The sequence below is a fragment of the Notamacropus eugenii genome, chromosome 5 (assembly GCF_028372415.1).
Source record: "Notamacropus eugenii isolate mMacEug1 chromosome 5, mMacEug1.pri_v2, whole genome shotgun sequence".
NCBI classification, from domain to species: Eukaryota; Metazoa; Chordata; class Mammalia; order Diprotodontia; family Macropodidae; genus Notamacropus; species Notamacropus eugenii.
In genome coordinates, this window is record NC_092876.1 from 130,629,369 (window position 1) to 130,773,547 (window position 144,179).

At 40.0% G+C, this 144,179-nt stretch overlaps 2 protein-coding genes and 1 pseudogene across 10 annotated transcripts; 2 read left to right on the forward strand and 1 right to left on the reverse strand.

Annotated features, from left to right (window-relative positions):
* Window positions 1-5,843: 5,843 nt before the first annotated feature.
* On the reverse strand, window positions 5,844-72,855 carry POLD3 (DNA polymerase delta 3, accessory subunit). 6 transcript variants are annotated; one of them, XM_072610852.1, is made up of 14 exons: window positions 72,490-72,682; window positions 69,658-69,713; window positions 69,260-69,374; window positions 59,312-59,414; window positions 43,706-43,745; window positions 41,687-41,819; window positions 34,334-34,601; window positions 32,650-32,722; window positions 28,524-28,689; window positions 25,452-25,558; window positions 18,386-18,498; window positions 14,906-14,984; window positions 7,058-7,223; window positions 5,844-6,170 (listed from the first exon to the last, which is right to left on the reverse strand). In XM_072610852.1, the coding sequence occupies exons 2-14, from the start codon at window positions 69,674-69,676 to the stop codon at window positions 6,116-6,118; spliced, it is 1,437 nt and encodes a 478-aa protein (XP_072466953.1). In that variant the 5' UTR covers window positions 69,677-69,713; window positions 72,490-72,682; the 3' UTR covers window positions 5,844-6,115. The 6 variants fall into 6 exon arrangements, with proteins under 6 accessions (XP_072466953.1, XP_072466954.1, XP_072466955.1 ...); XM_072610853.1 differs by lacking the exon at window positions 72,490-72,682 and adding an exon at window positions 72,192-72,261; XM_072610854.1 differs by lacking the exon at window positions 69,260-69,374 and having other exon boundaries at window positions 72,490-72,855.
* LOC140503185 (ADP-ribosylation factor-like protein 3) lies at window positions 64,126-65,270 on the forward strand (annotated as a pseudogene).
* A 54,052-nt stretch (window positions 72,856-126,907) lies between the features above and the next one.
* Window positions 126,908-130,634, forward strand: LIPT2 (lipoyl(octanoyl) transferase 2). 4 transcript variants are annotated; one of them, XR_011967399.1, is made up of 4 exons: window positions 126,908-127,452; window positions 127,540-127,627; window positions 129,073-129,237; window positions 129,914-130,010. XR_011967399.1 is itself a non-coding variant. In XM_072610858.1 (4 exons), the coding sequence occupies exons 1-4, from the start codon at window positions 127,002-127,004 to the stop codon at window positions 129,956-129,958; spliced, it is 690 nt and encodes a 229-aa protein (XP_072466959.1). In that variant the 5' UTR covers window positions 126,908-127,001; the 3' UTR covers window positions 129,959-130,634. The 4 variants fall into 4 exon arrangements, 2 of the variants coding, with proteins under 2 accessions (XP_072466959.1, XP_072466960.1); XR_011967400.1 differs by lacking the exon at window positions 129,914-130,010 and adding an exon at window positions 129,535-129,641; XM_072610858.1 differs by lacking the exon at window positions 129,073-129,237 and adding an exon at window positions 129,535-129,640 and having other exon boundaries at window positions 129,914-130,634.
* Window positions 130,635-144,179: the final 13,545 nt, after the last annotated feature.

Here is a 144,179-nt window from a genome sequence, read left to right on the forward strand (position 1 = left end):
TTCTGCACTGGATTGTGAGATTTTTACGTCCTAGTACCTGATCAATTTTTGTACATGTGCCATGTACCTCTGAGAAAAAGATATATTCCTTTCTATCCCCATTCAGTTTTCTCCAGATACCTATCATATTTACCTTATCCAGAGTTTTATTCACCTCCTTATTTCTTATTTTGAGGTTAGATTTACCAAGTTTAGAGAGGGGGAGGCTGACGTTCCCCACTCATATAGTTTTGCTGTCTATTTCTTCTTGTAACTCCCTCAACTTCTCCTCTAAGAATACAGATGCTATACCACTTGGAGCATATATGTTTACTAATGAAATTGCTTCATTGTCTATGGTGCCTTTTAGCAGGATAGTTTCCTTCCTTATTTTTTTTATTAGATCTATTTTTGCTTTTGCTTTGTCTGCAATTAGGATTGCTACCCCTGCTTTTCTTACATCGGCTGAAGCACAATATATTCTGCTCCAACCTTTTACCTTTACCCTGTGCAGGTTTCCCCTCCATTTCAAATGTGTTTTTTGTAAACAACATATTGTTGGATTATGGTTTTTAATCTATTCTGCTATCCATCTCCATTTTATGGGAGAGTTCATTCCATTCACATTCACAGTTATGATTACTGTGTCTTTCCCTCCATGCTCTTTCTTTCATTTGTGCTTTTAGTTCTCCCCTGTCTCCCTCTCCACAATAGTTTTAATTTTTGACCACCGCCTCCCTCAGTCTTCTCTCCCTTGTTTCAGCCCCACTCCCTTTTACTCCCCCTTTCCTTTACTACTTCTGGACAAATCATTTTCCTCCATGGGCCTCAGTTTACTTCATCTGTAAAAGGAAGGGTTTGAACAAGATGGCTCTTGAGATCCCACTATCATTTATCTGTTTACTGAATATCTTTACATAGAGGTTCTATACACATCTCAAACTCGACGTGTCCAAAACTGAATTTATCATCTTTTCCCACCCCTCATTTTGACATTCTAATTTCTCTTGAGGGTGCCACTTTCCTTCCAGTCACCCAGATCTGCAACTTCACAGTCACCTTCATATCTTCCCTCTCTCTCCATCATTTGCCAATCCTTGCAGTTCTACTACTGCAACATCTCTCACATTTGTCCCTTTCTCTACACTAACATGGATGCTTCCTGGTTCAGGCTTTCATCAGCTCCTGCCTTAAAGACTGCAAAGGCTCCTACCTAGACTGCTAGCTTTCAGATTCTCCTTATCGTACACAATTGCCAAAATAACCTTCCCAGTACATACCTGTCTGCATCACTCTCCTACCCAGAAATCTTTAGCAGTTCCCTATAGCCTCTAGGACAAACTATAAAACTCTCCTGCTTTTCTAGGTTTATGGCATTCTATGTTCTGGTCCATGTGGTCAACTTGCTGCTCCCCAAACTCATTGTACTAGCTCCTGCTACCTACGTGCTTCTCATATGTCCCTCATGCCTGGAATCTACTCTATCACCTCCTCCTAAAATGCCTAGCTTCCTTCAAAGTTCAACTCTGGTACCACTGCCTAGACTAGAGGAAGCCTTTCTGTATCTCCTTAGTTGTTAACATCTCCTCCCTCTTCATGCCATCATGTAGACACACCATGTCTCATCCACTCAGTAGAATACAAGGGCAGAGACTGATTTATAGTGATATTCCATCTCACAACCTAGCACAGTGTGTTACAAGCAGTATGTGCTTCATGAAAATGGGAAGGCTGGATTGGATTGCTCTCCCTAACATTATCTATACTTCCTCCAAAGTACCCTACCCTAACCCTGAGTACATAAACTCTCTATCCTCCCTGACTTTGCCCACACCAATTCCAAAGTCTATAATGTTCCAATGAACACAGAAAAGGGCAGAAAATTTAGAGGGGGACTTTCCATAGAGCTCTTGGGATAAAAGAGTAATATTTCAAGAAATGAGGAAACAAGCAGGAGAATGTGGGGGGAAAAATAAGAAGTCTGACAGCATTTGGGACTTGAAATGAAAGAGAAATTGTAGGGTCAAGGTGGGATTACCAGATGAAAAAAGTAAGAGGTCGGAAGCCTTACCAAGTTTCTCTGGCTAAGGACCATGGCAGGCAGTCTGTGGGTGGCCTACATAGAACATTAGAAACTGGACACAGATACGAAAGAAAGGCAGCGTCATTTAGCAGAGAGCAACAAGATCCAACCCTAAATACAGACAGTTTGGGTACAATGTGCCCTTCAGAAAGGGTATGGTGACAGCCCTAACTAATTTATAGGGCCTCCAGGGTACAGTTAGGGCAGTAACTCAGAAAGCAATACTACCTCTCACAACACAACGAGGCAGCCTCACTCTGTTCCATGGTGGTAAAAACTGTATTACAGCATCCTCAGATCCCGTAACCAATGAAAGAAGACAAGTTTACCCAAACGAGTCCTGACAGAGTACATTTCTGGCAAACACAATACTATGCACTCATTCTGCCCATGTCCCGAAGAAACTATTTAGCTTCCTTATATGGCCCTTCTGTTCAGCACTGTCCTGTACCATAACGAATGCCCCTGCTGCAGAAACGAAGATCCTGGGGAAGAACACAATTCTTTGTGCCTCGTGCTCAGGAATACAAGCAAGAGAGTGGAAAGGGAATGGGAACAGAGATGTGGGTGTGAACTCTGATTCTGACACTGGTTGCGAGACCTTGGACTGACTGAACACCTCTATGACCCCTGTTATTCCTTATTTGTGAATGGGGGGGGGGGGAGGAATATTTGCACTCCTTACCTTACAAGGTCATTTCAAGAAAGACACTATATGTAAGTGAGTGGTTTCCAGGTCTCTTTTTAAGGTGGTGTGGTATAATGGCATGAAGAGTCAATCTGAAATCAAAAGATCTGGACCCAGTCACTACTCCATCAATGTTTGCTTAGCTAAGGGACTTCAGGCAAGAATTTCATTTTTCTGGGCTTCATTTTCCTCATCCACAAAATGGAGCCCATAATACTTTTACTACCTCTACTTCACTGGGTTGTTCTGAAGAAAGCAGTTTATAAGCAGGCAAGCACTGTTGAAATATGAGCTGTGGTTAATGTTAGTATGATTTATTTCACTAGAAAAATTGGCCATGTTAATGGAAAAGTCAACAAAAACACTACAATCTTCTGGGCTGATTTGCTGGGATAAAAATGAAAGTAGATAAGTTGTAAAACTTTTATTTAACCTCATTAAAACTTACTGTTTCTTTTTCCCTACGTATGATATACTTTTTAATTTATTAAATATGCATTGTATAGACAATAGCCTTTCTAGAATGTTATTCATCAATATTTGGGTGTATTCAGGACATAAATAATCTCCAGAGGAGAGGGCCATGTGGGAGGGATGACAGAAGCCATCAACAGATTAAAATGTACAACATACACTTGGTCCAATATAGATCAATGATTCAAATAGCCACCAAGAAAAACACTCCATTACATTTTATCAATGAGTAATATGCCTATGAATTTTTTTTCCCTTTCTTGAAATGAGAAAAACTCTCAAATGTACGCTGGACATCTCTGGCACTTGGATGCCCTTCAGTCCCTCAAACTGTGTCACTAAAACTAGGATTACCTTTCCTCTTAAACCAAAGATTTTAAGTTTTTTATGTATGACTGGCCCCTCTGGCACTCTGGCAAAATTTATGGACTGCTCATCTCAGAATAAAATACAAACCATTACAAAGGAAATCAGTAATAGTGCTGAAGCTTCTTTCCATCTCCATTCCAGTTCCTCCAATCTGAAATCAGTATATTCCTTTATAGGATTAGAAAATAACCTTTATAGGATTATTGATCAGAAAACTAAAAGGGACCTTTATCCAGTCTAGCCCTTGAACTTTATACATGAGCAGACTGAAACCCATAGACAGGCGAATTATTTGCTCAAGGTCACAGAGCAAGTCAGTAGCATAACCAGGACAAACTCATGTTTCTGATTCCAAATCTAATATTCTTTCAATTAAGTCACAGCTTTCCATGGGTGCCAGGTTAATCTTCCCAATGATTGGTTCATTCCGCAATGTTTCTTCAAAGAAGGTCTACAACCAACCCTGTTTTGCTTCACTTTTAGGGTCCTCCACCATCCAGCACAGTTCTATTGGTTCAGTTAACAACTAGCATGGAACCTTGAACACAAAAGGCCCATAATAAGTGTTTTGAATCAAATACTAATTCTCCACTTCCAGATGGTCTTTCCTCCTGCCAACCCCCCCTCGTATTTTGCTGCCTTTCTGCCTTTACTCATGATGATCACTAAGCTTGAAATGCATTCCCTTTACCTGTTAAATTTTTCTGATCCTTTAAAAACCCTAACTCAAATCACCTCTTTCAGGAAGACTTCCATGATTCCCTGTAGATAAGAATGACCTTCCTCTCTGATCATAACACTGTTTGTGTACTTCTCAATGACACTTTTGTATTCAACATTTGTGTGATGCAAATGAGTTCTATCCTTTATAAGATCCATGATAGCAGGGTCCAAGTCTTTTCTACACTTGCTGTATTCCCTAATACCAAACACAGTACTCTAGAAAGTATAAGTGCTCAATAAATACTTGTTGTGACTAAACAATAAGGCCAAAAATTTTTTCCCTATTTAACCAATCTTTAGATTTCTAGACGAACAGCCAGCATAATGCTTTAAAACAATGCAGCAACCAGTCAGTGACCCTGGACACACTCCAGGCAGGGCTCACACAATGTCTGAGGACATGACTGCAAAGAGAATGTCGTCCTAAATGAACTAAAAATGATGCTAGCTGGAACGAAGAGGCATCCAGCAGAGCCACAAAGAATGACGGAGGCGGCAAATAGCTTGTCTCTCAGACCGCAGGGTGTACAGTTTTAACCTTTATAAACTGAAAACAAGTCTGCCTCCTGTTAAGAGTTTAAATAACTGCACACATTGCTGCTGACCTGTCAAATTAAAGAGCACATTAGACAACTCAGTTTAAATCATCTTTTAAAAACAACCTCTCAAATTTATCAAACTTGTATGAATAACATGGCACAGTATTACCTTAAAAAAAACCCAACACACTAAGATTACTTGCTAAACTGTTTTTACAAGGGGAAGCTTTGCAGACAGCTCAATATTTAGGGAGCTCACTGAGCACATAACAGAGATCACAGGAACTGTGTTATCCTGGCAAGACCGAGCCCCTAACAGAGCACAGTTTCTCTAATTCAGGGATCAGCTTTTTCAATGATCCCAGTACAATGTTCAAATGACTTAGATTGCTGTTGGTAGTTTTTCATTCAATGTTACTGTTTAGAACAAACTTTCAGCACTAATAATAAAAATAAACATCTCAACTGGCTTCTCTCTTCAGGGATAGGGTCTCTGTAAAGGCTTACAAGAGTCCAGGTTTCCCATACTTTCTGAACAAAGGCCCCATTCCCATTAAGATATAGTTATGGGATAAGCCAACCTTTACTCAGCTTGCCACACAGTCCTCAATATACTAATGTCTTTATACATAATGCCAAAATTCACCCTGAAAATCTCTGGTCTTAATAGTGCCCCTAGGGGCTACTTTGGCTGAAAAGCCCTGGGTGATGGTTATTAATGAAGCTCATTATGAAGCCTGGGGTCAGTTATAACCCTAACCTTAAATAGCAGACAGCTGATTACATCGCCTACTACTTCAGCCACCGTAAGCGGCAAGTCAGACGTCTCGAGTCCTTCGTCTGTTACTCAAGATGGGGAAGACTGCCCTGGCAGCACCATGTACATGTCTCACTAAAGCTTATTGTTAGCAATTGCCATGCTTGGGTGAATCCATTCAGATTACTCCATTAGCCTTAAGAGAAATCACATTAAAAAAAAAAACCACTATTACAATAAATGATTTATTGATTGTTTTAAGGGATTTTCCCCTCAAAAGAAAAAGTTTAAAATGTTCCCTTGCTTTTTTGCCCCTTGTCTGTACTCTTCTCCTTTTAGCTGCCTCCATGTGCACCTTGTATTCCTGGGCAAATACACAGGGGTGCCAAACGAAGGGCCAGAGGGCCAATATGTGTGTGTCTGTGCTTAGAACCTTCCCAGCTTGGGAGAGCTCCCCAGACAGTAGTACTGAGGTTGCATTTCCTTCAGAAGAACAAAGTTTTTCATCCACAATGCCTCTTGTTCACAGGAGCCTCCTCCTTAGATGGGCTGCACTTTCTAGGTGCAAAAAGAGGAGGAGGAAAAGAAAAAATGAAAACCATCAAACACAATATGAAGTACTTGCTGTGTCAAGACCATGACTATTTCAATGTTCATATCAACTGCCTTCTTGCAGAGTCAACTACAACCATAAAATGTCTTTGAGCTCTGTCTGGGGCCCTTCCCAAACCACAGGCAATGGGCAGAGGTCTAGAGGGCTTTTATGAAGAGGACCCAGCACAACGCGGCTGCCGCCTGGTCTGGAGCCAGGTGCCAGGATACTTTATAATGGAGGAAAAGAGGATGACAGGGAGACTTTTGTTATGAGGCTTAGTTAGTCCAATCAGGATTTAAAGGCAGAAAGAAAATTGCTTGTTTCTTTTTCTTCCGGGGGGAGGAGGGGAGGAAGGGTGACAAGGCGGAGGAGAATAGAAGAGGAAAGAGGCCTAGGAAGGAGAGAGAATTCATCCAGTAAAGTTCAAGGGGATGGCCCAAACAAGTAGGGAGAACACAAAGGCAGATATTAATATGAACACAAATGGGGCAGGAGGGTAGGGGGAGGTGGGCCAGGATACATGAGCCATTAAAGGACTTCTCCAAGAAGTCTGTCACCTGTCTCTACTGATGGAGAGTAGATCCCCCTCCGACAGTACAAAGACTGCGCTTTAAACAGAATAAGAATGTCACCAGGGGTGAGTAGCTTTTGAAAAGTTCACTCATCCTTCGCATCCAGGAGATGCCCTTGCAGTCTGCATCATGAAGTGTACAGTGTACTGTGTGTACTTGCTCACAGAGCAAGCAGGCAAGAGTGGATGCCCTTGGGAACACGTGGGATGGAAGGGTCTGCTCCTCCACAGGAAGAGGCTCCTTATTTCTTCTGCAGGAAGCCTGTGATGGACACCTGCCTGTTGGCTTTGCCAGCAGCGGCTGTCCCCTTTTTGAGGCCCTTGCGCTCCTCCCTAGGCTCCTTCTTCACAGCCATTGTGGGTGGTCTCTGTAAGGACGATGTCTTCACCTTAAAGTCTTCTTCACTGTCTGTGCAGGATTCACTTTCATAAGTCTTTTCTGTCACTGTTGTTGGAAAAATAATAAAAAAAAATCACAACTGGGCAGAGCAACTGGGGTGGACTAAATCATCTCGACACTCCCTCTACCAGGTCCAAATCTTGTCAGTCAGTGGTCAGTCAATAAGCATTGATCAAATGCCTACTATGTTCCAGGCCCTAGACCAGCACTGGGGATATAGTGAAAAGCAAAAGGCAGTCCCCATTCTCAAGGAGCTCACAGTCTAATGGGTTAGAAAACATGCAGACAACAACAAACAAACAAATTACATACAGGATCAGAGGGAAGCCCTAGTATCAGGGTAGTCTTTCCATAGAAGGTGAGGTTTTAGCTGAGACTTGAAGGAAACCAGGGAAATCAGGAGGTAGACATAGGCAGAGAGAGAATTGTAGGAAAGGTAAAGCTGCCAGTGTTGCTGGATCACAGAGTATATGTATATGTGTGGAGGGGTGAATATTAAGATGGAATAAAGCAGGAGGTGGAAGAAGTTATAAAGAACTTTAAAATCTAAATGGCAGATTTTATCATTGACTTTAAAAGTGATAGGGGGTTACTGGTGTTGGCTGAGTAGGGAGATTGACATGGTCAGACCTGCACTTTAGGAAGATGGTGAAGGATTAGGCTGGAGAGGGGAGAGACTGGTGGCAGGCAGACCAGGCGTGAGGTAATGAGGGGGTGCACTAGAGAGGGGGGCAGTGTGAGAGGAAAAAAGGGGATACATGAACTGACAATGCTTAACAACAGATTGGATATACAGGGTGAGAAGAAGTGAGGAGCTAAGGATGACATCTAGGTTGTGACCCTGGGTGACTGGAAAGAGGGTGGTACCCATGACAGTAATAGGGAACTAAGGAAGAGGGGAGGGTTTTGAGGATTTAGACATGTTGAGTTCAAGATGCCCAACAGGCAAGTGGAGATGTGAGAGAGGAAGCCAGCAGAAAGGCAGGGCAGGAGAGGCAGATGTGAGAATCACCTGCATAGAGACAATAACTGGATCCATGGGAGCTGATGAGTGTATCAAGTGAAGAGATACAGGAAGAAAAGAAGAGGGTCCAGGATAGAGCCCTAGGGGATACCCACCTTTAGTGGGCATGGCCTGAATGGTCCAGCAAAGGAGATCAAGAAAAAACAGTCAGAAGGGAGAACCAGGAGAAAGAAGTGTCACAAAAATCTGGAAAGAAAAGGATACCAAGGAAAAGAGGATGGTAAGACAATGTCAGAGGCTGAAGAGAAATCAAGAAGGGTGAAGACTGAGAAAAGGCCATTACATCTGGCAATTAAGAGACTGTTAGTAATTTTGGAGGGATTGGCTGGATGATGAGGTTGGAAGCCAAACTGTAAAAAGTTAAGAAAGTAAGAGGAAAAAAGGGGTGGCATCCATTGTAGACATAGATGGCCTTCTCAAGTTTAGCCACAAAAAGGAGGTGAGATATGGGGTAATAAACAGCTAGAGAGGATGGGAGGATCAAGGAAGGGTTTGTTAACCATGGGAGATCTTCAAGGTGGCCTATTTCTACTTTTAGGCAACTCCCACCACAAAGAGACTTTCCCTTTCACTAGGCCTAAATCTGCTTATCAGCATTTTCCACTCACTACTTCAAGTTCCTCCCCATGGAACTAAACAGAATGAACCTATTGCTTCTTCTATATGGCAGCCCTTCAAAGACCTGAAGATGGTTATCACATTCCCCTTAAGTTTTCTCTTCTTTTTCTTCTTCAAATTAAACAGTATTAGTCCTTTTAAATCAGTCCTTATGTCTCTCACCAGCCTGTTCACCTTCCTTGGGACCCACTTCAAGTTGTCAATGTCCTTAAAATGCCATGCTCAGAAATAAATACAATCTTTTTACAGATAAGTTTAAAGTAGGGAATAGAAAGTCTATCAACTCCTCTGATCTGGGCAGCATGCCTATATCAATCCATCCTAGGATCAAAATAGCTTTATTTAGTTACTATGTCACACTCTTGATATGGAGATTACAAAGTCCACTAAAATCCCCAGATATTCTTAATTTGTCCCAAGAAAGCATAATGTTAGGCAAAATAAGATGGTAATCACCAGTTATACAAGGATACAGCACTAGGTGCAGGACAGCTGAAGCAACACAGGTGAAAAGCCAAGAATGAATGATAGGTGCAATAAGGCTACTTAGACTAAGGCGAAATAAGCATGGGGACTTGGGAAGCGGCTGTGACTATCAGAGCCAGCTAGGATGGGGAGTCCGTTTGCCTATGCTGTTCTATTTATCACCAAGAGGAGCAGCACTGAATTCTGAGTCAGAGCACTTGGGTTTGCATCCCATGTCTGCTACCACTGCATGTCACTTAACCTCTCTGGGCAATAAAGAGATGGACTAGACAGCTTCTTAAATCCCTTCCAGACCTAAACCTCTGCTCCTATGATAAGTCTACAACCAGTTCTGCTACCTGTGTGATACTGAAGAAGTCATCAACTCTCTCAAGTGTTTAGTTTCTTCTTCTGTAGAATAAGGAGTCCAGAGCAGATGATCTTGAAGGTTCCCCTGATGCTAAGTTCTATGATTTAATAGCTTTTTCTTTCAGGATCCTTTACCTAGGTCTGTGACTCATCGCCTTTTAGTTTCTAAATGTCTTCCACCTAATGAGAATTCAACCTACCATCCAGCCTAGGGGCACAGTATCTGCCTGCTTGTCCTTGCTTAGGCTAAATACTATGGACTTGATCTCTATCCTGTCTAATAAGCCTAATGTCTGGACTACTGGACACCCAGGTCATTAGACAACCTAAGTGACAGAGACAACACGATATTCTAAGTAAAATATTAGATGAAGAGTCAGGAAACCTAGATTGTGATCCTGAATCTGTGTGACCTTGGGTAAGTAACTTCCCTCTCTCTGGCCTCCATTTCTTTATCTGTAAAATGTGGGAATTAGAGCAGATGATCTCCAAAGTCCGTTCTAGCTCTAATGTTCTAAGAGTTTCTCTTCTGAAATCAAGAGATAATTCAGCAAACTAACTGTTTAGTTTCTGGCTCAAATCAAGCCCAAGAGCACAAAAATAGGAAGGGCACAGGTGGGATAGAGCCTACATCTCCTGACACCTACTTCACTCTACTATCCCATGCTCCCTCATTCCATGAGACTCCCTTTGGGGAAGATCATTTCAGCATGCCCTGCCCTTGGCCCAATACTCCTCTTACAATCGAGCTGATGTGCTCCTCAGCATCATCCTAGAGAATGGATTGTGACTGCCTGAAGATTATTTGTTTCCAGAGAACCCGTTTGCTCTCAAAAGTCTGAGCTTGCATCATGACTCCTGCCAAATAAGAGCCCAGTGACAAGTCAATTTATTTTCAGGGAATTTCCATAAGGAAGACTGCCTATGTACTTAATAATTCTGATCCCCTCACATCTCTCACTACCTCACTTGGAGAAGCAATATAATCATCAACTCCTGGAATCTGACAAGGAACTGTTTCTGTTAACTCAACACCTCATATTAGGAAGCCTCTAAGCACATTACCAGGGGAGAGGGAGAAAATACGCTTATTAGTAGCAATCTCTAAGGTATAGTATAGAGCTTTACTCCTCTCTGAGTACATAGGATTCTATAATCAAATAAGACAGCTGACAAAAATTAATTATGCTCTCTAGTCAATTAGCTCATTAATATACGGAATGAAAGAGTTTATATGTGTTTCTGGCTGACTCATTAGCCAGTCTGACTACAGTGCAGTGCCTGGGGCAGTTACAAACCAGTCAGAACAACGTCATTTTATCAGGCTTCTATTTAACCAGAGTAAGCAACTCCTCCCTTCTCTAAACTCATAGGGGATTTGATACAGTATGCCTAGCAGTGCAGTCATCTGTCTTTGTGTCTTCTGTACCAGACAGGGAGTGTCAAGACAATGGAGGTGGCCGTCCATTTTTGTCCCTCTTTGTAAAGCACAGAATTTCCAAACTGAAGAGGACCTCAAAGACCCTGAGCTGTCGTAGGAGGCATCATGAGACAGTTCTAGACTTGAATCAGGAGAAAATTTACCTCCTCTGAACCTCAACTCCCTCATCTGTAAAATAGGCAAAATGACTATCAAACTCACTAAACTGTTGCATGGGAAGTGCTTTGTAAATCTTCAAGCACTATATAAATGGGAACCACTATCAATATATGCAGTCTAACTTTTATTTGACATATGAATCTCTTCTACAAAATCCCTGAAGGTGGTCAGTGTCCAACAACAGAGCTAGCATAGAGTAATAGGTTTTCTGTCACGGAAAATTCTCTGCAGAGGCTGAAGATTTTATTCTTCACATGAGAGTCTGCAAGGTAACCTCTCAACTCTAAGTTACTATGACTGGGATCAGTTATATCACTTCTGCATGAATAATTAGACCACAATCAGTCACTAGAACCTATACATCTCCTTAGAATGAGAGGGAACTTATTAGCTTAATCTACTTGTTAGGAAGTTCTTAGGAGGCACTGGAATCTGCTTCCCTTTTGCCCCCACCCAAACATTCTTCCTTATGGGGTCAAGCAGAACAGCCCAATACTTCCTCCCATGCAACTGCATACACTAGTACACAGTGCTTTCCTAAAAGATGAAATGGCAGCTCTGAATCCAGGGCACACCTTCTAAATTATCTACTTCCAACACTAAGGAAAGCAAAAATCCAAAACTCTAATAAAAGCTTGGACTTTACAGATTCATAGGCTTTAGAGTTGGAAGAAACAGATCATCAAGTCCAAATGAGGTTCAAAGAGGCCCAGATAATTTGTCTGGGTCCAAGGTCACAGAAGTAGTAACTGGCAAAGCCAGGATTTGAGCCCAGGGTCCTCAGGATCCAAATCCTGTGGTCTTTCCACTATACCCTAAAGGTGAGTCAACAGCTTCTCTGAAGCTGTTGTGCCCTCCTGTAGCTAGTAATACATATTGCATGTACTGCTTTTCTGAGCTGCCGTAACAGGCACCATTTGTGTGGATAACATCTGATTTCTTCTTCATTGACAGGTCTGCAGTTAGAAATCCACACATCTGGCCCTCCCATTCACCCTAGGGGAGGGGAACTTTCCAAATACATCTCAGGGGGCTAACTTCCTGCCTCTGCTATTAAATGAATTAAAAAGGAAAGGCTGACCATTTAAAACCACCAGGACAAATTTTGATCAGAGACAGGAAAGGACAAGTGTCCTTGTGCTGGTACGTTTGGAACAGGCTAAGCAGAGGGAGAAAAGCAAAACTCCTTTGTTGGTAACAGGAGCCAAGATGCATTAGGTTAAACTCTGGAATCAAACATCTCAGGGGGAAAAAAAATCTCTTTTGGAGAAGCACAGTTTTCATTGTTGCATCCAAGGCTCTTAACAATCCTGTCTGGACTGAGGAGTGCAAAAAGGCCCACAGTGTGCACCTGGCCAAAACTGAAGAGTTAGGTTTTGAACAAAGCCACAAGCAATTAGCTACCACCCCCCCAGTGAACTTATCTCCCTCACATGGCCATGTTTTATTTTGCTTCTCTTTTTGGTGTTAGAAAAGAGAAGAAGGTCTAGCCAAAGTATGTGTCCCACCTCTATCCTCCTCCTTTTTTGTAAAGGGGGGCGGAGACCAGAAAGTTTAAAAGCACATGCACAAACACACACACACACACACACACACACACACACACACACACACACACACATTCTCTCTCTCTCTCTCTCTCTCTCTCTCTCCCTCCCCCTCATTAATGATGAAACCATAGTGCTTAAAATGGCAAAGTCAACAGAGGACAACTTTGGATAATTAACAAATACTACTTTCTAACAGTATACATAGCAATTAAGACTTAAAGAGTACTTTTCCAGGGAACAAACAATGCAGCAGGAGATGGATGTTGGTGAAAGACTTAGGATCACAGGATTTAGGACTGGAAAAGACAATAAGTCATCTAGTCCAATCTCTTCATTGTACAGAGGAAAAACACTGAGGCCCAGAAAAAGTTAAATAACTTGGTCAAGGTAATGAGAATCTTAGCTAACAGCTGCCTTCCTAGAAAAAAGCCCTCTGTCCTATGGCAGGGCTCCACAGAAATTTGAATTTTAAAATGAAAACTAGAAGGCAGAAAGGAATTTCTCTGGTAGAGTCAAGCTGAATTAAGTGGTAAGGGTACTAATAATGTTAATAAATTAGCTCGTGTTTACATAGCACCTTAGAGTTTATAAACCACTTTTCTCACAATAACATTTGCACTACTACTCTGCTAACAGAATTATGATTTCCATTTGACAGAAGAAACTAGAGCCCTTGGAAGTTAAGTGACTTGTCTCAGGTCAGTGAGCTGGCTGAAGGCAGAGTCAAGCACCAAGACCCCAGTCCCCTGATGTGACATGTGTCTCTGTGCCTACACCACACTGACTATACACACAGTCTCTATTAGAACCAGAAAACCTGGGTTACTTGGACCAAGATGAATGGAAAAGATATGGACAAATCCTATAACTCTCCATATGTAGAAATGCTGGAATACAGGAAACTTCACTGGAAATCAAGTCATACAGCTAACAAGGGCATACAAGAAAAAACTCCTATTTGAGTCCAGTACCTTTTGAATAATTGGTGCTTAATAACCTCTCTGCTGAACAGAATTGTGGGAAGTGTACTTGTGACAAAGTAAAACCCAGCTAGAGAATAACGGGCAAACAACTTACAGACAGACTCAGTTGAAACTTGAGTTTAAGAATTAAACAGTTGTAGAACCATGAACAAGCCATTCAAGAAAGACTGAGACTCTGAAAGGTTTTATGTAAAATTCATGCAATCAAAATTAAGTGTCACTTGTGTAAGGGTCTTATTTATTCAGACTCATGAGTGAAGACAGCTCCTGAAGACTGCTCACAGAAGGCAGAGGACTAGCAAGTCTTCCAATAAATGACGAAGGATTCTTCCAGCAGAGGCCAGGGATGGGGGTGGGGTGGTGGTTGCCTGTCACCCAAGGACCAATCTAGTGAGGTCAGAGAGGCTCATTCATCATGGAAAGGCTGATCACCAGTGGAGCTTTTGCATCCACTAAGTCTTCATCCACACTGAAAGAATCATAGCTCTTTCCAAGTACCTGAAGGGCCTACAGAACACCATTCTAGGCAGCAAGCAATACTTAACATCCTCACAGGATGTTATGAAGAAAGCAACCTAGAAATATGAGCTACTATCTTATTATTTTTGCTATTTTGTTTCATGAACTCTCAAAATAAGAATAAAAAAATCAAAGGAAAACTGGATGATGCAACAGAAGGAATGTTGGATTGGGAGTTGAAACTAAAACTGGAATTCTGACACTTATGACTTCTGTGACCATGATCAAGTCATCAACTCTCTAGGCTTAAGTTCCCTTGCCTATCAAGTGAGAGGGGAGGACTAGCTGACCTCTAAGGTGCTAATCTGAGATTCAATTTGGCCCGCCTGCATTAGTGATACAAATGTTCAGATTCCTTAAGAGTCTGGCCAACATGGCAGATCTTTAATAAGGTGCTAAGATCCTGGGATGAAAAAATTTCCTCCTTGAAAGAACAACTGAAGGGAGAAGCAGGAGGAGGCCCCTGGCCATACAATTTCCTATTAACTCTTCTCAATTCACTGATAACTCAGCTAATCTCAACAATACATTTAAAAACACACTCTATCCCATTTCAGTACTAGTCCTCCTTCCAATATTTGGGGACCTCAGCCTCTTACCAATGCAGCCTTCCTCATCCTCAAAGGTTCGGGATTTCAATACTCTCTTTCGTTTTCTTTTCTTTTCTCCACTTGTGGCCTGAAGGAGCAAAAGTGATAAAGTGAACACAACTGACTAAGAAATGAACAATTTCAAGACAGTGACAAAATTTTACAAACTAAGCCACTGAATACTTTTGAGCTGGAAAGAGAAAAAAGAATTCTAAGATTCTACAGAAGGCAGGATGGCATGTATTCCAGGCACTCTCTGAGAAAAGTGAGGCACTGAGAACAACAAGGTACAGAACCAGCAGGAAATGGTAGGTCAGATGTGAGGAATAGGCCACAGAATGTACAAAGAGAATAAGGTTTCAAAAGGTTGGAGAAGCAAGGTGGAGCCAGGTTGTAAAGGGCTTTAAAATCTAGAGAAGCTACTGTTTTGATCCTGGAAGAAATAAGATGACCCTAGAGTTTGCTAATAGAAAGTGGAAGGGTCAGACATTAACTGTAGGAACAAAATCATTTTAGTATAGGGATTCTTAACGTGGATAGAATCTATTGACAGATTCTGAGGACCGGGAGTGAGGGGTGAGGATGGGGACTATGAGTATGGATGGTCCAAAAATACATCTTTACTTTCAGTGACTTCTAACTGAAAATTAGCATTTCTTTTTTTTTAAAAAAACTATTAATTCTGAGGAGTCCGTAGGCTTCACCAGACTGCCAAAAGAGGCCTGGCCATAAAAAAGGTTCATAATGCCTGCTTTAGTACCTGGGTGAAGAATGAATGGGAGGGGGCAGGTGGTCTTGTCTCACCACTGTTGACCACCTGCTCTCTCCAATTTTCTCTTCTCTGAGGTTTTACGGCACTCCTCTCTCTTGCTTCTCCTCCCTTTCTAATGCTTCCTTCTCCACCTTCTCTGAGACTCCTTATTTCTATCACAGCTCCTAATTGTGGGTGTTCACCAAGGACTTATCCTAAGCCCTTCACAACTCAAACCCTCAGATCTACTGCCACAGGATTAGCTGTCATCTCTATGCAGATAATTTACAGATTTAGAGATCCAGCCTCAGTCTCTGCCCTCAGGTCAGGCCCATGGCACTAACTGCCTATCAGGCATTCCAAATGGATGTCCTTGAGACCGCTCAAACTTCACATGTCCAACACTAAACTCATTATATTTTCCTCAAAACCAAAGTTTTACAAACTTTCTTAGTTCTATGGTGAAGGTGCCCTCACCTTTCCAGTCTCCTAGGTTTGTAATGGAAGACCCTTGCTCTTTTAGGCTAAGGCCTTTTCAGGTTCTCATTTAGAGTGAGGTAATGCCCATTCAGTAAATAGGCCTCTTTAAGAAGTAAGTCAAGGGATGGCCCCTTCAATTAGAAAAAAAAAAAATCAAGTTGGAAGTGGAAGACCCTCAGGGCTGCTATTCCAAAGAGAAACAGTTACCATAGACATTCACTCTAAGCCAGGAGGGCCCAAAATACAGCCATTAAGGACCCAGATGGCTCTGGAGGAAAAAGTGAAGCTGTGACCTTGCACAGGCCTCCCTCACTCAAAGCAAAGCCAACTGCAAGTCATCATGTCATCATCCCCCTGATGTCATGGCACACTTCAAAAATGAAGGACAAACACAACAACAAGGCTTGTAACTTGTCGTTATTCTTCTCTTCCTGCAGTCCTTTCATAGCACATATCTAATTAAGGGCCACACCTTACCATTTCTCCCTCTACAACATCTCTCTCCCCACCCTTTCATTTTACTAGCACAGGTACCACCTTAGTCGAGGTCCTCAGCTCCTCTTGTAATACCTTCATAACAGGTCTTCTGGCCTCAATCCTCTCCCAACTGTACTCTATGCTACGCACTGCTGCCCAAGTGATTCTCCTCAAGCACAAATATAACCAAGTGACTCCCCTACTCAATCAACTCCAAAGGCTCCCTAATGCCTCAAGGATAAAATATAACTCCTCTTTCAACTTCTAAAATCCTTCTTAACCTAGCCCTAACCTTTTCAGGTTCACTGGTTATTACTTCCCCATCCCCTCAGTCCAACAGGCTTTCTCTCTGTTCTCCCATGCTACTTTGGCCCATTTCTGGGTCTCTACACTGGTCATACCTAGTCCTGGAAAGGAATCCCTCATCACCTCCACCTCTAATTGCTCTGAACTTTAAGATGCAGCTCAAGCACCACTTTCTACATTAAAGTCCTTCTTAAGGCCGAATGTGTGGCCATCTCTCCTAGATTACTTTGTATTTATTCCATGTGTCCCTGTCATCTTCCCCATTAGAACCTCAACTGCCTAAGGGCACAGTACCTGGCACGTAGCCAGGCACTGAACAAAAAATGCTTGTTGAATGACTAAGGTAGGAAGGGCTCAACAGTCCCATTCGAAAGGTTACGAGGGCCTGAATTAGAGGGGTCCAGGGAACAAAGAGGACAAATGCAAGAGACATCGTAAAGGGAGACACAAGATGGGAAATCTGTTAGAAATGAGGGATGCAAGAGAGGGAGGAGGTGAGGATAACACACAAATCTGAGTGAATGGAGGTATCCTCCATAGAAACAGGGAAGAGGGGGAAGTGTGGGAGGGGCAGAGATGATGAGCTCTGTTTTGGACATATTGAGCTGGAAGAGGTATCTGGTTCAAATGAGCAGTAGGTGGTTCCAGATGTTAAGACTGAAGCTCAGGAGAGAGACTAAGCCTGAACATGTAGGTTTGCGAATTATCTGCAGGAAGAGGTTAATTAAACCCATGGGAGCTATGGGGAGGAAGCCTGGGAGACTACCCAGAATGAGCAGTTGCAGATAATACTGCAAGACTACAAACCTGAATATACGAATGTCTAAACATCATAGACTAGGTAATCAAGAAGACAAGTTCAAATCTTGACTCTGACACTTGTGACTATAATAAATCAGTATCAGCTATTTATTCTCTTCTTATTTGCTAAACTATTGAACTTCTCAACCTTCTTATGAGAAAGCTGTAAGAATGCAGTAAAAATGAGTCAACTGAATTAATCCCCACTATTCTGTCTGTTGGTCAAGTGGCTGACCACACACAGCTGAATGGCTACCAGGACTCATGTCCAGAACATCTCATGCTCCCTTGCCAAAAACTCCAATCTGAGAGAAGGGAACAGTTGTAGCACAACTCTGGAAACAGTGACAGACAGCAAGCCTACAACTATTTAAGGGTATATGGGTAAATAATAAAAAAGTCCTTCTTCAATTGAAGAATAATTCATGACAATAATAAGAGAACAGCAACAACTACTTATATTGTGTTTAAATGTTCACAAATCACTCTCCTCACAACGCTATGGAAACAGTAGTGAAACTATCATTCCCATTTTACAGATGAGATTAAGTGTTGACTTGTCTACAATTATCCAAATAGTATGTACAGTATGGCAGACACAGGACTACGGAATCTTTAGAACCTCAGAGAAGTAAGGCAGATTGAAAGGTAACAGCAAATTCCGGACATTTTACCTTGATGGAAGGAGGCTCTGGCTCAGTCTTTGGGGCTGGCTCAGGAAGGGGAGATTGAGGAGGACTTGAAGGTGGTGACTCAGCTTCATAAGCCCCTGGAGAATCTGGCACAACTGCAAGGAAAACCAAATAGACATATGAGAACTGGATGCACTCTCCAGTAAATGGTCTTTTGCTTATATTTGACTTTATCAAGTCCAATAATGGGATTTCTGGTCATTTTCTCTTAAAAATTACATGTGTTGGAAATTACAAGCTGGTTGATTTTTGGAAAAACATGGAAAAACTTGCATGAAATAATGAAAAGTGAAATGAGCAGAACCTAGAAAAAGTCGTATACAGTAACAGCAATCTTGCTCTAAGAACAACTTTGAACAATTAAGTCATTCTGAGTATTATAAATACTCAAATCAACTACAGATGACCCATGAAGAAAGACGCTATCCACACCCATAGAAAGAACTGGTGAACAGAAGTATGCACAGTATGATTTTACATATATAAACATTATTTGTGTCTAATAATAATTTTATCTCTAGAGCAGGGTGGGGAGAGAAAAAAAGTGCACAGCAGAGAATAAAACTTTTTTGGGGGGGTATGTGTGTGTGTCCATCCTTTGTTGCCAAAGAAGACCACGCCATCAGAGAAATAATGACATGACTTGCACTTGACTTTGTTTGGAGTGAGGGAGGGCTGTGCAGGTCAGCAGCCCCACTTCTCCTCCTGAGCCATCTGAATCCAGTGACCAGATATTCATCAGGATGACTGGAGATGACCCAGGATGAGGCAGTTGGGGTTAAGTGACTTGCCTAAGGTCACACAGCTAGTGAGTGTCAAGTGTCTGAGGTGAGATTTGAACTCAGATCCTCCTGACTCCTGCACTGGTGCTCTATCCACTGAGGAAGCACAGAAAAGCAGGGTAGCTGTGAAAATGATTTTTGTAGTTTTTATTAGTTTTTCCAAAAAGTAAACAGTGTGAAATGGAAATTTATGGTTTTATACTGAATCCTCTTTTTGTGTTGTGCTGTGTACATGGAAATGTTCTTTTTTTATTTAGGTTCAAAATTAATGAAAACTGTAAAAAAAAAAAATTACATGCTGGTATCATACAAATAAAAATCAAAGTACACAAATCTTTTTTCCTACCAGTAAGAAAGCAAGCAAGGTTTACATTTAAGAGGACCTTTGCAAGAAGGGAACGTATAAACAAGAGAATGCACTGAATGGATGCATGCCACTGGCAAGTATAATATGCTGCAAACAAGGCCTGCTTGGGGTCTTTCCCCAGCTGGGACATCATCATATAGCCATGTTTGGAACCTGTGGTTTTTGAGTATTTTCCCAGTCAAGACTCAAATTTATAGAATGTCAGAGTTAAATTATAAGCATATATACATTAGAACATATTACCATGAGGGAAAGAACTAGAAAGGATCTTACTATGTAATATATGCAAAGCACTTTGTAAGAATGTGTTATATGTCACCAATTATTATTGTTGTGGTAGTAGGGAAGAGATCATCTAGTCCAAATTCTCCTTTTACAGAGGAGACAACTAAATCCTAGAGAAGGGCTGTGACATGGTCAAGGCCACACTACTAGGAAGCAGCAGAACACAGTCTTGAACTCAGCTCTCCAAACTCCAGACACTCTCTTCCCTTCATGCTGATTTTGCTGTGTGAGGAAGCTTCTCATGGCCCCTCTGTTCTTCACCTGGGAAGAATGTTCTACACTGAGATTAGCAAGGGAGATTGTTAGGGGAAGACTTGATTGATCAGCCAGTCAATAAACATCTACTTAGAGTAGAGCTAAAGCACAGGGGACATCAAGAAAGGTTTCCTGCTCTTAAGGAGTTCACATTTCAATGGAGAAAACAGTATGTAAATAATTGTGTGCATATAAGACTTCTACAGAGTAAAATGAAGGTAATCTCAGAGGGAAAGCATTAGCCTTTCTACAAAAATGAAAGAAGGCATACTGAGGAGATCCCATCTGTTAGCAAATGTGCAAAGACCACGTGTGGAGAAGTTGAAAATCCTCAACTGACCTTATTGCCCAATCAGCATAATGAAATTTTTGGACAGAGGACTGAGTAGCTGTTTTGCCTCACCTGCTCCCTGAATCTCATGCCTGGATTCAAACTTAACACAAAATCTGGATCTACTATTCTCCCCACTGATTAGGTCAGTTAGTATTAAAAATTATGACCATACAGGGCACTAGGCCAAAGGACCTGCAGAGGTGAAGAAGATTGAGCAGCAGCCAACACGAAATCATAAATTATCTACTGCAAGTATGAACGGAGGCAGTAAACTTTGAAATAAAAGATAAAGAACCACAATGGGATGGATGCTGCTCAGAAGGATATCAGACTTTAAATAGCTCCAAAAGAATAAAGAGTTCAAGTAGGAGAAAAAGAAAGTAGAGAATCAAACAACTTATTTCACTGAAGGTAAAGGTGCTAAAACAGATGTTTTTGTTTTATTTTCTTCCCTCAAGAAGGGAAAAAAACGTGTTACATGACTCTTAACCATAACCATTCCCCTTTCTCAGAACTTAGATCACACTTTAGTTTTTGTTTTTTTAATGTGTCACTTGTTAATGTATATTAGTAGTCTTCCCTGGTCCCTAGGACAGTGGTCACTCAATGTTTGCTGAGATGGCTTCTGGCCAAGATGGCTGCCTAACAGGAAGGCAGACTCCCTAGTTCCCACATACCTCTCCAGTCAAACCCTTAAGCTCCCACCAGACTGAATAAGGGTCAGGAAATGCGATGAGAAATTACAGTGACTTCTTGCACTCCCTCAAATGCCCAAGAAGTCAGCGAGAAGATAAAGGGCAATAGGAAAGGGGGCGGCTGTCTAGGGTAATCTATCAGAGCAAAGCATGGCCAGACACAGGCCAGGGACACTGGGGGCCAGCAAAGCTCCGTGTGTATGGAGGCAGAAGTGCTCAGAAAGCCCTGGGGTGAAGGCTTTGGTAGCCCAAAGAGAGAGGGAACAAATGGGGAACAACCCTGTGGGACAGCACTGAAAAGGAGCTGCCTGGACACTAGAATAAACAACAATGGCTCTATGAGACAGCAAGAAATGATAGAAAAGAATAAAAAAATCTTTCTGAAATAGAAAAAAATATATTAAAAAACTGCCCTGGAAAATAGCTGAAGGAGAGGTTGTTTTAAAATCACTGGACTACGTGAAAGCCATGACTAAAATAACCTGAACAATATCAATATATTTCAAGAAACTTAAATGAAAAGTGCTGATCCATTAGAACCAGAGGACAAAGTGTAGGTAAGAAGGATTCATCCATCACCTCGTGGAAGGAACTCCAGAAGGAGAAGTTCTAAGAATGTTATCTCCAAAAAGGACCCACTTCAAAGAAAAGATACTACCATCTTCCAGAAAGAAGCAGCTCAAGTACTAGAGAACTATAGCTAGTAGCAAACAAAACCTGGCCACTTCCAGTAAAAACCAGATCCTGACAGTAAAATATTTCAAAAGGTAAAAGAGATCTAGGATGACAACCAAGAATAATTTAGTCTGCAAAGCTACAGGAGAGAAATGAGCCTTTACTGGAAAAGAGGATTTTAAGTATTCTGATGAAATGTCCACAGCTGAGCAGGCACTTTGGAGAAATAAATAAATAAGTGAATGAATAAATGAATTAATAACAAAAAGAATGCTTTACATAGCCCTTTAAGGTTTGTGAAGTTTTTTTTTAAGTTATCTCACATGGTCCTCAAAGCAACTGTGAGATTGGTACTATTATTATTCCCATTTTATAAATGAGGAAATTGAGATCGGAATATTAAGTGACTTTCCTTCAGTCACATGGCTATTAAATGATCGGTCACATGTGAACTCAGGTCTGTCTGACAGCACATCTTGCACTTAGAAACACAGGAGTCCAGAGAAACCTAAAATGGTAAATTTATTTAAGCAAATGCAAAGAGCTGTAAGAAACTAGAGAACTAACATTCCTAACAGGAGAACAAAGGAAGTGTCCTTCAAAACCTTAATATCTTCAAAGGATATTAAGGCCACAAACTTAAAAAAAAAGAAGTCTTAGGGATGATCAGTTCTGTTCTGAGGGTTTTAAGTGGGCAAAGGAAACTGGATGGGAAGAGGACAAGGATAAACATGTATGCTGTTTACTACGTGCCAGTCACTGTTTATAAATGTTATCTCATTTGAACAACTCTGTAAGGTAGGTGCTGTTATTGTCCTCATTGGACAGTGGAAGAAAATGAGACATACAGGGTTAAATGACCAGGAAGTGTCTGAAGCCACATGTGAACTCAGGACTTCCAGACCCCAGGCCCCGCGTTCTGTGCCTGGTCCAATCCACGCCAAATCAAGGTGCAGCAAGCTGAACCGGTGACCACCTCACCTCTTCCTGAAGCCATCCAAGGAGGGGAACTGATTACATCCCAAGGAAGAAAATGCTGCTTTGGGACAGCTTTAATTGGCAGGAAGCTCTTTTCCTGACATCAAGATGACATGAACCTCTTTGAAGCTGCCACCCACTGGTCCTAGTTTTGTCCTCTTGAGTCAAGCGGAATGAGTCTATTCGTTCTTCCACATGTGAAAAGTTAGGATTTTTATAAAACTGGTAAATCTACCCAAGGATTATCTGGAGGAATTCTTTCAGAAGATAGCTCTCTGGCCACATTCAGAGCACTGGTATCAATTTCCCATCATTGGGATTTAAAACCCTGAATGAGTTGGCATAAAAATTCAAAAACCTCCCAGAAATACCTATTCCAAGAACATCAATGGAAAATAAAGCTCAATGATAAAATTTTTAAAATAGTATTTGTTGAACTGAATTAGTCAAAGAAAAGCTACTTAACAGCTCAAGACACTTAACCAATCATTTTTCAAGTTAAAAAAATATCCTTATCAAGAGTACAATTCATTCTACTAACTTTTCAGTGCTAAAAAACTAACAATGTCCACTGCTGGGATTTTCAGTTATTTGTATACAGTTTTTTAGCTCTGAGAATCATAATAGCAATGACAAAATCATTAGAAGGGACCAGGAAGCTCTTCCAGTAAAATTCCAGTATAAAGAATAAATTACTCTAGATAATCTATAACAAACTATCATCCAGCCTCTACCTGAATCATTCTGGTGTTGAGGAAATCACAGAACAGAAAAGCCCCTGCAGAATATCAAGTGCCTCAGAGATCATCTGGTTCAATACATTCTTGAAAAGGAATCATTTTGCAATATCCCTAATAAATGGCCACCCAACTTCTATCTGAAGCCCTCTTTCTCAAGCCCTACCTCTCAAGCTCACCCATTTTATTTCTGGAGAGCGCTGTTAGGAAGTTTTGTTTTGTTTTTAAATCCCATCAAGTCAAAATCTACATCTCTGCAATTTTCCTCCACTGTTCCTACTCTACCCTTGCCTGCCCCCCAGGGCCAGGAAGAACCAATCTAATGCCTCTTCCCCTTGTTTGCTCTACAAATATTTAAAGATAACTATAATGTCATTGAAGTTTTCTTTTTTCCAGGCTTAATATTATAAATGTTATAGAAATGTAATCCACTCTGATGTCTAGAGAAGATGGAACGAGAACTTCTTGAGTTCATCCATAGCTCTACAGAGTCCTACTAGTATGCTCTGACCCTCATTTACCTACTGGCAAATGTGTGACCTCCTTCACAGGCAGGCTTTAAGGACTAACCGGTCAATGTGACAGATTCTAAGTTCATCAGCTGAATAAGTTTTCCACTAAGATACTCCTTTGATGCATTATTGCTACAGGAATCTATTCTTGCATCTCAACAAGGTTCCAGTTAAGCACAGTCCTCTGTCACGCTGAAAAGCCTTCATATATGGGCCCAGCAATGGATAAAGTATGACCTAGCCTAGTTACATTTAGACAAGCTCATCATCAAAAGATTATCCAAGACAACAAGTTTGGAAGAATGAATTTCTGCCCCCCAGGAAATTAAGAGCATCGCTATCTGTATTTAGGCTTCTGTTTGCTGAACTGTGTGTGACTGTAGTGTGTCTTTCTTTTAATTTAGCAGGACTGAGGAAAATTTTCAGAAGGGGTTATTTATTTAATTTATAGTTTAAAAAGTTCTGTGAGAATAAAAACCCATTTCTGCATTTTAGAAGTTTATATACATTTTTCAAAGCTATGCAAATCTATTACAATAATAATTAACTGTCAAATAATATTTATTATTTATTAACTAATTAATATTTATTAATTATTAGGTGCTACAATGGCCTGGAGTCAGAAAGACTCATCTTTGTGAGTTCAAATATGGCCTCAAATACTTACTAGCTGTGTGACTCTGGGCAAGTTACTTAACCCCGTCTGCCTCAGTTTTCTCACCTATAAAATGAGCCGGAGAAGGAAATCGCAAACCACTCCAGCATCTTTGCCAAGAAAACCACACATAGGATCACAGAGTCAGAAAAGAATGAACAAAAAAGAGTTCGTATCTTTGCTGTTTGTTCATCAATTTAAAGGAAAAAGGGATTTTTGTTGCTTCTCTGGGTCAGGAAAGGTGAAAGGTACAAGTCTACCAAGAAAGAAGGAATCTCTCAGAAAGAGTACTCTAACATGACTAATGTGAAAATGTGTTTAATAGGAATGTAAATGTAGAGCTCATATCAGATTGCATGCCATCTTGAGGAGGAAGGGGGAGAAAATTTAAAACTTATGGAAGTGAATGTTGAAAACTAAAAATAAATAAATTAATAATTTTTTTTTAAAAGAAGGGGTAGTCTAGGATTCAATTACATGTGCTATCTCACCATCCAGATGGGAGAATTTTGTTTGCTTCTTTTTTTTTTTCTTAACCAAGAGTCCAAAAGAATTTCTAACTATTTAAATCTGAACAAGAATGGGGTATGTTTTCCAAGGAAGGAATTCTACAGAAAGTCACAATTGTGAGCCTCTAACTAGGACAACCTTCCTTATTATACCTAAAATAAAGCTGCTTTTAGAGCCTAGATATAACCATATAGTAAGTGAGCAAAAGATGAATGACCATAGCCATTATTCAATCCTACAGGCCAAAGATGAATAACTCTCACCTTCATCTTCACTGCTGTCTGATTCAGGAAGTTTAATTCTTCTCCTCTTTTTCTTCAGGTTTTCAGTTTCTTTTGCTTCATCATCTGAGAGTTCTGCCTGCTTTCCCCTGTTGCCATCCAAGAATAAAAATGAGCATGTTTCTTCTCACGATCTCCCTTGAACTCCTTCTCCTTGGCCCACCACAACCATGGTATCTTTCAGAAAAACAGCCAGCCCAGTGACTGGGACTGAGCTGCAGAGAGAAGGTAAGGAAACCACCTACCACCTTGCAGGTGCAGTGTGCAAGAGCTGCAGTAGGAGGACCCCAGAGCAGCCTACCGTGCCAAGCAGTAAGTGGCCTTGGTGATCTGTTCTCCCTACATGCGTGCCTAAGGCAATCTGTGAGCATGCTGGCCGTGTATATTTGTGAGATAGTGTATCCCAGGTTTACAGGAGAATATTTTGCTTGCTTATTTGCATTTCAGTAAACAGAAAATGTTGCACATAGCAAAAATCCATTGGCTCAAATGTTCATACTGAAATGGTCCCTCAGTCTTGCTTGATAAAGCCCATAAAATGAACACCAGCAAAGGAAAAATGGGTGCAAGTTAACAAGCGGAAGACTGAAAGAAGACTAGACAGTTATTTAAGTACAACTGAAACTGAATTGCACTGCCACTGCCATTCTACACCCAGAAGAGGCACTTTCCTTCTCACTATCCTTTCTTTCTAGTCCTCTCTGGGGCTACTTCTCCTGCGCATTCTATCAGATCCTCTCATCCATTCAATAAATATTTCAGCAGTCACAGGCATTGTAAGGGACAAAAACCATGTACAAGATATGGATCCTGCAGCTTTAAAACCTTCACAGTCTTTTATATTAATGTGAATAACAAATTTTCTTAGAACGTTGTTAGGAGATTTATCTGGTTAGGTGCAACTGTGCTGAAGACAAGTCGTTGGCTGAAATGATCTCTTGACTGAAGTCCCCTCAAAGCATAATTCTCAAGGGTCCCTTCTCCCAGGAAGCCTATTCTGAATCACCTTAAGAATTTCATGAGAAAATTTCATGAGGACTAGAATAGAATCATCACATACTTATTCCTCTTTCTTTTCCATTGCTTTTCCCAATATCACTCATTATAACCCTGTTTGTGTCAAAACAGCCAACTATGAGTTCACAAGTCTGTTAAAAAGTAGACCCTTTTCGAATATTCTGGATGAAGTGACACACTAATATCAAGGAAAGAACACTGGATTTGGAGTTAGGAGACATAAATTCAAATTCTGGCCTTGCCACTTACTACCCCCATGTCCATAACCACTTCTTCTGTGCCTCAGTTTCCTCATCTATAAAATGGGATGTTCTCTGACCTCACATTGTTTTGAGGAAAATACTAACCACACACACACACACACGTGTGTGTATACATATGTTTGCATATATGTGTATATATACATGTGGCTATTTTCATAAATACTACAATATACAAGTCCATTATGCTATGTGCATAATTAGTACCTTAAGGAGGAGCATGTATAACGGCATACAACCCACTTATGAGGAATAGACAGACTTCTGTTATTATGGTATAGATATGGCTGTTGGCTCATTAATTCAGCATACACAAGGGCTTCTAGAGAGAAGGGACAAGGATAAGGTTTAGATCTAGAAGGGACCTTAGAGATGATCTAATTATCTAATCCTCTTATTTTATAGTTGAGAGAAATAAGTCCCAAAGAAGTTAAATAATTCCTGTAGGATCTCATGGAATTAAAGCCTAAGGAAGGCTAAAGTTAATATGCCATTATCTGAGCTCCTAGGAGCAAGATGAAAACATATGTGATGTCAAGGCTTAGTGGTGCTTAACTCTTTAAGCTAAACTTAACAGACATGGGCCAAAAGGGAAAGGAGCTTCAAGTAAGATCCCTGGGATTCTATATTCAATGATTTCTGAAGTACTCTAAAGTATATTTCTACCCTTTTCCTAAAAGAGAGTAAAGTATTGCTAGCTCAATGGCTAGCTTGGGTCGATGGAGGGAAGGAGGAAAAGATGTGATTAAATATATTCTAGTGGCATTGGGAATGAGTTTACAAAAGGCTGCCAAACCCTAAAAGCCTTTAAAGGTTGCTGAAAGTATCCCTGAGAACATAAAAGATGGAATGGGTTGAGTCAAAGAAGTTCAATTTGGGATGAGACTTAAATGTCCAATCTCCCACTCCCTAACTGGGAGGCAGCGTCCTGTACTTTCACAGAGCCCAATGACCAAGGACTATAAACACCACAAGTTCTATACACTATACTTTGTAAATGAGGTATTCCACTCATATACCATAGCTCTTGTCCCCCACCTCCCACCCCTGGAAACTCTGCCAGCCCCACTTACAGAACCAACAACAGCCATCACAGTTGGGAACATTTTAATCCATCCATATCACCTGTTCATGGCAAGGTGAAGCCCCTTGGATAGTGCTCCAGCTCAGCCTGAAACCTCAGGAGAACTGGCTGACATCCGCCTGGCAAAGAAACAGCCCCAACCTCCACACAAAAGTCAGGTCTTTCTAGGTCCTATCGGTCCTGACAAGAGTCGCTCAGAGGTTCTTTCAACAGACTTACTGCTACCAACTATGAGGTAGTGTCTCAAACTCCTGGATCCATTTTTAATAGCTTACGTGCTTTTTAGTTTCTCTTCTAATTACCTTTTACCACTTGAAAAATAAACTCATTGATAGAAAAAGTAAACACAGAAAGTCTTCTCTTAAACTTGACTGGAAACAGTATCCCTAAGTAAACCCTCAAATGGCAATTTGAAGTTAAAAAAGAAAAGAAAAAAACAGGTATTCTTAGGCTATGTCTACAAGACTAAAACAAAGGTGGGAAGACAATGATCCAGACCTGAAAGGGTTGGCTTCACAAGATACAGTGGTACTTGCTGGCTTTTTACTTCATTCTGACCATATAGAGCTATTCCATGGTACCAGGAAGGCCTTACCACTCAGCTAAAAACCATGGATGTCAACAAGCTCAAGCTCAGACCTCCCGGCCCCCAGCAGAGATGCTTTTCCTCCAAGCTCCACAAAACTTTCCTACCTTTTTTTCTCCTTTTGCTGTATTTTAACAGGCTCTACTTTCTTGTAGGGTTTCTTCAGGCTTCCAGTGCATGCCAGCTTTGGTTCAGTGACAGAAACTGGAGGTTGTTCCAATGTTTTTTCTTCCTTTACTGCTTGTTCTGTGTCCAAATTGACTTTAAGTTTATCTGTGAACACAGCAGGGCAAGTTATATATATATAATTGAAGGGCAATATTATTCTGTCAGGCAATACTAAATTACCTTATCATCACTTCTTGAATCAAATATACCAGTAAATACTTTCACCTCATAAATTATCAGTATTATTAAGCATATATTTGATTTTTAGCTCTTTTAGAGTAGAAATCTAATCACTATCTTTTAGAATTTTGTTATGTATACATGTGAACTACATCCTCACTTTTTTCCTTCATTTTCCCCAGAGACCATCTGGTACAATTCATAACCAAAGCTCTACAATATCCCTAACAAGGGGTCATCCATCCCATTTGAATTGTTCCAGTAATGGGGAGCTCATGACCTAAGAAGGTAGGCTATTCCATTTCTGCAAAGTTCTAAAACAAGCCTAAACCCACTTCCTTTATCTTCTAGCCAATGGAATTAGTTTTCCCCTCTGAAGCCACATAGTTAAGACTATGATAGTCTTAAAATTTTTAAAAACAGTAACCATGTCTTCATGTCTTTGTCATGTCTTCTTTCTCTGGCCTAAGCTCCCCAGTTCTCTCCATCTTACCTTCTATGAAATGTTTTCAAGTCCCCTCACCATCTTGGTCGTCCTCTGCTCTGTGGTAATAGCTGATTTTGTTACTATCCCTTCCAAAATGTGGCAGTGGGAAAATGAACAAAATGTCCCCAAAACGATACGACCAAGGCAAAGGCTACAAGACTTTATTGGACTTTATATTTCCATTAGTGAAGTCTAAGATCATATTAGCTCTTTGGGCAATCACATCACTCAACTAAGTCATACCAAGCTTACAGTAATTAAAATGCCTAAGATTTTTTTTATGCTATCTCCCTCATCCTATACTTACATAACTGATTTCTTTTAAACTAAACAAAGGACTGTATGTTTATCCAGATTAAATCTTATCTCACTAAACATCTGGAGTACGTGGCACTGGTCTCTACTTCTAACATTGTCACTCTCAACTTCTGTTAAGAGTTTTCCTCATAGTAGGTACTCAATAAAATGTCATATGACTATAACTGACAAGAGAATAAGATAACAACTAAAAAAAATCAAATCACAAAGTCTTTTGTGAATCTAAAAGATGGATTGTGGCACTGGTCCAGCATCACACTCCAGATCAAATTAAAATGTCTCTTTATGGCTGAGACCTGACACTCGATCTCTTTAAGGAATCTCATGAGTGTCACCAATGAACTGCAATTAACATTAAAGGGCAAAGCAAGATCATCAACACACAGATCCTAGAACAGAGTCCAAATGCCAGCCCTGAAGCACAGCCACATTACAATATAATTCCACAGGCTAAAAGATAAAAGAATACCCAAATAGCCATTGTATGATGCACCAAACTAGGGCAAATGCAAATTAAGATGGACAAGGGGGAAAAGCCCTCAGGGACGCATCAAAGCACAAATTCAAACAATGGGGCCTAGCTGTGGGAAACCAATGCAGCATACAGACCAGACTGGCACGCTACAGAGACAGATAGCTTGGTCTAGGTTAAAAAAAAAAACAAAACCTAACTACCCTGAATATAGTATAAAATTGGTCTCAACAAATTTGCTTTGGACCTAAGAGCTGGGCCAAAAGAGGAGACATATTTTTCAAAATGTATGTTTCAGTGACAGGGACACTTTCCTGGATGACTAACTTCTATGCCTTCTTCACCTAAATCCTCCACAGGAGGTCACCCAAAATCCTGAAGACATTCTAATGATTTACTCAGAGACAACAAGGTAGCACTCAGGCTGTCCATCTTTTATCTTTCTCTCTAGCTCCACAAATGAACCACCCATTTTTCAGTCACGTTGTCCTCAAGGATCATTTTTTTATCATTTTTCATGGGAAGTCATAGACATGATGAAGTCTATTTCTTTCTGTCTTCTACAGATCTTTCCACTGCCCTGTACCTGGCAAGTTTGAGTTTCTGTGGGTGTAGACTTTTTGTAATCCACAGATCTCATTAGGGGAATACTAGTGTTAAAGAACAGTGAACAGCTAGGGAATCAATGAAAGTGTTATGTGGTTTTCTAAATACAGGGTTTCCGGATCTCTGCCTCTTGCTCAATTCTTGGCTTGGATCACTGACTATCTACATCAACTGTCTAAGACATACCTACTGACGGACAATTAGATGGGCTGCCTGTCTAACTACATGGCAGTCACATTTCAACAAAGATACAAAAAATATATTAGATTTTACACATAAGTCGAGAATCTAATATTTTAGCTTCTACATAAGTAGGACATTTTCTGTCTCAGGTGGCTGAAGTCTCCTCTGCCTATTGAGACTGACAACTCTCTTTACCTTCAAGAGAAAAAATGGTGAGAGACTAGGGAAACAGATTACAGAGCAACAAAATGAACACCTTCCTACAATTAACCTTCCAAAAGCAGAATGAACTATGTTGGGGGTTGCCCAGCACCAGCAACGTGCAAGCAGAAATGAGAGTACCATTTGGGGGGAATGTTGTAGAGGTGATACAAGCACTTAAAAAAAAATTATACTAGATGACTCAGAGGATCCTTCTAACTTTGAACTTCTATCATAGCTATATTAACAAATAAAAAAAAATCAATTTCCACAGCACAAAATTATTTTCTCCACAACTACCCTAGAAAGTAGGTAGTACTATTATCCATTTTATGGCTGAGAAAACCAAGGCTCAAAGAGGATATGGGGCATTCCTAAAATCCTATGACTGATCCTTAAATCTAGATCTCAACTCCAGTTGAAGTCCTCTTTCCAATCCTCACTCTGATCAAAACTTCTGACTTCTCTAAAGATGAGATACAGAAGATGGAATTACTGATCTCTAAAACATTCCACAACCCCTCCCACTTTAAGGTCTTCTTCAAATAGGAAGAGTGCCAATCTAACATAGCCAGGCCACTCCCTTGGATAAACAACCCATTTGACCTTTCCAAAAGTTCATTCTGAATACCAGGCACCATAATAAAAACTCTGGTGCTATGGTGGCCCTGGGTTTACTCTGCCCTGGCTTAAGACAAAGTGGAAATTCGAAAAGCAGCCCTAGATTTTGCAAATGGTAGTTTTAGCTATGAACTAAAGAAGTTATACAAATGCAAGTGTTGGGGGGAAAACTGCTGATTGCATACCTGTCTTTCCTGCTGCACACAGAGATTAGTATAAAAGGTCATGCAGAAAAGAATGGTAGATTTGCCACCTACACACGACCTCACTCACAGCATAGTATGAAACAAAGTGCACTCCATCTGGAGTCAGGAAATGTAGGTTCAAGTTCCACATCTGACACTCTAACCATGAGACACTAGGCAAATGATTTCCTCTCACTGAGCCTCAGTTTCCTCATTTATCAAATGGAATACCTCACTTACAATAATTGTCTTGCTGGGTTACTGTAAGCAAAGTGCTTTGGAAATTATAAAGGACTAAAAGATGCAGAAGAGAAATATCATTTTCTTTAAGATAAAGAGGCTTAACTAGATCAGGGGTTCTTCATCTGGGAGCCCTGCATGGGGGTTTGTGGATAGATTTCAGGGGTGGGGAGTCTGTACTTGGATGGGGAAAAAAAATTACAACTTTATTTTTACTAACCTCTAACTAAAATTTAGGCTTCTCTTCAATTAAAAATATTCTGAGAAAAGGTCCATAGAATTCACCTGACTCCCAAAAAGGAGCCATGATCCCAAAAAGGTAAAGAGTCACTATCTAGATGCAACCTGGTATAGCAGATAGAGGAGCCTGGGATCCGCCACTAGCTGCACGATCCCACTCAGATCACATCACTGCTCCACGCTACAAGCAACTCTCTAACTTCAAGAGAAGTTGCTGGTCTGCATGGCCGAGGGAGTCTGCATAACAGGGAGCTCACACGCTAATGAAATCATAGGTCAAAACAAAAATTTTTTATTAGCAGAAGCATCTAGGAAGACAAAGACATGCTTACTCATAGCAGCTTTCCCAAAAAAATTGCTCATCACATTCCCTTTCCCTGGTGGTTTGCTGCTTGCTGAAGATGTCTGAAAGCACAGAAAAGAAAACAATTTGTTCCATGATTCTGGTGTCAAATTCATCCTACCTACACAGAAGCAGTCTTCACCGTCAGCTCCAAGATGGAAGAGTTCATAAATTAGATTGGTTATTTGTGGTTCAGACAAAAGCACAAATGCAGTGGAGCCAAGTGTCCATCTAACTCAATACTTGTCTGACAGTAACATCATGGTATGGGAGAGAGCATAAGTGATCTGTATCTCTAACAACCACCAAAAGTTTGAGATAAACTATGGCCCAGTTCCTCTTAGTAATCCACTATAGATATATACTAGCAAATGTATTTTAGGTGCTCTGAAACCCAGATTTAGAGTCAGAAGACCTGGGTTCAAGTTTCTACCATTTACTAATGATGAGTTATTTAATCTAGTCTTTTAACTTTCCGATTATACTAAGAGGGGCTCATGTTTTTATAATATGTTACAAAATACTTCCCTTTATAAAAATTCCATGAGGAAAGTGGTACAAAATTTATCAACCCTATTTTATAGATGAGAAAACTGAGCCCTACTCCATAAGACTACTGTGAAGACCAAGTAAAATAATAAATTGAAGAGCCTTTCTGGGTGTCTCTCTCATGGAACAAGCACTATAATTGTCATATCTTTCTGTGATGCTAACTGTGGGGGGACTTTGAATAGAACACAGTGGGACACAGGCTGTATGCCTAGTCCCACTGTGCCACAAAAGCTCCGAACAGAGGCCTAACAGAGGACCTGACATCTCCTGGGTGAGGAGCAGCCCACATGACAAAGAATTATTACTGAGCAGGCCACTCTTAAAATTGTTTTTTAAGTCCCTGCAATACAGGAAGACAATTAGTAAGGTATAAAGGGACTATGGTCCACACTACTGGAGACAATACCTACAACATGGAAACCCCAGACCCTTACAAATTAAATTCAGCTTTTTATTTTACACAACCAAATTTCTCTCCAATGATGTTTAAAACATCCGAGCCAAATATTATCTAGTAGATGTGTACAAAGCAGAGAGGTGAGGCAATGGGGACAAACATCTAGGCAGGCACCCAAGTGAATTATGAACCTTATCACTCTATTAATGAAGTCAATGCATTTAAACAAACTAAGATGGAGAGAGAACAAAGGAGAAACCAAGATTTAAAAGTGAAGAACATTTATAGGGCAAATCCATGAGAATTCTAACCTGACAGAAAGAGAAACAAAGCAGGATTAGACATTGGAACAGGTTCTAAAAAGGAACCAAAACTAGCTGGCAAGAGGATCATAGATAAAGGGCAGAAAGACCATCCAGTCCAAACTCCTCCCATTTTATAGAAGAAACAGGTCAAGGGGTCAAGGGACTTGCCACAGCTGGCAAGGGGCAGATCTAGAATTCCAAATCAGGTTTCCCATCTGCAAACTCAGGGCTTCTTCTTCCATATCATGCCCTTTCTCTCATTATGAAATAAAAACTACAAGCATTATTGGATTCAAGCTGAAGTTGATGTCAAATTATCATTAAATATTAAAATATTAATTAAAATAGTTTAAGTAGCAGGATGTTAAAAGGCAACCTACATCACACAGGAAAGATGTAAGATCCAACGACTAACTTACATTTGTTGCCTCTTTTGACTCTGTTTTATTAATCTCCTTGTTAGTATCTTGGGGTTTAGAAGCCATTTTGGAGGCAAACATTCCCATAATTCCTTTGGGATGCTGGGAGGTCTGTTTGGTAACAGGAGGACCATGGCCATTGGTAGTAGGCCCACCATTGGGTAGGGCCTCATTTGATGTCTCAGCATCAGCCTGTCCAAATATCTCTGAAGGAGAAATTTCATCAGAGGCTCTGGGGACAGCAGCTGCACACCGAATGGCACTAAACCTGTGACAAGAAAGAATGCCATTAATCTCATTTCATAACAACAGGAAGCCAACCTGGGCCTTCCTTTCCATCTTACCCTTCCCCCAAAAGAATATTCTCTCAATTAACTCCACTTATTTATTCCAGTTTCTGGAAAAGAACCAACCCCATCTAGAATGGAATATGAACAAGTAAATAACAACAACAACCCTTAGCAAAGCCACTATTAATGTGATACTGAATGTCTAAATCTATCAGTCAGGTTAGAATTCTCATGGATTTGCCCTATATAATGTTATATAAGTAACAATTATCTTGTAGGTATTTAATAATTGATAAGTATGAATAATATGAACAAATATGAAGCTAAGGGGCTTAAACTTAAACAAGATTACTGACAAATTTCTTTGCTGGTACTACTCATGTTTCAGTACAAGGAAGTAGATGGGATCTGAGTCCTGGAGCTCCAATGACCTATGGTTACACATCTGTTTGTTACACATACTTCTCTTTAATATCAATTAATATCCTCAGGATACTCAGGACAAGTAGAAGAATATGTTGGAATATTTTGCACAGATAATCAAGAAACAATCTCTTTCTTCGTATGTTTCTTTTTCATGGAACTCAAAATGTAAAAATATTCAGTTCAATACTGTTGAACTGAACTAAATTTAGCATCTTATTTTACATATAGATAGATATAGATATGCACATATCTATCTATATGAAGACAGATATGTACATATATGTATACATTGATGTGTATATACATGTGTATATATGTATAAATATGCATCTGTGTAAACCAAAAGTGGGATGTGTCAAATAATTTAAGTTGAGGTTTACACAAAACTAAATTGGTATTACAGCAGATGCTGACTATTTTGAATACGGTGTTATAAAACAGTTTTGTTATATTCAAAAATTCAATTTGACAAACCTGAAATGCCTACTATTTGCAAAGCATTATAGTAGGAACTATGTATACAAAGGCAAAAAAGAAACAGTCCCTGTTCTCAAGGAGCTTATGTTCAAATAGGGCAACAATGGAATGAATGGAGAAGGAGCATATTAAAGAGAAATTAAAAAATCTTATGGAAAATGGAATCAGCAGGCTGTTAGTAGAAGAGTGATTACATCTGTTCTGCTTGGTCTCCACTGGCTGAAATAAGAGCAACAGGTTAACAGTTAAAGGCAGATTTTAGCTCAGTGTAAAAGAACACTTTCTAATGATAAGAACTGCCCAAAAGTAACCTGAGCTGCTTAAGTAGTAAGTTCCCCATGGACAGAAGTTTTCCAGGTGGTGGGTGGATTAACACTGGTCAGAGACACCACCAAGGAGACACATGCTTCTGGAGAGGGAGAGATGACTGGAGACAGTCAAGAGGGTAGAGGTAAAAGCTGAATTTGGAATTATGAAGACTCAAATTTAAATTCTGCCTCAGACACTTATCTGTGTGACCCTGAGCAATCATTTAATCTCTTTATACCTCAATTCCTTCATCTGTAAAAATGGAAAAACAATAGCACCTAACTCAGAGTTGTGAGGATCAAGTGAGAGATCACACACAAAGCTCTGAAAACCATAAAGGGCTATATGGAGGCTAGCTAATACTGTTGCTGATGTTATCATTATTCCAATTCTTAAGATTCTAGGAGTTTAAAATCTCATGGAAGTTACAAGGAGGCAGGTTTCAGGTCAAAAGGAGGACTAACTTTCTAACACATTTCTACCTCCCCCCTTTCCTTCCCACCCTGCCACAACTGCTAGTCCTTTCCCTCTACAATCATCATTTTCCTTTTCCATTGTATCTGTCCTGTACAAGATGGTTATTTGCACACTGTCTTCCTGATTAACATGTAAGCTCCTTGAGAGCAGAAACCAATGCTACTGACTTTCTTTGTACCCCCAGCAGTTAGCACAGCTCTTGGCACATAGTAAATGCTTAAGACTTATTGACTGACTAATGACTACAAAAACAACCCAAAGAAATGGCGGTTTCACTTTCATTCATTACACCTTGCAGGTGCCTGCAGAGGGTTTCTTACCTCTGAAGCGAGATACACTACAACAGAGGTTTCAAAACTCAAATGAAACAGGGGCCACTAAACCATATGTAAGAATCCCTGAAGATCAAACACTGACTCAGAAAATAACATTAATATAACTTAGAATCACACTTTACACCATGTTCTATTGTTGTTAAATTTATTTTCTGAAACATTTTCCAGTTCTACTTTAACCTAGTTCTGCACCAGGGAAGTGCAGGGGACCACCATGTTTGACACTTCTGATGTCCTTCCAACTCTGTATCACAGAATTTCAGAGTTCAAAGGAATCCAATGGCCAACACATGTACTGGTGGCCATCCAACTTTTTGCTTGAAGCCTTCCAGTGAGAGAGAACCCAGTACACTTCCTAAGGAAGCCCAGTCCACTTTTGGAGAGCTCTAATTGTTAGGAATTTTTTCCCTGCCACCAAGTCAAAAGGAGTCTCTGAAAGTTTCTATCCATTGCTCTTAGTTCCACCCTTTGTGGCCAAAAAGAACAAGTCTAATCCTTCTTCTGCAAGTCAGTCTATCACAAAGTAGATGTCCACTGACTGGGGATGGCTAAATAAGTTGTGGTACATGACTGCAATGGAATATTACTGTGTCACAAGAAACAACAATGATGACCAATACAGAGAAAACTGGAAAGACTCACATAAACTGATGCAGAGTGAATGAAGCAAGCAGAGTCAACAAAACACTATACAACAGAAACAGAACCACTACAAAACAATCAAAAGTGAGTGATGAAAAATTACAAAAGAATAAGCATTACCCTAAAAAAAAAATACGAGAAGACATTGCCTTCCACTCCTGTGAAGACATAGGAGGTCCATGGGTATGGAACTGCATATATTTTGAGACTATTTCAATGTAATGATGATCAGTTTTGCTGATTCCCCCCCCTTTTCCTTTCCTTTTTTTTTTTTTTTTAACTCTTTGTTATATAGGTTGGCTCTCTGGTAGCTAGGAAGTAGAAGGATAATAAGAGAAATTTAGACAATGTAAAAACAAAAGATATCAATAAAAATTAACCAAAAGAAGCAAAAAAAAAAGATAGCTTCTCAAGTGCTTTCATATCCTGCTTGAGTTCTCTTTTTGGAGGTGGCTGGTGATGGGGTGTACCTGACTGGTCTCAGACACTAGCTGGGTGACCCCTAAGGCATCACTTAACTGATGCCTACTTCAGTTCCCCATCTATATAATGGGGATAATAATAGTACCTATCTCCCATGGTTATTGTGAGGATCAAATGAGATTAATACAGCACTTAGTACAGGGCCTATACACAGCAGGTGCTATATAAATGTTGTTTCCCTCCATCTCTAACCTCTTTTTAGGCTGGCTATCCCCAGTTCCTTCAAATGATCCTCACACAATATGGACTTCAGGTACTTCACCATTCTAGCTGCTATCTTCTGGTTACACTCCAGTTTACTACGACCCTTCCCAAAACATGAGGTCCAAAACTAAAACTGACAGTCTAAATGTGGTCTGATGAGGGTAGAAAACAGTGGAAGGACCAACTTCTTAGTCCTGGAAGTTTTGCCTCTCTTAATCCAAGATCACAAGAACTTTTTGGATATAACATCATGCTGCTACTACTTCCTAATGAATTTGCAGTTCACTAAAACTCCCAGACCTCTTTCAAACTGCTATATAACCTTACCCCCCACCATGTTGTGAATATGAAATCAAATTTCAAGTACAAGACTTTACATTTACTTCTAACAAATTCTATCTTTTTAGATTCAGTCCAATGTTCTAATGTTTTTGGATCCTGTGGTATAGTGTATTTGCTACTCCTCCTAGCCAGACCTTCTCCAAATTAGATAAAGATGCCTCTATTTCTCTGCCTGAGACGTTAAGCAGCACAGCTCCCTGGGGGACCCTCCACCAGAGACATCCTTCCAAGCTGACATCCAGCCATTACCAACTTCTCTTGAGATCTGGCCAATTTACTTTCTCACAGCTGTGAATACAGCCACTTGATTCCACTGGAAGATCATGCTGCCCAGAGCTTTCCACCTTTCCATAAGAGTAACTAGCATGATACAAACCCTTTGCTGAAATAAATAAATAAATCAATCTAGATAAACTCGGTCTACAGCAATACCCTGATCTACCAGTTCAGTAGCCCTCTTTAAAAAGGAAGTAAGAAAGAACTTCATCTCTCGGATGATTTATGAGGTCAGCACCAGAAAAGGAGTAACTTTAGTGAACTTAACCCTAGCACAGAGAACAAAAATAGAACAAAGAAATTAGAGGTTAAGCTTTTCTCCTAATATTTAGAACAAAGACCCAAGTTCATGAGAACTGAACTCAGATTTGTCATTGCCACTAACTATTCCAGGATCATGACTGCTGAGGATTAAAGAAAATGGAGTCTCTAGGAGGCACATTGTTCAGACCTACTCCAAGGTAGAGAACCCAAGCTAGAGTCACCAAGTGTTTCTGCATGAGAGAGTACATTTTATTTCTTCCTCCCTAACTTTCCCCAAGGTTGTGAGTCTGTGCCATTTACTATGTGACTCTGGGTAAGTCAATCAAGCTCTACAAGTCTCAGTTTCCTCATTTGTAAAAGATTTTCCTCACAAAAAAGTTTAATAACACTTGCACTACTTCCATTCAAAGGTGGTTATGAAGAAAGTACTTTACAAATCTTACAGCACTATGGAGGTATTAGTTATTAGTGTGGTAAAGAGTACAAATGACTTCAGGCCCTCAGCTAGGAATCACTCAAAAGTCATGGAGAAGAGTATGTGGTGGTGGCCACTGTTCTGGATATCAAGAAGATCTGGCTTCAAGATTTACTGATGGATTATAATCTACTTATCATTCACTAAGTTTCAAAAACCACCTCAAGCTACAGGGCAGCTAGGTGGTACAGAGAAGAGAATACTGGGCCTGGAATCAGGAAGACTTGAGTTCAAATTCATCCTGAAGACATTAGCTGGATGACTCTGGGTAAATCGCTTAACCTCAGTTTGCCTCAGTTTCCTCATCTATACAATGGGGATAACAGTAGCACCAACCTTTTCAGAGTGGCTGTGAGTATCAAATAAGAGCTGTTATTATAGCTATCATCATTATTATTATTATTGGAGCTCCAAAAGCAAGAGGGAGCACCTGTGACTTCAGTCTCAAGGCCACAGGTGCCCCACCCCTGTAAAAGTCTTGTAAAGACAATATAAACATAAGGTTCCCACTTGGAGATCATCTCTTAAGAACCTATACTTACAAAATAATTTTGTCCACTTAAAAGTTAGGAGCAGAATATCAGCAATGCTATTAATCATTCATCCTCCCTGGCTACTCTGCTCCCTTAAGTAAGGAAAAATGGAAAAATGTCTACTTCTCAATCCAGGGGGCTATGTTTTACAGATCTGTCTACATCTACTGTTGGGTCAGTGACAACCTGTTCCCTTCTTAGTTTATACTTCTCAGCCTAAGGATTGGGCTAGAAACGGCAACAGGGCAAAGAGCAAATCAGGTTGTAAATCAGAGCCAGGATACAAAGGCCGTTTGCTCAGTTCTAAAGTTTCAGGTCTTGATTCCATAGCACTTCTTCAAACACATGAACAATCCTAGAAATGAGTCAGTTCCCTAGTGACCCACAATTCTCAGAGCTAAATACAAACTTCTTTATTGAAGATAAATTTTTCATATTTCTACTGGGAATAGCTTAAGTGAAATTTCATTAGAATGCTTCCTGTTACCAAGTTTTCCACTTGCCTTGTTTATTTTAGGGGGCCCTGAGCAAACTGCATTTTCAAATTACTTGAGTTCCTTTTCTTCTTGCTTACTGACATGCTATTTGCAATATGGTGACTGGTTTTTGGAACCTAACATATCATTCCAAATTATAATACGGAAGGCTTTTCAAAAACCAATAATCACTCAACTTGATTGACACTACCAGACTTTTAATAATTTTCTAAAAATTCTCACAAGACAAATCATACAAATTTTTTATTTTATCTTTTCAGAACTTACTTCCTGGCTAGGCTGACTGACAAGATATCCCTGCTAGACTGTGAACCAAATGAGGCCAGTGAACATGTTTTATAGAAACTATAGATCCTCCCCAGTGCCTAGCACAACACGTATTCTATGCACAGTAGATATCTAATCAAGGTTTGCTGATTAAATTAATGAAGAAATTGCCTTGTTATTGAGTTCCCTAGCATTAGGGATGTTCAAAGAGAGGCTAAAAGACCACTTATCAGGAAAACAACTAGAACTTCTTGAAGGAACTACAGATATGTAGCCTGAACTCAGATTATATGATGATTTACAAAGTCAGCATCAGGAAAGAAATAAGATTTCATGAACTTTACCCTGCATGGAGAAATGCAAAAGGAACAAGGGAGACAACACTGTCTCCAAATATCTAGAGGGTCATCCCATGAAAGAGAGAACAGATGTACTACTTGGCTCCTGTGGGACAGAACTTGGGGGGGAAGAGTTATCATTCTACAGAGATAGATTTCAATTCAACATGAGTAGAGCAGGCTGCCTCACTCAGGATAGTTTCCCTATCACCCCTTGAAGCAAAAGTTGGATTGCCACCCATCAGGAATGCTATAAAGAAATTCCTGCGTCTGGGAGGGACTAAATCTGAGACCTCCCAGAACCATTCCAACACTGAGATTAGAGAATCTGATGTCTGTCCTAGAGGGGATTCCTGCTTCAAGGGAAGGATTAGACTACATCATTTTGCTAAGATGCATGAGATTCTGAGATTCTATAATTTTATTAAATAATCATTTTGTGGTATATTGCAGTAAACACTGTAGTTTTTCCTGAGAGGTATACAGTAATGAAATTGGGATTTCAGTATGGGGGTCCTGGGGAAATTCAGCCTTCCTTTACACAGAGCTTTTGGTTCTTTTTAGGTCACAATGCACTAGCAAACCAGGCACTGGCAATCCTGTAAGGCAATTGGGGTTTAACCATAGCTCACATTTTACTCTAAGAGGGAGCCACTATACAAACAATTTACAAGACCAATTAACCAAGAAGCCCGCAGAGAAGGTTTAAAGCACTCACTTGCTGCAGCTCTGCAGGTTGGTTTTGAGGATGTCATAGTCAGTGTTGAACAGAGGCCCACTGTCCTTGAGCATTGCTTTCTGGACACTGTACACATGGATGCTGGCAGTCACAGCAAGCCTGGACTTCACTGCTACAAGTCAACAGGAAGAGCATGCTGTTAATACATAGTCTTCATGGCATGAAGAGGAATATAACAAGAAACCCTTCTGCATTAAACCATTCGCAGTCTGTGGTAGTCCAACAGCTTTAAAAGGCTAACAAGCCACCCTACAATAACATCAACTCATCTGTCTGCAAATAGGGACATTTTGACAAGGTAGGTGGTAGTGAGTCAGGCAGTATAGAACCCACTATCATCTCCCATATCCAGTGGGCCCTCAATAAATAGTAACTGATGAGTGATGATGACAACCAGGGCTTCTCTTTCCCTCAGTCACTAGAGGATTTGTAGTCTAGCATACTGCTGGGGGGAAACAAGGTTGCTAAAGGTCATTTCTGCCTGAACCAATATATGTTAATATTTATTAATCTTTGCACAAAGATATAATTCTCTTAGGAAGACACTTAGCATGGTATAGTGGGAAAAGTAACAGAACAGGAGACAGAAGACTGGGTTGGAGGGTCAGTTTTGCAACCTGGGTAAACTTCACCCAGGTTTCTTCATCAGTAAAGCAGAGCAATAATCCCTCTCTGACTACTCCTCAGGGTTACTTCTAGGAATACAGAAAGATGGGAATAAAAAGAAGGGCTGGGATTGGATTGGACTGAAAGATATGGCAGGCTTTGCCATCTTGGGCAAAGCACCTCTGCAGTTGTTTTGCTCTATAAAAACACAGGGTTTAGATTAGATGATTTCAAAGGTCCCTGCTAGGTGTAAATCATAAAAGCACAATCCTTTGGAAACAAAGAGCTTTTAAAGTCTCAGAATTTTTTTAATTTAAATTTCATTTTTATTATAAATTTAACTATGATCAATAGGCACATTAGTAGAATTATAAGAGCCCAGCATCAACGAAAGACGAAATAAGTCTTCTCATAAAGTCTTTCCTGAGGAGATGGTATGATGCACAGTCAAGAAAGTCTGATTTCAAATCCAACTCTTTTACCTATTACTTTATAATCTTGAGCAAGTCACAATCATCTGCAAAAAAGGGGATTGGGCTTAGTGATCTCTAAGGTCTCTTCCAGTTCTAAATTTATGATCCTAATACACTCATATAAATGAAAGGAATTATTGTAGGGTAGATACAACAGTACCTGCCTATCACATAAAGAAAAAACGGGGGGAACATATCTAGGTTATAGCAAATGCCCAGACCCCTATTTGCTACCTTGCTTTTGCTACCAGAAGAATGTCACTGTAAGCAAAGAAATGGGGAAAAAAAGTAACTAACACCATTAATACATCAAATTTAATTTTGGCTAACAATACAAAGTTTGGTATGGAAATGATTCTTTACATAAAAGATAACAGCTAATACTTTGGCGGGAAACAGAGGTCTACAGCCATAACATCTCATTGTTAAATATAGATTCCTGGTTGTTGGGGGTTTTTTGCTTAAAAACAAAACAAAACAGAAGAGTCTTGTTAGAATACTCAAACATTTAATTTGGAAGTGACACAAAGTCCTTGGGACTTCCAGAGAAGTTCTATTTCATTTTCTTTCCAAACAACTGTCAAAGTGCACCGTGCACTGATGAAAGGCTACTGTCTCTCCATGATTGGTAAGAAAATCCATCGAGCTTTCAGTAGTTTGGAATGTCCATCAGAAGTTTTGAGGTCTTCTGATGAAAAGTGCTATATAAATGTCAGTTGTTATTAAGTTATAAGAGTGTGAGGTTAGGCAGATGGAGTATCATATTTTAAAAGGTTTGAGAAACTGGTAATAAAAGGAATACAGAACTCTTCAGTTAAAAAGCTGAAAGTATTATGTGCAGATGTTAAAGTAGCTTTTTATGATACCTACATTTTGGTACCTTAAGAGGAAAAACTTGCTTAACAACTCAAACACTTACCCTCCAGTTTATCTTCTCTCACTACTGCAACCTTGTGGCACTGCAAGAAATAACAGTTTATCTTCATTAGAATGTCCTTCCAAGAGTTTCAGAGCACTTGGAAGGAGCATTAGGGCAGCAATGGATACCTCAAAAATATGTGATTATCTCTATTCTCAGCACTGAGAACACAAAGAGAAATATGGTAAATTCTAATTGGCAAATGGATGGGAGGTAGAGAGGAAAGACAGAGAGAGACAGAGAGAGGGAAAGATGAAAAAAAACATACCCATAACCATGGAGACACAGATAACTTTGGCTGAAGAAAGGGAAGGGTACATTAGGTCCTGCTGCATGGAGGAGGTCCCTGAAATGGGACCTTGAAAAAAGGGAGGAATTTCAACAAACAGAGGTCCTAGGGTAAGGGTGGAAGGCAGGGAAAAGGGGTCCATTCCAATAACAAGGTATACAAAGACACCGAGATTGGGGAGAAGGAAGGTTAACAGGTAACAAAGAATAGTCCAGTTTGGCTAGAAACACGAAGTACACTACAGGGACTAGCATAAGTTTAAAAAGCTTGGATCCAGACTATAAACAGCATCGAATGCCACAATAAAGTTTAAAAAATCCTTTTAAGTCTTTCCTACTATGAATCTTCTAAATCAAGATTAAGGAAAGTTACAAGGCTTATTTCAATATTGCAAACAGTTTAAAAACCATAAATAAATAATTCTGAATTGCACTCTGAACCTAACAAATGAGAATTTTCTTACATATGTAATATATACGTGTGTAGACAGATATCAGAACCGAAAAAAGATTGCAAATTTCTATAATGTATGACTTGTTTTTCTTTTAAAGTATTCAATAAATACAGATAACTTTCAAATCCATCCTGCATAATGGTGATTCTTTCTGGCTTTCTATTCTCTTCTGCCCTTTTGACCCTCTTTTCTTTTTCTTGGGAGGGAGATCCTCTTCCACACAACTCCAGTGGGAAAAAGAAAAATAAAAACATTGCCCTTGTAATAAAAACGGATGTCCAAGAAAAGCAAATTCTCGAATTGGCTAAGTCTGCAAATGTAGAATTGATTCTGCACTCTGAGGCCATCACTTCTCTGTCAGGAGGTAGATGCTACACATCATCATAACAGAATTGAGATTGGTCTTTAAGTCTTTACAAGTTATCATTCTTTACAACGTGGCTGTTATTGTTTAAATTGGGTTAGTTCCATTCACTTCACCCAGCATCAGTTTATGTAAGTCTTTCCAGGTTTCTTTGAAATCATCCCTTCCGTAACTTCTTACAAAATAATAGTCCAATTACATGCATATACCATACATACACACACACATACACACACACACACACACGCCCATTCTCCAATCTATGCATACCTTTCTTTGTTTCTAGTTCTTTGCGTTTGCAGAAAGAGCCACTAAAAGAATTTTAATAAATAAATAATAAATAAATTTTAATAAACTTCTCTTTCTTTGATCTCTTTGTACTAGTAATGGTATCACTGTGTCAAAGTCTAGTGACGTAGTTTAAGAGATTTTACGACATAGTTCCAAATTGCTTTCCAACTCACAATTCTACCAACAGTACATTACTGTACCTGTTTTCCCACAACCCCTCCAACATTTTCATTTTTCTTTCTTGTTATCTTTGCTGTAGATATGAGATGGAACCTCAGTGTTACAAATTTTTTTTTAACTTTTAGTGATTTGGAGCATTTTTTCATACTGTTCTTGATACTTGAATTTCTTCCTTTGACAACTGTTGGTTTATATCCTTTAACTATTTATCTATTATGGTATAGTTGTCATTATTATATAATTTTATCAGTTCCTCACTGATATCAAGATACTTACTGGATATCAAGGTAACAAAATCCAAAATCCATTTCTGTCAAAAACACTAAATAAGTAAAGGCCTCATTTCTAAAACACAGAGACCTGAGTCGAATTTACAAGAATACAAGTCATTCCCCAATTGATAAATGGTCAAAGGGTATGAACAGGCAGTTTTCAGAGGAAGAAATTTTTTTTTTCTTCCATGGTTTCTTTTTTTTTTTTATTTTTTATTTTTTAATGTTTAACAATCACTGCCATACAATTGAGATTTTATCCCCGCCCCACTTACCCCCCACTACCCCCCTCCCTCCCCACGACTGCATACAATTCTGTATAGATTCTACATATGAGAGGAAGAAATTAAAGCTATCTATAGTCATATGAAAAAAATGCTCTAAATCACTACTGATTTGAGAAACGCAAATCAAAACATCTGTGAGGTACCACATCACACCTATCAGGTTGGCTAACATGACAAAACAAAAAGGTGATAAATGCTGGAGAAGATGTGGGAGAGGTTGGAAGACTAATTCATTGTTGGTGAAGCTGTGAGTTGATCCAGCCATTCTGAAGAGCAATTTGGAACTTATGCCCAAAGGACTACAAAAATATGCATACCTTTTGACCCAGCAATATCACTTCTAGGACTGCATCCCAAAGAGATCATAAAAATGGGAAAGGGTCCCACATGTACAAAAATATTTATAGCAGCTCTCTTTGTGGTGGCCAAAAACTGGAAATCGAGGGGATGCCCATCAATTGGGGAATAGCTAAACAAGTTGTGAATATGAATGCAATGGAGTACTATTGTGCTATAAGAAATGATGAACAGAAAGACTTCAGAGAAGCCTGAAAGGATTTATATGAACTGATGCTGAGTGAAAGGAGCAAAACCAGGAGAACATTGTGCACAGTAACAACCACAGCATGCAAGAAATTTTTCTGCTAGACTTAGCCCTTCACAGCAATGCAAGGATCAAAAATATTCCCAAAGAAATCTTGAGGCAAAATGCCATCCACATCCAGAGAAAGAACTATGGAACTGGAACACTGGATGAAGCAGAATATTTTCTCTTATGTTTTGGTTTGGTTTTTCTCATGGTTTCTCCAATTTGTTTTAACTCTTCTATGCAACATGACTAATGTGAAAAAGTGGTTAATAAGAATGTATGTGTAGAACCCATATAAGATTGCATGCTATCTCAGGGAGGGAGGGGAGAGAGAAGCGAAGAAAATCTAAGACTTATGGAAGTGATTGTAGAAAAATAAAAACAAATTTTTTTTTAAAAAGTAGGAGTAAAAAAATAAGACTAAGAAAAAAATACCAAATAAATACAGGAAAATTCCTGAGAAATCAGGTATAAAAATTTCCCCCAGTTTACCCATTTTCCCTCTAGCTTTAAAAGCACTAAGTGAACTTATGCACAATCTTTTTAATTTTAGGCAATCAAAATTGCTTATTTTATTGTCTATGATCCTCTCTACTCCACAGTTGATCAAAAACTCTTCCCATCCATAGCAGTGAAATGTGTATTCTTCTTTGATCATCTAATTTGCTTATGATGTAATCTTTCATAACTAAGATACATATACGTATACACTTGGAGGTTATTGATCTGTCCTTAATGTCTGCCAGACTGCATCACATATTTCCCCAGAAATTTTTGTTGAATAGTGTGGGTTTTTATCTTATTTCCCAGTTGCATGTAAAAACCATTTTTAACACTCATCTTTAAAACTTTGAGTTCTAACTTTTCTCTCTTCCTCACTCCCCACCCATCCCCACTGAGAAGGCAAGCAATTCAATATATGCTATGCATGTGTAGCTATGCAAAAGTCTTCCATAAGAGTTATGTCGCAGAAGACTAACTATATTTCCCTCCATCCTACCCTGCCTCTCATTTATTCTACTCTCTTTTGATCCTATCCCTTCTCAAAAGTATTTACTTCTAATTATGTCCTCCTCCCATTAGCCCTCCCTTCTATCATCACCCACCCCCCACTTATCCCCTTCTCCCCTACTTTCCTGTAATGTAAGTTAGTTTCATAGCAAATTGAGTATGCATGTTATTCCCTCATTAAGCCAAATGTGATGAGAGTAAAGTTCACTTTTTCCTTCTCACTTCTCCTCTCTTCCCTTCCACTGAAAAAGCTTTTTCTTGCCTCTTCTCTGTGAGAGATAATTTGCCCCTCCCAATACATTCCTCTCTTACCCCTTAATTTTATTTTTTTAGATATCATCCTTTCCTAGTCAACTCCTCTATATACATATATGTGTGTGTGTATATATGTGTGTATGTGTGTGTGTGTGTGTGTGTGTGTGTGTATATATATACATACATATATGTATATATATACACACACAAAATCCCCTCAAAATATTCTTGTATTTGAAAATCAAATTTTCTATTCAGCTCTGGTCTTTTCATCAAGAATGCTTGAAAATCCTCTATTTCACTGAACGACCATTTTTTCTCCTGAAGTATTATATTCAGTTTTGCTGAGCAGGTGATTCTTGGTTTTAATCCTGTTCTTTGACTTCTGGATATCATATTCCAAGTCCTATGATTTCTTAATGTAGAAGCTGCTAGATTTTGTGTTATCCTGGTTATATTTCCACAATACTCGAATTGTTTCCTTCTGGCTGCTTGCAATATTTTCTCCTTGACCTGGGAGCTCTGGAATTTGGCTACAGTATTCCTAGGAGTTTTCCTTTGGGGATCTCTTTCAGGAGGCGATCAGTAGATTCTTTCAATATTTATTTTATCCTTTGGTTCTAGAATATCAGGGCAGTTTTCTTTGATAATTTCTTGAAAGATGATGTCTAGAGGGCAGAGCCAAGATGACAGAGTGAGAGCAATTACTTACCTAAGCGCTTAGATAAACTCCTTCAGATACCTCTAAAAAGAGAATCTGACCAAATTGTGGAAGTGCAGAGTCCAATAGGAGACAGACTGTGGCACATTCACTGACCAGGACAGACTGGAAGGTCTACAGGAAGGATCTGTTCCACGGGGGTGAGTCCACACCATATAGCGCAGTGCATCCTGGTGCAGCACGGCTAAGCAGGAAACCCCCAGGGTGGCTTGAGGGAGTGACAGAACAGCAGAGTGTCAGCCCAGGGTGGGAGACCAGCAGGAGCCAAGTAAGTGACAGCCGCTGAGCCCCAGGTATTAGCCACAGCCACTCCTGAGACTTTCAGCTCACAGATTAAACATCTGTAAGTCATCTACTTGAACTCCCAGGAGCCAAAATGGCAGAGTGATCAGTAAATGCTCTCTGTCTCTCTCTCCCCATGCTGACCTCGAAAGAACCATAACATATTTCCCCAGAAAAATCCTGGAGCAGTGGGATCAGCAGAAGAGGCAAACAGTCTTATAGCACCTGAGGCTAGGAAAATCACTAAAGAATACTCTTCTTACTGTGGCTGAGGTGAACAGAAAGGAGAGGAGCCCCAGGGGGGTTGAAACTTGCACTAGGACCCAGGTGTGCCTAAGCGCTCCAAGGGAAACAGGAAGACAACAGGGCAGCTGGGATCACCAACCCCTGAGCTTGCCTTTGCTCCAGCTCAGCTGAGGAGATCTCCCAGAACCAGACAACCCCTCCCCCACACTTAACAAGCTAGCCCCAGGGCTGATCCAGGGAAACACTAAACAAAAACAAAAACAAAAAAAGGTACCTGCCCTTTGCTTTTTAGCTCTACACCAGGTTCTCCAGCTTCCAGCTGAAAGAACCAGAGGCCACAATACACAAAGCATCATTATCATGAGTAAGAAGAAGCAAAGCAAGAATGAAAAGACCATAAAATCTTTCTAGGGGAACAAAGACCAAAACACGAATACCAAAGAGGTCAGTATTAAGACTGTACTCCCATCTGAAACTTCAGAAGAGACTATGAACTTCTCGCAGGCACAAAGAGCTCTCCAGGAACAGCTGAAGAAGAGAAATAGAAGAGAAACTGTCCAATGATTTTGAAAGTACGAAAAAAGAATTCTATGAAGAGAACAGCTCTTTAAAAAGCAAAATTGAACAAATGGAAAAGGAAGCACAAAACCTAACTGAGAAAATTGGTCAACTGGAAAAGGAAGTACAAAAACTAACTGGAGAAAATAATTCCTTAAAGGGAATAATTGGATAGATGGAAAAGGAGATTCAAAAGTTAACTGAAGAAAACAATTTGATGAAAATTAGAATTGGGCAAGTAGAAACTAATGACTCTATAAGACATCAAGAATCACACAAAATTTAAAGAATGAAAAGATAGAAGAAAATGTAAAATATCTAATTGGAAAAAGAAGTGATCTGGAAAATATATCCAGGAGAGAAAATTTAAGAATTATTGGCCTACTAGAAAATCACAATGAAAAAAAGAGTCTGGACAATATCTTCCAAGAAATCATCAAGGAAAACTGCCCAGAAGTGCTAGATCCAGAGGGCAAAATAGTCATTGAAAGAATCCACAGTTCACCTCCCGAAAGGGATCCCAAACTAAAAACACCAAGAAATACTGTTGCCAAATTCCAGAACTATCAAGTGAAGGAGAAAATACTACAGGCAATCAGAAAGAAACCATTCAAATATCAAGAAGCTACAGTCAGGATCTCACAGGACCTTGCAGATTCTACATTAAAAGATCGAAGGAATTGGAATATGATATTCCATAAGGCAAAGGAGCTGGGACTACAACCAAGGATCAATTACCCAGCAAAGTTCAGCATAACATTTCAGGCAAGGAGATGGACATTCAACAAAATAAGGTATTTCCAGACCTTCCTGACAAAAAGACCAGAACTCAACAAAAAATTTGATCTTCAAATGCTGGTCTTAAGAGAGACATAAAAAGGCAAACATGGGAAAAGAAAAACTTGTTACCCAATTTGGGCATACTGTTTACTGCCCTATAAGGGAAGATGATACTTGTTAATCTTCAGAACTGTACACTTATTATGAAATATAAACAGGATATACACAGATAGAGGGAACGGGTATAAAGTAAATGATGTGATGATAAAAATGTGATTTAAGCATGTGAAAGGACTGAAACAGGAGATGTGAAAAGGAGGAAGCAGAAAATGGTAAATTACATCACAGGAAGAAGTACAAAATTATATTATAGTAGAGGGAAAGAGGGGAGGGCAATGAGCATTGTTTGAGAGGTACTCCCATCTGATTTGGTTCCAAAAGGGAACAATAAACTTAATTAAGTATATAAATCCAATTAGATATATAGGCAGTAGGAGGGGAAGGGGGAAGCAGGGGTAGGAGAAGCTACAAGTGAGGGAAGAAGTAGTAAAAGGGGAGTAAAAGGGAGGGGGACAAAAAAAAGGAAGGGAAGACTGCAGGAGGTGATGGTCAAAAGTGAAAATTCTATTGAGGAGGGGAAGGAATATGGGAGAACATAAAGCACAAACGGTAGGAAAGAGGATGGAGGGAAAGACACAGATTGTAATCATAACTGTGAATGTGAATGGAATGAACTTTCCATAAAATGGAGACGGATAGCAGAATGGATTAAAAGCCATAATCCAACAATATGTTGTTTACAAGAAACCCATTTGAAATGGAGGGGATACACATAGGGTAAAGATAAAAGATTAGAGCAGAAAATATGGTGCTTCAGCTGATGTAACAAAAGCAGGGGTAGCAATCCTAATCGCAGACAAAGCAAAAGCAAAAAAAGATCTAATAAAAAGAGATAAGGAAGGAAACTATATTCTGCTAAAAGGCATCATAGACAATGAAGCAATATCATTACTAAACATATATACTCCAAGTGGTATAGCATCCACATTCTTAGAGGAGATATTGGGAGAGTTGCAGGAAGAAATAGACAGCAAAACTATACTAGGTGGGGACCTCAACTTCCCCCCTCTCTGAACTTGATAAATCTAACCTCAAAATAAACAAGAAAGAAGTTAAGGAGGTGAATAAAACTCTGGATAAGGTAGATGTGATAGCTCTCTGGAGAAAACTGAATGGGGATAGAAAGGAATATACCTTTTTCTCAGAGGTACATGGCACATACACAAAAACTGACTATGTTCTAGGGCACAAAAACCTCACAATTCAGTACAGAAAGACAGAGATAGTCAATGCATCCTTCTCAGATCATAATGCAATAAAAATAATATGTAATAAAAGGCCATGGAAAGATAGACCAAAAATTAATTGAAAGCTAAATAATCTAATCCTAAAGAAGGAGTGGATTAAACAATAAATCACAGAAACAATCAACTTCATTTAAGAGAATGACAATAATGAGACAAACTACCAAATCTTATCGGATACTGCAAAAGCATTTCTTAGTGGAAGTTTTATATTTTTGAATGCCTACATGAATAAAAAGAGAAAGAGGAGATCAATGACTTGGGCATGCAGCTGAAAAAGAACAAATTGAAAATCCCCAATACCAAATTAGAAATACTAAAAACTAAAGGAAAGATTAATAAAATTGAAATCAAGAAAACTATTGAACTAATAAATAAAACTAATAGTAAGTTTCATGAAAAAACTAATAAAATTGATAAACCTTTGGTCAATTTGATTTAAAAAAAGAAAGAAGAAAACCAAATTACCAATATCAAAAATGAAAGGGGTGAACTCACCTCCAATGAGGAGGAAATTAAAAGAATAATTAATAATAATAATTAATAATAATATTAATATAATAGTATAATATAATATAATCGATAAATATTAATAATATTAGTAAAAATAATGATTAAAATAATAAATAAATAATAAATAGAAATTAATTAATAAATAATAAAAGAATAATTAAAAGAAACTACTTTACCCAACTTAATGCCCATAAATTTGACAATCTAAATGAGATGGATGAGTATTTTAAAAAATATATATCACCTAGATTAACAGAAGAGGAAGTTGAATACCTAAACAACCCCATCTCAGAAAAAGAAATTGAACAAGCCATCAATGAACTCCCTAGGAAAAAATCTCCAGGGCTGAATGGATTTACAAGTGAATTCTATCAAACATTTAAAGAACAGTTAATTCCAAAACTATATAGACTATTTGGGAAAATTGGGGAAGGAGTCCTCCCAAATTCTTTTTATGGTACAAATATGGTTTTGATACCTAAACCAGGAAGAGACAAAACAGAGAAAGAAAATTACAGACCAATTTCTCTAATGAATATAGATGCAAAAATTTTAAATAAGATTTCAGCAAAAAGAATACAGCAACTTATCACGAGAATAATACATTATGATCAAGTATGATTCATACCAGGAATGCAGGGCTGGTTCAATATTAGGAAAACTATTAGCATTACCGATCATATCAACAACAAAACTAACAAAACCACAAGATTATCTCAATAGATGCAGAAAAAGCTTTTGTCAAAACACAACACCCATTCCTATTAAAAACACTGGAGAGCACAGAAATAAAGGGAACTTTCCATAAAATAATAAGCAGTATCTACCTAAAACCTTCAGCAAGAATTATATGCAATGGAGATAAGCTAGATGCATTTCCAATAAGATCAGGGGTGAAACAAGGATGTTCATTATCACCACTACTATTCAATATGGTACTAGAAATGTTAGCTGTAGCAATTAGACAAAGAAATTGAAGGAATTAGAATAGGCAAAGAGGAAACTAAGTTATCACTCTTGGCAGATGATATGATGATATACTTAAAGAATCCCAGAGATTCAAGTAAAAACCTATGTGAAATAATAAACAACTTTGGCAAAGTTGCATGTAACAAAATAAACCCACACAAATCTTCTGCATTTCTATGCTATTAGTAACAAAGCCCAACAGCAAGAGATAGAAAGAGAAATCCCATTTAAAGCTAGGATAGACATTACAAAATATTTGGGAGTTTACCTGCCAAAAACAAACCCAGGGACTATATGAACACAATTACAAGACACTTTTCGCACAAATAAAGTCAGATCTAAGTAAGTGGAAAAACATCAGTTGCTCGTAGGTAGGCTCTTTTTTTGATCATGGCTTTCAGGTAGTCCCATAATTTTTAAATTGTCTCTTCTGGATCTATTTTCCAGGTTAGTTTTTTTTCAATGAGATATTTCACAGTCTCTATTTTTTCATTCTTTTGATTTTGTTTTATAATTTCTTGATTTTTCATAAAGTCATTAGCTTCCATCTGCCCCATTCTAATCTTTAAGGAATTCTTTTCTTCAGTGAACTTTTCGATCTCCTTTTCCACCCGGCTGATTCTGCTTTTTAGGGCATTCTTCTCTTCAGTGGCTTTTTGGATCTCTGTTATCATTTGGGTTACTCTATTTTTTAACAACGTTATTTTCTTCAGCATTTTTTGGGGTCTCTTAGCAAACAGTTGACTCATTTTTCATAATTTTCTTGCATCACTTTCATTTCTCTTCCCAATTTCTGCTCTACTTCTCTTACTTGATTTTCAAAATCCTTCTTTTTCAGCTCTTCCATGGTCTGAAACCAATTGATATTTTTCTTGGAGGTTTTGGAAGGAGGAGCTTTGACTTTGTTGTCTTCTATTTGCATGTTTTAGATCTTCCTTGTCACCAAAGTAAGATTCTATAATCTAATTCTTTTTTAGGTTTTTGCTCATTTCCTCAGCCATTTACTTGACTCGAGCTTTGTCAAGGTAGATCTTGAGGCAGGTAGGAGGGTGTACTGTCAGCCGCTTGATTCCCCCACCATCTATGGGCCAAGAGCTCCAGAAACTGTCACTGTCTCCACCCCTACTGTTGGTGTGGCTGCTGTGGGTTCCTCCACTCCCTTCCCCCTCTGCCACCTTGGGACTGGGGCCAGACCACTCCACTCTCATCCACACTGGTCCCACAGGCCTTTTCCACTGACCTTCCAATTTGTACTCAGAGTTTTGGGCTTCTGAATTCTAGAAATTGCTACAGGTGCAAGATATTCAGTCTTGCCAAGGCCTGCTTAGGTTCTGTCTGTGCCAGTGCGGCCCATGCTAGACTGTGCCCTGCCCCCTGAGTGGCTCAATAGATACTTCTTGGTGACCTTCCAGGCTGTCTTGGGCTGGAGATTTGCTTCACTCTGTCATTCTGTGGGTTCTGCAGCTCCAGAATTTTAGAGCCATTTTTTACAGGTATTTGAATGGGCTTGGGGGGCAGCACTCTAGAAAGTGGGTGCTGTTATTCCTCCATCTTGGCTCCGCTTCTGATTATCTCATATCTACTTTTTTAAAAGAAGAATATGAATGAGGAGTTTGCTTATCACTAGTAATCCAAAACGAAAGAGATTTAGTCCCTCTTTTTGTCCCTCTTCTATTCACCTTACTGTCTCTTTCTTTCCTCTTTCTTTTAATCTATTCTTAAGCCTCTAGCCTCCAATGCTGGAGTATGACTATTCCCTATCCCAGGATAACTTCTCTCTCTTAAACTTCTCTCTCTTCTCTCCTTGCCCTAACATATTTCTTTATAGAGTCCAAGATATTTCTGCACAAAACTCTTCTGTGTGTGTGTGTGTGTGTGTGTGTGTGTGTGTGTGTGAATGTGTTTAACTTTCCTTATCTACTTCAGATAAAAGTGAGATTCATGGGATGCACATTCTCCCTACACCTTCTTCAATGTTTATATATTCTTCTAATCCACTCCTCTTAGTGCAATAATTGATGAAATATTAACTAACTAAAAACTAAGGTTAAGTGTTCTCCCATTTTCCTCCTAAGAGTAGTAGAACAAAATTACCCCGGGACTTTCTATCTTATTTAACTCCTTCCATGACTCTTGAAGACATTAGAGGTCTTCTGTGTCTTCTCCCTCATTAAAATATAAGTAATTCACTGTTACTAAATGATGAAATATATTTATTTTTTGTACTTCTCTTGCTTCATACATTTGCCTTTCCAAGTTCCTATGCCCTTCTGGCCTTTTCAGGAGGAATGTTTTCAAGTCATCTATTTCATTAAAGGTCAATTTCTTTCCCTTGCAGGACTATACTCAATTTTGTCAGATTATGTTATTCTTTATTGGAAGCTTTTATCTGCCTCCTGTAATTCTGTATTTCCAGCTCTCTCCTTGGAATGGCAGCTGACAAATCTTGAGTGATACTGACTATGGCTTCGTGGTAACTGAATTCTTTTTGGCTGTTTGTAATATTTCTTCTTTGACCTGGAAGCTTGGATTTGGGGCCATGATCTTCCTAGAAATTTTCATTTGGGGGTTAATTTCAGAGGATGAACAATAGTTTCTTTTTCTTTTTAGTTTGTCCTCTGGTTCTAATAAATCTGGGAAGATTTTTAAAAATAATTTCTTGAAATATGGTAACCAAGCTTTTTTAAGTAATCCAAACACTCCTGGATGAATCTCCCCTTGACTTGTTTTCCAGGTCAGTTGCTTATGACATTTTCTTCTGTTTTCTCCATCTTTTGATTCTGCTTTGGTTTCCTCTTGTCTACTGGAGTTGCTACTCTCTGTTTGGCTTATTCTTGTTTTCAGAGTTCAATTCCTGGATAAGGTTTATCACCTTCCATCCTAAACTACTGATTTTTCTTGCCATTTTCCCTCTCTATCAGCCATTTCATTTAACATCACATTTTGTGTCTCATCCTGTTGTATGTTTTTTAGGTCCTCTTCAACACTGTGGCTAGGCTATCTTTTCTCAGAGGTACCTGTTGCAGGGTTAATCTCCTCTTCTATTCACCTCTTGGGCATCTCTAAATCTACTGTATCTCTTCATTGTGTGCGGCATTTTCTTCTTTCTACTCATAAATTCAGCCTAAGCCTCTGATTTAGGGCCTTGTACTCGAGTCACTCTGTTCCTCTCACATTCTGCGATGGCCTGGGCACATGACCTAGTTGGTCCCGGATGGGGTGGCTCAAACTAGACTGTCTTTGCAGAAATTCCTGGATTTTGGCTCAGTCTTCTGGTGGCTCAACTTGGGTTTTGGTGTTGGTCCTTTCTGTGTCCCTGTACAGTCTTAAACCTGGAATTATCTCTATCCCTTACCATAACTCTGTTAGACTCCAACCAGATGCTGTTGACTGCACTGGTTTCAGGCCTCCTACAAGATTTCAGGTGCTTTTCTTCCCAGGTGCTACCCTGGCCCTTCTCCTGTTGTTGCTTGGGTTAATCGAGTCTGGTCTCCCACTATGCCTTAGGCAGGCCTACTAGATGCTGCATCACAAGGGACTCTCCTGCCTTGGTCAAGGTTGCCTGGGTGCTGATCCAGCCTTATTTCCTACTCTGAGTCTGTGTTGCTTGCAATCTTTGCATCCATCTGCCTACACTGGCTGATAGCCACTCAAGAGCTTTCACAGAATTCTGGCAGTATTTTTGTGCAACCCTGAACTGAATAAAAGAAATTACAGCTATTTTTCTTTGGCTTTCTGGTGAGACTTTTTAGAGCTTTACTAGGGTATCTATAAAGGGATCTCAGGTCCTCTAGATCCTAACACACCATCTTCCCACAATTCTTCCTAATTAATTTTACTACTGTTAAGTAAGTATGTTTGGACTTTGTCTTGGTGCCTGTATTTCAAAAGAAATCTATTAAAACCATTTTATGTTTACAAAAAAAAATTTCACAGGGTTTTTTAAGGTAGGGGAGAGGAGTGTCTGATGAGGGGAATGTGATAAGGTGACACATTTACAGACCACTTATGTCTCACCATGAAAATTTCTAGGGCAATAATGAAGACTTCTATACAACAAATCACAAAGATATCAATAACTTGCCCAACGACGTGAGGCAGAGATGTAATGGTGTAGATTGTAGTCTTATCTCTGTCAGCTCTGTCATGACACTGAACTAGGTCCAAGGATTCTAGTACTAGCTCTGCCATTAACCTCATCTGTAGGCTTCAGTACGTGGTTTAACTTCTAGGGGCCTCAGTGACCTTCCCTTTAATACCACCAGTCCTACCTACTTCATAGGGTTACCGTAATAACTAAATGGGCTTATAGATTTGGAAGAACATTGTAACCTATAAAGACTGTACAAATGCATAACTAATCATCTTCCTTGAGGATGTCATCTCTCTAGAGGGAAGCATGAACCTATCTCATGGTTCCTAAGGTAAAGACCATGCCATAAACAATGAATGATTATAAAAGTCTTAAAAAGAATAAGAAATTTAATTCTAAATGAAACTCTTTTATTTTTATGAGAATGACCTAACTCTTCCATTTTTAAGGAAAAAGAAGTCCACAGAACAAAGCTGAGTTGCCTGTTTTGGAGGATAAGGATTGGATCAGCGATTTCACAGATACATAGAACTGCCTGATAAGGAAACACTCTCACCCAATGCAGGTTAGCCCTTTCTTTGCAAATGACAGTCTTAGAGAACTGTCTAGAGCATAGAAAAGTTAAGGGACTTGCCCATTCACACAGTCAGTCAGTATGTGTCAGAGATGAGACTTGAACTCAAGTGTTCCTGGCTCTGACAACAGCTCTCTCTCCACTACAACATATTCCTTTCTTCTCCATTTCAGAAAGCAACAGCAGCAAATTGTGAAACAAGTTGCCAAAGATTTCAGCTTTAGAACGGTCACTATATCAGGTCGTTATGGTGAGATGGCCAATAACAGAAAGAGCACTGGGCTTGGAATTAGGTTGAATCTCTACTAAATGGCAGAGATTAGAGCATAAGACCTGTAGTCAGGAAGTTCTGAATACAGATCTGGTCTCAGGCATGGGACCAGCTGTGGGATCCCAGGCAAGTCACTTCACCTGTCTACCTCACTTTCCTCAACTGTAAAATGGGGACAATAATAGCATCTACCTCCCAGGGGTGACATGAGAACCAAATGAGATAATAATTGTGAAGCCCTGAGCAGTGTCTAGCATTTATTAGGTGCTTAATAAATGTTTTCATTCCCCCTTACCTTGCCATTTACTAACTATGTGAAGACAGGTAAGTAATGTAATTTCTCTGGGCCTCATGATATTATTCACACAACCTACTAATATTGTGCTAAAGGCTCAAATGAGAATATATATGTGAAGCACTTTGCAAATATAAAAAAGCTGCTATTATTAATAACAAATCAAATTTAATCTAAAAACCTAAACCACTCATCATCATGAACTCTGAAGCTTCTGTGCATCAAAAACTGTGTTTAATGTGAAGAGAACCAGTCTCCTACCTCTACTCACAGGAACTGTGCAAACTTGCTAAGTCCCTTCCCCTCTCTTGTTTCTTTACCTATAATCAAACAAAAATTGACTGAGCACCTGCAATGTTCAAAGCCCTGTGCTCAGTGCTGGAGATACATGATGATGAACATTCCTTCTCTCAAGGACTTTATAACCTAATGAAGGGAGAAAGATAGCACATGCACAATTCAGTAGGAAACAAGGCGTAATTTGGTAACATCAAGTAGGGACCTAAGCAAAGTAATAAGGGAAATATGAAAAGCAAGAAATCAAAAACAAGAAGTTGGCTTTGTTGATATTTCAGGTCCCTTCCTGTTCTAGTTCTCAATGGTCCTATAAAAGTGTTAGCCTTTCTCTATGTGCCATTAACTATAGTTCAGGGGCAGCTAGATGATGCAGTGGATAGAGAGTTGAGCCTGGAGTCAGGAAGATTTGAGTTAACATCCAGCCTCAGATACTTACTAGCTGTGTGACCCTGGGCAAGTCACTCCACCTTGTTTGCCTCAGTTTTCCTCATCTGTAAAATGAGCTGGAAAAGGAAATGGCAAACCATTCCAGTATCTTTGCAAAGAAAACCCCAAATGGGTCATAAATAGTTGGACACAATTGAAATGACTAAACAACAACACCTACAGTTCAAGCATATTTCTACTTATTAGAAGATTTTAGGTACTTACAGAGTTTCCATTCTGAACAAAGTTGCCTGACACTAAGTAGGTGACATGTAACTGGGCTCCGGAATTTTCTTTTCTCTTCCTTTCAACATAATCATAGAGCATCCTGATCAAAACAAACAAAAGATGAGAAACAAGTAAATCAGTGACTTGTTTTGCTTGACTGCTTATTTGTTACATGGATTTCAGCTTGGGTTTCGTTTTTATTTGCCCCTCTCCCTGGGGTGTGGGCAAGGTGAGAAGGAAAACAAAAATGCTAATTAGTTGAAAACAAATTTTTTAAACATCAGTGAACCCTTAGAGAATAATTTTCCTGAAACTATTAAGTTCATTCCCTCCAAGGAGCCTCCTTTTTAGAATTAAAGGTGAACTCAAGAGATAATTCCATTAATTGAAGTAATCAAAGAATTCTCTTAATTCGATCACTATCCTAATCCAGGACAGGCACGGAGAAACAGGACATCAATCAAGGGCTTCTGGTTCACTCCAGTTCCTAATTCTATCCTCAAAGAGTATTCCCATAATTTTTAAACCAATTTCCTCAAAGAAAGTGGTTGGGCCTTTGCTAAGAAGGAAAAGGGATGAAGAGCTAGATTACTTTAGCTGATAGTTAAACAAAGACTGATATGAGATTCTAATTCAGGCTAGATCAAGTAGATTTCAGATTAAAATATTATTTTAATATTAGATTTTAATATGCAGCCTAAAAAGGAAGAGAAAGGGGAAAAAGTGTATATGTATGTACATGTGTGTAAGTGTGTGTGTGTGTGTGTGTGTATGCGCATGTGTGTGTAAAGAGAAATCAGGAAGGTTCCAAAACATCTACAAGTAAAACCTAAAAGAAAATACAGAATTCCTGGAAGAAATAAAATAAGAATCATATAAATGACATGAAAGCTTTACAGGCAAACATGGGAAAGGAAATTAAACCAAACCAATACAGTTAAAATTAGAAAGAAAACTGGTAACTAGAGAAAAATCTTCATAGCAATTATACCTGATAAAGGTCTTACATCCAAAATATATAAGGAATTAATTTAAATTTATAAGAACAAGAATAATGCCCCAATAAATAGTCAAAGAATATGAACAGGCAGTTTTCAAAGAAAGAAATCTAAACTATCAAACATGGAAAAAACCCTTCAAATTACTAATTAGAGAAATGCAAATTAAAGCAATTCTGAGGCTGTACCTCACATTCACCAGCTGACAAAAGAAAAGAAATAATTGCTGGAGGGGCTGAAAAAACAGAAATACTAATGTACTAGTGATGGAGCTGGGAATTGGTTGAGCAATTTTAGAAGACAAGTCAGTTTTGGGTGGAGTCAAGATCGCAAACTAAAGGCAGGGACTCCTTTGAGCTCTCCCCAAAACTCCTCTAAATTCTTGTAAAAAATGACTTTAAACCAATTCTAGAACAGCAGAACCTACAAAAAGGTGACACAAATTTCTAGCCCAAGACAACCTAGAAGGTCTACAGGTTGCACCAGGCTGAGAGAGGAGCGCAGTCCAGCCCAGGCCCCACGGCAGCATAAGCTGTGGGGATGGCAGTTGACAGCAGCTGCTTCCAGAGATCTCAGCCCATAGACAGGAAGGGAATTTTGAACAACTGACCAGAAGTAGATTACAGGGGTCTCTTTGCCAGCACTGAGGCAGGATCCTGTTGCTTTGCCTATACTTGGATCTGGGTTGCAGTTCTAGGTGGCATTCTTGGGGCAAGAAGGAGCACTGGCATATCAGGGCTTGTGGTTACACTGGAGAGGGAATCCTCTTCACAGTTCCAGGGCAGAAAAGAGTGTGGTCACTCACAGACCAAAGCATAGGCCAAGAGAGGAATAAACACCTCTATTTAGATCACACCACATTAGAAGAACTAAAAACTTATAGGTCCTAGAAGTATATATGAACATAGTTGCACAAAACCTCTGAAGCTTGGCACAGTATGCCCTCTACACTGAAAGCAGAGCCCTACATTAACAAAGAGTTAAAAAGTCAAGTCATTCCTGGGGAAATGAGCAAACAATGGAAAAAAACTCAACTATAGAAATTTACTTTGGTGACAAGGAAGATCAAAACACAACCAGAAGAAGGAAACACAGTAAAAGCTCCCACATCAAAAGCCTCCAAGAAAAATATGAATTGGACTCAGGCCATGGAAGAGCTCAAAAAGGATTTTGAAAATCAAGTAAGAGAAGGAAAGGAAAAACTGGGAAGAAACATGAGGGAGATGCAAGAAAATCGTGAAAAATCATTATGAAGTATGAATGTAATGGAATATTATTCCACAATGAAAAAGAATCTCAAATCAACCTGGAAAGACTTGTTTAAACTGATATGGAGTGAGGTGAGTAGAAAGAAGAGAACAATGTATACAGAAAAAACATTACAGAGAAAATCTTCTTTGAAAGTCTTGAAGACTGAATGAAGGAATAATGATCCATTTACAGAGCACTTCAAGGTTTGTAAAACACTTTACAAATATTACACCATTTATCTTCACAATAACCCTGAGATGGGAGGTACTATTACTATCCCCATTTTACAGATGGGGAAACTTAGACACAGAGAGGCTAAATGACTTGCCAGGGTCACACAGCCTGTAAGAATGAGGCTGGATTAGAACTCAGGTCATCTAGTCAAAATGACCAGCTCCAATTTAAGAGAAGTGATGATGAAACACATTTCAAGAGGTGATGGTCTCAAGATGAAAAAATACAGTATACAGTTTTTAGACATAGTCAATGCTGGAGTTTGTTATGCTTGATTATGTATATTTCTTATATGGGTTTTTCATTTTGTCCCAACGAAACAGGGAATGGGAGTTCAAGAATGGATAAGAATGAGGTAGCCAAAAAGAAGAAGAAAAGAGGGTCATTAAGGCTTTTTTTTAAATGATGAGAAAGCAATAGAAGAAAGGACAGAAAGAAACACAAAGAAGCATGAGAGCTTTGAAAGGTATTGGTAAAGTTTAATATATACTTAAAAATAAAAATAAGCAATTCCCAATAGAGGTCTGCAATTTCACATGCAATCCTTTTTTTCTTTTCTATTATGTATATGTGTACATTTCATTTTAGTGTTTATTAAGTTCTGAATAAAATTGTTATTTTAAAAAACAAAAGAAATGAGAACTGTACAGGCAAGAATAAGAAAGGCAGTGAGATAGATCTCTAGAGGAAATCAGAATAACTGCTTAGCAAAAGAGGTGCAAAACCTTTGTTGTTCAGTCATTTTTCAGTCATGTCAGACTCTTCATGATGCCATTTAGGGTTTTTTTTGGCAAAGATACTAGAGTGGTTTGCCATTTCCTTCTCCAGCTCATTTTACAGATGAGGAAAAATGAGACAAACAGAATTAAGTGACTTGCCCAAGGTCACCTAGCTCATAAGTGTCTGAGGCCAGATTCAAACTAAGGAAGAGGAGTCTTCCTCACTCCAGGCCCAACACTCTATTCACTGCACCACCTATCTAGCTGTGCAAAACCTTACTGGAATAACAAACTCCTGGAAAAATCAGAAAATTAGAAAACTGAAAATTAATAATAGCTAACAGTAACTAACATTTATATACCTTTAATTATATGCCAGGCACTGTGCTAAGCATTTTGCAATTATTATCTCATTTGGTCCTTGGAGGCACGTGTTTTTATTATTCCCATTTTACAGATGAGGAAACTGAGGCAAACAGAGGTTAAGTGACTTGCCCAGGGTCACCCAAAACTAGTAAGTGTCTGAGGATTTGAACTAAGACCAGCACTTTATGTATTGCACTTCCTAGCTGCCCCTGTACTAAAACTGAAGCAAAAGACTGAAAACATTACAGGGAAGGATGATTTTTTTTTAAAAGGGGCAGAAAGGTAGAGACTTCTGGGAAGATGGTGGAATAGGTCAGAAAACTCTAAGCTCTCAAGATATTACCTAAAAGGGATAAAATAGCCTTAGGATGAACAAGGGGGGAGGGCCAAAAATAAATAATACTAGAGGCACAACAGGGGTCCTCCTGGGACAATCCAAGATCAGAAGAAAAATCCCAGGATGTTAAGAGTAAACACCTCTAGGCTAGGGCCCCCTTAACAACAAGCAGCAAGTCTTGCCTAGGGTTAGCTGGTTTGGGAGGCTTGCTCAGCCCCAGACACTGTAACTTGTACCCCACTCCCCTAACCCAGGGATAGTGAGGGGAAGTGGGTGTCAAAGTCAGGGAAGATTAAGGGAACCTCACCAGAACTAGCTGTGTTGCAGAGAGCAGCGTAGGTGAGAAGGAACCAGCATATACCTGATGAGTACAGGAGCAGTGTGGTAGAATGCCCCTGGCTGTGGGCACTTACAGGAGGCTGGAGGTTTGGTTTTGGTTCCAGGCTCAAGAGGGGAACTGAAGATTTGGGGAAAGAGGCACCATCCTCCACACCCCAGAACTAGAGGTGATTACAAAAATTAAGCTACTACTATAAAAAAATGCCAAGGCAAAGGAGAAAGAATCCAACCATAGAAAGTTATTGTGGGAATAGAGAAGACCGGGGTTCATCTTCAGAGAAGGCTAATGAAGCAAAGAAACCCTCTTCTTCCCCAAACAGAAACATTAAATGGTCACCCGTTCAAAAAGAATTTATAGAAGAACTTAAAAAATCAAATGAGATTAAGGAAAAATTAAAAGAAAAAAATAAGATCATTCCAAGAAAAGAGGAAGATTATATAAAGAAAGTCAACCAATTACAAAAGGAGATCTAGAATCTTAAGGAAGAAAATGACAACCTGAAAATTAGAATTGGAGTTGCACCCTGATAACAAGCGAGGCAAGAGAAAGAGAGAATCAGCAAGAGAATGGATCTACTCTCAACCCTGCACAAACTGAAGAGTGCACCAGACCAGGAGGTGAGAATTCTTCTCCTGAGCTTGGGTAATGTTGGCAAAACTACACTACTGAAGCAGGTTGCATCTGAAAACATCAGTCACTATGACACCTACACAGGGCTTTAATATCGAAAGTGTACAGTCACTGATTAGAGAGATACAAATCAAAATAACTCTGAGGTACCACATCACACCTATCAGACTGACTAACATGACAAAACAGGAGGATGATAAATGCTGGAGAAGATGTGGGAAAGTTGGAACACTAATTCATTGTTGGTGGAGTTGTGAGCTGATCCAATCATTCTGGAAGGCAATTTGGAACTATGCCCAAAGGGCTACAAAAATGTGCGAGCAATTTTTCTGGTAGACTTAGTACTTCATTGCAATGCAAGGACTTAAAAAATTCCCAATGGTCTCTTAAGAGAAAATGCCTTCCACATTAAGAGAAAGAACTATGGAATTCGATCGCAGAATGAAGCAGATCATTTTCTTTTGTATTATGTTTCATTTTGTTTTATGATTTCTCTCATTCATTTTAATTCTTCTATGCAATATGACTAAGGTGAAAATATATTTAAAAGGAATGTATGTGTAGAACCTATACAAAATTGTATGCCATCTCAGGGAGGGAGGGGAAAAAAATCTAAGATGTATAGAAGTGCTTGTAAAACAATGAAAACAAGTATAACAATAATAATAAAAAAGAAAGTGTACAGTCACAAGGTTTTAAACTGAATGTATGGGACACCGGTGGACAGAGGAAAATCAAGCCACATTGGAGGAATTATTTTGAAAATACTGATGTACTTATACACTTTATCAACAATGCAGACAGAAAAACGATTTGAAGAGACAGGTCAGGAACTGAACGAATTACTGGATGAAGAAAAGCTAAGCAGTGTCTCTGCTCATCTTTGCTAACAAGCAAGTTTGCCTCAGAAACTGCAGAAGGACTGAACCTACGTAAAATTCACAATAGGGTCTGGCAGATCCAGTCTTGCTCAGCCCTTACAGTATAAGTACAGGACGGTATGAACTGGGTCGGTAAAGACATCAATGCTAAGAAGAAACGGAACCTAGATGAATGGAAATACAGGAGCCGTGGGAGCTGAGTCGTGTCCTAAAAACACTCATTTGCTGCTTTCTGATCATCTGTGTACAGCTACAGCTGTTTAAACAGCAGAGTCTAAAAAAAATCCCCATTCCAGTAGTAGGTTTAACTGATCTCTGAAGTTCAGTATCATTTTCCAAATAAATTACATTATTTCCTCTGCAAAAAAATAAATGAGAATTGGGCAAGGTGAATAATCAAACAAAATATAAAGAATGAAAAAATAGGGAGAGCAGATCAAGAAAACATAAGAACAACTGGACCACCTGAAAACTATGATCAAAAAACAAAGAATCTTGACACAATAATACAAGAAATAATGTCTTGAAGCATTAGAACAAGGGGGGAAAGTAGAAATAGAAAAAAATCCATCCATTATCATTTGAAAGCGATCCAATGAGGAAATCTCATAGGACAATTATAGTCAAATTCTGAAATCCCCAACTCAAAGATAAAATATTAAGAGCAACAAGAAAAAAATAATTTTTATATGATGGTACCACAATTAGAACTACACAAGACCTGGCAGCAGAGACACTAAAGGACTGTAAATCTTGGAACATTATATACTGAAGAGCAAAAGAACTGGGGTTCTGGCTGAAAATATCATATCCAGAAAAATTAAGCATAATCCTGAATGAAAAAAAAAAAACAATATCTGATCAACTGTCAGATTTTCAGGACTTTGTTTAAAAAAAAAAAACCTGGACTTAGTAGAAGATCTGACATACAAGAGCCAAGAGAAACATATGCCATATATCAAAGAGTGATTAAAAGGGATTCAATAAGGATAGACCATTTACCTCTTACATATGTAAAATGTAAAATGTATGTCTAAGATTGTCTTTAGTAACTGGGTAGTTTGTAAGAAAGACTAGGGTAGACCTGAGTATGATATGACTTTAAAAAGTAAACCTATTTAGGAACAGCTTAAAAGAGTAATTATTTTACACAAATAAGGAGCAAGAAGAAGAACTGACACAGAAGAATTAGATGGGGAAGGATGGCTAGTAATTCTGGTAATCTACAATCCATATATATTTAGAAGAGTATAAAAGCCTTCTAAATTCAGAATAAATAAAACAGTAAGGCGATAGGGAAGGGGGAGAGGACAAAAGAGGGCTCTCTAGAGGGAAGGGTGAAAGAATATATTAAAGGGGGCTATAGAAGGATGTTTAGGTCAATGGGAATGAGAGGATAAGGGAGGAATCCTTGGGAACATAAGGGAGGAATCTCTAGAGGGGAGTGTGAGGTTAAAGTGGGGTATAAAAAGGTGCTTACATTTATGGGAATGGGAGGATGAGGAGGGATACTTGGAGGGGGGTAAGCTAAGTAACAGGAGGGCAAGGTAGCAGGTAGAAGTATAGTAGAGGAGTCAGGAGGGATAGGAAATAAAGATACACACAAACATAAAAACAAAGATAGGAGTAGAATGTTAGGGAAAGTACATGTCTATATATGTACATATGTATGCATATATGTGTATATTTGTATGTATATATCTATATATAAATATATCCGCACTTAATTGTAGCAAGGGAGGGGGAAAAGAATAAAGTAAAAAGCACACAGTAGAAAATAAAAGAAAACTTACAAGGAAGCAAAGAAAAGATAGACAGCTCTTAACACAACATGTAGTATTTATTATACAGGCTTTCTTGAAATGAAAATTTATTGCTACATATTTTGAGTCCTCTCTTATGTTCTGCTATGCATATAATAGGCTTCTTTTCCTTTTGCTACTTTGTATTTAAGTTCCAATATTTAAGTTTTTGCTATCTTTATTTTTATTTTCTCTATTCTGTATTTATGTTCTGATGTCTGAGTCTAAATTTTTTTTTAAAAAGGGGAGGGCTGGAGTGGAAAGGAAAATGACCACAGAGAGCTTGCAGCGAAACCCAAATGAAGTAGATTATCCTAAGAACATTTACAGATGAAACTGGGAGAATAAAAAAAGACCAAAAAAACTGAATATGCCAGAGTGTCTATAGTCACCAATTTTCATTCTCTACTACCAGAGAACTATCATTATAGGCTCCCTCATCTCAGCCTGGGGCAGCTAGGTGGTTCCATGGATACAGCATTCAACTGAGTTCAAATCCACCCTCAGACACTTCCTAACTGGGTGATCCTAGGCAAGTCACTTAATCCTGTTTGCCTCAGTTTCTTCACCTGTAAAATTAGCTGGAGAAGGAAATAGCAAATCACTACAGTGTCTTTACCAAGAAAAACCCAAATGGGGTCATAAAAAGTTGGACACTACTGGATGACTGAACAACAACAACAAAATCTCAGTCCCAAATATGCTACACAGAAGTGGAAATGGAACTTTAAAAAATGAAATTGGGAAGAGCAGCTCGACCAAATCAAGGACAGGTATAATGCATAATGGAAGAAACACAATAGATCAAGTTTTTAAAATATCTGAAAGAGGAAAAGATATCTAGATGACTAGAAAAATTTGTAAATGGTGTCATTACCCCTCTAAAAGTAACATCAGTAAATACTGACCCATATGCCTACTTTATAATAACTACAAAATTTCTATAATAATTATCTACACACACAACAAGCATACCTTTGAGGACAACTAAAAAGTGAACAGATACACTTTCACAATAGTCTAAACACCTTCATAGTTTCAACTGTCTGAAAAATATAGGAATATGAGATTTCCACTGTTTGCTGATTATTTTTTAAAGGTATTTAATTCGGGAGACAAATTAGATGGTTAAGCACTCTCCTTTAACAAACTGCCTCCCACAAAAATGTTAAGATCATATAAGATTCTTTGAGAACTGAAACAAGAAAATGATCTTTGAGCGACAATCCTCTGACAAGCAATACGGGAGATGTTTGCTCAACAACACTCGTAGAATCCAAGTGGAAGAAACATGGCCCACCAGATACTCTTGTTTGAAATAAGCTCCCAATCTTCCTCAAGGAATCCCAACAACACTCAAGAGAAAAGCCGAATACTCCACAGAAGATGAACCAAAATGATGGCAAAGGCCTGCCCTATAGATGGTGAACTGCAGCTAGATGGCAATTACATTGAAGTAGCTCACCAGGATCTGGAGAATCTCAGAGAAGCACTGCAGACAGACAATGTGTTGGACCCAGAACCGGAGGAAGAGAGAAAACTGGGTTGGGAAATAGTGCAGCGCATTTAACAATCCTAACCTGTTCCCTGACACAAAAGCCCAACAGTCAGTCTTCTGGTCAGATTATATGGCTATAAATCATGAAACACAACAATCTTCACACAATCAACATCTGGGATGAACAGCAGTACTGAGAGAATGTAGTAGGATGTCACAGAGAGTGTGCTGAACCTGGAGTCAGGAAGACTGGGTTCAAATCCTACCTTGAAAACTTAGAAGCTGTGAGACACTTTAGCAAATCAATTAGATATTCTGAGCCTCAGTTTCCTCATAGGTAAAACACAGATAATACCTGTATTATCTATATCTTAGCTAATTGTTGTGAGGGTCAAATGAGAAAAATCTATGTAAATGTCAAGTCCTTGCAAACTTCATAGTGCCATATAAATGTCAATTCTATTATTGTTGCAGAAAGACTTATAAAATGTTGGGTGGATCACATGTGGAGAATTTACAAGGAAAATAGACAAGAGACACACAGAATAAGAAAGCATGGATGGACAGGTAACAATTCACAGCAATGAAGAAAGCATTATACCTTCACTTAAGACTGTCACAGTCTAGGTACTAGTAATGAAGGGGGTCAGGGGAGGAGGTGTTAAAAAAAGAAGGGACAGAGCCAAGAAACACTACCAAGAACTTAAGTTCAGAACCTTACAGATAAGCTCACCACATTTTTCCAGTGGCAGCCCACCTCTCACCCTGTAAACTAAAGGAATTCTCTGCCTTCATCTTTGTCTTCTGGCTATTGTCAAGTGCCAGCTAAAATCCCACAAAAGGCCTCTTCCAATGCCCCTTAATGGTAGTGCCTTCCTTCTCACATTACCTCCCATTTATGCAGTCCATAACTTGTAGGTACAGAGTTGTTTGCACACTGTGTGTCATTAGAATGTGAGCTCCCTGAAAGCAGGGACTGTCTTTTGCTTTTGTAGAAAAGCAAGCTAAAAAATAAAAAAGAAAAAAAAAAGAAAAGTAAGCAAGTAGGAAGCACCCAGCATAGTGCCTGGCACATAGTAGGGAATTTCATAAGTGCTTACTGTTTACAGCAACAATGGTAATAAAATAATCAGTAAATGCTCTTTTTTCCCTTGTCCTAAATAAGTTACAGTTCACAACAGTAACCTAGTTCATTTGAGGTTTTTTTAACAGGAAAAAAACTTAGAGCTTATTTAAAAAAGAGAGTAATTACAATCAGTAAAGTTTTTGAGCAATCTGGTTACTTACTGTTTGGCCTGGTTGACATGGACGCCTAGTGTGTAGCTAAGCCATTTGTAGGTCACCTATAAGAGAAAGCAATTTTCAGAATGTTATAGATGGCAGAACACAAATTAGCCCTAAGAACCCATTCCTATGAACTCTACAATAAGCAAAAAGAAAGGCTGTCTCTGCCCTCAAGGAGCTTACATGATGGTGGCACATTGGATAGAGAGCTAGATTTAGAGGCAGAAAGCCCTGAGTTCACATCCTACCTGAAACATATATTAGCTACTGAAAGAAGTTATAGGTAAGTAGGAAAATGGCTCATAAACATTCCTGGGAAAGGCCAAGAAAAGAGAGGTCACTCTGGGTTTCATCACAGAGTTCTAAACTTGGAGTCAAGAAGACCTAGACCTAAATTCAAATCCTACCCCAGACACTACCCAGCTGTGTGAACCTGGGTAAGTCATTTAACCCTTCTCAAGCCTCAGCATTCTTACCTGTAAAAAGCGGATAATAACTACCTCTACCTCACAGGTTTGTTTTAAGGACAAAATGATATAACATAGCACTTAGCAAACCATAAAGTACTGCATAAATGCCAGCTGTAGTTATTATTTTATACTCCAAAGTTACAAAAAATACTTCATCTTGGGACTTAGTCATCACGTATTGTACTAATGACACATATTTGTAAAAGGCCCATGAGGAAAATAATTGCAGCTTATCCACCAACATCAGTCACTAAGGAAGAAGTAGTAGAGAAATTCCCAGAAAAACTTGATCCTCCAAATTAAATCAACACTCTTGATACTTGATGACTTCAAAGCAAAGGCAGGAAAAGGTAAGGATGGGGAAAAGTACATAATAAAGCATGGTTCAGCAGAAAGAAACAAGAGAAGCTAAAGAACTTCAGATTATAGAGAAGCTTCATGCCTCTATATTATGAAACCTTTCTTCAAAAAAGAAATGGTAGGATCAGGACATGATAAGCACCAAATGTCACAAAAAAAATGAAACTGAATACATTTTAACAGAGAAAAAAAGATTTATTAGGATATGGACATTATTCTTGTCAGCTGTCTGTCCAGTCAGACCATCTTCCTGTAAGAGCTAAAATAAGAATTTATAATAAAAAGAAAGCCTCTTAGAATAATAATAATAATAGCAGCTATTATTTATTTAACATGTACTATGTACCAGTAGGCACTTTCCAAATATTATCTTATGTGATTTTCACACACAAAAGAAATCACATGCATTTAAGATAATTCAACCATGAATTACTTAAATATGTCACTGAAAATCAGAAGTGGGAAAAGGAAAACAGAAATAATGACACCTATCATAGTAATCACTTAGCTGTGATGAAGCCCAGCTTGCTTTCTGTCCATCCACACCAGAAAGACCAAATGGATAAACAATGTCTACTTCCCAGATTTCAACATTCATCTGATGACATCCATATAGTGCTAAGGCAAAAGAAAAAAAAAAGGAAGGCTCCAGCAAATTGGGTGGACGCCCTCTGATGAGCTTTCTGATGCCTGCATCCCAGTAGTGATAGTGTCAGAGGGGGAGGATGTGAGAAATGCTGCAAAGGTAAAATCGACAGGTCTTGGCAACAGCCTGGATATGGAGCGATGAGAGATAGTGAGGAATCCAGGATGACTCCTGGGCTGTAATCCAGGAGTATTAGAAAGATCTTACTCATCATACACAGTAAGAGCAACACTCTGCCATGACCAACTTTAATAGACTTAGCTCTTCTCAGCAATGCAAGGATGCAAGACAACTCCAAAAGACTCACGATGGAAAATGCCATCCACCTCCAGAGAAAGAACTATGGAGTCTGAATGCAGATCAAGCATACTATTTTCACTTTTTTGGTTGTTTCTTGTGGTTTGTCCATTTTGTTCTGATTCTTCTTTTACGACATGACTAATACAGAAATATGTGTAACATGATTGTACATGTATAATCTATATCAGATTGCTTACTGTCTTGGGGAGGGGGGAGGGAAAGGAAAGGGGAAAATTTGAACTCAAAATTTTACAAAAATGGATGTTGAAAAGTATCTTTACATGTACTTGGGATAAAAAATAAGATACTATTAAGAAAAAAAGAAAAATGCTATTGACCTCTACAATAATAGAGAAGGTAAGAGAAGGCGAGCACTTGTGAGGAAGATCAGGAATTCTGTTCTGGATGAGTGGAGTTTAAGATGTAGACTGGACATTGATTTCAAGATGTATGAAAGGCATTTGGAGAAGTGAAAGTGGAGGTCAGCAGAGAGGCGGGGGCAGAAAAGGCAGGTTTGAGAATCGTCGTCACAGAGAGAGTGACTAAACTAACGAGATCCTCAAGAGAATAGCACACAAGATGAGGTGAGGGCCCGGGACGGAACCCTGGGGGACGATTATGGTTAGAGGGTCCAGCAAAGGAGACAGAAAAGGAGCTGTCAGACCGCAGAAGAACCAGGAGAGGGAACAGCATCCCGGAAAACCTAGGGAGAAAAGAGTATCAAGGAGAGGAGGGGGACCGCTTATGGCCTGAGGCGGCACCGGAGGGGAGACCGGACGCGGTCCGAGATCCGGAAGCAGGGCGTTCCGGACATGCGGGGAGGCTGCCGTCGGACTGCGCTGCCCAAGGCCTCGGCAGACGCTCTCTCCCGGTCCCAGACCCCTCCGCGGGGCCCCCAGCTCCTCCGCCCCTCTTCCGCCCCTCTCCGTCCCAGCACGCGGCCGCCCGAGGGCACGAACGTTCGGGGGCGCCGGCTCGGGCTGCGCCGGGCCCTGCCTCACACCCCACCGCGGCCCGCCCCTCCCCTCCCTCCTTCCGCGCGCCGCCCCGGGCTCTCACGATCTTGTTCTGGTCCGTGACGAACTCGTCAATGTTCTCCAGGTACAGCTGGTCCGCCATGGCACGGGGCTCCTCTTCACGCCGCCACAGCCGCGGCACGACCGCCGCAGCTCCCGCCGGCGGGAAACGAGTCTCCTCGCACGGCCGGCCGAACAAGTGCTTCCGGCGGGGTCAGAGTTTCCTTGGCAACGACGGCGAAGCGGTACGGCGGCCGCCGAGAGGTCAAGCCGGGGGCGGGGCTGCCAGGGACAGCTGGGCACGTGACTCGAAAGAGGCGGGGCTGAGGAGGAGGACCCGGGGAGGGGGCAGGAGAGAGCTGCCGGAGTCAGGATCCCAAACTTCTAAATGGGAGAGACTTTAGAAATCAACGAGTCCCGGGGTGGGGAAGCTGCGGCCTCGAGGCCCTCAAGTGCGGCCCTTTTAACTGCGTCCAGGTGTTACAGAACAAATCCTTCTATGCCGGGGAGCTGTTCTGTGAAGCTTGGATTCGGTCAGGGGCCGCACTTGAGGACCTGGGGGGCCACCTGCGGGGGCCCCCCCCTTAGCCTAGTCCGACCTTCTCATTTTACAGGGCAGGGCACTGAGGCCCAGAGAGGGCAAGTGACTGACCTGAGGTTACCTCAAACAGAGAGGGTCTCTGACTCCACACTCAAGCCCAGGGAGGCCTTTCGCCTTTTGCTTTCCTCCCTTTTCCATTTTGCCGCCAGAACCTCAGTTTCTCTTTTTGTAAAGACAGAAAAATTCTAGCCATGAGGTTCCTCTTACATAATGCTAGCTAACATTCCTATAGCATTGTACAATAACAAAGGTTATTTTATCCTCACAGCAATCCTGAGAGGGAGGCGCTATTATCCCCATTTCACAAATGAGGAAACTGAGGCAAGGAGAGGGTAAGAGACTTGTCCAGGGTCACACCGTACGTATCTTACGGTTTGAACTTGGGTTCTCCTGACTCCAGGCCTAGTCCGCTTGGAGACCTAGCCCCCTGATTCAGATGCAAGATATGGATAGCTATACAGTATTCAGAGTCAAGAGACTTAGGCTTTGGTTTCCTTCTCTCTGAAATGATGAGACTGGACTAAACAGTAGAGAGTGATGTATTTGGAGTCAGAGAACATGGGTTCAAATCCTGGTTCCTTAATATCTGTATGACCTTGAGTGAGTCAATAAGCCTCTCTTGGGGAGGACCTCTAGGGTCCCTCCCAGCTCTGAGTCTATGACTTTACGATCTTAGGAGGAGGTCATCCAACTCTGCCATACTATGTTCTAAGGTTCCTTCCTAACCTGTTTAGAAATAGAATTGGGTGCTCCAGGAAGTAATGGGTACCCCTTCATTAAAGGTTTTCAAGTAGAAGGTATGTGACCACTGGGTATGTTGTAGAGGGTATCCTAGGATTGGATTAGCGAGCCCATTGAGGTCCATTCTAACTCTGATCCCATCATCCCATTCTCTAACAAATAACCTATATCTTCTCCCATGCTACAGAGGCATGTTAGATTTATGAGAATGACAAACATCTTCTATAATCTGGGAAGGCAGGAGATCTTCTGCTTAACACGCTGAAGGATTTCCTCTGTGTCTTTTAATATTTCATGGATCAATCCATGAACAAACATTTATTAAGCACCTACCATATGCTGTGAATACCAGAGCTACATTCAGGCTATCCATCTGTTATTCCTCATTCCCCCAAGGTAATTAGTCTGCCTACTCTGGTCATATATGTACACAGCATTTCTTTCACATCACTGCTAGCAAAAGTGAGTGCCTAGTATATTAGAAGATTTTAATTAATGTTTATTGATTAATTAATTGACAGTAGAAACACAAGGACCTCAGAGGCTATATGGCACAACTTGACCCAAAAAAAAATTCCTCCTATAAAACTGGTAGAGCATGGATGACTGAATTGCTGGACAGATTACACACATTGATAAGATCACAGATCTATTTTAGTATTTCAAAAGCAGCTCTTGGATTAATGTATCATTCCAAATGTTTATTTTAATTTTTCTATTGATCTCTTATCTGATCTTGGTCATTTTTTTCTCTTTGTTGTTTTGATGCTTTTCTAAATGTGTTAGGTACAGACCCAACTCTTTAGTTATCTCTCAACATTTATAGTCTTTTGTCTAAGTTTTGCTTTCTCTGCAAAGCATAAATGCATATCTATGCTGATGTGTATTATCTTAACTATCATATCTCCGATGTGATGTACTAGTGTTTTTGTAATTTTTATGCATTTATCTAATGTCATTTGTTTAGTATCTGTGAGTTCCTACACCTTTTATTCACTGCTTCATTATTTACAACTAGTTTTATTGCATTCTGGCTTGTAAATGTTGTATACAGGACCTCTTCTTTTCCACATTTATCTCTGCCTTCTCTGGACCTCAGCACATAATAAATTTTTGTTTTAAGTCCAAATGAAGACTGGAAAAAATGTTATATTCTTCACTTGCATCCGTTAGCCAGTCAATAAACATTTATTAAGTGTCTCCTACGCCCCAGGCACTATGCTAAGTGCTGAGGATACAAAAAGAGGCAAAAAGCAGTCCCTGCCTTCAAGGAGCTCACAATCTAAGGAGAGAGAGCAAATCAGTACAGGCAAGGGATATACAAGATAAACAGAAAATAAGTAACAGAGGAAAGGCACCAGAAATGAAAGGGTTTGGGAAAGACTTCCTGTACAAGGTAGGATTTTAGTTGGGATTTCAAAAAAGCCAGTAATCCAGGAGGCAGACATGAAGAGGGAGAACATTACAGGCATGAGGTACAACCAGAGAAAATTCTCAGAGTGAGAGATAATACCTTATTCATAGAACAGCCAGGAGACCAGTATCACTGGATGGAAAAGTGTGTGTTGGGGAGTAAGGTGTAGGAAGACTGGAAAGGTAAGAGGAGGCTAGATTATGAAGAGCTTTGAATGCCAGAGAATTTTGTATTTGATGCTGAAGGCAACAAGGAACCATGAATGTTTACTGAAAGGTGGGGGAGGGGAAGGGAGTGGGTGCTAACAAGGTCAGATCTCTTTAGGACAATCTCTTTGGTGGCTGAATAGAAAAGTGGATTATAGTGGGGAGAGACTTGAGGCAGGCAGATCCACCAACAGACTATTATAGTAATCCAGGTGTAAGGTGATGAGGATCTGTACCCAGGATAGTGGCAGTCCCAGAGGAGAAAGGGGGTGTATTTGAGAGATGATGTAAGGGTGAAATCAAAAGTTCAACTTGGCAACAGCTGGACTATGGGGTAAGAGATAAAGAGCAATCCAGAAGGACTCCTAGGTTGCAAGCCTGAGAAACTGGGAGGATGGCTTTGCTTTCTACTGTAATAGTCAAGGTAAAAGGGGGAAAGTATGGGGTAGGAGTAAAGATAATAAGAAGTTTGGGACATGTTGAATTCCAAAGGTGTATTAGACATCTAGTTGAAGATGTATGAAAGAGAGATGTGAGACTGGAGAGCAGCAGAGAGGTTAGGACAAGATAGGTAAATTTGACCATCATCAACATAGAGATGATAATTAAATCTATGGGAGCTAATAAGATCACCAAGTAGTATAGAGGGAAAAGAGAAGAGGGTCCAGGACTGAGTCTTCAGGAACTCCAATGGTTAGAGAAAATTACCTGGATAAGGATACAGCAAAACAGACTGAGGGGTGGTCAGATAGGTAAGAGGAGAACAGAGAGATTAGTGTTCTAAAAACCTAGAGAGAAGAAAATATCAAGAAGATATCAACCAGTGAGCATCAAAAGCTACAGAGAGATCAATAAGAATGAAGATTAAGAAAAAGTCTTTGGATTTGGCAATTAAGAGCTTATTGGTAACTGGAGAAAGTGGTTTCAATGGAATGATAGATAAGGTCAGAAGCAGAATGAATTGTAAGGGGTTGAGAGTGAGAGACAAAAGAGAGAAGATGATAGTTGGCAGGGACAGGAAAACCAAGTGAGGGTTTTTTGAGGACAGGAAAGGCATGGTCATGTTTGAATGAGTCAATAGACAGGAAGAGATTGAAGCTAAGTGAAAGAGTGGGGATGACTGAGGGGGCAACCTATTGGAAGAGATGGGAAGGAATGGGATCATTTATGCAGGATGAAGGGTTTATCTTAGGAAGGAGTAGGACCACTTCATGTGAGACAAAGGTGAATGAGGAGATAGTGGTAGAAGTTATCTAAGTGATATGGAACAAAGAAGAGGAGAGAACAGGGAGCTCACAGCAGATGGCCTCATTTTTTTTTGGTAAAATACAAGGCAAGATTCTCAGCTGAGAGGAAGGAGGAAGAGAGGCCTGAAAAGGAATGAAAAGGTTTGAAAGAGCCGCTATGGAGAGTGAGGTGATAAGGGAGGTATAGAAAGATTGCCCAGCAGCAAAGGGTGTCCAGTTGAGGCTGGGTAGCATAACTTTGCAGTACACCAATTTAGAACAGCTGACTGACTCTCTTCACCTTTGTGCAGCAGCACGTTTCCAGGAACGAAGGTGACAGATGATGGGAGTGATCCAAGGCTTGATGGGGCACAATCAGCAACGTGGAAATGGTATATTTGTGGGTAATGGCAACATCAGGGATGTGACTATTGAGGAACTCAGTGGTTAGTAAACATGTTTGTATATCTTTCCATATAGCTATTAGGTTGTTTGGATTGTTGTTACTGTTGTGTTTGTTCCCCATTCTCAAAAAGGACCATGACATCAAGATGATGATATGACTTGCAGTTGACTTTGATTTGAGGGAGAGAGGGCTGTGCAAGGTCACCAGCCTCACTTTTCTCACTTTCTTCTCCTGAGCCATCAAGGTCCAGTGGCATGACATTCATCAGGATGACTGGAGATGGCCCAGGATGCAACGTGAGACCCTGGCCCTTTCAGGCTAAGGTCTTATCACGCTCTCACTTTGAGCAAGATACACCCATTCAATGAATCGACTTCTTCAAGTTACTCAGGGGATGGCCCCTTTAATAAAAAAAAAAATCAAATTGGGAAGGGAAGACCCTCAGGGTTCCTGGGTAAAAGAGAAACAATTACTATTTAGTAATAACATTCACTCTGTGCTAGGTGAGTGGGTCTTTTCTATGAGCTCCAGAGTGAATTGTATTTAAGCTTGATCCTTGAGCAAGAAATGTAACCAGTAAAACCAGAGTTTAAAAGGCAGCTTTTGGCCATGGAGTGTACATTCGCCTGGGTAGAACATCAGAGGAGAGGAAAGGAAAAGGAGGAGGACAAGGAGAAGAAAGAGTTGCTACTCACTCACAGATTGTGTTTGTCCTTCGTTCTCAGAGAGGACGATGATGACATGACTTGCAGTTGACTTTGATTTGAGTGAGGGAGGGCTGTGCAGGTCACCAGCCTCACTTTCTTCTCCTCTGTTTGGATTAAATGACTGAGATTAAGTAGCCAGGTGGCACAGTGGATGGAGTACTGAACTAGGATTCAGGAAGACCTAAATTCAAGTTTGTCTTCAGATACTCACCAGTTATGTGGCAAGTCACATAATCTCTGTCTGCCTCAGTTTCTTCATTTGTAAAATGGAGATAATAGCATCTACCTCTCAGGGTTGTGATGAGGATCAAAGGAGATAATAATTGTAAAGTGCTTAGCACATAGGAGGAACTTGATAAATGCAATGCTTGTTTCTTCCCTTCCTTCTTTGTAATGAGGATATAATAAAATGAGGATGTTTGCAAAGCACTTTGAAAACCTTAAAGCACTGTTATTATCAGATGATTTCTAATATCTCTTCCAGTTCTGAATTTATGATCCATGAAAAACTATTGTTGAGCCATTCTGTTCATCGTGTATTTGTGCAACTCATTTCTTTTTCTTTTATCAGTCTTAAAAAAATATTAGTGCTTTATTTAATGCGTTATTTATTAATTTGCTATGTGCCAGGCATTGTGCAGATCTCTTCCCCCCACTTAATAGTATTTAATTTTTTCCAATTACATGTAAAGATAGTTTTTAATATTCATTTTTATAAGATTTTGAACTCTAAATTTTTCTCCCTCCCTCCTCTCCCCCTCCACAAGACAGCAAGCAATGTGATGTAGATTATACATGTATAATCATGTTAAACATATTTTCATGTTGTGAAAGAAGAATCTGAATAAAAGGGGAAAACTATGTGAAAAAAACAACCCTGAAAATAGTATGTTTTTATCTGCATTCAGACTCCATAATTCCTTCTCTGGATGCAGATAGCATTTTTCCATCATGAATCTTTTGGAATTGCGTTGCATCATTGTATTGCTGAGAAGAGCTAAGTCTATCATGAGCAATGTCACTGTTACTATGCACATTGTTCTCCTAATTCAGCTCATTCCACTCAGCATCAGTTCACATAAATTTTTTCAGGTTTTTCTGAAGTCAACCTGCTCATCTTTTCTTATAGCACAATAGTACTGTATTGCATTCAAATACCAAAATTTTTCACCCATTCCCTAGTTGATAGACATCTCCTCAATTTCTAATTCTTTGCATCACAAAAAGAGCTGCTATAAATATGTTTGTACATGTGGGTCCTTTCCCCTTTTTATGATTTCTTTGGGATATAGATCTAGTAGTGGTATTGCTGAATCAAAGGGTATACACAGTTTTATAGTCCTTTGGACATAGTTCCAAACTGCTCTGTAGAATGGTTAGATCAGTTCACCACTCTACCAACAATGCTAAATCAGTGTTCCAATTTTCCTGCATGTTTTCCAACATTTATCATTTTCCTCTAACCAATCTGATAGGTATGAGGTGGTACCTCAGAATTGTTTTAATTTGCATTTCTCTAACCAATAGTAATTTAGATAATTTTTTCATATGACTATTGATAGCTTTAATTTCTTCATTAGAAAACTGCCTGTTCATATCCTTTGACCATTTATCAACTAGAGAATGACTTGTATTCTTATAAATTTGACTCTGTTCTCTATATATTTGAGAAATTGGGCCTTTATTGGGAACATTGGCTATCAAAATTATTTCCCAGCTTTCTAATTTTAATGGCATTGGTTTTGTTTGTGCAAACACTTTTAAAATCAATGTAATCAAAACTATCTATTTTGCATTTCATAATGTTCTCTATCTCTTGCTTGGTCATAAATTCGTCCCTTCTCCATAGATCTGGCAGGTAAACTATTCCTTCCTCTCCAAATTTGCTTTTAGACCCTTTATGTCTAAATCATGTGCCCATTTTGACCTTATGTTGGTATATGGTATGAGTTGTTGGTCTGTGTCTACTTTCTGCCATACTATTTTCCAGTTTTCCCAGCAATTTTTGTCAAATAGTGAGTTCTTATCCCAGAAGCTGGAGTCTTTGGGTTTATCAATAATAGATTACTATAGTCATTGACTACCATGTCTTTTTCTTAGCCAGTATCAGATAGTTTTGATGGTTATGATTTTATAATATAGTTTGAAATCTGGTACCACTAGGCCACCTTCCTTTACATTTTTTTTTTTCACTAATTCCCTTGATATTCTTGACCTTTTATTCTTCCAGTGCTAGCACTGTGGATAGAGTGCCAATCCTGAAGTCAAGAAGATCTAAGTTCAAACCCAACCTCAGACACTAGCTATGTGAACCTAAGCAAGTTACTTAACCCTATTTGCCTAGTTTCCTCATCTGTAAAATGAGCTAGAGAAGGAATGGCAAATCACTCTAGTATCTTTGCCAAGAAAATCCCAAATGGTATCATGAGGTATAGGACACAACTAAACAACATTCAGATAAAATGCACCTGACAGAGATCAGATAATTATCTTTTTTAAAATGCAATATCAGAAAGCATTATAACAGAGTCAAGATGGCAGAATATAAAGACAGACCTGTAGAAGCTCCCTGCCAATAAATTGCCAATAACCAATAAAATACCTGTAAAAAATGACTCTAAACAAATTCTAGGGCAGCAGAAGCTACAAAACAACAGAGTGAAAGAGATTTCCAGCCCAAGACAGCCTGGGAGGCCAACAGAAAAGGTCTGTTGCCCAATGGGCTGCGTGGCATGGCAGGGACAGGACCTGGAACAGGCTTCAGGGCACCACCAGCAGCAGCAGTTCCCAGATTGCTCAACCCACAAATGCCAAAGACAGCTTCAAAGGTCAACGAGAAAGCTCTTTCACCTGAGGGAGAAGGGAATGCAGTCTGGACTGGCCAGCAGCAGCTACTGCAGCAGCAGCATCCATTTTTGGAGCTCTCTGCTTAAAGGGGAATTGGGCAGCTAATCTAGATTTCAGCCCTGGGTGGCTCTCCTGGGTTGCAGAACAGTACTGGCAGTGGAGGTGGGGGGGTTCTGAAGAGGGAACCGTGCTGGCAGATCCTGGGCAGAACAGAGTGCTTCTAATTGCTCCCAGACCAGAGTGCAGGTCAGGAGAGAGTAAACTCCTCTCCCTTGATTGTGCCACCTTGGAGGAGCTGAGAACTTACAGGTCCCCCCAGAGTATGCTCTACTTTTGACAAAGGACTCAAAAGTCAAGTAACTGGCTGGGAAAATGCCCAAAAAAGGGGAAAAAAATAAGACTTTAGAAGACTACTTTCTGGGTGAACAACCCTTTTGGATGAGGAAGAACAATGCATACCATCAGAGGAAGACCTAAAAAAAAAAAAAGAAAAAAAATCAAGGCTTCTGCATCCAAAACCTCCAAAATAAATATGCAATGGTCTCAGGCCATGGAAGAGCTCAAAAAGGATTTTGAAAATCAAGTAAGAGAGGTGGAGAAAAAATTGGGAAGAGAAATGAGAGCAATGCAAGAAAATCATGAAAAGTGAGTCAACAGCTTGCTAAAGGAGACCCAAAAAAATGCCCAAGAAAATAACACCTTTTAAAATAGGCTAACTCAATTGGAAAAAGAGGTCCAAAAAGGCAATGAGGAGAAGAATGCTTCAAAAAGCAGAAAGCATCATAATCCTCTTAAAAGGTAATATTAAAATTCTCATAGGCTACAACCAGGAAGAGGAGGGAGAAAGGGAGGCTTGTAGCTAGATATCCTCCTTCTATCTAGCTCTGTAAAGAAAGATAAAGGCCTATGAGGAAATTAGGACAAGTGAGAACAGTAGTGCTATACCATAGAAATCATCAAAGAAAACCCCCCATGGCAGTCTCACCAAAAGATACCAAATACAGACATGTCAGATAAAAGCTAGGTATCTCTGAGTTGTTCCCAGCTCTGCACACAGTATTTCTGCCACTCAATAGGGCTCCCCAGTCTAGCCAGGTGGGAAGCTACAGCTATTGGCATAGTTTCTCTCTCAAATTTGGCAAAGTCCCATATCTCTATTCTTTCTTTGTTTTTAAAAATATATTATTTATTTACTTTTAACATTTTCTTTTTAAATTTTGAGTCTCAAATTCTCATCCTCCTTTCTACCTCTTTTCCCACCCACTGAGAAGGTAAGCAATATATCCATTATACATGTGAAACCATGCAAACATTTCAATATTAGCCACATTACACAAAAAAGCCAAAAATAAATAAATAAAGTGAGAAAATGATACATCAGTTTGCTCTCAGAGTTCATCAGTTCTCTCTGGAGGTGGATAGCTTTTTTCCCATCATGAGCCCTTTGTAATTATCTCAGGCATATCACTGAGAATTATCTTACGTCAATCAGAGTAGCCATGTCTTTGACAGTTGATCTGTCATTACAACATTGCTATTATTGTGCAGAATGACCTCCCAGTTCTTCTCACCTTACTTTGCATCAGGTTGTATAGGTCTTGCAATGTTTTTCTGAAACCACTCTTCTAGTCTTCTCTTACAGCACAATAGTACTTCACAATCATATGCCACAACTTGTTTAGCCACTCCCCAATTCATTCCCCCCTCAATTTCCCATTCTTTGCTACAAGAAAAACAGCTGATAGGAATATTTTTGTTCATATAGATCCTTTTACCTTTCTTTTTTAATCTCTTTGGAATACACACCTAGTAATAGTATTACAGTATCAAAGTGTATGCACAGTTTTATAGCCCTTTGGCCATAATTCCAAATTGTTTTCCAGAAGGGTTGGTCCAGTTTCTCTAATCAATAGTGATTTAGAACATTTTTTCATTTGACTATAGAGAGCTTTGATTTCTTCTTCTGAAAACTGCCTGCTGTTAAGGTTAATGAGATATAAGGTCTTCTCCACTCATTAATAGGCCTCACCCAGAGCCCTAGTGCAAAGCCAATTAGGCTCTGGGCTTCAGGGATTCCCACACCTTTCTAATTACGTGCTGATTTCCAAGTGTTTCAAGTTTTATTGGCGCTAAGCCAATCAAGTGCTTTCCAATTAAGACTCTTTAATTGGAAACAGTATAAATATTGTATTACTTGGAAGCAAAGGTGTGGGCAGAGAGAGAAGCAGGCAGAGGAACAGGCAGAGGAACAGGCAGAGGAACAGGCAGAGGAACAGGCAGAGGAACAGGCAGAGGGAAGAACTTCCCTAGGGGAACTTACTGGGAGGCTTGACAGAGAGAAATGTCAGCACTCCCTGGATTGGTGATGAATACCTTACTAAATCTTGCCTTCTGGTACCCTAATAGCAATGTTCCAAATAAATATTTTGATTCTGTCTTGGAGGAAGAGAGTTTGTTATATTTTGCGAACCAACCATAGAGATACGCATGTATATTCATAGCAGCTGCTATGGGTATCACATTGGCATTACATCTATTCATATCTTTGACTATTTATCAATTGAGGAATGGTTCTTATGTTTTATAAATTTGACTCAATTCTATAGAATTGAGAAATGAGGCCTTTATCAGAGAAATTTGCTGTAAAAATTTTTTTTATCTTACTTCATTGTCTACTTTTAGCAAAATGTAGTTTCCCTGTTTATCTCTTTTAATTAGGTCACTTTTTGCTTTTGCTTTATCTGATCATGATTGCCATCTATGCCTTTTTTACCTCAGCTGAAGCATATTAGATTCTACACCAGCCCTTTATTTTAACTGTTTCAAACATGTCTCTTGTAAACAATATATTATTGAATTCTGGTTTCTAATCCATCCTGCTATCCACTTCTGTTTTATGGGTGAGCTCGTATCATTCACATTCACAGTTATGATTACTAACTGCATATTTCTGTTCATCCCATTTTCTTCTGTTATTCTTCTCTCTCTTCCTACCCCGCCCCTCAAAAGTCTATTTTGTTTCTAACCACTATCTCCCTTAATCTGCCTTCCCTTTTATCATCCCCTTCCCCTTTTCTCTTGTCCTCTTCCCCTCCTATTTCCCTATTGGGTTAGATAGATTTCTACATACAACTCAGCGTGTGCGTGTGTATATAAGAGAGATAGGTATATAGATATATATTCATTCTTCCATCTTTGAACTAATTCCAATGAGAGTGAGGTTCAAACATAGCCTACCACCATCACCATCATTTCCCCCTCCACTAGAAAAGCTCTTCCTTGCCCACCTCTTTTACGTGAGTAGAATTTCCCCATTTTACCTCTTCCTTCTCCCTTCTCCCAGTGCATCCCTCTTTCTCACCCCTGCATTTTTTTACATCATTCCCTCACCATGCCTGGTGTCTATGTAAACTCCTTTTAACTGCCCTAATAATTATTACTATTCTAACAATAAAGTTCTTAGGAGTTACATGTATCATCTTCCCATTCAACAGTATAAACAATTTAGCCTCATTAATTTTCTTGTGATTTTTTTCTTTGATATTTACCTTTCTATGCTTCTCATAAGTCACATGTTTGAATGTCAGATTTTCTATTAGTGCTGGTCTTTTCATCAGGAATGCCTGAAAGTCATCTATTCCATTAAATAACCATTCCCCTCATCCCCTCAAAGAATTATGCTCAGTTTTACCGGGTAGGTTATTTTGGGTTGTAATCCTAGCCCCTTCGCTTTCCAGAACAGAAGCTGCTAAATCTTGTGTTGTTCAGATTGTGGCTCCACAATATTTGAATTTTTCTGGCTGCTTGCAATATTTTCTTTTTAAACTGGGAACACTGGAATTTGGCAAAAATGTTTCTGGAAATTTTAATTTTGGGGTCTTTTTCAGGAAGTGATCGGTAGGTTCTTTCAATTTCTATTTTATTCTCTAAATCTAAGATCTTGGGGCAGTTTTCCTTAATAATTTCATGAAATATGATGTCTAAGTTCTTTTTTAATCATGGATTTCAGCAGACCAAAATTCTTAAATTTTCTCTCCTTGATTTATTTTCTAGGTCAGTTGTTTTTCTGATGAGATATTTCACGTTTTCTTCTAATTTTTTTATTCTTTTGGCTTTGCTTTATTGTTCCTTGATGTCTTATGGAGTCTTAGCTTCCAATTGCCCAATTCTAATTTTTAAGAAGTTATTTTCTTCAGTGAGCTTTTGTATTTCTTTTTCTATATGTCTAATTCTGATATTTGAGGAGCTCTTTTCTTCAGTGAATTTTTGTGCCTCTTTTACCATTAGGTCAGTTCTCTGTTTTAAGGTATCATTTTCTTCAGTATTTTTTGTGCCTCTTTTACTATGCTGTTAATTTCCTTTTCATAATTTTCTTACATCATTTTTTCTTCCTTTTCCCAATTTTTCCTCTATTACTCTTATCTCTTTCTTTAACTCTTACAGGAATTCTTGTTGGACTTGAGACCAATTAGTATTTTTCTTTGAGGTTTTGTTTGCAGCTATTTTCACATTACTGTCTTCTTCTGAGTTTGTGTCTTGGTCTTCCCTGCTACCATAGTAGCTTTTTGTCATCAAGTTCTTTTTGTTTGTTTGTTTGCTTATTTTCCAGCCTATCTCTTGACTTTGCACTTTTTGTTAAAGTTGAGCTCTGCTCACCTGGAGGTGGAGGGGCACTATCCCAAGCTTCAGGCTTTTTTGTGCTGCTATTTTAAGAACTAACTTCTGGGGGTCTGCAAGTTTTCAGTGCTTCCAAGGTGGTGTGATCTGAGGAAAGGTGTGGTCACTGCTCTCCTTGTCTGTGCTCTGGTCTTTACTCAGGAAGGTCTCCTGCTCCTCTATAAACACAAGCATGAATGCTCCTCTTGGCTCTAGAATTGTGAACATTCTCTTGTGAGCCATCACAAGCACTCTTCTCTGCTCTGGAAATTTGACCTAGAACTGTGTATGGGCAACAGAGTTGCCAACCAATGACAACTGCACCTAGTGCCACCAACAGACCCCCTGTTATCTCTTTCTGATTGTCCAACCCCCTTACCATCTCTGAGCTGAGAACTCCTGAAGGTGCTGCTGTTGCTCCTGCAGCCACTGTTGCTGACACTACATGTGTGTGCTCTGGACAGGCTTCCACACTGTTGTCACAGACTTCTCCTGCTGCCCTGCTAATTTTTCTTAGACTCAAAAATGCCTCACTGACCTTTTGTTGGCTCTGCCACTCCAAAATTTGAATTGAGGTATTATTTTAAAGTTGTGTGGAGGGGAATGTTGTAAGAATTTAGCTGGGTTGTTGTCTCTAATCTGGCCTGCTTTTGTTTCAATAGTGACCCTCCTTTCCTCTGTTTCAAACTTTACTCCACTGTTTCTTGCTCCCATAAATCCAAAGGTAAAGAAGTTGAGAATCAAGATCAGTTCACTCTGCCAACAGTAGCAGGTACTTCATTCCAAGTCTCTTGAATCACTTTCTCCTGTGAGTGTGGCCAAGGGACCATTACATTAATAAAACAGTACTTCCAACACCTCCCTCCCCTGCTCAAGAAGCTATTATGGCTCTTTATTACCATAAGATTAAATCCAAACTCCTCAGTTTAGGACCTTTCTTAATTTAAATTATAGTTGCCCACGCAGTTGGTTTGTGATAACATAACTCAAGATACCACTGTTCACTTGGTGGCAACTAACACAATTATAGGCATAATTCCTGGGAGCAATTACTCAGACTGAACTGTGTAGGGTTTTAAATTCAAGCTATAAGCCCTACCCACATAGTACTTATCAAAGGACTTAGTACATAATCTATATTTGGTAAACACTCTGGAAAAAGAAATTAATGAAATGTGTGTTCTGCCTAATAATTGTATTAGAGGATCTACAAGGTACTCTGTGCTTGGCTAAAAAAAGTTCTAAAGAACATTGTTAGTTCAAAGATTTGACTGATCTCCCACCCAATACTCTGACTGTTATATCAGTGGCCAAGGCTTATAGCATTGATAAGGTAATTCAGTGAAGTTTAAGTTCAAAGGATGGGACCCAATTGTGGTAGATTTCAGGGATATATACATCCTGGCACTCAGAGATTAGAAATGAGGGTGAGGGCAGAGGGTTCATTTTAAGCCAAAGCTCAGAATCTAAGAAGTAAAATTACCAACAGGGTCAGGTCTGAAAAATAATAACTCCGTACATATTCATATAGGTGATTGTGCTGTTGTTAATGTATTTTAATGTATTTGTGCATAATGGGAAGATCTTTCCTATCCATTAACAGGCCCGTGTGACCTGCTTGAGTCACATGGAAGCCTGAGTCACATGAGCCTGTGGTGCTAGGCACCTGCTGAATGAGTGGAGCCGGAAGGGGTAGAACAGGAAGAGGCAGAGCTGGGAGGAAGTTGGTCAGAATAGTCAGATTTGGGAGAGAGAGAGAAAGCAGACATCTGGCTATGGGTGACAGACGAGCATTTTGCTTGAGGGTGTTCATTTGTGAGAAGGCCTGATAATGTGAATAGACTTCTTGGTTACTATGATGGATTTCTTTGTTGGTATGATGGATTTGGCTTTCTGGTATTGGAATAAATGTTTTGATCCTGTCTTCCATGTGAAGAGTCTGTTATACCTTGTGATTCATAATTATACTGGCATATTCATAATCACTGTCAGTGCTGTGAATACGGTGCTTGGCGATACAGTAGCACAGTGGATAGACAGAGTGCTGCACTTGAAGTCAGGAAGACTCCTCTTCCTGAATTCACATCTGATCTCAGACACTTCCTAGCTGTGTGACTCTGGGCAAGTCACTTCACCCTGTTTGCCTCATTTTTCTCATCTGTAAAATGAGCTGGATTAAGAAATGGCAAACCACTTTAGTATCTCTGCTAAGAAAACCTCAAATGGTGTCAGAGTAAGACACAACTGAAAAACAACTCAATAACACATACCCAGTCAGTGAACAAAATCCTGTCCTCATTAGTTCCTCAGTCTCTCTCATAGCTTCCTCTCCTCTACCATGCCAACTGCCCTAATTCAGATCCTCCTCATCACTGCTCACTGAGACTGTTCTAATTACCTCTTCTCTAGCCTCCTTGCTGCTAGCTTCTCCTTTATCATCTAGCTTCCACAATGCTTTTCATAATACATTTCTCTCCTCATGTCACTTCTTGACTCAAAAGCCTTCAATTTTTCCCTATTACTTACTGAATTAAGTTACATTCTTCACTTGTATTGAGTTTTTGGTCCACTAAAGTCTCCATCTCTTTCATATGAAACTACTTTTAAGCCACTGTCTTCCTAATCCTTTACACAACTTGTTGACTTTTTGAACCTGTCAGACTTTACATTTATTCTAGTTAAGTTTTATCTTTTTAATTTGGTACTCACGATAAAACTCTCATCTTAGTATTCAATGTCCTCCCTAATCTGGTTTCAGTCTATTTGCTCCTGCCTTATCTCACCCACAACTCCTCTTTTATATATAGTATATTCTTATCAAATTGAACCATTTTATATCCCTCTTCAAAAGGCCAGTTTTCATCCTTCCCTCTTTTATCTCTGTATTTTTGCTTTCACAGTTTCCCATACTGTAACAATCTTTCATCCCACAATGAATGAATGACAAAGTGCTAGGTAGACATTGTGCCTAGGATTCAAAATCATGAGAATTCAAATATAAAATTCCTGCCTACAAGGAACTTCCATTCTAATGGGGAAAACAACACCTATAGCAGAGCAGAGATCAGCATCTGCTTTGCAACTTTGGGAGTTGCCTAGGATGCTGAGGACTTCAATAAATTGCCCAGTCACATGGCCAGTGTGCATCAAACACCAGACTCCTCCTGACTGTTAGGCCACCTCTCCATCCACTACTCCATGCTGCCTCTTACTATACCAGTTTCTAGTGTACAGGAGTGCAGAATTCATTACTCTGCAGCAATAAAATAATTATCATCCTTTGCCTTTGAATTGGAGTAGTTGGGGAAGGCTTCATGGAGGAGGTAGGTCTTGAGCTGACCCTCATCCCAGAGGTTAGATAACTAGAGGGGAGAATAGAAGGTATCCTGGTATTCTCCAATATACTCTGTGGCTGTCACTCTGTTCCCCACACTCAGCATGCTCTTAGCCTTTGCTCATGCTTTTCCCCCTGACTCTAGTCTCTAAGCTGTATGTGTCATGAGCATGAGATGGCAACCAAGAAAGGTAATGAGCTTGTTAGCTACTGAGCTGATTAGGCAGCTAGATGGTACAGGGTATACAGCACTAGACCTGGAATTAGGAAAACCTAAGTATGTGTGACTCTGGGTAAGTCACTTAAGCTCTCTTTGCCTCAATTTCCTCAACTTGCAAAATAGGGGTAATAACAGCACTTATCTTGCAGGGTTGTAAGGATCAATTGAAATAATATTTGTAAAGTGCTTAGCACAATGCCTGCCATGTAGTATGTGCTATATAAATACTTATTCCTTTCCCCTCCACCTTTAGGTTAGCCAATAAAATTATAATGACCAGAGTGAGAGAGTTGATAGTACTCCTTTCCTCTGCCCCAATCTGACCATGTCTAAAGGATTCCATTCCATTCTGGGCACAGTAACACTGTAAGTATTATGTGGCTTGACCATCCTTCTCTGTGGACTGAAAACTGGAAGCAAGCTTAGCTGGTCCTACTCAGATGAGTAGCACTAGAAAACTTCTGAACACAGCTCTCAAGGAGTCTTGGTTCCCCTGTTAGGTGGAAGTCTATTTTTTTATGGACATTTTTATTTAATGAAAGTGGTAAAAATTTTTAAAAGACATTTGTGGGAGAAAAGTAGATTCTTAAGGGCAGAGATACAGAATTCTGAGAACCTGAAAGAAAGTAGACCCTCAGATAAAAGTCCTGGAAAGGGAATGGTGAAAAGATGGAAACATGTTATAACTGTTATAACTTAAAGGAGGCCAAATCTCTCCCACCAACACACACACACACACACACACACACACACACACACACACACACACACACACCCCACAATAAAGTTCCCAGGAATGAACCAGAAAGAACAATTAAAAATAAAACCAAAGAGAAACAGCTCTAGGCTTTGCAGTCCCATCCAGGACTTTGCAAAAAAACTGCCAGACTGAGCAAAGACAAGTCAGAGCAGTGGGAAAGCAAAGCGGAGCAGCCAGAACCACAGCTGGATGCAGGGCCCAGCACAGAGCCCATGCAGCCTAACCCCTAGCCGCAGCAGGAGACAAAGCTAAACCAATGCCCAGGAAGCCCATTCCCAATCCAGTGACCAAGCAGCCCATGCTAAACCTAGAGCACAGGCAGTCCGCATGTAGATCAGTAAAGAAGACAGGGCTGAGCCAGCACTCAGGCAGCCCACGCTGAAGCCATATCAATAACTACAGTAGGACAAAGGGGCAGGGACACCCCAGGGAAGAAAAGTATCTGGGGCTTGCAAGAGCCCTGCTACGAGCCCTATCAACAACATCTGAGTGGGGTCTGACAGGGTCACAGAAAGGAATGGAGCCAAATTCAGGTTTCGGACTGTGGAAGGAGAAGGAGGGAGAAGGGGCCAAGGCCAAAACCTTAGTCAAGCCACTAAGACACTGAGCCAAACCCCAGAAATTCCTGAAGTAGGTGGAGGCTTAGTCTTAGCTACCCCCTCCAGGTCTAAACAGGGCTTGTCCATACCATCCAAAAAGTACATGAGGAAACAGAACTCAATCCAAGCACAAAGCCCCCCAAACCAGAAACTGAGGGTAGAGATAAGAGTATACAGAAAAAAGTGCCCAACACAATGACCAAACAGCATGGACTGAAAAAAGTCCAAAAGGAGAGAGTAACTCTACAAGTCCAAGTAGAACTTCAGTGAAAAGAAGGCACTCATCACAATGACTACAAGAAATAAAGCGATACAAAATGAAATACTAAATAAAATGTCAACTAAGGAAGAAAGGCAAGAAGAATTAATACCTGGGAACAGAAGGTGGCAAACTTGACCCAAGAACTGGTCTTCCTGAAAACTAGAAAGGTCCAAATAAAAAAAGAAATAATTCTGCGAGACAAGAATTTTTTAAACAACATTGAAAAAAAATAGAAGAAAATGTAAGATAAATATTATCATAAATAGAAAAGGAGAAATAATTTAATGAAGGCAAGAAGAGATAATCTAAAAATCATAGAATTATCTGAATATCATGATGCCCCCCAAAAAATAAGCCTGGATACTATCTTTCAAGAAATAATAAATAAAAACTACCAAATATATTAGAAACAGAATACAGAGTGAAAAAAGAAATAATTCAACAGTCACCATCTGAATAAAATTCAAAAATGAAAACTTCCCAAAACATCATAGCTAAAATCTAGAACTTCTGGGTTATGTAAGAAAAACTAAGAGGGTCTACAAAGAAGAGTTTAAGTACCAGTGTGATACAATCTGCTTTACACAAGACTTGGCAACTGCAATTAAAGAAAAGAAGAGCTTGGAATATGATATTCAAAAAGGGAGAGGATAATAAAAATTTGCTACCAAGAATAACATATTTGGCAAAACTAAGTATCATTCTACAGAGAGAAAATGGATCTTTATTGAAATAGAAGAATTTCAAGAATTCCCGATGAAAAGGCCAGAATTGTGTAAAATCTTTGAAAAGCAAATGCAGGAACCAAGAGAAACATAGAAAGGTAAATACATTTATTTGACCTAGACTACAGTCTAGTAGGGGAAGAAAACACAAATGTCCTGTTGGAATTCTAATTTTTAAGGAACATAGAGAATGTTAAATAAGATAGAAGACTGGGGCAGGGTGCAACAGGCTCTGTTCTGTTTTGATGGTCTTGGGAGAACAAAATGGGAAAGAAACGGAAATATTCTAGGGAGGAAAGAAAAGGGAGGGAACACATAATAGGCGTACATCAGGTCTAGAATAGAAATATGGAATAAGGAGTGGGAGAAACATGAATTCCAAGAACCCCATTTTAATTTGAATCAAAGGAATATTCAATAATCTCTCTGTTTCTCTGCCTCTCTGTCTCTGTCTCTCTCATCCCTTGTTTCTCCTCCTCTTCTTTCTCTTCTCCTTCTCTTTTCCCTCTCCTCTTCCCACCTCTTACATACACACACAAATGGTTTGGTGTAGAAATTAAACTCAACAAGGAAGTAGAGACAAGGAGAGAAGAGGGGAAAAGAACATTTAAGAAGGAAGGAAGGGTAGAGGGTAGGGCATGATGGGGAGATTAAAAGGAAAAACAGAGTGAAAACCCATGATTGGGGACTGGAGAAAAATAATAGAATAGGGGAGAAGAAGAAGATACCTTCAACTACACTATACTCACTAGTGTTAAACATAGTATTTCTCTCTCACCAACCCTTTCTTGGTCATGAAAAGGAACACCTAGTCCTCATGTCCTTGGACATGACTTTCTATCCCAAGATGATCTGAGGTAATATTTATAGGAATCATGAATCTTTAAAATATAAAGAAAATATCATAATATATTAAAATACAGTTTCAGGTTATTCCAAAACAATACTCACTAATCAGTTCCTCCCTGAGTCACTTCCCTCTTTGGATAACTTTTCAAGGATTAAAAAAAGTTTCATCCCTTCAATCACTACTTAACCTTTAATATGAAGAAAACACTGCCCTTAGGTGGATCATACTATCAAACACCTTTGACGGTTAGAGAGACAATGATTTTACTTAGACAAGAGTTAAATTCAGTTACCACTCAATCCATTTTTCTTTTGTCCTCAACCTAATTTATCTTTAAGCAGAGAAGTGTGGAAAGAACTTTTTTAAACCAAAATATGTATATTTTATATATACAAATATAACTTTTTACTATTTTTAGAGAAACTAAAAAAGAGATTTTTAATATTCTTCCACATGGGGAAACATAGTGTACCACTTTCAGACCTAGTTGGTTGGTTGGTTGTCCTTTGTTCTTGAAGAAAATCAAAATGACATCATTATGTTAGTGTCAAGGTACAGTGTGTCCAATTGTGGTTGATCAGACCATTACAAGCTTGGAATACTTTACCACAGGTTAGGTACAAATAGCCCATAGGAACATTCATGGTGTATTCTCTAAATTTGTGCATCTCACTTTTTTTTTTAGCTACTTCAATTCTGCTTTGCTTATAGAGCATAGCACCTTCTTTGATGAGGCCATACCATGCTGGGCAGTCCTGTGCCAGTGTGTTCCATGTAATACAATCACTTCCAAAGTTCTTAAAAGAGACCTTGAGAGTGTCCTTGTATCACTTCTTCTGACCACCAAGTGAGCACTTGCCTTGTGTCAGTTCTCTATTAAATAGTCTTTTAGGCAAACATATGTTTGGTGTTTGAGCAATGTGGCCAGCCCATCAGTACTGGGCTCTCTGCAATATAGTTTGAATGCTTGGCAGTTTAGTTTGAGAAAGAACCTCAGTGTCTGGTACCTTATCTGACCAAGTGATCTTCAGAATCTCCCTAAGACAACTCAAATGGAAGTGATTCTGTTTCCTGGCATGGTACTGAGATACTGCCCAGGTTTCACAGGCATATAACAATGAAGTCAGCACAACAGTTCTGTAGACCTTCAGTTTGGTAGTCAATCTAATGCCTCTTCTCTCCTGCACTTTCCTTTGGAGTCTCCCAAACAATGAACTAGCTCTGGCAATGTGTCTGTCAACCTCATTATCAACGTGTACCTCCCTAAGTATACTGCTAAGTATACTGCCAAGATAAATGAACTTATCCACAGTATTCAAAACTTCTCCATTTGTTGTAAAACCTTGATAAATTGTTTAAAATATAAGCAAGGCATTAATTACCTGAATAGAAGTTAAGAAAAAAATATAGATATGATAGACCTCTGGCAATTACTAAAAAGAAATAGAAAAGAGTTTATATATTTCTCAGGTAGGCAAAGCACTTTTACAAAAACAGACCATGTATCTTGGCACAAAAACCTCATAAACAAATGCAGAAAAAGCAGAATCACTACTGATCACTATATATATCTTACACAGATGATACTTAGGGATAGTTAACTTGGCCCAGAATTAAAAAGGAGGAGGAAACCATGTTGAATTGCTTTTGGAAAATAGCAAAGAACTTTTTGTGAGTCAAATCTTCTGATAATTACAAAGGTCCAACTTTTCAATGCAAACATTTTTACCAGTGTTTTGTTACCTGACTGCCATTGCCACCAAAGAACTAAAAATGAAGATGATGCAAAGAGCAATGGGAAAGTACGTAGAGTATGACCAGGTTCTAACGTATAACTAATAATAAAACACTGAAGCAGAACAGAAGTAAACAATCGTATAACAAAGAAAAGATGGGCAAGTCACATGGAAGGAGCAATGCATGACAGGTTGAATAGCTAGAGTGCACTTCTTATACCCTTGCAGTGTCAGGAGAAAGCGAGGAAGTTCTCCAGTATATTTAGTGGGCCTCCACTAGTGAACTTTTGGAAGGACAAAGATAAAGGTAGCATAGAACAGGAAGGCACAGATGGGTTGTAATCTGCCTAGTTGAGGGAATTCCCATATCAATGAGATCACAGATACATTTATGGCCAGCTTTTCCATATAATTGTGTATGGCTTATTTGCACTGTATGTAACAAAGATAAGACTTTTATTTCTCACCACAAGATAAAGGTAAATACCTTCACATTAGCAACCTCTCATTAAAATAGGAATCAGTCAGCAACAAGATTCAAGATGTTTTTCTTAAACCTAGAAAGATTTACATGAACTGATGCAAAGTGAAGTGAGAAGAACCAGAACATTGTACATAGTAACAGCAATATTGTGCAATGATCAACTGTGAATGACAACTATTCTCAACAATACAAAGATCCAAAGCCATTCTGAAGAACCTATGATGAAAAATGCTATCCACCTCCAGAGAAAGAACTGATGGAATCTGAATGCAGATTGGAGCATTGTGTTGGGGTTTTTTAACTTTATTTTTCTTGGGTGTTTTTGTCTGATTTCTTTCACAACATGACTAATATGGAAATAGGTTTTGTATAACTGCTCATGTACAAAATCTTTATCAAATTGCTTGGCTTCTCAATAAGGGGGGAGGGGGGAAAGGAAGGAGAGAATTTGGAACTTAAAATTGTAAGGAGGAGAAGGTTAAAATTGTTTTTACATGAAATTGGGAAAAATAAAATATTTAAACTTTTAAAAAAAGTTTTTCCTTGGATGTTGCCTTAAAACCCTGACAAGGGAGCACACCTAAATAACTCTGCAGATCCTATTCTGGAGTGTCTGCTTCCACTAAAAGAGATTCGCATTGCTTCAGTGGTCCAAGAGCAACAGCCATCAGAGAATGAGTTTCTACCAGCAGAAGAGCAGAGGCCCAAAAGAGTAGGCTTGCCCAGCAGGTGACACTTCATATACAGACCATTTTCTTTTCAGATCACCAAGGACCATAGTCCAGAGCTGTGAGATGCCCAGAGTACATGGATTTCCCCACTCATGTACCTCTCTGCTACATTTCTATGAGACTGTGACCACTTTCCCTCATGGATCTAATTGCGTTGCTGTGAGAGTGTGACCCAGGTTTATGGATGGACTGCTATGTTATGATTATTCTTGCTTTTTTACCTTCTTGTTTAGTAAATTTTTATGACTGAGTTAATGATGTCATTGTGGATGATTTATTTAATGGGGAAGTACATCTCTCTTCATCAAAAGACAGGAGGCATACTCCGCCATGAGTCTCCTGAAGTCATGGTCTGTCACTGCTTTAATATGAGTTTTGAAGTCTCACCCTATGATAACTCAGAACAAACACTTCCTCCACACCAAGAAACACTCTTGATTTTACCCCTTCTAGATCTGATAGTCAGCCTTCACATTCAGCAAACCATCTATATGCCAGTACTCTTCTGGCACTCAAGACATTTAAATACCTGAGTGGTATTCTCAGCTCCTTTTCTTGTCTGCTGCTTGTCTCTTGTCTTCAGCTATTTGAAGGGTTAAAGTCAATTTATTCTGTGGGACTCCAAAGGGAAGGAATCAGACCATTGTGAGAAAGTTATAGGGAGTCATATTTCAGTTGAATATAAGGAAGAACTTTCTAATTATCAGAGCTATCCTACAACCTCCTAGAATGAATTGTGTCCTCAAGAAGTCAGCTCCCTGTCACTGGACATATTTAAAGTGAGGCTAAGTGGCTTTTTGCCAAGGATGTTGTGGAGGGGATTGTTGCTGCTGTATTGGCATTCTAGGATCTCATGGTTCTAAGAATGCCCCCCCATCCATTTTTTCCCACCTGTCTAAATCTTCCCCTATCCTCCAAAGCCCAGGCATATATTTCCTTTGTCCAGGAAGCCTTCATTAAATGAAGCAGTATGGTATAGTGGAATGAATCCAGTCTCTGCAGTCAGGAGCCCTGGGTTCAAATCTTTGCATTTATACCCTCTGTGACATTGGGAAAGTCATTTATTTCCTTTCCTCATCTCTACAATGAGGGGATTAGATTAAATGGTCTCTGAAGTCCCTTCTGGTTCTAGGTCTGTGATTCCACCTCACATTGATCTCATGCTCCTCATAAATCCTTCCTATACCATGTTTTGTTTCTATCACACACGTACCCCAGCAGGAACTGTGTTCTTTTTTGATGTAGGTCACTCATACTTTCATAGAACCTTAGGGTTCATCTAGAGTGACTCTAGGTTCTAAACCTACATTGTTTGCTGCTTTACCCCCACCTCATCTCCCTCACTCCTGCTCAGTCTGACAACAGACTACGAGCTCCAAGAACCATGTCTCCAGCTTATGTATATTCCCCACAGAATTAGGTATAGACTATACACACACACACATACGCACATACATACACATACACATATACATATATGGTTATAGAATATATATATGTGTGTTTGCAGACTATAGATATAAATACACACAACAGACACACGCACACACACACACACACACACACACACATACACCCTAAGGTCAGTGTTCTAACCACTGCACCATGAGGCTTCTCACAGGAGATCTTCCGAGCTGAGCTCCAGGGCTGACAGATGCATCTGGAGTTATCTAACCCAATTCCTTCACTTTACTGGTAAGGAAACTGAGGCCCAAAGAGATGATTAAATGGCTCATCGAGGCTATATAAGTGCAAATAGTGGATCCAAGATTCAAATTCAAGTCCCATTTACTTAAATCTAGTGTATTTTCCTTTTTGGTGCTGCCTCTCTTCCATCATGTTATTTTCATTCAAGTACGTTGTCGATAATAAAAATCTAAAAAACCTAGGTTAATGTTATAAACCCAAAAGTATAAATTTGGTAGAGATTTGGGGGTCTTCACAATGGACCAATGAGAGAGGCAATATCAGGGAGCAGTTTGTGCCTAAGTAGTCTCTGGGGCTCATTCAGCCCAACAACCAGCCCTTACTCTTACGAAATTTGAAATCTATAGCTCTTCTCAGCCAATGGGAGGACCTAAGCCAACTCCAAAAGACTCATGATGGAAAATGCTATCCACATCCAGAAAAAGAACTGTGGAGTCTGAATGCAGGTCGAAGCATATGATTTGCTCCTGCTCGCTCTCTCTCTCTGTCTCTCTCTGTCTCTCTCTGTCTCTCTCTCTCTGTCTGTCTCTCTGTCTCTCTCTCTCTCTCTCTCTCTCTCTCTCTCTCTCTCTCTCTCTCTTTCTCCTTTTTTGTTTCTTCTTCCTTGCAATTCCTCCCATTGGTTCTAATTCTTCTTCACAACATGACTAATGTGAAAATATGTTTAATATGAATATATATGTAGAACCTGTATCAGACTGCATGCCGTCTTGGGGAGCAGGAAGGGGAGGAAAGGGGAGAAAATTTAGAACTCAAAATCTTATAAAAGTGAATGTTGAAAATTAAAAGTGAATAAATAAAAGAAACACAGTCTAGTTGAGGGGGGAAGTATCAAAATTCACCCCACAGGAGATAATTTTGATCCATCAATCTCTAGGTTCTGAGCCTAGCTTATTTCTACTACAAAAGTATCCTGGTCCTGGCTTTCATCAAGTGAACCAGTTCCCACATGATTGTAAGATCAACTGCAAATAAGAGCTAAATTAATGTATAACCCAAATGAACAGCAGATGGCAGAATTGCATAATCTATTAATTTCTCCAGTCCTGAAGGAAGCTCTGCTTGAGCAGAATGATAATAGAATTTCAGGGCCGAAAAGAACCTTAAAATATGGAATCCATACTATTAGAGGGAGAAGGATCCTTTCGATGTAGAACAGATAGTGTCAAAAGTTGGAAGGTGCCTAAAAAGACTTGTAGTCCAACCCTAATTCCCTATTTTGACTTTTTTTCTTTTTATTTACAGGTTTTCTTGATACTGTTAGGATTTTTTTTTTTTAACACGATGATCACTTCTCAACATACATTACTCCACCACTGTATCCTTTCTTATTTTTTTTAAGTTAAGCATTAGGGACCACGATTGACAACAAGTAGAATTCCTCACCTATAAACCACTGTCTCAGCAGAGACAAAGGAAGTGTGAGGCAAGTTACCTAGAACCAGCATTGGTCATTGAATTTGATCTGATGTGAACTCTATTGTTTTTTGATGTTGCCTTCAATTATATTATTATACTCATATATATTGCTTTCCTGATTCTGATTTCTTTGCTCTGAATCAGTCCATATTTCAGTTCACATTACTCTGAATTCATCATATTCATCATTTCTAATAGCAAAATAATAATTCCATTCCATCCATATACAACAATTTGTTCAGCAATTTCTCATGTGATGAATTCAGATGGTTTTAGTGTTTCACTGCTATGAAAAGCACTGCAACAAATATTTTGATACATATGCAAAAAGGATAATTTTGTTTCCAATAAATTAAAAAAAAATTTGCATGGAGTCAATGAATGAAACCAAAATTAGAAAGGAAGCAGAAAGCTGGGTAAAATTTTTACAGACAGTGTCTCTAATAAAGGCCTCATCTCTAAAATATACAGAGAACTGAATTAAGTTTATAAGAATACAAGTCATTCCCCAATTGATAAATGGTCAAAGGATATGAACAGGAAGTTTTCAGATGAAGAAATTAAAGCTATCTATATAGTCATATGACAAAAATGTTCTAAATCACTATTGATTAGAGAAATACAAATTAAAACAACTCTGAGGTACTACCTCACACCTATCAGATGGGCTAAAATGACAAAACAGGAAAATGATAAACATCAGAGAAGATGTGGGAAAATTGCAACACAAATGAATTGTTGGTAGAGTTGTGAAGTGATCCAGTCCTTCTGGAAAGCAGTCTGGAACTATGCCCAAAGGGCAACCAAACAGTACATACCCTTTGATCCAGCAATACTACAATTAGATCTATATCTCAAAGAGACTGTAAAAAAGGAGAAAGAACCCACATGTAAAAAATATTTATAGCAGCTCTTTTTGTGGTGGCAAAGAATTGGAAATTGAGGGGATGCTCATCAATTGAGGAATGGCTGAACAAATTGTAGTATATGAATGTAATGGAATACTGTACTTCTATAAGAAATGATGAGCAGGCAGATTTCAGAAAAACCTGGAAAGACTTACGTGAACTGATGCTGAGTGAAGTGAGCAGAACCAGGAGAACTTTGTACACAGTAATAGCCACATTGTGTGAGGACTATGATAGACCTAGCTCTTCTCAGCAATGCAATGATCTAAGACAACTCCAAAAGACTCATGATGGAAAATGCTCTCCCACATCCAGAGAAAGAACTATGGAGTCTGAGTGCACATTGAAGCAGACTATTTTCTCTCTCTCTGTCTTTTTTTTGTCTTTTCTTTCTCCTGGTTTTTCCCTTTTGTTCTGATTCTTTTTCACAACATGATTAATGTGGAAATATGTTTAATATGATTGCATATGTATAGCCTATATTAGATTGCACGCCATCTTGGGAAACGGGGAGGAAAAGAAGAAGAAAAAAATTTGGAACTCAAAATCTTATAAAAGTCAATGTTGAAAACTATCTTTACATGTAATTAGAAGAAATAAAATACTATAATAATAAATATATTTTTATATATACAAAACCTTTTATTTCTGCCATTGATCTCTTCAGGTTATACCCAATAATGGAATCCTTCAGTTAAAGAATATAATTCCAAATTATTTTTCAGAATAGTTGGTCCAATATATAGCTCCAACAAACATCAGTGTGCCTATCTTTCCTCCAGTGTTAACTATTCCCATCTTTTATCATCTTTGATAATTTGATGGCTATGAAGTGATACCTCAGTGATACCTTTTCATTTTTCTCATTTTTAAATAATTTGGAATATTTTTCATTTGATTTTTGTAGCCTGAATTTATTCTTTTGGAATATGTTTGCACTTTGACCACTTTATGTAATGTAGAATGGCCCCTAGTCTTATATTGGTGTCAATTTTCTTATTATGTTTTAGATCCAACTTTTATCAGAAATACTTGAGGATTTTTTCCCTAATTCATAACTTAAATATTTATTCTATTTTTCTATTTTTTGTTTTGTGAAAAAGTTTTTTAATATTGTATGATTAGAACTGTTTTGTCTTTTATCATTTCCTCTATCCTATATCTGACTATGAGCGCTCCTTATATAATCATAATTTTGAAAGATACAATCTTCCATTGTCTTCTAATTTTAAAAATTACATTATCTAAATGTAAATTAAATTAGCTAAATTATATTTAGCTTTTATGACCATATATTGCAATACAGAGTGTGAGCTGCCTGTCTAAACCATTTTTTGGTCAAATTTCTTCCCAGGTTTTTCAGGAGTTCTTGCCAAAAAGGAAGGCCTTCCCCTAATAATGTATGGTCTTGTGATTCTCCTCATTTTTCAGATACAGAAATTGAGTGTCAAGGAAGGAAAATGACTGATTCATTCTGCACATAAAGTCAATATAGAACCTGAATTCTCCCAAATCCCAGATTAGAGTGCTTGGCAGAGATATGGATAAATTCTCACAAAACAGAAATACGTCAAACAAAATTTGAAACACTAAGGTAGGAATTCCTAGAACACGAGGGAATCATGAGGCTAGAGGCTGGAAACATAAGGCCCTAAAAAGATGGGACTAAGGGTGAGGAATGAGGTAGGGATACCACAAATGAACATTGATTGGTTAAGAATTTAGGAAATGCCAAACGAGGGGACTCTGTGGTCCAGCAAAGTGTATATTATCACCTCAGAGAAGTCTGAATTAGGTCTCTGGCTCATCCATCCCTGAAGGGCAGCATCAATGACAAATTCATAGTCCTAGTTGTGGGGTTTTTTTTTACATTTTACATAAACAACTATTGTTTATATTGGGTGATTAAGATGTTCCTACACAATGTTTACATTTTGGTTGCATGCTTTGTGCTTTATTTTTAATAAAAGAACAATTCAGCCTTGTGGACTCAAACAACTTGGCCCCAACAAAATGAATGTTTTGATTCTTTGGCAATGGGCTTCTATAATATTAACTTCTTATCAAGACAGAGGAGAATGACAGCATTATGTCCAAAGGAGTTCTCGGAAGTCCAATTAAGTGTTGGACTGGAAAAGAAACAGGAGTGTGGCTGACAACAGAAAAAGTCTTAAAAGTCCAGAATATAAAATGGGAGAAGGAAAAACTTCCTGACAAGTAGAGTTATCAAAAAAGGGAAGGGGTGCTTAAAGGATCAGTTCCAATAGCTCCTTATTTACTCTAAAATCAAAAAGAAACTCTTCTGTTTAATGTTTAAAGTCTTTCACATCCAGTCTCACCCTACCTTTACAGTTTTACAATTCATTCCTCTCCTTTCTTCCTCACTTATGAAGCTCCATCTCCCCTCTTTGTGACCTGCCATTGCACAGGCTGACCCCACATCTAGAAACACATTCTCACCTCTTTTCTACCACTTAGAATTCCTTATTTTCTTCAAAATCTGACCAAGTTCTAGCCTCTACATGAAGACTTTGATGTTGCTAGTACCCCTTTCCCCCATCCCACCATGCACACACAGGTGTCTGAGCAGAGTGTGTTGAACTCTTTGTCAGGGAGGCTGTAGAGGTGAATCCTGAGGCCCCTTCCAGCTTAAAGAGGGTGGAGGATAGGATAGGAAAGAGAGAGAGACAGACAGAAAGAGAGAGAGAAACAGAGAGAGAGACAGAGATAGAGAGACAGAAAAAGAGAGAGAAAGAGAGAGAGAGAGAGAGAGAGAGAGAGAGAGAGAGAGAGAGAGAGAGAGAGAGAGAGAGAGATTTAAGAGACCCTGAGCAGCTCCCAGCCCTGCTCTCTCCTCCTGGAGGTTGTTGCTCTCTTTCTATCTCACCTGACTGCACATCTCTTAGAAGCAGTTTATTCTGGGCAAGTGTATGTTGGAAAGAGATCGAGCACATAGAGAGTAAGGTATTCCTGCCCCTAAAATATGTTTTATCTCACTCAATTCTCACAGCAGTTTTGTGAAGTAGCTATTACTGGGATTACTATCTCCATTTTACAGATGAAAAAGCTGAGGCTCAGTGAGGTGACTTGCCTAGGGTCTTACAGCTAGTAAATGTTTGAGGTGAAATTTGAACTCAAATCTCCTTGACTCTGAGTCAAGCATCATATGCTACACTGCCTCTCTACTAGCTGTGTGATATTGAACAAGTTATTCAATTTCTCTGAGCCTCAGCTTTCTGATCTATAAAATGGAAATATAATCCATTGTGCTAGCTATCTTATAGGGAAAAAAATGCAAGAAAAGGGCTTTAACAAACTTCAAAAAGCCTTGGATATGGGTGCTATATTTGTTATTATTCTCTCTGCTCAGCAAATTCAAACTCCCTTTCACAGTCATGGGCTTAGTTTGGGAGGAAATGTCACATATCCTTTTCTTGCCCAATGGCTCACAATCTTTCTTTCCTCTTGCGTGTGATTCAAAATCCTTCTGACTTCCTAGAAAAGTGGCCTCTGTGTGTGTGTGTGTGTGTGTGTGTGTGTGTGTGTGTGTATACACATGCACAGGTTTTGGAGCCACAAGCCAAAGGAATCTTCAAGCCCAACGTGTTGTTGGTGACTTGAAAGCAGGAGGCCTCCTTGAAGGTTTCATCCCTTGTTTTTTCCTCTTAGGCCTTCCTGGCCCCTGAGGGGCCACAAGGGGGACTTCCTGGCTTTGATAAACAAACAACATCCGTGTACGTCGGCAGAGTTTCCAGGATGGATGGGTGGACGGAAGCAGAGATAGCAATGCAGTCTAGAAAGGAAGCTCAACCCGGAACCACAGCTCTGTTACTAACTCACTGTGTGACCTTGGGCAAGTCAATTCTCCTTTTCCCCTCTCATGACTCCTCCCTCCCCACCTCATCCCTTTATTTATTTCCATTTCTAAAATGAGCTTGTTGGAATAAATTATTTCTACCTCTAATATTCTATGTTCTATCTTCTAAGATCTCTTCCAGCTCTGACATGCTATGTATGATGTTTCTACCTCATTTTAAGCTAACATTCTTTGTTTGATGGCTAAAGACTCTTTACAATTCCGGTATTCTATGTTCTGCAGACCCTCCTGAGGTAGGCTAGCATAATGGATAGTCACCAATACATGGTTCTAGGTCCAGCCTTTGATACATTCTAGTTGTGGGACCTGTTTGTAGTACCTTTCAATGCCTCAGGCAAAACTCTAAGCTCATAAGATGTCCAGGGAGTTGCTGAGATACATTAGGAGGAGTTCCCTAATATCAATGAAATCCTAGTTCTGAGCCAAAACCAAAACCAAAAAGGAAGTCCCTTTTAGTTTTGAAATTCTGAGTTCTAAAGTCCCTTCTCCAACTATGACATTTCACGTTCTTTATGTGAAGGACCTTTTATGTTCTATGTTTTATGTTCTACAGAGCCTTCCAGTTCTAATATTATATAAAATGTGTGCACAGTGTGTGTGTGTGTGTGTGTGTGTGTGTGTGAGAGAGAGAGAGAGAGAGAGAGAGAGAGAGAGAGAGAGAGAGAGAGAGAGAGAGAGAGAGAGAGAGAGGAGAGAGAGAGAGAGAGAGAGAGAGAGAGAGAGAGAGAGAGAGAGAGATCCTACTGGCCGAGGTTGGGTAGGGGGTACTCTCTCCTCCTAAGAGGTTCCACAACCAAAAGGGCCAGATTCAAGCCTGGGGAAACATGACCTCTAAAGAGAAAGGTCAGACTCTTTTTAGTTATCTCTTAAAGTTCCCACCCCAGATTCCCAAGGGAAAAAAATCACTTAAAGCTTATGTATGGCTCATGTCAAGGGTCTCCCTGGAAGAGCTTAGAAAAGTACTCAGTATCTAATATAGATGGCACCATGGATTCTTCTTATTTCCTCCTCGCTAAAGGAATGCTTAAAACACCAGTCACATGGTTTCCTCAACTGTAAAATGGCAAAATTAATAGCACTGACCTTCCAATATTGTTGGGAACATCAAGTGAGATCATCATAAAAAGTGGTTAGCACAGTGTCAAGCACATCATAGGCACTATATAAATGTTTATTCCCCTCCCACTCCCCCATAGGTAGACACTGACAGGTCTTTAAAACATGAATCCTATTATACCTTCCCAGGAAGCTGATATTTAAACATTATAATATGACACAGTGGGACTATTGACTAATCATTTCATTTTTACCTCAGCTTTCCACAATTCCCTTAAAGTCCATATCTTTCTAAGACAAAGCATGACATGGGTTCATCTTCCTGACTTCTCCAAGAAGCATTGTAGAAAATTCAAGGAGTACTCCTGCAGTATAACTGGCACCAACTGACAGGAGCTCCCAACTTCTCAAACTCACAAGGTAGCCTCCAAAGTTGGAAAGTCTCATCTCAGGATTACCATCCAATCATTTATGCTCAGAGGAAGAAACCCAAAGCAGTCTAGGCAGTGAAGCCTTGAGGTCCATGCTCAATGGATAACATGTGGGAACAGTAACCATTGCTAAGACTGGGAAAGGAAGAAGAAATCCCCTCTTGTCTTCATGGGAAGACCAACAGAGAGAGAAGAAGATGAGAGTAAGAAATGAAGTTGTCCCACCCTTTAAATCTACTGAATAGATTGTTCTACCTGGCTCAGTGGCCAATCCTTTTTTGTATGCAGCTCCTCTCAGGGACCAAGGAATTATTAGGACATCCCAAAATCATTCAGGACTGAGCACATGGATCTATCCCCAAAAGTAGTCTAGGGAAGTTTAGCTCAGCTCCATGCATGATCTGTGAAATGTGCTCTATTCTCATTACATAGGCTATGAGTAAACTTGGATTCAAGTTCATGTCAAAATTAACTAGCTAGTAGGTTGGATAATTCCAATAGGTATTCTACAAGCCAGCATTTTGGTGAGATACAGTTTGAGGACTTAGATGTCTTTTCCTAAACAGACAAACAGGACAATGATGCCAAAAACAAGAGGCCTTTATCTGTTCATTTTAACTCACACAAGGTAAGATTTGAGGCTTGAGGGGACACCAAAGGGAAGAGGGAGAAGAAAGCACAGGGGGGAAGGGTAACAAGAGAGGGATCTAACTAGGGTGTGATGATCTATGGGCAGCCAGGAGAAGGAAGAGATTCAAGGATGATCACACTTCTTAGCCTAGCTCTGGGCTTCTAGTTATTTCTCCAAATCTACACAGATGATGGCTGGGGTCTCCTCTCCTCCACCAAGGCAGCACACTAATCCCTATGGAAGAGATGAGAGCCTACACCTCCAACACTGTGACAGTGCACTAACTCCATGGGTCTGGGACTCTCATGTCCCATCTCATTCATATACTTGTATATCCTTATGCACCAAGCCTAAAAAAAAAATCTAATTGGGAGAGTAAAGGCGAAAAGGCAAAATGGAGGTAATAATGGCACCTACCTGACAGGGATGTTGTGAATGTCAAACAAGATAACATATGAAAAATTCTTTGCCAACCCTAAAGCATTATACAAATGTTAGCTAATGCAAGAAACACTAGGTCCAAAAAGTAATAGGGGCTTTTAAGGGACACAGAAAATATATCAGTGCTGAATCTTGTGTTTGGTTTGCTTGATGCAGGCAGTATAAATATTATCCTCATTTTCCAGATTAAAGAAATTTAGATTTTTAGAGGTGACTTGCCTTAGATAGACTATAAACCTCTTGAGGGAAAAGATGGCTTCACGTTTACTTTATGTCACCAAAACCTAGTACAATGTCTTATTGAGTATAGAGCAGGGAAAGGAAAAGGGACTGGGACCTGTGTTTTATTGGTGGGGGGAACTTCTCCCACCAGTGCAGATGGGTATCCTCTCTGTAACTTCTAGTCCTAGAGACTTGCCTAGACGGGTCATACAAGTGCTTAATAAATGTCTGTTGAATTTCCCAAAGTAACACAACAAGTTAAATGGCTGAGCAGAGATCTGAACCTAAACTTTTTGACTCTACAGCTAGTATATTTTCTATTATACTGCAAGGAAGTGTAGTATATACCTTCATGATTTCATCTGATTCTCACATCTTTGTGTAGTAGGTTCAAATTATGTCTCTGCTACTTACTAACTGTGTAACCCTAGGCAAGTCACTTAACCCTTCTATCCTTATCTATAAAATGAAGAGTTAAAATAGAAGGCCTCTAAGGTCACTTCCCACTCTGAATCAATGTCCTTTGGAACTATTATCATCCTCATTTTACAGATGAAACAAAGACATTCAGAAAAAGGTTAAGGGACTTAGAAAATAATCATCTCTCTCATTTTCTAGATGAGGAAATTGAGGCTCATAGAGTTTAATTGACTTCACCTTTCTACTGGTTATCAAATGAATGTGCTGCTCTGTCTGCTGAAATAAGAGTGGGCTGAGACCAGGGTCCAGCTGAGCAAGCTGGGCTACATCAAGGACCCCCCTGCTCTCCTAACAAGGTTGATTCTAAGGGAGAGACAAGCTGCTGGTCACCAAAACCATCTGCTGCTTTCCTGCCCTGGTTCTGAGAGAATGAACCCCTCAGATCATAGAAAAATGGAGCTGGCACTTAGGAGATCTTTAAAAAGCAAAACAAATCAGATGCTTAACTTGTACTTTTAAAAAATAAAATTCAAACTGCATTAAAATTAAATGAACACAACACCATTTACAATGAGATGATTAAAAAAAAAACCCTGAGAATGAAGGTAGTGGTAAAATTATTGCTTCCAAAGTTCAGAGTTGGCACAAATCACCCAGAGTACATTCACACAAAAAGAACCTCAGAAAGTTACAGACTAACTCCTTATCTTTTCCTTTTGAAACTTCATGTTTTCAAAGGTACTATTTCAAAGGCTTTACATCCAAAGTGACATCACATTGCTGTTTGGATTTCTCAATTTTTATGTACAATGCTAAGGCAAAAATACAAAGGATACTGGCATAGAGGCACAGGTATGACTTAAACTTGCAAGATAAAGAGTTGGGAGATCATTTAGTCCAACCCCCCTCATTTTTTCAGGGGGAAAATTGAGGTTCAGAAGGGAGAAGGGACTTGCCCAACATCACATAACTCAGAAAAGGCTAAGCTGGGACTTGAATCCAACTAAGTCTTCCAACTTAAAGACAAGTTTCACTATACCAGATCATAAGCAGGAAATCAGGGATTTTTTGGCCGTAGGAGAACGGCAGCCTGTGATAAGGTAATGGGTCTTGATAACTAGCTGGAAAGTATATTTAAAGTAGTGGAGAGAAGCAAAGAAAAACAAGGAAATCCACACTTCTGGCCAACCTACACAATTCAGCCACTCCAGGGAATTTCCTTAACGACTTCCTCCAGGTAGCCCCTTGTGCATGGAGCTGGGAGAGAAGGCCAAGAAGTGGACTTCCTCTTTTCTCTTTGCTTCCGTCACTGTCATCGTGATAGTGGGAATATCCTTCAGATATCCCCAACGTTCTTGGGCACAGAGAATTCGCTGGATTTAAGCCCAAGAGGGACCTTAGAGATGATCCAGGAAAGGTGTTTTTAATCTCTTTTGTGTCATGGACCCCTTTGTCAATCTGGTAAAGCATATGGACCCCTCCTCAGAATCATGTTATTAAATGAATAAAATAAAATGCATGAGATTACAATGGAAACTAATTATATTGAAATACAGTTATTAAAGTATATTTTTTAATTGACAAACCCCCAGGTTAAGAACCTTTCCTCTTCAACCCTCCTACCCCCATCTAGACCAACCTTCCTTATCTTCTAAGTAATGAAATTGAACAGAGCTAGGATCCAAATTCAGACTCCTTGACTCAAATCCACTGGTCCTTGTGAATACAATTGCCCCTACATGGAATGATCTTTCCTTTCATGGCTCCTTCCCAGTTATCGAATTCCTAACCATTCATCAAAGCCCAGGCCAATCTCACTTCTTCCAAGACCTCCCTGATGGCTCCAACTCATACTGATCACTTACCTCCTTTAGCATCTGAATTTGAGCCTGGATCACTCATATAGCTCTTGTAGGTGCTATCTTCCCAGCACAGAATCTTAGAGCTGTAAGACCTCCTAGAAGGCTCCACTCCAATCTGTACTTGAAGCAATAATCTCTGCCACAACAAGCAGTGGTCTGTTCTCCACCTGAACAATTCAAGTGATAGATTTCTTGTTTCAGCTTCCATTTGAACACCTCCAGTGCTTGGAGAGCTCACTACCTACTAACACAACCCAGTCTTATATTTCAGAGGGAAGCATGGTATAACTGCATGGGTAGTGGAATTCAAGGGACCTGAGAAGGAGTGCCATCACTATGTATCCTTGTGCAAATCACCTAAGTTCTCCAACTTTGCCATCTGTGAATTACATCTTGGAATCCCTCCATCCAGTCACGTCTCAGCTCAAGTATTAAGTCCTACATGCAGCCCTCCCTGATCCCCTAGTTAATATTCTCTCCCCTCCCCCCAAATTATTTTGTGTTTACTTTGTATAGAGCTTGTATTTATTTTGCTTTGTACATGTTGTTTGTTTTCCCCAATAAAATATAAAATCCTTGAGTCAGTAACTGTTTTGATTTTTATCTTTCTATACGGCAATTAGGTATGGCAGTGGATAGAACGCTGGACCTGGAGTCAGGACAACCTGAATATAAATCCAGTACTTCCTACCTATATGACCCCAGACAAGTTACTTAACTTCTGTCTACCTCAGTTTCTTCATCTGTACAAGGAGGATAATAATAGCATCTCCCTCCCAAGCCTGTAGTGAAGATTAAATGAGACTTTGTATATCTTAAAACTGCTATAGAAAGGCTAGCCATTATTATATCACCAAGGCAGGTAGGTGACACAGTGGATAGAGTACTGGACTAGAAGTCTGGAAGACCTAAGTTCAAATCTGACCTCAAACACTTATAGCTGTGTGACTCTGGGCAAGTCACTTTACTCTGCCTCAGTTTCCTCATCTATATGATGAGCTGGAGAAGGAAATGGCAAACCACTCCAGTGTCTTTGCCCAGAAAAACCCAAATGGGGTTACCAAGAATTGGACACAGTTGAAAAACAACCAAACAATAACATTTATATCCCCAGGACTCCAAGTAGTTCCTAGCATGTAGGGAACAGTTGTCTGTTGAACTGATTTGAATTGTTTCCCTCAGAGGCTTATCGTAAGGACATTGAAGGTGTTAGAGAAATGTGAGGTAGAGTATTATTATATTGGGCAGCTTTGATCCCATAGCTCCCTCCCTAAAATTTACTCCCATTGGTCCTACTTTGGCTTTCTGTGGCCACACAGAATGAATCTGCTCCCTCTGTCCTATGACAGTCTTTCTGTTATTGAAGACTGATCAAGATTTCTATTCTTTAGGATGAACACCCCTGATTCCTTCATCTAATCCTTATACGTTGGAATTTCCAATCTCTTCAACATCATCATACTCCAGGTTGTCCTTCCAAAATGTGGCCCTGGAACCAAAGCTTATAGTCCATATGTGGCCTGATTGGGCAGGTGCCAGTCTAGACACTTTTCTGTTAATTCAGTCTAAAATGTACTTAGTTTATTTTTTGTTGCCATGTCACACATGATTCCCAAATTAGATTATCAATTTCTTGAGAAGAGAAGCTCTCTCATATACTTATGTGTATGTGTTTATGTGTGTGTGTGTATCCTAGTTCCTAGCACACACTTGTTTTTCTCCCCATACACATTATTAGTGGTATTTGCTTTCCTCCTCAGACACATCATTTGTGATGTCCTTTGGTCCACATCATATGGAAAAGTCATTGTTGGCGTCACCCTGTATGTACCTACCATATGCCTTTCCATTGGCCTATAGGTCATCTACAACTGAGATTCTTCCCAAATTAGGGTATCCTAAGATTCATAGCCACATAACAATACCAACATTGAGGAGAGGGGCTTCTACCTCTGCCATTCTTTGTTCCATATTCTCCAGTCCCTTCCAATTCCATTCCAACTATAACATTTCATATTCTGTGTTCAAGTGTCCCTTCCAACTCCAACATTCTGTATTTCGTGTTCAAAAGTGTCTTCCCCCTCTAATATTATTTACTATGTTCTAAGGTCCCTGTAGACTTAGGCATTCTATGTCTGAATGTATTTTCCAGCTTTAACATTTTATGTTCTAAGGTCCTGTGTGTCTCTGACATTTTATGCCCTATGTTCTAAGGTTCTTGCCAGATTTTATGTCCTATGTTCTACTTCTAAGGGCCATTCATTCTAATTGTGGCATTTTGCGTTCTGTATTCCTTCCAGCTTTGGAATTCTATGTCCAGTTTGTTAATGTTCCTTCCTACCTTGTCTTCCTAAATTCTAAGTTCTCTTCTGGCCCTGATGTTCTATGTTTTAAGATTCCTTCTAACTTTGATCTTCTCTGTTTTATATTCTAATATCCCCTCCAGCACTGACATTCTGTGTTCTAGGAACCTCCCAGCTCTAACATTCTATGGACTATATTCTAAGGTTCTTTCCAGTTTTGTGTCTTAAGACTGTAAGGGTCTCTTTCCAGCTTATCACCATTTCCCCCACTATTCTTGCTTTTGGCCAGGGGCTCCTCCAGGGAGAACAAAGATCTCTTGTGATCTAAATGCCATAATGTTTGGGGAACATATCTCATAGTTTCTCACGGTTCTCCAAATGGTGGCAAGGTGCCCACGGGAGGGCAAGGTATTGCTCATAATTGAAAAGAAAAAAAAAAAAAAGCAATGTCCGCTCCGGTGTGTAATCTCCCGTTGGCAGCTGGATTCTAAAATCCCTTTGTTTTTTTTCTTTCTGCTCACGTCGCCCTTGGCGGATCTGAGCAAGAGGGCTGGGTGACGGGCATTTCATTTTTCATTTTTATTTTAGGGAAGGAGCTCGGAAGCATTTGTTTTGGCAACATGAGAATATATAAATGTTCTTTGTCCTCCTCGACTCTACTTCCCCTCCTTTCCCTCCACTTTGCTTAATTTAGACTCCTAACCTCTGTCTCATGGCCAGAAGCATCAGTGTCCTTCCTGACCCCTGACTTCCTTCTTCCTCCCTGCTGAAAGGGGCTATTGGCCCCCACCTGTGCAGCCTTCCCAGAAGGTCAACCTGGCCTTGACCTCTCCCCTACCAGATCCTCATTCAAGGTTTAATCACTTCCCCTCCTAACTCCCCATCCTGCTCTTCTTGGCCCTGTTTCTGAATTTATCCTGCCTCTCAGGAGGGACCCTAGGACACATGAATGAGGTCTGAACTCTGAAAGCTGGGGCTGGGGGGGCTGGAGGAGATGGATGGTAAGAGGTAGTGGGGGGGCACCTGTGATTTTTAACAAAAAACAACAGGGTGGATAGACCCTTCCTCGGAAGGAATGTGACAGAGTAGAAAGAGAGTTGGATTTGAAAGCTACTTACTTTACTGACTTGTAACTTGCTTGTCTCTCTCTCTCTCTCTCTCTCTCTCTCTCTCTCTCTCTCTCTCTCTCTCTCTCTCTCTCTCTCCTCACCTAGGAAAATCTCAAGAGCTACTGATCAAACTCCCACTCCCATTGGCCAGCAAGGTCCCCAGAGTGTAGTTTGACAACTACTAAAGGGTCAAGGGGTAAACCTGGGGATGGGTTTCTCGTCCTGTCACTCATGAGCCCCCACTAGTATTCCTGTCATTGATAATTGGCAAGCAATGATTAGATTTTAGAAGAGGTATTCACCAAGACAGTATGATAAAAATAATTTGTACAAAACATTTCTCCCAAAAAGCCTGGGGACACTAACACAAGTACACACAAAATCCAGGGAGCATTTGATGGCAATGAGGCTCATACATAGAGAATACATGAGGCCAAAGGGTAAATCCACAACTCTTGGTTTTTAGAAGTTCTTCCTTGAGTCCATTCATCTCATTAAGGATAATGTTCCTTAAAGCTGCTTCTTCCCTTGGGTGGCTATCTTTCTATACCTGTCCACATTTTGCTGCTCTCAGTGAGGTTCTCTTTGCTCCCAGGTATAGCCTTTCCTTTTTTGGGTCTATTTGCCCTGTTCCCATCTAGATGCCTTGTCTCCTACTGGCCTCTTCTCTCCAATGACATGGTCAATGGAGGATGAGGAAAGAAAGAAAAAAGAAATTCTCTCCTCCCTTCTCCCAAGAGTAATTTCTCAGAGGCCTGAACTTGGCGTTCTTCATCAATGGACAGCTTCTCAGTTAGACTAAATTTTTCACATTACTAAAAACCCTTAGGGGCATAAATTAGCCTTTTTGATTAGCCAAAACTAACATTTCCTGTTTTAACCCAATTAAAGAGAAGTTTACACCTGAGAAAAGGATCAGAGAATATAGACATAATGGTGTTCAGTGTTTCAATCTTGCCCAACTTTTTTGAAGTTTCCGTGACAAAGATACTGGCTTACCATTTCCTTGTCTAGCTCATTCGACAGATGAGAAAACCGAGACAAACTGGGTTAAATGATTTGTCCAGAGTCGCACAGCTAGTAAGTATATGAGACCGGATCTGAACGCAGGAAAACAAAGTCTTCCTGACTTCAGAGTCTATGCTCTATCCACTGCACCACCTAGCTGCCTAAGTACAGACATAAAGACATAAGAAAATTTTAATCCTAATCATGTCTGTTGACTAATTGAATGAGGAGGGGGTGTTGAACCTTCTCCTTTATGTAAGAATCACAGAATCATTGCACTTTATGTTGCAGTGACCAAGATGCTAAATAGTCCAGAGGGCTGAGGTATGAGAGATAGACCTGGGCAAGATCTGACTCAGGTTCGAGGCATAAAGTCAGGTTACATCTACATCAGATTACTATCTCTAGGGCAGCTAGGTGGTGCAGTGGATAGAGCAGCAGTGCAGGAGTCAGGAGGACCTGAGTTCAAATCTCACCTCAGATACTTGACACTCACTAGCTGTGTGACCTTGGCCAAGTCACTTAACCCCAGTTGCCTCACCCTGGGTCATCTCCAGTCATCCTGAGGAATATCTGGTCACTGGATTCAGATGGCTCTGGAGGAGAAGTGAGGCTGGTGACCTTGCAACAGTCCTCCCTCACTCAAAACAAAGTCAAGTGCAAGTCATGTCATCATTTCTCTGATGGCATGGACTTCTTTGGCAACAAAGGATGAACACACACACATACTATCTCTAGGAGGGAGGAATGGAATTTGGAACTCAAAGCTTTAAAAAAAAAAAAGTAAAAAAAATTTTACATATAATTGGGGGAAAATAAAATATTATTTAAAACAAAAAAAAGTCAGATTATATATATGGTTATTTTAGGGAAGCTGAGAGGACTATTCTGTCCTCTTTCTTACATTGCCTATTAGGAGATATAGGATTCATTTCTGGGTATCAGAGGACTAGGACAGAGTAGTCTAGTGAGATGAGTATGGCCACAGTAAAGTTCTGGCTAAAACAGATTTGGATAAAAAGATGATCATTAGAGGAATTATACCTATTGCTGAGAGATAAAAGGAAATTGAACTCTAGAGGAAGGGGGAGAGAAAAGAGGAAGTATATACTCTGCCACTCAACTCACAAGGAGGGGACTAGGGAGGGATTTAGGAGCTGGAGCAACCACAGAAGATTCAACAGGAAAGCCAGAGAAGAACTATAGGAGGTAGAAAAGTGGGAGCAAAGAAGCCTTAACAGAGAGGGAGAGCCCCAGGCTTTCCTGAGTGTGGAAGGGGGCAACAGAATGGCACTCTAAGGAATGGAGTACACTGATTAAGAGTTAGATGCTTTGCCCAGGGAAAATGCTCCCACATGAACATCCAGCTTTTAGAACTGAAACTTAACTTGTCTGGCTATTTTCAGGATGGCCTAAAGTTATGACTTGGTCAGTAGCTATTATGCCTTGGAAACACAAAATATTAGAAAAACAGAATTTCAGGGCGTGGAATCCTAATGTTATGAAATGTCAGAATCATGGAACCATATGCAAGGCGTGTGCTGAGGCTCCCTCTCCCAGACCCAAGTTTGCTACATCTGCCCCTCAAGGGCCTGACTATGCACGTTTCTCCCAAATGACAGCACCATGTCTCACCCCTTCCCTGCCCCACTGCAGAGGGCCCCTGCTCATCCCACTCCCAGCCTCAAGAACTATTACAGTCTATTGTTATAGGTGAATTGGTTTGCATCCAAGGAAATTTCCACATCGGGCATTCTAAGTCACAGATACAGAACTCACCACTGCCCCACCCTACTAAAAAAAATCTTGCAACATGGTATAGTGGGTAGCAATTTACACTTAAAGGAAGAAAGGAAACAAGTCCTTATTAAGGATCTACTATGTGCCAAGCACCGTGCTAAGTGCTTTACCCTTTGACGCAGCAATATCGTTTCTGGGACTCTCTCTCAAACAGATCATAAAAATGGGAAAGGGTCCCAAGTGTACAAAAATATTTACAGCAGCTCTCTTTGTGGTGGCCAAAACTGGAAATCAAGGGGATGTCCATCAACTGGGGAATGACTGAATAAATTGTGGTATATGAATGTAATGGAGTACTATTGTGCCATAAGAAATGATGAACAAGAAGACTTCAGAGAGGCCTGGAAGGACTTATGTGATCTGATGCTGAGTGAAAGGAGCAGAAGCAGGAGAAATTTGTGCACAGCAATGACCACAGTGTGCAAGAGTTTTTTCTGGTAGACTTGGAACTTCATTGAAATGCATAGACTTAAAAAATGTCCAGTGGACTCTTGAGGCAAAACGCCTTCCACATCCAGAGAAAGAACTATGGAATTGGATCACAGACAGAAACAGACCATTTTCTTTTGTATTATGTTTTGTTTTGTTTTATGGTTTCTCCTATTCATTTTAATTCTTCTATGCAAAATGCATTTAATAGGAATGTATGTGTAGAACCTATATAAGATTGTACACCATCTTAGGGAGGGAGTGAGGAGGGAAGGGGGAATGAGGAAGAGCGAGTGGAAAAAAATCTAAGATATATGGAAGTGATTGTTGAACACTGAAAATGAATAAAATAATTCAATTTAAAAAAAACAAAAGAAAAGAAAATATTATCTCACTTGATCCTCACAACAACCCTGAGAGGTTATTTTCCCCAATTTAAAGTTGAGGAAACTAAGGTAGATAGAGATTAAGTGATTTGCCCAGGGTCACACAGCTAGGAAGTACCTGAGGCTAAATCTGAAATCAAGTCTTCCTCACTCTAGTCCCAGAGTTCTATCATTGTGCTACCGAGAAGCCTCTGACCTAGGTTCAAATTCTGCTTCAATCACTAATTATTTTATTTCACTGGGGAAGGCATCTGAACTCTTTGCTTTAGTTTCCAAATCTGCAAAATGAAGGAGTTGAACACCATGGTTCCTCCCACCTCTAAATCTGGCTCTATGATTCATGGTTCCTCACATGACTATGAATCACAGATCACTGTCATCTCTGAAGTCTTGGAATTGAGGATCACACAAAAGGCAGTGGATAGCTGACCTGCAGAAATGGTATAAATCATGTAATCAAAGAAATATATGAATGAAAAAGAAGATGAGCTGGTTAAATGGTGAGGGTAAGGGATAACAAATGGGTAGCCCATGTGCCCCATTAATCTCCTTATACTATCAAGAAAAAACAAAGAAGTCCCCCAGAATGGTGTGCTTAGGACCTCCTGCCATGAACTTAAAGGGCACAGGATAGAAAAGCTGGGATTATTTGTAATTTGCAAAGGAATAACCACACAGATGATATTGCATTGGTACATCTGAGTCTTTGTGCTAACTAGATACTCAGTTGTTAATGTATTAGGACTAGTGGTATAAGATGAATGTCAACATCCTAGGGCAATTCCCTTTGGTCTTCCAAAACTTTAACCAGTACTTTTGACTCTTCTGTACACACACACACACACACACACACACACACACACACACACACACACACACACACCCAACCAGACCAAAGTCCTATTGATCATGCCTTCAAAAATCACATCTCTCTGATTCTCTCCATGAACACTGCCACCACGCCAGTTCAGGCCTCTGTCACCTCTCACCGGGTCTCCTAATTAGTCTTCCTCTCTCCAATTCAGCCACCACAAATCTGTCAAACTAGTAATTCTGAAGTATGGGTCTGACTGTGGCCCTCCCCTGCTCAAAAAGCTTCAGTGGCTCCCCACTGCCTATAAACTGTTACCTTACCTGGGTTGCTTTATTTCTATCTCATCACATGTCTCATCTCATCACATCCCTTCACTCATCTTATGTTCCAGCCAAACATCTCCTATATGTGTGAGTTCCCACAGGTGGCCTCCCTACCTAAATCAGCCTTACTTCCTCCTGGTCTTGCTTTTGGCTTTCCATTCTAGACTTGCCTCACCTTGTCTTCCCATTTTTTCCCCATATCTCCATTCCTTCAAGGATCAAGTCAGGGCACTCTACTTAGTAAAATCTTCCCTCGTCCTCCCAGCTGAAGGTGCCTCTTCTGACCTTACATGTCCCAGGGACACTTGGTCTAGATCTTCCCTTTGCATCTAGAACATTCTACCTTGTACCGTAAGAGTCTATATATGGACTCTTTCTTCTCTTTGAAGAAAAATAGGGCCATAGGCAGCGAGCGACCAGCCAGTCCTGGAAAGGGATGTGTAATAAAAACATTCTATTTGCTTATTTGTGCTTTTTTGATTCATTGGATTCCACCTTGTTAAAAGCTATGACTTTGTCCATGTTTCTTCAGGAGTTTTCTGTCAACAGTTTTAAAGTTCATAATAAAACTTTTAAGGTCGTTGAGGGTGGAGACTGAGTCACAACCAGAACTCTGACAATTACAAAGTCCCTTGAGGGTTGTAAAGCGCTTTTCCAGGCATTGTCTCTTGATCTTCACAACACCCAGGGAGGTAGGTGCTATAGGAATTATTATCCTGATTTTATATATGAGAAAATATATTCAGACATTAAATGATTGGGCCAGTGTCCCACAACTCTCAGGCAGGTAGGTGGATAGAATTTGAATTTGGATTCAGGAAGACCTGAGTTCTGATCCAACTTCTGACCTTTCCTAGTTTTATGACCCTGAGCAAGTCATTTAACTCCTGTCTGCCACAGTTCTCTCATCTGTAAAATGGCAGTAATAATAGCACCTACCTCCCAGGATTGCTGTGAGGATCAAATGAGATAGTATTTCCAAAGCATTTTGGTAACCTTAAAGTGCTATATAAATGCTAGCCATTATAAGTATACATAAGGATTATAAATCAGAGGCAGAATTTGAACCCAGGCCTTTTTCAGCTCCAAGCCCAGAATGACATTTCCTTCTACTATGCTGCCTCTTAATGGGTACCCACATGGAAAACACATACATAGAAAATATACTTGATTACCTCAGACCAAAGCAACTTCTGGCCCTGCTGAGGAAACAGCAAACCACTCCAGTGTTTTTGCCAAGAAAAACAAAAATGGAAACATAAAAAGTCAGATGTGACTGAAACAATTGAACACAAGGATGATGGGTGGCTTGAGTTCCCTGGAGAATTATTATTCCAAGTTCAAAATACTCTGTAGGACTAAAATCCTAAAATTATAATTCATGAACCATAACGGATATGTTTACCTTTCAGTAGGCAGCCGGAGAGCACAATTAGCTCAGAACAAAATCACTTATAAGAGTAGTATAGTAAAAGGATTAGCAGTATAGCATTTTCCCCCAACCCAGGGAAAACTACCCCACAAATGATTATATGGCCAATGAGGAAAATAAGAAAGTACAGAGGTCATTTATGGGGGGCCAACACGTGAGAAAAACAAAAAAATGACAACCTCTACTTCCAATGCTGCAGGACCCCTGGTGCCTTCTTGTGATCTCAGGCTGTCCTTCACTGCACAAGATGTTTTGGCTAAGGAGAGATGGTCTTCCAGGTTCACTGCTTCTATTGATCATTGGGTGCTTTGCTCAGCTGAGTGCATTGGGACTGCTCAGTCCCTTGCTGTAATGGCTGTAATGACTCTAGTCTGTTGTTTTTGATTTCAGGGCTGGCTGACATCATCTTTCAGGGAGAATCAAAACTCTTACCTTAGGACTAGAGGGAGGCCTCCTCAGTTCTTCAGGATCTCAGAAGCATTTTTCTCCAGATACTGATCTCTCTTTAATCAAATCTATATCTCCATAAAAAGTTGAAGTTCAGCAAACACCATCCATAAACACGTATCTTCCTACTGTCAAATGCTTCTGCTACAGAAAGTCATTGTTGATGCAGAGAGGAGAAATCTCCCTCCACTACTTAATCTACAAGATGGAAAAAGCAAGTCCTTAAGAGGTCAGAACTTCCTCCACAGTTTACTTTCCTGACTTGCTACACTAGGGTCAGTTCTTCTCAAAGTGCAGTCTGATGAATCCTGGGAGTCTCCAAGACACTTGCAAGGAGTCTACGAGGTCAAAACTATTTTCATAATAACATTAAAATATTATTACCCTTTTCAAATTACATATCCTCCCTTTTCAAATTACATATCTATGTGAGGTCAGTTTTTCTTCAGAACAACATATGGCAACAGATTGAATGAAGAAGACAATCTAGCTGTCTACTAGGAAGCCAGCCATTTAAGAGATTTGCAAAAATGGGCAAAATAATGTCATTCTTCTCACTAGTTTTTTGTTTTGTTTTGGGAAATAGTGATTTTTTATAAAAATACGTTATTTATGTTAACATGCAGCAGGCTTATTATTATGTTAGCTAATTCACAAATATTTTTAAATATATTAGTTTTAATTTCTAACATGGTACCATAGATGTAACCCATATACAAACACACACAAAACTCTTTGGGGTCCTCAGTAACTTCTAAGAGTGTAAAAGGGTCCTAGTATCATATGAGAAAACTCAAATCCTTATGCCCTTCCTAAGCAGCAAATGAACCACTCAAGGCCTAATGCCTTAAAATTGCTTTTTCTTTTGTTTTCTTTAAGAATGAAATTATTTCAATCATCAAAAATCTATCATCCATTCCAACTGAAAAAGAAACAAAAACGAAACCCCTGCTACATACATATAGAGTCAAGCAAAACAAATGTCCACATCGGCCAAATCCACAAAATTATGTCTTATTCTGAACTCTTAGTCTTTCACCTCTGCATAAGGAGATTAGTAGCATGTTTCATCACTAGTCCTCTGGAATCATGAAAACATCATTACACTGATCAGAGTTAATATTACTGTCGTTATATATTCTCCTGGTTCTGCTCACCTCACTCTGCATCAGTTCACACAAGCCTTCCCATGGCTTCGGAGAAACCATATCCTTCATCATTTCCGATAACACAACAGTATTCCATCACATTTATATACTATAATTTGTCAAACATTTCTAAATGGATAGAGACTCCCTCAGTTTCTAATTCTTTGCCACCATAAAAAGATCACTGAATATTTTTTATATCCTTAGAGTTCATTTTGCTTAGGACTAATACCTCCTTTACTATGACCACCTTCTACTTCCCCCTTCTCCTTTTTCCCTCCTATCTCTCTGTTAAGTGAAATGTATTGCTGTGCCCAATTCTGCATGTGCTTTCCCCTCCTTTGACCAGATCAGATAAGATTGAAGTTCTAGTGTCAGCTACATCCCCCACTCCTCCCTTCTTTCTTGTATAGAATTCTACTTGTACCCTTGAATTATGTGAGGTAATTGTCCATAATCTTCTCCCTTTCCTTCCTTAGTTTGTTCTTTTTCCCCTTCCTTTCCATCCTTCTATTACTTGATCAGTCAGTCAACAAATACTTATTAAACTCCTACTGTGTCCCAGTGACTGTGCTAAAGGGATATAAAGAGACAAAACAGAGTCTTCCCTTCAAGGAGCTCACAGTCTAGTGGGGGAGATAACAAGCTACATAGAGAATAAGTAAGAAATTATTAACGCAAGGAAGGCACTGGAAGTACAGAGGGTTGGGAAAAATTTCCTATAAAAGATGAGATTTCAGTTGGGACTTGAAGGAAGCCAAGAAGGTGAAGATGAGGAGGGAGAGCATTCCAGGCATGGAGGATAGCCAGAGAAAATGACTAAGAGTTAAGAGATGGAGTGCTTTGCTCTTGGAACAACCAGCAGGCCAGTGTCACTGGACGGAAGAACTATAGCAATGGGGAAGGTGTAAGAAGACTGGAAAGACAGAAGATGGTTAGGTTATGAAAGACTTTTAATGCCAAACTGAAGAGAGGCAACACGGAGCCGGTGGAATTTATTAAGTGATGGGGGGAAAAGGGGGCAGAGAAGGTGGGGGAGGATGACATGGGGTGGTTACATCTCTTGATTCCTATGTCTATACTGCAATTCTGGTTTTTCCATCAGGAATGTTTGGAAGTCCTCTGTTTCACTAAATATTCATTTCCCTCCCTACAGGATTATATTCAGCTTTTCATTTGCCTTTTGTATTCCAAGGTCTTTCCTCCCACATAATGGTGGCTGTGAAGTCATGTATAAGGGCAGGTAGGTGGTGAGGTGGATAGAATACCAGGTCTGAAGTCAGAAAGACTCATCTTCCTGAGTTCAAATCTAGCTTCAAATAAGTTTCAGACAAGCACACTAGCTATGTGACCCTGTTCAAATCAAACCTGGTTTGCCTCAGTTTCTCATCTGGAAAATGAGCTGGAGAAGGAAATGACAAATCACTCTAGTATCTTGCCAGAAAACCCCAAATGGAGTCACAAAAAATTGGACATGACTGAAATGTCTCAACAACAACATGGTCATGTATGAATCTGATTGTGTCATCTCAGTGCTAGAATTCTTCGTCTACTTACAGTATTTTTTTCTCTGACCTAGAAGCTCTGGATTTTGATTATAATCTGGCACACTGAATTTTGGAGATTCTTTGAGGTGGCTATCTGGTGGGTTCTCCCTATTTCTACTTTGTTCTCTAGTTCTAAGAGATCTAAGAAGGTTTCTTTCTTAGAATATTTCTTAATTTCATTTCTTGAAATACAAGGTTTAGATTTTTGGTTTTTTAGTCATGGCTTTCAGGTAGTCCAATCTCCTCAATCTTCTAAGTCAGTTGTTTTTACTGTTCGATACCTTACATTTTCTTCTATTCTTGCAGTCTTTTGATTTTGTTTTTAATATTTTATGTTTTCTCCATGGAATGATTAGCTTCTATTTAGTTAATTCTAACTTTTAGGAAGCTTACTGCTTGGGCAAACTTTTATAGCTCTTATGCCAAACTGTTACTTTACTTTCCAATTCTTTCTTTCATAGTTCTCCTTTCTTTTCCATTTTTTCCTCTAGTGCTCTCATTTCATTTACAAAAAATGCTTAATTCTGTTTTTTAATTTTTGCTTCATCTTCTCCAGGAATTCTAGTTGAATTTGGCTCAACTTATGAATTTCTTTGAGGTTTTGCTTATATAGACATTTTGAAGTCACATCCTTTTTCTAGATTTGTTTCTTGAGCACCCCTGTCAATATAAAAGCCTTTTGTGGTAGGATTCTTTTTCTATTTGCTCATTCTTCCAGCTTATTTTCTGACTTTAGATTTTATGTTAAGGCCAGGCTCTCCACACTTATGGATAAAGTGTATAAACTGGCCTTAATGCTGTTTTTTTTTAAACCTTGAATGTTGCATTGTTCTAGTATCTTAGGGAAAGCTCAGGCTGGTGACCTATAAGTTTTCAGTGCTCCTAAAGTGGTTAGATCCAGGGCAAAATCTGATTGCTTCCCCACCTTCAATCTGATTTCTGCAAGTTCCTGATCTGGGTTTGGGGCTGAGAAACACATGGGCTCACCTTGTTTGGATTTCTAGTAGAAGTTACCAGGTGTCAGCTGGAAAGCTTTGTTGATTCAGAGGGATGGAAATGCAGGCTCACTTTTGGTCTGGAATTCCTGCCCTAGTTATTCCACTACAGGTTTCAGACTGGGCTGAAGGTTGGAACTGAGATGCTGATCTTTTCCTGAGATCAGAAGCACACAGCTACTGTTAACTTCTGAACTTGACCCTTGCTCAGTACGTAGCCATGGGTCTGAGACTAGTCTTTACCATGGAATGCCACCCCTAGGCACAGGTCCCTTCCTTAGATTTCCTGGGATCTGTGACCCAGACCTGGGCAGTGAGCAACAGAACTGCCAGTTGACATGTTCCTGCAACATGCACAATTTTAGGCCTTTCTGTGCCATATCTGGGACCTCTTCTCACCCTGGTACACAGCCTCTTCCTAAGCTGAACTGCTCCTCATGGAGGCCCCTAGCCAGACCCAGTCCCTAGCGTCCAGACCTCTCTATCTCCCTATGCTGAGTTGGACTGGAAAAATGACTCATGAATTTTTTCTTGGATTTCCTGATCAGGATTTTGTCTGGTTGGTTTTCTATATTAGTTTGGAGGAGATTTTTTTAAGGTGGAAGTTCACCACCATCTTGACTCTGCCCCTCAGTGTCTTAAATTCAACAAGTTTACTAGGAGATTCAATTGAATGGGGTTACCCTAATCAACATCCTCCTTCCACCTACTACACCTACTAAGCCAACAAAGAGGGAATATGGACCCCAAGGTTAGTTCCAGTGATTACTGAACACTGACTAATATATACAAAAACTAGCTATTAATATAACGATCATCATCATCATTAGATCAACAGACATGAGGTTCAATTTCTCTTATGTTTACATAATACTTCAAGATTTGCAAAGTGTTTTACACATATTATCTCATTTGTTAATAGTATTTGAGCACTGAATATTAGGCGTATTTGTCTGAGGAGTTCAGTACTACTCTGGCAAATGAGTAATTTGATTTTTTATTTGCCATTTTATGTTTGGCCAGTTTAGATTCAGATTTGAAATAGCTTAAATATATTCATCTAACTTGATCTAATACATTATTTGAAAATGTATCTAGTTTGTGATATTAGTTACGAACAAATTTTGTCCTTGGCAGCTTTTTATCTTTGCTGAGGTTGGTTACTGACATGCTACACCTTTGAAGTTGTGACATTAATGTGGATACCCATTTGACTGTGAGATCCTTGAGAGCAGGAACTCTATTACCTTTCTTTATATCCCTGATGCTTAACACAGAGCATGGTACATAGTAGGTGCTTAATAAATGTTTGTCAGTTAACTTTGGTGTGGGATCTGAATGCAACCAATACAGCATGCTAAAACTGGGAGAAGTAGGCATAGAGTATTTTTTACTTGATAATTTGGGGATGTATTCTGCTGTTTTTGCTAAAAATAAAACAAGCTTTTGTTTTGCAATAAAATAAAAATACATATAAAACACTAGGTAAAACTTCAAAAACTAAAGAAGACCACCTCTAGAGATGATGTCACGGAGATCATACAGGACCATGGGGCTAGACTGTGCACAGACACAGAGCAAAGTCCTCAAGGATTTGTGTTTCTCGTGACCTTAAAGGGAACTTCCAGCCAGGACTTACATGAGTGCAAGAGGAAAAGAAAGTGGAAGGACCATGGTTCTGGGAATCCATACTTGCCTGATCTTGAGAGGTAGGATGAAATAATGATGAATGCTGTCCCACTTTGTTGTTACAACCAGGGGACAGTGAGACCACAGAAAGCCGATATGAGGTGCTAATGAGATAAAAAGCAAAGAGCAGGCAGGATTCAACAGAAGACTCACTGACTCAGGCTGATCTGTTACCTAAAGTTTGGGATTAGAATGAAATAAGATTTGTAACATCTGACAGTTAACAAAAGGTACTCAGCCATAACAGCAAAAGGATATTCAGCAAAGATTGAGCACTGATTCAGCTGAATACAGGTTGCCTGTGCTGAAATTGATTATACTTCTAGTCTGCTGCTGGTCAGAACCCTTAAGAAGGAGCTGGGTGCTACTCAAGCCCTAGTTTTTCTATTTAGAGCATAAGGAATCTGTATCAACTGCCCTGAGCCACTTAGGGCTCAGGTACACCTTCAGTGGCTTTTTAAAAAAAAGAAGACATTCATTGTTCCCTCTTACCATATGATGTGATGATCAGAATATAAATAGAAAATATATCCAGGACTGGGTCAGAATGCATCAACCATTGTTGGTGAGAGAGAGAGAGTGAAATCTGGTACATAGGTCTTTCCACTACCTTTTTTTCCAGAGATAGTGATGGGAAAGTTTCCACACAGAGTTTAATACTCCCCTCAAACTGGCCAGGAGAAGATATAAGGAACAAAGAAAAAAAATCCCAGTTGTACTTTCTGTTGTAGTCTGCTAGCCATTGTTTTAATGTCTTTTTGCAGTTTTTGTGTTCTTTGATAGTGCTAATGAATTACATACCATTTACATCACTCTGGCTATTCCCCTAAATTTGAGGGTTTGAGATACAAACTTCGTAGGTAAAAAATGGGAGCTAAAGTCAAGGGGAGAGGGAGAGAGAGAGAGAGAGAGAGAGAGAGAGAGAGAGAGAGAAATTGTATTTTATGGACTAGTTTCTCATACAGATTCCACAATATACCTACTAGACTGCCTTTGAACTCAGAGAGAAAGCTATGCAAGGAGGTGAGCCTATGGGAGAATGGTGTGTTTATGAGTGTACCTTTTGCAGAGAGCTATTAGCCCAGCATCAGGCAACTCCCTGTACCCTACGCATATATCCACAGTACCCTCTATATACATCTAAGCTATTATTATTATCATACTCTTTTAATCATTTAATTTTGGTGCTTCACTTACAAACTCTCAGCATTATAGTTTGGGGAAAATATTACAAAGCTAAACTATTCATATTTGAGAAATGATATTAACTATACTGGTGATATCAGAAATGTGAAGTCCATCTTACATATTTGGGATGGGATCCTCTCAGAGGATCTGAGTACTACGATTGCTGTTTTAAATGCAGCAGTATTACAGATTTTAGGTATTTGTCTTGAATTTATATGGACCATAGGTCCACATATAGGCTTTTACAGTCTTGCTTTCTAATTAATGAGGCTATAGTAGTTTATATTGTAAACCAAAGGGAAGCTATGCATTCAGTTTATTTATGTATTGTGCTCTGATTCTTGGAACATGTTCTGGCATTGGTGGAATTGTTTAAACTAGAGGATGCTACAATGGCTATTCCTTTTTCTAAGATGGACTTGTTTGTTATCTGTTTGGATTTTGTCCCTGTTTATATTAAATTTGAATTGTGGTATTCTTTGGATAAATTAGACTGATAAGAAATGAGGAATAGGAATTCTCTCCCACTTTAAACTTGGAGGCTGAGGGAGGCAGCCTTGTAGGACACTCTTGAATAAGGAGAACCCAAGGCAGCTTCAACACTAGAAGATTCTCAAAGATGCGGCTGATAGAGAAGAGACTGGGCATCTGGACAAATTTGTAAAGGGCTACTTAAAAACTGAGACTATTGTAATGTAGAATACTATTAATGAAGGAAATCGGGTAGCTTAGTGGATAGAGTGCAGGGCCTAAAGTCAGGAAGACATCTTCCTGAGTTCAAATCCAGCCTCAGACATTTACTAGTTTTACGTATCTGGGCAAGTCACTTAACTCTGTTTGCCTCAGTTTATTCATCTGTAAAATGAGCTGGAGCAGGAAATAGCAAAGCACTCCAGTATCTTTGCCACAAAAAGCTCAAATGGGGTCACCAGGAGTTTGGACACAAATGAAAAATGACTAATAACAACAATATTGGAGCCTGAAGTCAATGTGATCTGGGGCTATTTGGAGGAAGCACTGGGGGAACAAAGAGGCAAAGCAGAAATTCCTAGACAACCTCCCTCTCCCTAACCCACCCCCCAGAACAAGGGGGATCTCTGTTCCTTGTCAGTCCTAGTAGGAGACAAGCCAGCTCCTAGTACAGAATGGTCCAAAGAGATGCATTTGAGACAGAAGCACCCTAGTACTTAGAGTGAAGGTAGAAATATCCCTAAAAAGAGCAAAGATGAGAAAAGTTGTCAGGTTAGACTGAGCACATAGAGAGGAGGTTAGTGTTGCAGTCAAAACAACTGCGAAGTTATTAAAAGATATACAAGGTATCTGAAGGAGGGAAACATACAAAAAGCAAGGAAAAATTTTTTCAGATCTTATTAATACCCCCCCAAAAACCATCAAATAAAAAAAAAAAGCAAACCAAGTCCTTCTGTGATTTTCTCCGTCATCATCTTGATGTCATGGTCCTCTTCCAGAACTAAAGGACAAAGACAACCCATTTATCCCGTCTGTATCTTGTTTGTACAGTTGTCTGCGTGTTGTCTTCCCCCATCGGAAGGGAGCTCATTGAGAGCCAGATTGTTTCTGCCTTTTTTTCTATCTCCAGTGCTTAGCAGCGCCAGTTAACACAGCAGGTGTTTAATAAATGCTTATTGAATTGATTTATGTGTCTTCTCTCTCCGTACAAATTTTTTTTTGAGGGTCATCTACACATGAACCAAAAGCATCCTTGATAAGCCTGTAGTAGAAAGCAAAGCAGGCTTTCCCAAGCAACGCTTTTAAAGAGGCAGCTAGGGAGACAGCTAGGGTGGATAGAGTGCTGACTTGAGGAAGACCCAAGTTTGAATTCTGCTCCAGACCTGCGCTAGCGGTGTGACCCTGGGCAAGTCACCTGTCCCTGTTTGCCTCAGTTTCCTCCTCTCTATAATGGGGATGATAGCACCTACCCCCTAGGGTGGTGGTGAAGATGCAATGAGATATTTGTGGCGAGTTTTAGAAACTTTAAAGTGCTCCAGCACTTCCGCCGGCTCGCACTCGACGTTCATTCCAATAGCTAATTCTTCATCACTGAGGGAGTTCAGGGACTGGCAGCCTGCCACATTTCACGGGGATAGGGCACTCTCTGGTGAGGAAGGTCCCAGGCAGCGCTGGCTCTGGGCAGTCTGGGGGAGGGGGCGGTCCCCCAGCCAGCTGGGGTCAGAAGTTGGACTCGAACCCAGCTCTTGGGGGCTCTGCATCCGCTAGCCACGCTGACCTTCCTCTCCCACGCGACAGGACTCCTAAGAGGTCAGCATTCTAAAGGTGCTGGGATGCCCCATCTCCGGAAGTCCCCGCGCTGGGCGGGGCGGGCCGGGCCGTGGGCGTGGCTGTCGGGAGCCCCGCCCACTCCTCCTTGCTGGGCTCCCTTGAGCTTACGACCCGGAACCCGGAATCGGAACCAGGCCCGGGAGCCGGAGCCGGCCGCATGGGGCCGCGCGTGCTGCTGGTGCGCATGGGCCGGCTGCCCTACGCCGAGGCGCTGGGCCTGCAGGAGCGCTGGCTGCGGCGGCTGCAGGCGGCGCGGGGGCCCGGCGCCGAGGCGGGCGTGCTGCTGCTCGGGGAGCCCGCGGGGCCCGCCTACACGGCCGGCCTGCGGGGCGGGCTGGAGCCCGGCGAGGAGGCGCGGCTGCGGGCGCTGGGCGCCGACGTGCGGCGCACGGGCCGCGGCGGCCTAGCCACCTTCCACGGGCCCGGCCAGCTGCTGGCCCACCCGGTGCTGGACCTGCGGCCGCTGGGCCTCCGCCTGCGGACGCACGTGGCGGCGCTGGAGGCCTGCGCCGTGGGCCTGTGCCGCCGCCTGGGCCTCCCGGCCGCCCTGGCGCGGCCCCCGCCCTACACCGGTGTCTGGCTGGGCGACCGCAAAGTCTGTGCCATCGGTGGGTGACCGGGGAGGGAGAGGATTGTGCGGGGCCTGGGAGCCTGCGGGAGGAGGGACCCCCTGCCTGACACTGTCATTTTTACAGAGAAGGAAACTGAGGCCCGAAAAAGCGCAGTGGACTTCCCCAAGGTCCCTGCGGTCCAGAGCAGCAGAGAGCAGCAATTTGAACCCAGGTTGTTTTTTATACCGCACTGCACAGGGTCTGGGACCCGGGAACCTAGGGATCTTGGAGGCACTTTGGGGGTAAATCCTTAGGACTCTTGGAAAGAAGAGGCAGTGGGATACCCTAGGGGAGGGTGTGCAGGGCAGGCCGAGGGCAAGCCCAGGGACACTCGGGGTACTTGGCCGGGTCTGAAAGCCTTTGGCGGGGGGCCTGCCTGAGGCATCACCTTGGGATGATGTGCAAAAGTGATCAGAAGACTGAGGATCCAAAACCTCTTTCCAGATCGCCTCTGTTGTGAGTACTTAATTCTCACATTAATTTATTGCTAGAGAGCTGGCCTTTGACCCTGGAATACCTGTTTTCAGGTACCCCAGGTAACACTTGGGGCAGGTGGGTATCAAAGTTCATAGAGCACCAACCCTAGAGTCAGGAGGACCAGAGTTCAAATCTAGCCTCAGACACTTACTAGCTGCGTGACCTTGCACAAGTCACTTAACCCTGTTTGCCTCTGTTTCCTTATCTGTAAAATGAGCTGGAGAAGAAAATGGCCCACCACTCCAGTATCTTTGTCAAGAAAACCCTAAATGGGAATGTGGAGAGTTAGACACAGCTGAACCAACTGAACAATAACCGTAATGTGTAGAGGGTGATGACAGTTAATGATAACTAACATATCACTCGTAGGAGGTGCTAAGCATTGTACAGTAATTATCTCATTTGAAATGACTGAAAGGCACCCAGAAAGGTGACACATAACTAGTTTTGCTCTAGTTACAGAGCAGGTGCCAGTGCATTGGTAGGAGGAGTTTCTTCATCTGAGAGTTCCCTACACCAGTGAAACATCAGTAGTCCCTGTCCTTTTCACTTTGTAGAGACTGAGGCTGAAAGATTGAATGACTGGCCAGGACATAAGTGTCTTGGGGTAGAATCTGAACTCAGGATTTCACATCCATCACTCCATCCACTTTGTCAGGAGGCAGGATTTGACAGCTTGTTGGAGGAGTAGAGTAAGGGAAATAGTTGTAAACATTCCTTTTGTAAGACAGGTATTCAGAATTCTGGTCACATTTTCCCCCAGCACTGATGATATATAAAGGCGAGCCCCTAAGGACTAGTTAGCCTACGAAACACTTGAGCTGTAGCACTAATAGTATTGTCAGGAGCACGTATAGAGGAGTCAAGATCTGGACTTTAGCCCCCACTCATCATTGATGAGTTTTGTGACCTTGGACAAGTCAGATTCCCTCTCTGCCTCAGTTTCTTCTGCACTGAAATGGGTCGATCAAGTTTGAAATAAGAGATATATTTCACACTGCCCCACAGGAGTTGGGGGTCAGGAGTAGATACCATTAAGCACTTGGTAACTCTCTTCGTCTGTCCAGGAGAACCAGAAAGAGCCTTAGAACATGGGTTTCAGACCTGGAAACACTAGCCATACAGTTCTCTTCTCCACAGGGATGTTATGTCTGTGATTAACTTCCTGTGGCCCAGGAGAAGAAGATGGTCTCCTTTTCTCCTTCACCTCCTAATACACACATATACCTGAAACTGGGAGGGTTTACTAATATGGAGGATAACGGAATCTAAAAGCTTTCCATTGAGTGGAACTTCAGTCCAAAGGTAACAGAATAGAACTTAACAGAGATCAATGTAAAGTCTTGTGCTTGGGCTCAAAATATCAATTGCAAAGATATAAGATGTGCAAAGAGTGGCTCAATTGCCAATCATATGAAGAAGACCTGCGGATTTTAATAGTCTTCAAGCCTAGTAAGAGTTAACAAAAAGATGTAGCAACCCAAAGAGGCACAAGAATAGGGATTTGGTATCCAGGGTGAAGGGGGGCAATCAATGACCATTCTCCACCCTGATCAAATTCCAAATGGAGTATTTTCTGTTGTTCTTGGCATCACATTTTAGGAAGGAAGTTTACAAACTGAAGCAGGGTGACCAGGAAGGAACTAGAGGTCATGCTATACAAGGATTGGTTGAAGGAACTGTGGGTGTTTGCCCTGGAGAAGGGAAGGTGAGGGTCTCTATGTGTGGAAGGGATTTATTGTCCTCAGAAGACAGATCCATTGGCAGTGAGCTCAAGCTGAGGAAGGGCAGATTTCTGCTTCACACAAGGAAAACCTTCCTAAAAGCTAGAGCTATCCTAAAATGGGAGGGAGTGAATTTCCTGTCATTAGAAAAGTTGGATCATCCATTGTTGGGAGGCGGGGCATTTCTACATTGACTGGGGTATTAAACTAGATAACCTGAGTAGCCCTTAATGCAAGCTTGGATTCTCTGATTTCAGGGGTCCGATGTGGAAGGCACATCACATCCCATGGTCTGGCTGTGAACTGCTCCACAGATCTGACATGGTTTGAGCACATTGTACCCTGTGGCCTGGCGGGAATGGGAGTCACCTCCCTCAGTGAAGAACTCCAGAGGCAGGTCACTGTGGAAGAGGCCACAGACCCCTTTCTGGAAGCCTTTGAAGAGGCCTTCCAGTGCACATTGATGTTGCATGACGAGGATAGTGATTGACAGACCTTTTCCTGGGAACCCAGCATCAACTGAACTGCTAGCCAGCCCATGAAATGACCTGGGAATGGACAGAGATTATTTGTAATGAGCACTGGACTTGGGAGTCAGAAGGCCAAGATTCCGATCTGGGCACTGACATTTAACCAGCTTTATCACCTTCTTCTCTCCAGGCTTTAGTTTCCCCATGTGTCAAATGAGGAAAAGTCATATTTGCACTACCTACCTCACAAAGGCTGTTGTGAGGAAAGAGTTTTATTCTAGGGGAAGGAATTGAGAGAGATGGTTTCATATCCCTACTCTAACCCAATAGGCATGTCTGTGGGTTAGCTGCTTCATCGATGAGCCTTTGTTCCCTTGAATGAGGGTAATAACGGTTTTGCTACCTACCTCACCAGACTATTGTGAAGAAAGTGCTTTGTAAGTCTTAAAGGGCTATGAAAATGAGGTAATATATATTTAAAACCTTAATTAAAGCTATATAAAAGTGAGAGAGACTTTTATTTAATGACCTCATGCTGGCATATGTTACACTAATTAAGACAGAACATAAAGGGGAAGCTAGAAAGGAGGAAGGGTAGGTACCCCTCATACCCACTTGGGGTCAAGGTAGTTGGTGGGAAGATGGAGCAGTCCACAGAGTGAAGTGTTAAGTAAATGATTTAATTGATTAGAATAGTGGGAGAAAGCTGGAAGAGATCTTGGAAATCAAGTAGTCTTGGTCTCTCTTTTTACAGATGGGGAAACCTAAGTCCAGATAGATTGAGGGACTTTTCCAAGGATGCACAATTAGTCACTGGGAGATCTGGGACTTAGTAACAGATTCCCCAACTTCCAATTCAGGGATTTGTCTTTCCTATTTCTTAGCACCCACTTCAAGTATCCAATACAGGGCCTTCCTCTGTAGTTTGTTGGCTGAATGACGGTGAACTAAGGGCATATCCCCTGGGCTATCTATTCTTCATCTAAAGAGCTAGTACTATTCCTTTACTACACAGAGCTTATGTTACAGTGTAGCCAAGTAACTGGTTTCACCAAATCCTGAAATTGTAAGGGCCTTTGCAGGTCATCTAATCCTGCTCCCAATTCCAGGACTATTCAGGGTTGCTCATAATAACACCTTTGGTTCCTGTTTCTGGCTCAGTATTTGGTCTCTCCAACCCAGCAGCTTTCTCCTGTAAAATGAAGGGTTTAGATTAGATCTTTAAATTTCACTTCAGCTCCCAGTCTTTGTTTTTTAGTCACACTTGCCTCTGACATTCTGTGGTCCGTGCTCTAAGGGCCTTCAGGGCCTAGGGACTGAGTTTCATTGGCTCAGGGATTCACTTTTACCAGCTAAGGGATATAAAAAGCTGATCGGTACACTGAGGTAATTAAAGCAATTCAAATAAAAGTCATTATGATATAAAAGTCTTTGGGAAAGATAGCTGGCCTTGGGGGTCAGGAAGACTTTAAGTTCAAGTCTTTGTATGCTATGACCCAAGACAATCACTGAATCCATTAATCCCCTCTTAGACTATGAATTGGAGATCCCTTGCTGATTTTAATTGGTAGAGGGAATTTCCTCTGGAGTTCCCTATGTCAATCAATCAGTTGCACAACAATGGCTGATCGTAATTAGCGGATAGAGTTTCTCCCTCAAGAATTCCTTTCTTATGTCAACCAACCAACAAGAATTCAGTAATCATCTGTTCTATGCCAGGCACTGTTATATCAGCAGAAAGCAGGTTCTGTCTCTCCCCCTTGAAAAAAAGGCATCGACCTACAATTCAAAAGCCCTAGATCCAGCTATGGCACGTGCTAGCAATGCAAACACTCTGGGCAAGACATATTTCACCCCAGTTTACTCATTTGTAAATGGAGGATCATAGGCTGCACTCTACCTCACAGTCTGGTTGATGAAACAGGACAAGTTTAAGAAAAGGCTAGTAGCAATAAAAGACATCTTACCCCAGCATGTAACTAAGTGCCCAAGGTCTCAAGGAGACTGTTGGTGAATCCTAGAATCCCAGGGTTTCTGAGCTGGAAGGGAGCTCAGAGGCTGTGCTTTCTTACATCTTAATGCTTATCTTTATGGAGCTTTACACCCCAAAGAAACCTGTGAGGGAATGCAAGATCTATTTAGTCCCAGTTTCCAGATGAAGAAACTGAAGCAATGACTTCCAAGGTCATAAGATTTAGAAGGGGAAAGGGCCCTTAGAAATCTCTTCCAGATCTCATTCACTTTCATCCAGCAGAAGCCCAGAGAGGAGAGAACCTCATAGTGTTGGGATGTGAGAGATCATATATCTAATCTACCTCATACTTGAACATTCCCCCTAGCCCAATCCAGGACGTTCCTCTCTAAATGATCTTGTATTCACTTTTTATAGTGTCTCCCTCTCCCCCTTCCTCTCTCCGTATAAACTTGGGTAATATATGTTTATATATATACATTTATATATATGAATACATATATATTTGCATATACACATATATATTTACATATACCTACTGTCCCCCCCACGAATAGAACATAAGCTGCTTGAGGGAAGACAGATCATTTTTTATCTTTGTATCCTTAGCACCTAACCTGATACCCAGTGGTTGCTTAACAGGTAATTGTTGATTGACTGAATAAGCATACCCACTATAGTATTCCCAACAAGTGATCTTTCAATCTGGAAGACCTTGATAAGGGGAAACCTAATATCTCCTAAAGGGAAAGGATTCACCTAAAGGCATGAGTCATATAAGGTGATGGTGCATTAAAGAATTGGATTGATGGATATAAGGACTGGACTTAAAGTCAAAAAAAGACATGAATTCAAATTCTACCTCAGACACATTTTATTTGTGTGACTCTAGGCAAGTTACTTCTCAGCCTGTTTCCTTATCTATAAAATGCAGATAATCTAGGCAATTAGGTGACTCAGTGAATTAAACACTGGACCTGGACATAGGAAGATCTGAGTTCAAATTTGGTCTCAGATACTTACTAGTTTTGTGACCCTGGGCAAGTCACTTAATCTTTATTTGCCTTAATACACTTGAGAAGGAAATGGCAAACTATCCCAGTATCTTTGCCAAGAAAGCCTTGTGCACAGTATCCGTTTGCTATGGACCATGAAGTCCTAAAGAGTCAACCACAACTGAACAATTACAAAGTCAGGAGGATCCAATGAGATAAGATATGTAGAGTGCTTTGCAAACCTGAAAGTGTTTGTAAATGCCAGATATTATTCTCATTGGGTCTCACCCAATGTAGGATCTTCTCCACCTGCTGTCCCATGACCAAGGATCTTCCAGTCTCTAAACCAAGACTTGGAATAAGGGACTCACTGCCTCCTGAAGCAACGTGTTTCCTTGTGGGATAACTCTGATTGTTAGGAAATTTTTCCTTCCATTGAGACAAAATGTGCCTCAAACCTCCCTCCCCTGCCAAAAAAAGAATCAGATAATTGGAGATAATTAACCAACCCACCTACACTTAATACCTAGATTTGTGCCAGGCACTGTGCTAGGTCCTGGAAATACAAAGACAACATTGAAAACTCTACAGGAACTTGAGGTAGGGTGGGGAGATATGGTTTCTTATGTGAAATGAGAAAGGAATCTTTTTCCTCCCCACTCTTCCCACTAATAAAGGCTGCAATGAAATACTCCATCATTTCTAATTGGGAACATAGTCACAAGTTCCCAATCTAAAAGGGAGGCAGCCCTTGCCCTTGGGTCAAAATATATGGCATCAATCAGTTGAAAGTGCTGGACATCAGAGGACCTGAGTTCAGATCCTGACTCCATCACTTGCAATTGGACTAGATGACCCCCAAAGTCCTTTCTAGCTCTAAGCCTATGAACCAACTCATACTAAGAGGATAATCCCCCCAAAGAAGGTCAGTGATTGTCAGCAATCTTGAATTTCCAGGTAAGCCTGAGCAGTGCTGATCCAAAGCAGGACTCCTTATCCCTCAGCACTGAGAAATCCTGGCATTTAATGTCGTACTGCATAATCTTTCATTCCCATCAGCACCAATGTCAGCCCCAGGCGCCCTGCTATCACTGGGAAGAATTATAGGAGGCTACATTCCTTTCCAGAAAGGAAATGTCCCCCAACAAAGACACCCAGATTAATGGTTCAGTTTCCAAATCTTTGTTGACTTTGGCAGGCTCAGGATTTGGGCTCAGCTCTGCTAACTGGTTTTTGTTGACTCGCAAATCATCGTATCTGAAGGGCTCTTTGAACGCAGAACATGGTATGTTAGAGTCAGAAGGGACCTTAGCACAGAAAATGTTTGACCAGGAAGCAGAGACCACATAGTCACAGCTTTTAAGTAAGCATAGATCTTGAGCTGGAAGGAACCAAACCCCTCATGTTTAAAATTATGAACAGAGAAAGCCACATTAAACAAGATCATTCCTATATGTAAAGTCCAGAAAATAGGATTTGTCTGTGAAAACATGAGTCCATTATATACAACTTGGTGTATGTAGATCTGCATGTATGTATGTATTATGTATAGGAGTCATATGAAAACATGAATTTTATCTACAACTTCATATGTATATATATATGGACTACATATGAACATGTAAGTCTCATATACAGCTTGATACATATGTATGCACATGCATATCTAATTGAAAATAATCACAGGAGGGAATGAGTGTTTATTAAGCATCTACTACATGCTAGGCACTAAGCACTTAAAAAGGATCTCATCTGATCCTCAGCAGCCCTGAGAGGTAGGTGCTGTGATGATCCCCATTTTATAGTTGATGAAACTGAGACAGATAAAGGTTAAGTGACTTGCCCAGGACACAGCTACTAAATGTCTGGAATCCAAATTAGGACTCAGGTTTTCCTGACTCTAAGTCCAGAAAACTGTCCACAACCCCACCTAGCTACCACATATATACATATTCATACATGCATGTGTATACACACATGCATATATGGTACATATATGTGCATGTACATGTGTGTACATAATACAAATTCAATTGATAATACCCAGAGTGCTCTGTGTGACTCTGTAACTTTCTGAATTTCTTTCTGCTTGTTTCTGTGTATTTTTTAAATGTTTATTCATGCTTTCTTCTTGTCCCTTTTTTTGTACCACATACACCCAAATAAGCACACCTCTTGTAACAATTATAGTTGAGCAAAACCAATGTCTATTGATAGTACCTGAAAAATGTAGGTCCTATTTTGCACCTATAGTCCATCACTCTCCCTCATCAGTCTTCTGGAGTCCAGACAGCTTTTGCATTGATCAGATTTCTTAAGTCTTTCAAAGGTGTTTTCATTTACGATATTGTGGTCATTGTGTAAAGGGTCCTGGTCCTGGTCTCCAAGATGACTATCCAAGTGGGAGGCAGACTGCCTACCTCCCACATATCTATCCCAGCAAAATGCAGATGTTCACAGTGAACTGAAAAATGATCAAGAAATCCAATGAGAAACTACAACATCTGACTTCTTCCTCCCCAAAATTCCTGCAAAAAGGCAGCCAGAATCCCACAGGCAAAAGGAAAAGGGTCCCCTCCAGCCAATTCATCCCAGCCTGACTAGAACCTGTAGAGCTCTGAGGCTGAGGTAGCAAGAGTGGAGGGTTTCCCTGAGAAAGCCATACTATAGGGACCTTGGATACCCTGGAGAGTGACAGTGGGAAGGACAATGGTCAGACCAGGAAGCCAAGGCCCAGGAGCTCTGAGGTTCCTAATACTTTCCCAAGACTCCAGAGAGGGTCCTGAGGATCCAGCCCTCTCAACTTTAAAGATCTGGGGAGGGGGGAACCTAAACATGTAAGGTAGAAGTCAGTGCAAGAAGCTAGGGGACCTCCCAGGGTGAAGGTTGATTACTCCACCCAAAAGTGCAGCAGGGAATAGAGCCTGGTTCCAGCACAAAGCCCCAGTTCAGGAGCTAAAGCTGGAGAAGTGAGTAAATCAAAGATAACACTGGTCAGTATCAAAAAACCATTGAAAATCTAGATCTCCCCAGGAATAATAACTTGCATTTCCACAGCATTTTAAAGTTTGCAGAGCTCTTTTCCTATGTTATCTAAGTCATCCCTTACAATAAAACTCTCTAAGGTGGGTATTATTATTATCTTCACTTTACAGATGAGGTAACTGAGTCAAGTTAAAGTAGTCACTTAACTAGGAATTATGTGGGGCAGTATCTGAACTCAGGAATATCTGGCCTCCAAGTCTGGCACTTAATTTATTATGCCATCTAGCTGCCTCTAATACAACTAACACTCTCATTTTGCAGATAAAAAAACTGAAGCCCAGATAGGACAGTAAGAGACTTAAGCGGGGAAAATGGGAGTAACACAACTATGGAAACAGGAGAGTAAGAATAGGAAGGTAGAGAGAGTGATTGAGAGAGATAGAACAGAGTTAAAAAATATGGGGAAGCAGAAGGAAAGAGTCATGGGAAAATGAGAGACTGAGCAGGAAAAGAGAGATGAGAGAGAATGAGAGACACAGATGGGACAGTGAGAGAAATGAGAATAAAAAATGAAAAATGAAAGATGGGCTAGTGAGAAACAAATGGATCTAAAGGAAGGAGAGAGACGTGGAAGGTAGAGGTAGAAGGATGCCACATCGAGGACAAGGAGAGTAAGAGCCAAGATGCAGGGGAGAATAAGAGAGAGAGAGAGAGAGAGAGAGAGAGAGAGAGAGAGAGAGAGAGAGAGAGAGAGAGAGAGAGAGAGAGAGAGAGAGAGAGAGAAAGAAAGAATCAGAGATGGGGCTAGGGGTAGGGGAAGGAGAAAATGAGAGTTAGTCAGAAGGACACAGAGGCAGGAGAGTAAAGAGATGATTGAAGCCAATAGACCAAGCTCAAGACCAGTAGAGAAACTAGAGGGCTGTGGACTCCCACTGAGCTGAAGTTAAAAATAAACAAGACTTGGCCCAGCTTGCTTCCTCCCATGACTCATTTTTCACCTCCCAGGGAGAGCTAGGCTCTAGCCTCCAATCCCAGTGGTTCCTTACTCAGGCATCACTTGCAATGGACCAACTATCCTTCTGGATCCATCACAAATCCCACCTTTTCCAGGAAAATTTACCTGATAATTTCAACCTATACCCATCTCCCCCTTATCATGGTACCTTAGCAGCTGTACAAACATACCCTGAGACATTTGATGGTATTCAGTTTTTATAAAATCTCATAATGAACACATGCATAAGTCTTCTGGCTTTCATGCTGTTCCTCATACGTAGTATTCCCATTTCATATCTCAGTGCCTTTGTGCTGACTGACTCCCATGCCTAGAATGTACCGCCTTCACCTCTACCTCTTATAATCCCTTGTTTTCTTCCAAACTCAGCTCAAGCCTCACTTTCTACATTGAAGTCCTTCCAGACCCCTAGATTCCAGTGCCTGCCCTAACTTAATGATCTGGTATCTTTGTGATTATTTTGTATATTATTCTATGTATATACATATATGTATATACATACATCTTGTCTTCCCCAGTGGAATGTAATCTCCTTGAGGCCACGGACTGTTTCTTTTTGTTTTTGTATCTCTAATATCTAAAAGAGTGCCAGACATATCTTAATAGCTTAGTAAAGGTTTATTGATTGACCAGTTTTACAGAGGAAGAAACTGAGTATCAGAGAAAGCAAGCAAACTAGTAAATTGAAGAGCAGGAACCCACTCCCCAATCTTTTGCCAACATTTTTTCCCTTATACTATCCTTCCTCCCTGGTGACAAGGTTGGTTGCAAAGGTTGGTTGGTAGTAGATTCTCATTGCCTTCCAATGTGAGTAGAAGGTGCCTATCTTTTGCTGTCTCCTGGCTGTAGATCTGCCTCCCACATCTCCATGTGGCCCCATGTCCTCTCTGCCAGTAGAGTCAGATGGTAATGATGGAGCAGAGGTGTGCTGGAGCTAGCTCAAACCACCTCTCCAGAGCCCATTGTTAAATTTTTAATGTGAGCATTTATACTTTAGAATCAGTAAATGCTACAAATCAGGGCTCAATTTATTATTTTATTAATTGTCTAGTGCGATGGAGAAAATGTTAATAATATAGATTAAACTTAAAAGTGTCTTGCATACTCTTTTTTGGAGAGTCAGGTGTTTAACATTTACCAGCATACCTCTAGAGGAAAGAAAAATAATCCTGCCACCCCCTTAAATACCCACCATTCCAGGACTCCTACATCTTCCCTACCCCCTCAGCCTAATAGTACCTACTTAGCAAGAATGATAGATTAATATAGAAAGGTTCATTGATTTGAGACTTTCTAGTACAATTCCCTTATTTTACCCAAGGAAGAAACAAAAGCACAGAATGGCTAAGTGATTTGCCCAACATCTTTCAGCTTAATAAACAGACCTAGGATTTGGACTCCAGTCATGTGACTCTAAATCAAGTACACTTTCCACTGTACCATGCCCCTTCTCACTTGACAACTTGGCTGCACGCTCTGCCTTGGGCTTCTCCTCTACCCATTCACTTCCCAACCTCTTGCAACCCACTCCACTAATACTGACCACTGTCCAAGATCGTCAACAGACTCTTCTTTTTTTCCAATTTCAAATTCTTTTCTTCATTACAATCCTTCCCCCACCCTCTGAGAAGGCAAGAAATATAACCAATTATTCATATGAAAGTTATGCAAAACATTTCCACATTAACCATGGGAGGCAGAGCAAGAAAGATAATGAGAGAGAAAGAAATATAGAATGAATGTATACTTACAGCATATCAGTTCTCTGTCTACATGTAGGTGGATATCATGTTTTATCATGAGTCTTTTGGGATTGTGGTGGATCATTGTATTGATCAGAATTGCTAAGTCTTTTACAGTTGATTACTGTGTACATTGCTCTCCTAATTCTACTCACTCCACTTTGCATCAGTTCATATAAGTCTTCCCAAGTTTTTCTGAAACCATCCTGCTCATCATTCTTATAGCACAATAAAATTCCATCACATTCATAAACCGTAATTTGTTCATCCATTCCCTAATTGATAGGCATCCCCTCAATTGCCAATTCTTTGCCACCACAAAAAGAACTGCTATAATTTTTATACATATGGGTCCTTTTCCTTTTTCTTTGATCTTTTAATAGGATACAGACCTAGTAGTGAAATTGCTAGGTCAAAGGGCATACACAGTTTTATAGCATTTGGGAAAATAATTCCAAATTGTTTTCCAGAATGATTTTACAATCTAGTTTACAATTCCACCAACAGCGCATTAGTGTACCTATTTTCCCACATCCTTTCTAGTAGTTGTCATTTTCCATTTCTATCACCTTAGCTGTGAAGTGGTACCTCAGAGCTGTTGTAATTTGCATTTCTCTAATTATTAGCAATTTAGAGCACTTTTTTCCCCAAATGACTATTGATAGCTTTGATTTCTTCTACCCAAAACTGTTTATATGTTTTGACAATTTATCAATTGGGGAATTATTTTTATTTTTATAAGTTTGGCTTAATTCCCTATATATTTGAAAAATGAGACCATTGTCAGAGAAACTTGCTGTAAAATTTCCCCCTAGTTTCCTGCTTCCCTTCTAATTGTTGGCTACATTGGTTTTGTTTGTGCAAAACCTTTTTAGTTTAATGTAATCAAAATTATCACCTTACCTCCCATGATATTCTCTAGCTCTTGTTTCGTCATGAAGTCTTCCCTTAACCATAAATTTGACAGGTAATTTTTTCCATGCTCCCCTCATATGCTTATGTTATCACTCTTTTTGTCTAAATCATGTATCCATTTTGAGTTTATCTTGGCATACGGTGTGAGATATGGGTGTATGCCTAGTTTCTGCCAGACTACTTTTTACTTTTCTCAGAAATTCTTCTCAAATAATGAGTTCTTGACCCAATACATGACGCAGTACTTGACCCAATACATGACTCAACGCTTGACCCAATAAATACAAATTGGATTTACAAATATCAGGATAAAATGCTGTATATTGTGTATTGTGTACCTAGTCTATTCCATAGATCAATCACTCTATTTCTTATTCTGTACCAAATTGTTTTTATGATTACCACTTTGTCAATGGACTCTTTTTAAAAATTTTATTTTGTTTTTAATTTATGGGACAAAAGAAGCATTTCCATAACATAGTATAATAAAAAAGATGATTACACATGAAACTGCAAATCTACTACACATAATTTGCTATTCCTTTCCAACATACAACAGATTATTTAAATTTCTTTTTTTCCTTTTTTTTTTCCCTCCCCTTACCCCCCAACCTTAGAGATGGCTACCATGAGATACAAATACATATACATATATATGTAAAATTATTCTATACATATTTCTGTTTGTCAGTTCTTTCTCTGGATGTAGGTAGTGTCTTTCTTCATATGTCCTGTATAGTTAATTTGGGTATTTATAATAAGGCAAAATAACTTCTTTGCTCAAAGTCCTACTTACATCAGTATTGCTATTACTGTATACAATGTTCTCTTGGTTCTGATCATTTCACTCTTCATTATTTCCTTCAAGTCTTTCCATGTTCTTCTACAATCATTGACCTTGTCATTTCCTATAGCACAGGAGCATTCCATCATAATCATTGTTCAGCCATTTTTTTCAAAAGGCTCTTTTCAAGAAAAAATTTTTAAATTTATGTCTTTTATTTTTATATCACTTACATTTCTCAATACGTCCCACTTTTTTTCCCTCTTATAGTATCATGACTTGTAACAAAGAGGAAAAAGAAAAAAACAATCCAGTTCAGCATAACTAAGCAATGTACAATATACACTTCTGTTTTGCTCTGTACCCATAGTTCCCTGCCAGCTAGGTCACTCAGCAGATAGAGCACAAGACTTGGAATCAGGAAGACATAAGTTCAAATCCTTCTTCAGACATTCGCCAGCTATGTGTCCCTGGGAAAATTCCTTAACGTCTCTGACTGCCTTAATTTCCTCATCTGTAAAATGAAGATAATTATAACACCTATGCCCTAGGGTTATTGTGAAAATAAAATGAGATGATAGCTGTAAAGAACTTTGAAAACCTCTAAATGCCAGTTATTGTTGTCACCTCTGGGAGGTACCTTCTTATGCCAATGGACTCCTAATTGCCAAATGGAATAGTTTTTTTAAAAGTTAACTTATTTTTTTTTCAATCAGTAAAAATTCACTTTCTCTCTCTCCCACCCCAGCTGAAAAAGAAAGAGAGATAACATCCATGTTACAAACATGTATAGTAAAGCAAAACTATTTTCCTCTTTGGTCATGTTCAAAATAAAGTCTCATTCTAAACTGAGTCCTTTGCCTCTCTCCAGGGCAACATGTTTCACAATTAGTCCTGTGGAATTGTGTTTAGTCATTGTATTAATCATTTAAGTACTAGAACTTTCAGTCCAATAGTTTCTTGTCAGATTTAATCCTCCTTGACCTCTCTGCAGCTTTTGTCAGTTCTAAGTATTCTCTCCACCCTCACCTTTCCACACAGCTCTCTCACCTGTCCTCTTCCAAGGCTGACAACTCCTCCATCTCTGATCATCTGTCATTGTCCATATCCTGGGCGTAGGTGTATCCCAGAGAGCCCTGGGCTCTCTTCTCTTCCCTTACTATATCCTTTCTACTGGGAATCACATCAACTCCCCAAACGTTTAATTTTTGCAGATGACTGCCAGCCCTAAATTCTGTCCTGAGGCCACAATAGGAATGTCCCCATACACATCTCAGACTCAACATTTCCAAAAACTAAACTCATCATCTTCACCCCAGATTCACTCTTCCTCCATACTTCCTTGTTTCTGTTGAGGGCAACACCCATCTTCCAGTAACCCAAGATCACATCAGAAAGTGTCATCCTTGACTCTTCCCTTTTCTTCACCTGCTCCCATATCCAGATGTCAGGTTTTTATTGATTTGACCTCCTTAACAATCCCATACTTATGCTCTTTTCTCTGTTCACACAGCTACCACCCTTGGGCAGACCCTCTTTGTTTCTTTCCTGAATGACTAGTCTCCTAGCTTTTAGTATCTCTTCTTTCCAACCCTCAAACTCCACCCCCCAATCAAGAATATCTCCTTCCAACATCACATAGCACTTAGTTCTTGTTTTATGTTCTCAGTATAGTCTTTTCCGTTCTACAATTATTTAGCTAGTGTGAGTTTTAAGGTTTGTAAAGCATTTTACTTATAATTCATTTGATCCTCACAATCTTCCTTCTGAGAGATAATAAGTAATTTGGCCCGTATCATATAGCTAGTGTCTGAAGCATCATTGGAAGTCAGGGCTTTCTGACTCCAAGTCCAGTGCTCTGGACATTATGCTACTCTGGCTGCCCACTCTACTGGTCATTCCACATTCCTTCCCCCACTCCTCAGCACCTCCAGACCATAAGCTCTAGGAAGGCAAGGGCTGTGTCATATCTAAACTCTGGGTCTTAAACTCCACACCATGTAGTCACTTAATGTGGTTGTTGATTAAATGATGAAATACATTTGCAAACAGTCTTGAACCATTTCGACATTTAGGGCTGACAGCATTGTGCCTGTTTATAAATCATGACTCCTCAATAAGATTCTAAGTTCCTTCAAAGACAGAAATTGGGTCTTCCCTCAGTGTCCCCACAGGAATCCTGTCTCCCCTTACCACATCTAGCACAGGGATGGCCACACAATTGATGTTCTACAGAGGCTTGCTGGACTGAGTTGAAATGTCCAACAAGAAGATGGAAGAAGTCAGGAACTGGAGATGAAAAAAGGTTCATACTGAGTTCTTTCAGGAAGCCAAATACTCAACCAGATTCACTATAAGAACTAAAAGAACAGGGAATGAAAAACCCAAAGGAAGAACCAAAGGACCCTGGCTTTCTTAGCCTGAAGAAGAAAAGACTTGAGTAGTGATGGTGATGATCTGTCTGTTTATAAGGGAGGGAAGAGACAATGGAAGGAGGTGATACTAGGTATATTGTAGTAGTACACAAAAAATATTGGTTGGTTTGAATTAATCATGTCTTTCGCATGGATTGGAGGCTCCCTGAGGATGGAGATCTGTTTCCCCTCAAGACAGATACTCACTGAGGTCAGGAATTCATCTTTTTCTCTATTTCCCCCTAAGAGGTGCTCAGCACAGGACCTAGCCCCAAACTTGCTCAGTATATATTCCCTGAGTATAGGTTTCTTCCTCTAATGAATTTCTCTCCTGGGACCTGGGTTATTAGGATCTCCAGAGTATTAGGTATTAGAGAAAGGTTCTTCCTCCAGATTGGTCTGTATCTAAGCCTATTCTTAATGACAATGAAAAAGGCACATTCCTGAATGAACCATGAGGGGACTGAAGGTTTAGTCATTATCAGCTCTTGACAATTTCTACTCTGCAAAGGACATAGCTTCCCATTCCTGCCTGTTTCTGGTTTCCTGACCCAGTCTCCCCATGGCCTACTGGATATCTCAGATGTCCCAGTCCCTGGAGCCAAGCCTAATGAGAGTGAGACTGACTTTTCAACCTCTAAAAAGTTATTCTGAGCAAGATCCTGAACTGGCTGACCCCCACCTCTGGACAGGATCATGGAAAATTATAGCAGGGAGCCATATCCAAGGGGAACATAGAATGTCAGAGCTGGAAGGGACTTTAGGGATTATCTAATCCAACCACCTCATTGTTATATAGATGGAGAAATTGAAACTTTCCCAAGGTCAAAGATGGAGTCAAAAGTGTTCTGACTTTTGATTCAGGGCTTTTTAGGCTACACTATCACCTTGACCTGGAATTCAGGTTTGGGGCACATAATGGTAATTTGAATTGGAAAATCTTTCCTATTCATTAATAGGCCCGTGAAGTCACATGGAGCCTGGGGTGGGAGGAGTTTGTTGAATGGGTGGAGCAAGAAGAGGCAGAGCTAGGGCAGAGCTGAGAGGAAGTTAGTCTGGAGAGCAGTCAGAGCTAGGAAGGATGCAGACTCCTGCATCCTGGCTAGCTTGAGTGATTTTATGATTGTGATTTTGTTTAAGAGAGCCTGCAGTGTAATGGACCTGGTTTGTGGGAAGCCTAGCAGGGGCAAGGCTTGGGGATAGTGTGGTCCTCTGCATTGTTATTGTATAT

Excerpts from the sequence above, each read along its gene's own strand:
- POLD3 (XM_072610852.1), bottom strand. Across the intron at positions 41,820-43,705 it reads GAGAGAAGATAAACTGGAGG|CAGTGAAGTCCAGGCTTGCT; the intron begins GTAAGTGTTTGA and ends GTTGACTTGTAG. Across the intron at positions 25,559-28,523 it reads CAGCAAAAGGAGAAAAAAAG|GGGAAAGCAGGCAGAACTCT; the intron begins GTAGGAAAGTTT and ends GGATGGCAACAG.
- LIPT2 (XM_072610858.1), top strand. The coding sequence starts at position 127,002 with ATGGGGCCGCGCGTGCTGCTGGTGCGCATGGGCCGGCTGCCCTACGCC. Across the intron at positions 127,453-127,539 it reads CCGCAAAGTCTGTGCCATCG|AGAAGGAAACTGAGGCCCGA; the intron begins GTGGGTGACCGG and ends TCATTTTTACAG. Across the intron at positions 127,628-129,534 it reads GAGCAGCAATTTGAACCCAG|GAAGGAAGTTTACAAACTGA; the intron begins GTTGTTTTTTAT and ends ATCACATTTTAG.